This window comes from Abramis brama (genome assembly GCF_963993115.1).
Source record: "Abramis brama genome assembly, chromosome: 3".
Taxonomy (NCBI): domain Eukaryota; kingdom Metazoa; phylum Chordata; class Actinopteri; order Cypriniformes; family Leuciscidae; genus Abramis; species Abramis brama.
This window is the reverse complement of record NC_139965.1, coordinates 42007499-42125983: the sequence shown is the minus strand read 5'-3', so window position 1 is coordinate 42125983 and position 118485 is coordinate 42007499. Positions and strand designations below refer to the sequence as shown.

Genomic DNA, 118485 nt, shown 5'->3' with positions numbered 1-118485 from the left:
TCAAGCGGATGCGCAAGTTTTACAATTTTCTTTATCTTATTTGTAAGTCAGCCAAAACCTGAATATGTATTTAGCTGTTTAAGTGCAGATTGCTGTAGTTAATACACCTAAATAGGAAGCATTAGGTGTAAATGTGACTGACAAATAAACCTAGAGGCACAAAAGAAAAAACTTTGAGCTCATTTGAGGCTCCTTTGAACGTATCTAAAAAGATCAAAGAAAAGTATGTTTAAAAATGATATGTTTTCATCAGATTTTTACCCAGCTAACCTTCTGTCTACTGCTTTTCTCTAGCCTGGACATCCTGAACCTCTCATTACAGAAGTGGCGCTGCTGCTAATGATGAGGCGAGAACCCATAAGCCCCTACGTCATACAACTATACAAGTGGTTTGAACACCCTCGCAAATTCAACTCAACTCAACTCAACTCAACTCAACTCAACTTTATTTATAAAGCACTTTCAACACCACAAGTGGAACCAAAGTGCTGTACAGAAGGTATAAAAAGAGAAAATAAAAACAAAAACATAAAAACAATGCAAACAAATGACACACAACTTACAAAGCATTATCAAATGCTAAAGAAAACAAATAAGTTTTAAGCGCACTCTGAAAAACACCCAATGAAGGACACGTTTTTACAGACAGAGGAAGGTCATTCCAGAGCCTAGGAGCTGCAACAGAGAATGCCCGATCACCTTTACATTTTAAACGGGATCGCGGAACCATGAGAAGCAATTGATCATTTGAGCGCAGAGATCTACTGGATTGACAGCGGCTGATTAAATCAGTAACATACTCAGGCGCTATACCATGCAGAGACTTAAAAACATACAACAACGCTTTGTATTGAATTCTGTAGCGTATAGGTAACCAATGTAGTTTAATTAACACTGGAGTAATGTGCTCTCTCTTCTTAGTACCGGTTAAAAGTCTAGCAGCTGAGTTCTGAACGAGTTGCAAACGGGAGAGAGAAGCCTGACTCACACCCAAATACAACACATTGCAATAATCCAAACGGGATGACACAAAGGCATGAACAACCTTCTCCATATCGTCAAAAGAAAGGATAGATTTCAATTTAGATATTGATCTAAGATGGAAGAAACTATTCTTAACGACAGCATTGATTTGCCGGTCAAATTTAAGCTCCGAGTCAAAAATGACACCAAGGTTCCTCACGCTAGACATTTTTTTCCCAGGAAACAACCCCAGGCAGTCATCATCCACACACCCCTTATTTCCAAATAAAATCATCTCGGTCTTATCCTCATTTAATTGGAGAAAGTTATTCGCAAGCCAACACTTAACTTCGGCCAGACATGCCTGAAGAGACTGAATGGCAAATTTATGCCCATGTTTAAGTGGTAAATAAATTTGAGAATCATCCGCATACAGATGATACTGAATCCCAAATTTCTCAAAAATCAAACCTAGAGGGAGCATATAAAGGGAAAATAAAATTGGTCCCAGTATAGAGCCCTGTGGAACCCCACACACAAGAGGTGCAACGGAAGAAAAATAATCCCCTAAATTGACTGAAAAAGTCCTATTCTTCAAATAGGAAGAGAACCATTTCAGGGCTAAGCCCTGAATACCAACCTGATCCCTAAGACGATCAATGAGAATGTTATGATCAACTGTATCGAATGCCGCTGTAAGATCTAACAAGAGCAAAACAACACGGTTTCCAGAGTCAACACCTCGCAGAATATCATTAGAGACCCTCAAAAGAGCAGATTCTGTACTATGGCCAGCTCTAAAACCTGACTGGAATCTATCGGAAATGTTATTTCTCGTTAAAAAGTCATTAAGCTGTGCATTCACAATTTTTTCTAATATCTTAGAAATAAAAGGCAATTTTGAAATCGGACGATAACTACTCAAGTCAAAGGGATCTAAGCCGTTTTTTTTTAAAAGGGGCTGAATAACCGCATGCTTAAAACTAAACGGAACAACACCAGATGACAAACTAGTATTCATAATAAACAGAATACTTGGGCCAATTGAATCAAGTACTTTCTTAAACAGAGAAGAAGGGAGCACATCACCAGGAGACCTGGTGGGCTTCATATGAGCAGTAATATCATTAAGCTGCTGCAAAGAAACAGGCATAAAACTGGTTAATTGGTTCGGAAGGTCAACAGAAGCAATAAAATTATTGCCAACAGATGAAATCTGAGATCTAATTCCATCAACCTTACCAATAAAAAAGTTTAAGAGCTTTTTGAGAATTCAAAATTCACTCTCATCATGGAGTTCCCCGAACCCTGCGAGAGCTTGCTGGACTTCATCACTCGTCGTAATCCTGAAGTGTGTGGAACAGTAGCACGGGTCTTCATGCGACAGGCTGTGCTGGCAGTACAATGCAAATATCGAGCATGGCGTTTTTCATAATGACATTCAAGCGCAGAATTTCCTGTTGAAGAGAAACTCGTTAGACCTCAAGCTGATAGACTTTGGCTGCGGTCAGCTATTCAGTAGTGAGGGCTACGAGAGCGACGTATACGTTGGTGAGTATTTTGGGAGTGTGGAAACCTGAATGTAGTGACGCTTTAAGAAAAAAAAGCTCAAAAATGTGCAAATGTCTTACTTACAGGAATACAGGATCACTGCCCACCTGAAGTCTTCACAGAACCCAGATTCCACGCCGTCCCAGCAAATGTCTGGGCTCTAGGAGTGATGTTTTATGAGATGGTGAACGCATCTCTTTTTCCAGTAGAATGGAAATCATAGAAGCCAAAGTTACATTTCAGATTTCCAACTTATCCAGAGGTGAGTGAATAATATTGAAAACACAGATAAACACACACACACACACACATAAAGTAAAGGCTCTGTACAGATACAGTTAAAGGTGAAGTATGTAAGATTTTTTATATATAGCTCAACGTGGAGCGAGTGTTTGGGCCGTGGTTACTGTAGCAGGCGGAGCCATGGGAAAATAAATTCAGCTTTAGTTACAGAAGTGAAAGCCGAAATTCGCTGCATTTATACCTTCAGAGATTAAACAAGTCACAAACACGTCAAAGTGAACAGAGCGTTGTGATGCTACACGCTACAAAGCATGCCTGAATACCATACAGCAGGGGTCACCAAACTCAGTCCTGGAGGGCCGCTGTCCTGCAGAGTTTAGCTCCAACCCCAATTAAACACACCTGAACCAGCTAATCAAGGTCTAGGCATACTAGAAACTTTCAGGCAGGTGTGTTGGACCTGGTTGGAGCTAAACTCTGCAGGACAGCGAGTTTGGTGACCCCTGCCACACAGCATCATCATGTACCCGTTCAGAAAGACACATTTTCATAAAGACAAATGCAACACAGCTAAAAGTATTTCTAATATGTTGGACCTGAAACATGCCTTCACAAGAACCAGTAAGACCTGGGTTTGTGATGTTTAAGTTGTGGAAGACATGTTGCACGAAAGGGGCCTTTGCGAGGTTTTTTGGAAAATTTGCTTTATTTTGTAATTCCGCTTGGTGCCACTAGTGTCGCAGAAATGTCACAGATAGGCCTCAGTACTTTTATAATTTTTCATTGCTGCTCCATCAACTCCTTCTGACAGGCTGAGTAGTTAAATATGTCCCCATAGGTTACCTCTGGCCACTTCTTCATATCGTCTACCCACGTTAACAATGACGATGGATGGGACAATATGAGACCATCTGATCTTCGTACAAAGTTTTCTCTGTGCTCCCAATTTAAAACATTTACGGTATTAACGTTATTTGTCATTTCGCTAAAGTTTTGGCTAGCTATAAACAATCTTCTAACTACTGAACTAGCTACCGGATGTGCTGTATTAGTTTAGCGGAAGTCGGATGCCAACATTTTATTTAACCTTTATTTAACCAGGAAAAGTCCCATTGAGTGATGAGTAACTCTTCTCCCAGGGAGTCCTGGCCATGACAAAATGCGTAAGCGCAAAGTATTAAAAGTGGGCGGGGCGGAAAAAGGTGAATAGTCAACAATAATATTCAGCCCACAAGTCTTTAGTTGTGTTACTGCTTACTTAAGGAAATCTGCGACTGTTGATTGCATGAAATGTCCAACATTCCACACTTTGTTTGTTTTTTCGGTTCGATTATTTTTCGGTTAAATAATCAGGGTATTTGAAGTGCACTTTTTCTTGTTGTGAACACACAACTACAAGATGTCATATAATAATGCATAAGTACATGAATTGGGATGCACCTTATATCTTAATAGCATAAGATGTTGTTAAATGTAGATGTTGTGAAACGGTGTTTTTCAAAGAGACTGGCCTACGTTAATGAATAAGGTAAAGCTGTAAAATCATCACACACAGCTTGAAATATGCAGTCGTGTCATGTCTGGATTTTGTGATCCGCAGGTCCTGTCCTGACTGTGAGAACTGGAGAAAAAGCTTTGTGTACTGGAAAGTTCTGAAGGGTATTCTGGAATTTCCAACCCAAACATCAGGAATCAGTCAATCTGACAGACTTTCCCTTTTTTATAGTATCTATCTCAAATAATATGATTTAGGCTCTTCTTTACATTACTTTCAACTGACTGCTCTTTCGAAATCCAGCACATACACTCTCAGAAAATAAAGTACACAATTGTACCTTTAGCGGTACAATGGCTTGTCACTGGGGCTGTACCCTCAAGGGTACAATATTGTACCTTAACCTTTAAAATAAACGGTACATATACTGTATGTACCTTTTAATGCTTTTTGACCCTCAAAAAGGTACATATATATACCTTGAGGTCCAATAATAAGCCCTATGGGGTACGTTAGTGTAGATTGTACCTTGGGGGACAGAAATGGACTCTTACTGTACCCCTATTTCTGACAGTGTAGCTTACTTTATCATCCACCAATCACCAAGTGATTATTTTCTGAGAAAGTTTTATTTCATAGGTCCAACGTTCATAGATCCAGCTGAAGAGAACCAAAAATAAGAGCATATTTAATAGCATGGTAATCAAGTCATATGACATGCTGTAGACATTTTAGACAAACATGGGACATGAATAGAGCATATACAGACTGTTAAACAGATTACATGAACAAATCTCACTGTGATCTCTAGCACACAACATTTGATTGGACAAGATGACCATATAAAAATGTCATTCTTCATGACAGTCATATAAGAAAAAAAAAAAAAAAACCTTGCACAGCAATTGATTCTTGCCACTGGTGCTACAATGAAGTTTCAGCAATGAATTACATTTTAAGTATTATTAAGATAATCCACATCTATACGATTTAAAAAATAACACTAATATTTGTAAGAAAACATTAATGTAATTTATTAGTATTTATGTTTATTTATTCATTATTATCATTTATGTATTATTAATTATGTATGTATTATTATGTATGATTATGTGGTTATTTATGTACATTTATATTGTTTATTAAATATTCTAATATTACATTTTTGGCTGTTTCAGGTACAAAACTTCAAAGATATCACCAGCATTGTCTTCTTCTACAAAATACAGTACTGCAAGCTTTCAAATTTGCCATGAACTAAATCATTCTCCACTTCAAACCTGCTTCAAAGAGAGCGTGCTGTTATGAAATGCTTTTCATATAAAATCTCTTGGCAGACTTGACTGAGATTGCGAAAGCTCAGGGTTAGATTCCTCTCAGCTAAGAGGTCCTTGGTGTTTCGTAGAAGGATGGTTAGACATTCCTCTGGCCATGATAGCGCATGACTGACATGATGAAAGTTTGATGCTTCACATTCTGAGAACTGATGACATCACTGCATGATGATGTCAGGCTCAATGTTGAAGAGCAGGTCATCGTTGCCTCTGCGCACCTCCAGCAATAGAGTCGTGTCTTGATTGAGCGCTTCCTTCAGTTCGCTGGTGGTCATCAGTGGCTCTCCATTTAACTTAACGATGATGTCACCGTCTCTGATGCCCCCTCTGAAATACATTTGGAGAAATTATACAATTGTCAGTTGTATCCTACGGTATAATAAAGCAGTCGGTCATTATCACAAAATAAACGGCGGCAGTTAATATGAAATATTGATTTTAGTTAAAATGATTTCAAGTCCCCCTGTGGTGAAAATAAAGCTTTTAATGTTGTTTATATGTCTATGTGGTGTTTTTAATATGCTTTTTTTATTGTGCAAATTCATAAGTCAGTCTCATAATTGCGGTTTGAAATCGCTGGTGTTTCTGACGTCACAAACTACCTTGTAACCAATCACATCAACCAGTCACATCAACGTGTGATCATCAACGAGTGGATCTCTGAGCTGGTGTGAGTGAGTGGAGGTGGGGCTAATTTGCATATTCATAGAACTGCGTATACTAAATGAGGCAAAGGTGTAGTTACAATCAAGCTATTTTAAGGCATGGAGAAAAAAATTCAAGGAAAAAAACATTTAAATATGTCATTTTGATGATAAAAGATGAGTTTTAAGGGATACAATTATTGACTACAAGGGGACTTTAATATATTGACCTGTATTTTATCTTCGAGCCAGAGTTTAAAGAAGTCCATTACTGTTACATCCGCTGTTACACACTGTTACATCCTCCTGACTCCCTTGCTTTCCCATCATGAACTTCAATTCCCATAACCCATTGCCTGGACTCATTATGTTTGTTTACTTCCACCTGTGTCTCATTATCTTGTTAATGCCTGCCTATTTCAGCTCTGTGTTTTTACTCATTCTTTGTGAAGTCTTGTGTGTTGTTACACTGCATTTATGAGCATTATCCTGGTTTCCTGTGTCTTGTTTTTTTGATTCTCTGCCTGTATTCTGGATGACCCTTTTTGCCTGTGTTTTCTGACACGTTGCTTATGTGGATTGTTTGCCTTGATTTTGACCCTTTGCTCGTTATATGGATTACGATTCTGGATTGTCCCAATAAAGTTGCATTTGGATCTTCAACCCAAGTCTTGGAGCGGTTTGTAATAATTATAATGTACAAAACAACTGGCCAAAGTTTCCTCAATCAATTGGCATTCGCATAGAACTTTTAGATTGGTTATAAAACAGCTTATTCATATGTTAGAAAATCAAACGAATAATTAATGTATATTCACACGCAACACAAAAGACTGCCCAATACGTTTCAAAAAATGTATAGTGGGTTCTATAGGGCTAATCAATGTAAATAATTACGTAATAATTGTAAAATAATTAATTCAGGAATTTAACAAAATAGGGGTCACATTTTATTTAAGGTGTCTTTAACTACTATGCACTTACGTCCCAAAAAAAAATGAATTGTTAAGTACTATGTACTTATTTGGCCCTATTTTAATGATGTAAGCACATGGTCTAAAGCGCACGGTGCAAGTGCACCTAGGGCGTGTCCGAACCCACTTTTGCTAGTTTAATGATGGGAAAAATGGTCGACGCACCCGGCGCATGGTCTGAAAGGGTTGTCCCTATTCTCTTAATGAGTAATGGGTGTGTTTTTGGTGTAACGTGCAATAAACCAATCAGAGTCTCTAACTCCCATTCCCTTTAAAAGCCAGTTGTGCTCACGCCATGGCGGATTCGCTATTTACATGGCGGAATCTGCAAGTGGAAAAACTGAACGCGTCTCCAGAGAAAAAGCGGATCTGCTCGTACGCAAGGTTAAAGTGCGCAAGCAGACCATCTACGGGACAAGCCGGATTCCACCATATCTTTATGTACACAATATTAATCTTTTACATTGTAATCCTTTTATTTTTAATATTTGGCTAGTTTGTGTGTTGCTGCGCGTCCCTGTGTGTGTAATAAGCAGAGTGTACACACGTTGTGGACCCACCTATAGGCGCATTTAAATAACAAAAAAATATTCCGCCATTGACTTTAGACCAGGTTTCAGTTGGCCAATGGCGCAGTCTATGTTGCCTCAAAATAGCAACACGCCAACAATGCGCCAGAACACACCTCGTTTTCAGACCAGCACGCCCATGGGCGCACAAATAGGCGCAACTGCATTTGCTATTTAAACAACATGAAACAAGCAGGACGTGAAAATGAAAACTGCGTCAGGCTGAAACTAGCAAAAAACACTTGCGTCGTACCTGGTGCCGCATTGCGCCGGGTGTATGATAGGGCCCATTGTGTTCAAACCCTTATCGTAACTCTAACCCATAGTAGGTACATGTTGTCAATTAACATTACTCAGTACTTAAATGTATAATTACACTGTAGCACAGACACCTTCAAATAAAGTGTAACCATCTTTTTCAAATACAAGTACAATATAAAAACATCTATCTAAATGTGATTACATAGCAGTGAAAGACACTAAATATAAACTGGGTCTGAATACATAACATTGGGTCGGGCCACTGTATACATTCTTGCCACAAAAGTTTAAATATTTTAAAGCACCAAAAAAATCCTTCATACACAAATGGTTGAAACTACACACAGCTCCCTTACAACTCTCCTTTAGTAATGAATGACTTCCAGTCTGTCATTTGTCACTTGTTGGCAGCTTTAAATCATTTTCACTACAATCAGCTGCAAGATGGAGCCAGTTGCTTTTTTATGAAAGGAGAGTGAGGAAGTATGCAGTGTGATAAAAAAAAAAGAAAAAAAAGTAGCCCCAGATGTGGTGTCTGAAATAGGCTACAGTGTCGCCATGGATGACGGCAGATATTAGGAAATATCTCAGAGGGTCGTGTAATAGATTGAATAACAGTGTCATGTTTGGAGGAATTTATTCAACATTCTTATGTCTTCTTCAAAGCTTATCATAATTTTAGAATATGTATAGAAATGCTAATGATAATCGCTTCTGTGGATTTATTGCATAAACATGTATAATACAAATCTGACATTTATTTTTGATTTTAGTCTTGTCATCCACAGAGCACAGGCAGAGATCAAACTTCTTGGCTGGGAGTTCTGAAGCACAACCACAACTGAAAGACCACAGATCATCTGGTTTGGCTGATACTTACTTCTGAGCAGGGGAGTGAGGAACCACCTCATGGACGTAGATCCCACCGCTGACATCAGGGAAATCTGGATTCTGCTGCTTCAGCTCTTCCACGAGACTGTAGGAGACAGACAGAATGCCTCACACACACACACACACACACACGACTAAACAGCAAAGTTCATTTGTTCAGTTCATTTACATGCGTTCACTCACGCTTCTGTGATGGTGAGCATTCGGATTCCAATGAAACGCTTCTTCACTGATCTCGTCTCTGAAACAATATGTAAAAGTTTTAACACATTTAGTCCAGCAAGAATGGTTCTCAAAAATAAAACATGTTTAATATCAGATCATTCATACTCTGACCTCCCCTTCCAATTCCCTTGTTCAAAAGCTGCCCCATGTACCTTTGTTTTGCTTTCCCAATGAATCATTTAAGAATTGAGTAATCCTGTCTGAGGGAATGGCAAATGAGATTCCTGCAGCTACCTTGAGGGTGTTGATTCCTATCACCTCTCCATCCTTAGAGAAGACAAATCAAGAAGAAAAATGAAATACTAGATCAGTGTGTTTGAGTATTAAAAGGAGACCTAAAAATGAAAATGCTACATGTCATATTTTACTCAAACTCCATGCCATGTCTTTGCTTCTGTGGGACACAAAAGGTGAATTATTGAGGTACAGACTGAAATATTAAAATTGTATTGAAAAGAGTGGATATTCTTTTTTTAAAAATCATCTTTTGTGCTCCACAAGATGCCACAAGAAAACAGGGGGGAGATTAAACATTGACAGAATGTCACAGTATGAAATAATTACCAAATTAACGAGTGGTCCACCTGAGTTCCCATACTGAAAACAGAAGAAAAAAAGTTTATTATTGGTCTTCATACGATTATACACATACCGTATCAATATGGGATTAGGTTTGTGCCAAAATCACTGATCATAAATGTTCAAGTATTGAACAAAAATATAAATCCAAAACATAAAATAAAGTAAAAATCTGACTTCCACTTTAAAATCACTCCAAAATTTGCTACTTTCAGAAGTTCAAATGAAATAATAATCTATGTTAATTATTGGTGCTCAAACTATTTGAAATACCTTATCTATGGGGTTAGATATATGCCAAAAGTACTGAATATATAAATATTCAGGCTTTGGACAAAAATATAAATCCAAAACGTAAACTAATGTAAAAACCCAGACGAACCCCACTGACTTCATTAGTATTTTCTTTCCTACTATGGAAGTCAATGGGGTCCATCAACTGTGTGGTTACCGACATTCTTCAAAATATCTTAATTTGTGTTCAGCAGAATAAATAACAGTGTTATTGTGACGAGTGACTTTAATAGATTAAAGATATAGAATAATAGTTTTCTGTTTTAAAAGGTTTTATATATATATATTTATATTTTTGCTCCATACTTGAAGTTATGTTCAAAATATTTAACACAGCTCTTATCATCATTTCCATAATATGGACCAATTACTAATAACTAGTAAGCATTACTTGTATGCAAAGTGATTTTAGAAATTAATTTCAGAAGTTGTCTAGACTTCTTATGCAACACCCAGTAAGACTCTTAACATGCATCATTCTGGTTATTATGTGTCTTACGTTGATGATGGCATCAGTCTGGATGTAGTCCATGTCTGAGTCATGGAGACCCAGTTCTTTCCCATCTCTCTGTGCGGTGCTGACAATTCCTGTGGTCACTGTGTTCTGCAGGGCAAACGGGCTGCCGATAGCAACCACAAACTCACCCGGGCGCAGGTCTGCAGAGTGACCCAGCAATAAAACAGGCAACTTTTTCTGCCAAAGGGGTTGTAGGAAGTAGTGAATAAACACACTTTGACTTCTGTATGATAAAGATTGCTCTTTGAGTGCAATAAAAACAGTTTGCAGTTTTGTCTTACCTGTGTGTTGATTTTGATAGTGGCAATGTCAGACTTCTTGTCGATGTCCTTGATAGTGGCCTCATGCACATCTCCATCACGCATCTGTACTTTGAGTCGCTGATGACCCGAAACCGCTGTGGTGCTGGACACCACATGAGCATTAGTCACGATCAGCCCAGTCTCTGACATTACAAAACCAGAACCACTGGATAGAGGAACCGTCCGACCAAAGAGGGGGTGGCTAGGGGGCAAAAGTGAACATATAAAGGCATCGGACAAAATTCACACTATTTAGTTCCAAACACTTTGCATTGAACATTCAGAGTGATTCAAAAACGTATGTAAAACTCCAATTAAGTTTTTTTGGTCTTTGGTATTAAATTTGGTTTTGATTTGTTCCAAAAGAAGTACAGTTTTGCATACTTTTAACTCGTACTACTCATTACAGAAATAATTTATGAATATACGTTTTTAGAAACGTAAGTGCATGCTAATCGCAGTTAAATGAAAATATATTATAAATTCAATTTATAATAAATGCAGTTAGCTGAACTTAAGAGTGCTTTTTTCAACGCACTTATGACTTAAGTACATCTTTATGTAATTTCATAATTACTTTTTGAAATATGTTTAAAGTGTACTGCAAAATGTACTGGACTGACAAGCATGTACTAAAATATACTTTAATGTCATTTCTGTTGTAACTTGTGTCATGTATTAACATATATTTGTAATTACACATTTGGAATGATGAAATTGTAATTTATAACATTTAAAATATAATAACTTTAAATGTAATATTGAAATACACACTACATCATGTACATCACATTGGTAATCAAGTACTTTACATGTTGAAATTAGTGTAATTCTTTAAAGGTCCCGTATTATGCCCCTTTTCACAAGATGTAAAATAAGTCTCTGATGTCCCCAGAGTGTGTATGTGAAGTTTCAGCTCAAAATACCCAACAGATCATTTTTTACAGCATGTTTAAATTGTCATTTTTTGGGGCTTAGAAAAACGCGCTGTTTTAGTGTGTGCCCTTTAAATGCAAATAAGCTGCTGCTGGACGACCCAGGGGGCGGAGTTTCATGAGCTCACGCTCAGTCTCTCAGGACAATTTCATCTCACGGAATGATGATAATATCAGAAACTCTCAGTAACGGTGTTCATTTCGAGTCGGACAATAATGCCTACAGAGTCAGAGTGCTGTATAGAGATGGAACAGGTATAGTTTAGTAGTTTAATTACGGTTATTATAACGTATTTGTCATCTGCTTGTATGTATCCATTATTTATTAATAGCCTACAAGTCTGCTGTTTCGGACCAGGTCCAAATGATGATCAAACATATAACTTACTGATCAGTTTAATAAAGTTTATTGTACATCACACAAAAGATGAAGCGTCAGTTTTACTTCAGAAAATCACCATAAGAGCTGAGTAAACACAGTAAGTTATAAAAAGTGCGCAAGTACATAAACGAATTTCGGTAGAGTTGAGGGAGCATTCCTGTGGGCGGAGGTTAGTTAAAAAACGGTTCTAGTGACGTCATTAAAGAAGGAAGTAGAGGGATGTAGTCCAAACGGGCCGTTCGATGTAGGCGACTTCTGTTAAATAAAATATCTCGCTTGGCATTGAACTTTGAGCTTTATAATTTTACAGATATTATTTATGCTCTTACAACAACATCACACACTAACTAAAGTTTGAAACATGGGATCACGAAGAACGGGACCTTTAAAACCTGACAAAAGATTAAAACATAATGCTTTAAAATGTACTTTTAAGTAAAGCTTTTACATTGTTACAAAGTGCTCTTTTTAAAATTGTACTTATTGCTTTAAGTGTGAAACATTGACATGGAAGTGAAGTATACTTAAGTGGCCTTTTATTTCATAAACTTTTTCTCCGCAATCGTTTAAAACATTTTTGACCATTTTCACAAAACTTTCATGACCCCCAGTATGCATAGATGAACATGCAATATATCAAAAAAGTTTTTTTTTTTTTTTTTTTTTTTTCATTTTATTCTAACTTCATGCTTCTTTTTTTCAACACTTGAATGTGGGTAAGTTTCATTAAGCAACATTCTGAACAAAAAGCTGAGAAAATTGCGCTTTTGTCAAGTCTGGATGAAATTCAGAACGAAGCTCAAAACACAGATGAAGTAGATCGCGTCCATCAACACAAAGCTTGCACAGTCCTACCTCTTCCTCGGTCGACATTTCATTCAATAACTTAAGGCAGTTTTGATTTATATGCCGTTTAATGTTGATGATCGTGTTATTTAACAATGCTTTTATCTGCAGTATCTACCGTATAACAGTGATAAACATGGATCAATGTCATGGAAGCGTTGTGTCTTAAATGACAGAAATTCCTGTCAATGGCAGGGAAAGAGTTCATATTATATTATCTGAAAGTAAAATTTTTGAAAAATATGCTTTTAATTTTTGAAGTACACTACAAGTGCACATCCAATGCAATGAAATACACTTCTTTTCCATTTTCTATAATTTTTTTAAGATAATATAAAAATATGGGCCTATATAAAACATTTGTTTACCCAATTTCTCCACGCCACACTCTTTGTCATCATTCACAAAAGAATAGCCTTGGCAAAAGCAGTAGTGCATATGTTGAGCTTAAACTACAGACAGCAATGACTCTCACACTGTGTTTGCCAAAAACCTTCCTCACTTCCCCACAGTTTTAAAGCACTCTACAGATGGCTGCCACACCATGAAAGTGTTTGCAAGTGTTCGGGCTTACTTTAGGAACAGCTCAATGTGCACCACAGCAGGGGCGATCTTCTCCACCACGTCAGCAATGAAGTTGAATTTGTACCTCGGGCTGTTGGGGTGTGTGGGACCTATACTAGCAGAAAGAATTACTCATGTTAATAATCCCACTATGGTCAAAAAACAGCACCATGTTTTATTTTATAATGCAGCTACTGTCTTTTTATAATCCCAAATAGCCTGTTCTGGCTCAAGAGGGCATGATTAGCAGGCATGAGTGTGAAAATTCGTTCCTGCAGATTAATATGGTATGTTGATGATTGTACTGTGATGATAGTTGGAGAAAGTCTTTTCAAACACAGGAAATATTCCTCTATAATTGGGTCTAAAATCACTAGGTGGGTTTTATCCTCATGCATGCTTGAGTTGTGTTGGGTGTGCAGTGAAGTGTGTTCAGTGTGTAAAGATACAGTAATTAGGGCATGTTATTTTCTGCCAACATCAGGGTGGTTTTTCGCTTGACTGCTGTTTCCTCTTGGCCGTGTTGGCACCACCATCATTCCTTTGCGTGCACACCCTTGTTGTCCTACTAACCTAAAATTTGAAGTCATTAATGACTCAAGACTATTTAAAACCTTGTTTAGTACTTCAGTACTTTAAATACCACACCTAATGGCTATCACTGACATTGTACTTAGCTTTGATCACTGTCTCTGTTAATTAATAGTTAATGTTTTGTTAATTAAAGTTTTGTTTAGGCTGTAATTAAGAGTTGTTGCAAGCCCCAGAAATGTGTTTAATACATAAACAATAACGAAAAATGACCCACAATGCTCCAAGGCTGCATTTATTTGATCAAAAATACAATAAAAACAGTAATATATATTTTTTTACTTTAATATTTTACTGTTTTATCATTTTAAAATGTCATTTTTGTGATCAAAAGTGAGTTTTAAAGGGGGGGGGGGGGGGGGGGGGGGGTGCATGAGCGCTTGGAAGCTTGTCTATGGAAGCTTGTTTCTGCCACTGAAAAAAAAAAGGTAATTGCGACTTTTTATCAGACAATATTTTTTTTCCCCACTCGCATTGCGAAATTATAGCTCATAATTATGAAAAGAAAAGTCAGAATTGAGAAAAAAAAAGTCAGAATTGTGAGTTTATATCTTGCAAGTCTAACTTTATTGCTCAGAATTGCGACTTTATTTCACAATTCTGAGGTTATTTTTTTTACTCACAAAGACAGTGTTTTCTTTCTTCAGAATTGGACTTAATAACTCGTAATATCTGTCAGCAAGTATCACACAGACAGACGATGAGGAAGGATAAAGTTCAAACACGAGTCTTTAATAGTAATCCACAGCATAGAACAGACCCAAACGCAAAAAAAAAAAAAAAAAAAAAAAAAACGCTAACGCAAACGAGTCCGGACCCTAAACACAGGAAAGGCTGACAAATGAGGTAATTAATGTAACACAGTTGAACTAAACGAACTAATGACATAGTAGCCATGACAACACAAGAAAAGCGGGAAAAGAACAAAGGGACACAGGAAAGAATGAATACAAACTAAAAGTCCACGAAAACGAAATTAAGAACAAACACAACTGAATATTTGTAACAATATCTCACAATTCTGAGAAAAAAGTCAGAATTCCGAGATGTAAACTTGCTTTTCTGAGAAAAAGGTCAGAATTACGAGATATAAACTCGCAATTGCTATAGAAAAAAATCTGAATTGCGAGATGTGAGGAAAGAAGGTCAGAATTGTGATATAAAAGTCACAAATATATATATTTTTTTTTTCCTTAGCAGACACAAGCTTCCTCAGAAAAAGGTTGTACTACTTAATATTTAATTATTTTGTAGCATCATTTGTAAATCACTTCACTGTCATATATGATTAATGTAATACATCCTTGCTGAATAAAATAATAATTTCTTTCAAAAAGAAAAAATCTTACAGACCCACAAACATTTTAATAGTAGTGGGTTAATATATGCGTAAAGATATTTTGTCCACATAACATAATATATGTAAAGCTTTATTACTGGCTTTCTGGATGAAAGTATTTAAACTTTATCATTTTGAAGCTGTGAGAAACCAAAAGAAGCATTCAATAAAATTACACTCAACTGCTAATCATTAATCAAATGCAACACCCCATATAAAAGCACATTCCAGTATGGCTGCATCACGGAGCCGTGACCTCTAAGATTTCACAACTGCCAAGTAAGTCAACTTCCACTGGCAACGTGTGCAAATTCATTTAGACGATTACATATAATATTGAAAAACGCCACTCAACCCAAAGTCAGCCAGGCATAAACCAAAGATGAATGTCTCAATGGTTTCCTCGTTCATTTTTTCCAGTCTGAAATGGTGAAGAGACGAGACATCAGAAGAGCAGCTGATCACACAATCTGGGCAGCATCTGTTTCTGAGCAAGTGGGTTTCTTAATACAATGATTGCAAGGGGAATAGTTTTATTCTGAGGTTTTAGACCTAGTAGCCTAAATTGCATAGAATGATAGACTATAATTTATGTGACTTTTAATGCTGTAATGATTTGCTTCTCTTCAAATAGGCATTTCTGCGGGTTCTTTTGCTTACAGTTTTGCCGCTTGCCCCAAATATATAAACTATAGTGGCCAACAGTAACTAATGGGTGAATGATTGTTACCAGCTTGGCTCCTTGAAACCTGGTTTTGCTCAATTATTGTTGTGTTTATGGAGTTAACAGACCTAAAAAGCTGACCAGGTCATCTGTCTTCATACACATAATTTCACCCCATCAGTAGCCTTTTAATTCAATGTGTCTCCAGAGAGGTGGCACCATTTCTAATAGGTGCCTCCTCCCTCTTCCTGTCAGCATAGAGATAACGTTTTACTGCTGATCTGGAAGCAGTTTGATGTTTCCTTTTAATGATAAATTAAAGGGTGTTGGTATTGAGGTCTTATCTAAAATCAGAGCAAAAGGGCAAACCTCCACCGAGAAGCTCAGAGGAAATCATGCCTGGTCTACAGAGCACTATTTCCGAACTTCTCTGCAGCCGCCATTTGCACGTCAAGTTTGAGGTCACAGTCCCATTGGTCAAAACACCCATGATGGCTCATCTGATTATCAGTGGAGTTATGCTATGTGATGGCCGCTAGAGGAGCTCAATGGAGTATCTTCTGAATGCAGGAATTACAAGACTCAAAAACACCGTGGACTCAGTCATCATGGTGTTGATGAAGGAGATATTAGCTGCTCTTCTGTGAAATCCTTAAAGTGTGTGTGTGTGTTAACCAAATTGTCCCCAGAATTGAGGTAAACTGCACTGATACTATTGGATGAGAATATTAGCTAAATTGATCTGAATAATGAAACTATGTAGAGCTGCTATGAAGTCATTTCAGAATTGATTAACTTTGCAACATTGACACAGTTGTTGAACTGAACTGAATCAACATTGCACTAAATTGAGTCTAACAATGATTGTCTTCTGTAGAGCTGCTTTATAGCGGAGTCGAATTTGTTTCATAATTGGAGAAATTTGCAATATTGACACTGTTATTGAACTGAACTGTATCAACGTTGAACTAAATTAGGCTGAATAATGACAATATTGTCTTCTGTAGAGCTGCTTGCAACATTAATAATAGAATATGGCATGGCTGGAAAAGGCTCTTAACCAATCAGATTCGAGAACCAGAACCAACTGTTGTATAAACAGTTATTTTCCTGTTTATTTCTGTAAAGCTGCTTTAATATGACTTGACACAAACCTTGATACACATTAAAGGTGCAGTGTGTAATTTTTATCGGCATCTAGTGGTGAGATTTGCGAATTGCAAACAGCTAGTCACTCACTGCCTATCCTTCAAATTGCAAACTCGAAGGAGAAGCTACGGTGGCCGACGTAGGATCCGACGTAGGATCGGAAGATGTCGTCGTCTGAGTCAGCAGAGAGTAGCAAGTCAAGCAATGAGGTTTCTTTATATTATATTTTATATTAAATTATATTATATTTACTTAATTATTCAGTAAAACCACGTTATTGTGATTGTTATTTTTACTTGTTCATCATTGTGTTAGTCTTTTATTCACTGACTTTACCATAGCCTGTTTCCATGCTAGTTAGTATAAGATAAGAGCTATGGATAAGAGCATCAAAGCAGCTAGGTAAGGGGAAATAGCTAACGTTAGGATGTCCGAGGCGTCGTTCAGACAGCATGTTTTTCTCCACGTTTGCAGAGTCAGGGACAACCTGAGTATTCTGCTGCGTCTTTCTCTGCTGCTTCTCAGTCAAGTTAGTGACGAAACGCGCTCTGTAGCGCTGTTTGTTCGCTGTTGGCTACGGTAGAAACATGACGTCACGATATGTCGACCTTCATTTAAGGGGGGTGCCCGCGGTTATGTAGATATAAATGACTCATTCTAAGGTAATAAAAACATAACGGTTCATTAAGTAAGGTCTTTATACACCACTGAAAACATAGTTATGGGTCTTATATTGCATTTCTGTCAATAGATCCTCAGAAATATCACACATTGCACCTTTAATATACTATATATAATATATATGGGGATTTTTAGAAATACATTTATTCAAGGTTTTATACAAACAAAGAATGTCTAAGTTAATGTGGGAAAAAAAAAAACTTTTGTGGAATGACCCAGAAATGTATGGCATGCCCCCATTTAGATTGCCTTGTGTGTGTGTGTGTGTGTGTGTGTGTGTGTGTGTGTGTGTGTGTGTGTGTTTGTGGGTGGGGTATAGGCTTGTATTTGCTACATGATGTAAGTGTTTGGCATTCTAGAAGCTGATGAAGAGGTAACCTAATGTCATCCCATATTTATCTCACCAAAAATGTACCACAATACCGTTTTTACAATAACTGTACCTGGGTTAACTTTTGCTACCACTATCATTCGTTTATTACGATTTAGTAGAACAAACTTATTTCATTGTGGTAGGGTTAAATCCCATTTAATTAATGATTACATTTTCAGCACAAATTTTGATATATGTTAAATATCTTGCTATACACAAATCACTTACCTTGATTGTTTTTACAGGGTCCTTTGTGCGCATTGGTGACCGCGGGCAGACCCTGCTGCAGCGCTTTCCTGCTCACGGCCTTCAGCTGGCAGATGTTCCCGTACGTGTTTCCGTCACTGCCACACACTTTACTGCTGTACCTACACTGACAGACCCCTTTGGACAGTCTCTTTCCGGACGGGTGCTTGCACTCCAGACCGTCCCCGCAGGGCAGATCGTCCTTGCGGCCGCACGGCTCGCCCTCTCCGTGCGCGCACACCAGACAGCAGTTACAGCGGTCCGGCACATACCCGCTCGGACAGCTCGGGCTCGGACACCTACTCACATCACAGCGCTCCGGACACTTGAGTTTAGTATCCGCAACAGCATTTAAAATGTAAATAAAAACTACCGAAACGAACGGAATGACCTGCATTTTAAATGAAAACGTATTAATTTTCAGACAGCCCTCTGGAGATCACCATTACGCATCAGATTTCCAAAGCAAAAATCGAATTTCCGATTAGATGTGTGCGTTCCTGTAGACTCAGTTGAAAGACCAGTGTGAAGATGTTGTCCCAGAAAGAGGAATATTTCTTATCCAAGCCAAGCTGATCAGTTGGTGGTATATCTGATATTCCACGTGCATATGATTAAAGCAGTGTGTGAAGCCTCTTGATGTGTGGTGCTGTTACTTCTGCATCTGCCGACCATCTCAACATCCTCGACTGAAGTCTGCTTTTCTCTTCTCCCTAGAGGAGGCGGGGAATTTCGTTTACCCCAAATCGCTGAGTATTCACATGTGGGAAGTCCGACTCATTTCTTTTCAGAGAACCGATTCATCTATTCTTTTTGCAGCTCAAAAACAAAGTTAACAATAAACAGTAGCCTACTAAAATTAATTTACTCTCGACTGAAAAGGGTTATGCGGTTTATTTAAAGTTAAACGTGTTTATGTGAAAAAAGTGTCAGACGATCGTAAACATATTTCCAGCTACGTTTCATTTACGTTTCATTTCTGCCATCTCGGTTCTATCAGACAGTGAGTTGTCCGAATCATCACTTGTGAAAAATAACTCCACTTAAATGCAGGGGCGGTTCTAAGGTCAGTGGGTATTCGGGGCTTTAGCCCAAACTAAAATTGGGTATTTTTATATAAAGGAATGAATGAATTATTTATAAAAGCGATTTATGGGAATAAAGACAAATAAAGGCTTATTGTATGACAGGGTTTTTCCTGGCTCAAAATGAGACGGAGGTAGTAAAATCCTAATAATGTATTTTAATAATAAGTTAATTAAATGTTATTTTTCATAGATCAACATATAGCCTAATGTGTTTTCGACATTATTTTTGTGGGTGGAGCTTGGTACCTCTAGGGGGGTCCGGGGGCATGCCCCCCCGGAAGAAATTTTGGTACATTTTAAAGATAAATTCATTAATCTGGTGCACTCTGAGTCACCCGAATCCACTGTTAAAAATAAATAATCCACCCGCAAACCGCCCATATTCTTTGATTTAGATATCTGCATCTGATCACATTACAATTATTCAAATTCTCAGTGTTAAGCATGATAATATGGTATCACACTGAAGTTGGCTAATTAAAAATGAACATTTGTTTAAAATAAAAGTTCTTCTTTTGGCAAAATTACATTTCCTTAATAGCATAAACAGAGGCTTTACTCCCTTCAAACTTACATTGTCAATGTTTCATTACATCACTGTTTGAAAACACTATTTTTTTATAAGGTTTTATTTTATTAAATGTTTGCTCCATCTTTCATTTCAAATTCTTAAATTTGATCAATATATTCAATTAAAATAATAAGACATTTGGCTGTTACCAATCAAATTAAATAATTTACATTGAAAAATTATAACTGTATTAAATTAGATTATTTTAAATATTTTTGATATTTAAATAAAAAAAAGTTGACTAATTTGCGTCCCCGGGTACTGTCGGTAGTTGGACATTTTTATTGTAAAACAGTCAAATATTGAATGTTTATCTAGGCTACTTACATTTTACCAGACATTCGTTCACTTCTTTAAGCATTGACATTGATGAGCTAGACCGCTGAACTTTTAGTCATCCTAACAAACAGAGCGGTGCGTAATGTAGTGCATCAGAGCAGCATCAAGAATATAAAATACATTGCAGTGAATCTCTTATTTGCATCTTAAGTTTATTGCCAATAATAATGACAGGTTTGCGAAAGTGTCGAACTCGGTGAGCTCGCGCAAAATACATCTTCAGCACAGCGACTCATTTAAACGCCTCTGATTGGCCGATGCGTTCAACAGACATGTCAGTGATTGGCTACAATGCTCAACGCTGCAAAAGCACGTCGTAAGTACCTTTAATGCAAAGGGAAAAATAAATAAAACTGTAATATGCACTTTTCATGATTAGGTAATCGCGGCTGATGTAGGCTAATCTTATTCACTTTTGTTTTTCTGATGAATTGTTTTGCACTATGAGAAAGACAAGGTAACAAATTATTCGGGGCTTTACTAAAAACATTCGGGGCTTAAGCCCCCTTAGCCCAGCCCTAGCGCCGCCCCTGCTTAAATGTATTGAATGTAGCCTACACTTGTTAAAAATGTAAAAGTAAATCAAAAATATACTTGCAGGTTTTTAACGTTAGGCTACTACTAAATTGCAACGAATTACAAATCATGTGCCAAAAATAGGAATACATGACATACACGTTTTAATAGAAATGACATTTTAGTTTACCATAAATACTTGTCAGAACATTCGGCAGTACAACTTAAACATACAGTAACATTGTAAGTAATTATGAAATTACAAAGAAAAATGAACTCAAGTCCCACTTAAGTTGTTCAAAAAAAAAGCACTCTAAGCACATTTAAAATAAATTTAAATTATAATACATTTTTATTTTATTAATTCATTAACAATTCATTTATTATTCATTCAGTGTCTGAAAACATTACATTACGTTCAGTTCACAGTTTTTCCTTAATAAGCTCTTTTTAAAAGTAAAGAGTAATTTTCCCACAAAGGACTGTAAAGATCCGATATCTGTAAAGATCATGAATTAAAAACATCAACATCTCAGCTTACTCGTGCCAAATCCAGTGTACTTAGTCCCCTGATTGTCATTCTTAATTGATCCGAAATCGGTTGCTATAAAAAGATTTATTTTTAGGATAAAAAAACAAAAGGGCTCACTTGTACTCAAGGTTTGCCATTCGAAGAAAGCTTGCAACTTCATATTGTTACGCAATTAAATTCAGTATTAAATCCAATTTTATTGATGATCAGTGCCAACATGGTCTCTTTTTGCAGCCCGGTCACACTAAATGCGTCTCTATAGCACGCATTGTATTTATCGTGCAATTTATACGCGAAAATGAGTTTTTACGTGCATATGATAGGCATGGGTAGGTTTAGTAGTGGTGTGGGGTACGTGTGTAGGCCTATTATACGTTTGGATTAGAGGTGTGGGGTTAGGGTTAGGGTTAGGGCTATCATACGCAATAAAGTGCGTATCGTATGCACGCGTAAACTGCGTATCATATGCACGTAAAAACTAATTTTCGCGTTTAAATTTCACGATAAGAGATCAGGCTGCTTTTTGGCACATACACTTGAATGCCGCCAAAGCACTAGACCCTACAGTACCAGTGCCCAGTGGGTTTGTTTTCACTGAACTGGGAGGGTTTGAACCAACTCATGTATTTCACCAGGCATGAACATGATTATTTAAAACTACAACGCCTGTTATTTTCTGCACTAAGTACAAACAGAACTTTGTTGAGGTAAAAACGTGTTCACTGACATAATGTCCACCAAACATAATACCATTTTTTAAAGAATTGAAAATCAGGCACAATAAAATCTTCAGATTATCATCATTATAAATTTTAGAGAACAAGAAAAAAAAAAAAGGTTATCCATCATGGGATTTCGTGCTAAGACCACGTAATAGTCTTTTTAGTCCCAAAACATTTAAGAATTAATGCAAACCAAACAGTGCCTGAAGGTTACATTGCTTACACTCCAGTAAACACTTGCTGGACAAATCATGTTATATGAGTCAGACATTCCGTAAATAAATCAACTAATACACATAACATCGGCGAATAAAAGTAAACAGAGAAAATTCACACACAAGTCAAATCAAAACATGCAGTGGAAGTGTCATATCCCATCAGAGTCCAGTTCTATCTTGTTGCCCCAGTTATTGTGTTTTTGTACTGGGCTGTGGTCCTGAAACTGTAGTCTGGAGCCAGGTTGATACGGCGAATGTGGAGGTCATTAGCGAAAGCACGAGCTCGCTGGTAGAAGAACAGCGAGAGTTCGCGGTCCATGAGAAAGTTGTGGTAGATAGTGGCCAATCGAGTGCACAGCTCTAGCTGAGATCTCTTGTTGCCCAGATCCATAGCAGCAGCCAGGGCCAAGTGATAATAGCCAGCGGCGTCAAATGGGTCCTGGGATTCAGAGAGAGAGAAGGTTCTACAGTGAAGTACTGAAATATGACCCATGTGAATTGTGTATATCTGAGGAATGCATTTTCAAAAACATTTAAATTTCATGCATCTCTGCATCTAGCAGCTGTGTCAAAATGAAAACTTGCTAAGTGCCAGAAGCTTTGGCGAGTATTTACAGAAAGGTTCGGATTGAAGCGCAGCACTGTGTTCATTTACATGTGAGCAGCTCACGACCTGGTGTTTTCAGTGTCTCAGAGCAGCTCAGTATGCAGTATATGCTCCTCCACGTGAGGTTTTTTCGGGTGTTTATAATGCGCATTTGAAAACACAACTTAGGACAACCATCTCACCAAATTTGTAATGAGAATCATTTATAAATCTGTTGTCAACAAAAGCGAAACCTAAACGTCAAAAGGCTTTCCACCAAAATTGTGAAAACATTTGAAAGCAAATAAATTAAAATATCCAGAAATATTAGTATTTAAGTAGTTTTTAATTTAGCTGTTGTTCTGTAAATATACTGTTCATTAATTACTTGTTTTTTAATTTTATTTTACAGTACATATCATATTAATGCAAGGGTAATATATTTATTGATTTATTTATTTAATTTTATTCAAATAATAATAGAATAAAAAACATTATTTTGAATAATAATAATAAATATAATACTACTACTACTACTACTACTACTAATTATTATTATTACTATTATTATTTATTTTTGTTGTTTTTATTATTATTGTCATACTGAATGAGATTTTGTCCTTAGCTGATGAAATGCCTGGATATACAATGTATTTAAAAATATATATTTGCATTCTGAATATGAGTACACTTATATTTTCTACTACCAGTGGATGTGGATGAGGTGTGAATAAAAAAATAATTTATTCAGTATGTACTTAGACTGCCATCTTCTGGTTTATTTCAGATTTACTGCAAATCTGGAATTAAAGTAATGTGTATTTTTTTTAAATACTATCTCCTGTTCCAACTTAATATGTAAAATTGAAGTAACTAAGTACACTGATTTCCCAGAAAAGTGTAAATACTGTTACTCTATTGTGGTTTCTAAATATTTCACTGCTTGTTTGAAGCAGGGGTGTGTTTCCCAAAAGCATCATTAACCAACTATGATAGCAAGTTTGGTTGTTACAAACATAGTTCAACAATTCAGTGTTTCCCGAAACCATAGTTCCAACGAACATTGCAAACAGCATCGCAAACTTGTGTGGATGGAACTACAGCCCTGGACCTGTGGTTAGAAGCATAGCATAGTTTAGTTGCTTTAGTTGCCAATTTCACTATACTTCTTTTAATTTGTGCAAAGAATAAGTGCCGTATGCTGGGGACGTCATAGTATGTCATAGTTTCAACATTTAATTCAACATCTGTAAATAAAGCAAAACAACAGAAAAAGTATTCCTCATATACTGCATTCATTATTTACAGACACAATCTGACATAAATTTTATCTTGTACTGATGAATCAGCAGTAGTCAGCATTCACCACCTGCGTGACATCACTAACAACACTTCCAACGTGGCTCAAATGACGGCTGTGCGACAAAGTTCCCACGCTTTCAGGAAACAGCTAGTTAGCTTCTCCAACGATTCCTCGTACAACTGCAGTTAAGTAGCGAGTTACGTCGTTCTTCAGGAAATGGCGTGAGTTTTGGAGCGGGACTAACTTTATCAAACCAATGGCAGATGTCCATAGCTTACCTTTACATCATAGAAGATGATGTCTCCAAGTGTTTGGTAAACCCTGACATAGTACAGGGCTTCCTCGTCATACTGCAGGGGTGAGGGACACAGGGACAGGGCTTTTAGAAAGTGGTGCTCTGCCATTTCAAACTGACCCACACAATGGTACAACGTGGCGAGGCGATGGAATGCCACGCGTTCATTTAAATGGTCAGCTGGAAGAAAATACACAGACGAACGAAAAAGTTATTTTTCTCCCCTAAAGGTTTTCGGCTGTTAATTGTTGTGAACATGAGTTTCCCAGACAGCAACATGAGTCGGCCCAGATCCGGGCCACATCTGGTACAGCCGCGTTTCCACTGTCGGGCCAGAGCCGGGCGTGCTAGTGCGTGCCAGGGCCAGTCGCATTTCCACTGTCACTTTAGGGGCTTGATCGGGGCTTACTCGGGGCCAACGGCCAGGCCCATCGAATACTTTGGTCCAAAGCGGGCCAGCTCGGGCTAGAGGAGTGGTTATGAACAGAGGCGGGGTTTACCTGAGTCGGGAAGACGGCAGCGCCGGATGATTCTGTCAGCATTAAAGACTTTAAAAATAAATTACCTCAAAGCTCACTTTCATGTTTGAATGCCTTCTGTTTGTGATCTGATGTGGATTCTGATTACCGTATAAGATGCAAAAGACTATGCACGCTAACCATTACCATAGTTCACGAGTTCACACTTACATACAATTAGAGGGAGTAAAGTTGAATGCGTATTTGGCGTGCCGTCCGAGGGGAGGGCTCCGAGCTCGGAGTTCGGCCCGAACCCAGAGTCCTCCCCCCCGTATGTAAGTGTTTAGGACTAGAAGCGTGGAGAAGGGGTGGGGGAGAGGGAGAGAGGGATTCTGCTAAACTGTCAACGAATTGAGGTGAGTATACACTTCTTATCGTTGATTGCTGAGTGCTCTCCACTCGTGTTAATTATCTGAACATGCGCCCCCCGAACTTTGTTAATAAAAACATCAATAAATAGTAAATACGAACGCTTGAAGAAATCAGACAAATCATAAAGGCTATCACAATCCTGTTTTTATTTTATCTGTCAGTAGCCTACGTCTCGTCTCTTGATACCAGACTATCATAAAATAAAGCAACTTTCTTTTCGGGAGCTTCCTCTGTTTCTCTGACTGAAAATATAACTGTAGTAAAGTAGTATATAAAATATAAAGCTCCTCAGGTCGACTTTTTGGTGGCATATTTGTAGAAATTATTATTCTTTCTAAATATGATGTAAACGTCCTGTAACTACTAAATAAACAGAAACAGCCTGGACTGAATAAGTACGGTAAACCACTTTATTTCTGTGTGACTAATGTGCAGTTTTGACACAAATTAATTTATTTTGGTCAGTGAATCACTTTTTATTGTAAATATGTGGTAAAACATCGATTCTTGGGTTTTAAATATTCAAGTAAACAATGAAAACGCCAGCAAACGGTCGCTTTTATCATGCTTATCATCATCATGTGGAGCTTCTGGCCCGACAGTGGAAACGCAGCAGATTTGGGGCCTGGTGCAACTGGCCCGAGGCTATTAGCCCGGCACGGCCCGTTTAAAGCCCTGGCTCGCACTGGCCCAACAGTGGAATGTGGGCCGGATCTGGGCCGACACTATGTTGCTGTCTGGGTTACCATGTGGACTGTATTCTCAAAAACAGACAGGCATGAAGCCACAATCATTCTGAATAAAAGTATTGATCATTTAAATAAAAAAGGTTGTGCAGAGCATACGTGTTCACCTACCCAGACTCACGCTAATGTCTAATGCAGTTTGAGTGAACTCAATGGCCTCTGAACACTGTCCCAGCTGCAGAAGAAGCTCTGAAAGCTTGTTACACAGCCGAAGCTGAGAGCGCACACTGCTCGTCTTCACTGCGATGGGAAGGGCTCGGTCCTTAAAAACAGATACACATTCTTAGCATAAACACAGTGAAGGATTATGATTGTGATGAATGTTTCTAATAACAAAAATACTGCAATAAAGTAAAAGGAAATTACAGGGACCTGACATTCACAGAGTGCAATAACAACACAGTGCGAAAGACCTCCCTCTTCCTCAACAATGTGTGCATGACCTACCCTGTAAAAACAGATGGCTTTCTCTCTGTCCTGTGAACTGTTGAAGAAAACATCCCCTGCTGCCTCCAACATCTCCAGGGCGAAGAGTGTGTCTCCTGTGCTCAAGGCTATGTCCTGGGCTACCTGTTACATTGAGCAAGGTCAAGCAATTTTCCAGTTACCATTATCTTAGGAAATGGAACTTTGAGATTGCATGAAGTCAAATAGCTCACACACACACACACATACACATACACACACAAACACAAACACACACACACACACACACACACACACACACACACACACACACACACACACGTTTACTTAGCTATCTAAATGGGGACATTCCATAGACGTAATGGTTTTTATACTGTACAAACTGTATATTGTCTTCCCTTATACTAACCCTACCCCTAAACCTACCCATCTTTAAAAAAAACTTTTATTACTTTATTTTTATACCAAATTTACAAATGAAGACGTCCCTAAAGGGAGGTTTTTTGAAATTTTGTCAGGTTTTGGTCACTTCTGGGTATAAATTTGTCCCCAAAATATAGTTAAGTAGGTACACACACACAGTCCATATTATTACTATTTTCCACATTTAAGTCATACAAATGACTCCCCCCCCCCACAAAAAAAAAAACAATAGAAGTATGGGAATTATGTAGAGACCAAAAATGCTAAACAAATCAAAATATTTTAGCTTCTTCAAGTAGCCACAGCTCTGCACCAGTGTTGTTATTGTTAACTTAACATAAAACGAAATAAAATATAAATGTTGTTGAAACAAACTCGAAGAAATAATTGCCTTATAAAATAATTTAGTTTGTTAAAAGTATTAAAATGACTAAATCTAAAACTGAAATAAAAGTAAATTCAAGCTAAATAGAAATATTCAACAAAAACTATTTAGACAAAATAGCACAAAAAAAAAAAAAAACCTGAAAATATAAAAAATAAAAGTTCAAAATATGAATAATACTACAATCATAAATCATATTAAAATGACACTGTTCTTTCTGCACACTCTGACGTGTATTCTGGGCGCTTGGTAGTAATTTGTGTTGTCACCATTATATCTCTTAACCTTTTTGTAAGACTGTCAGACAATGCATATACAGACAAATTAGATGTATACAAAGATGTAAGATGTAATGTTTGAGTTTATGTTCAATATGTGTTCGCCCCCACTAACTACAGTAGTTCCAATCACAGTAACTCCAAAGAATGCAGGGAATGAGCGCTGAATGAAGGCAGTTGTCAGTCACCTGCACGTAGAGGTCCACTAGCTCCGTCTGTTGGAGGATGTGGTAAATCTTCCCTGACTGTAGCCAGGCATGAGCCTCCTTACGTTTCCTGCCCAAGTCGATGAAGATGCCCAGGCTCTGCTTGGTGTAATCTAAAGCAGCTCTGTTGGATCTGTGAGATGACATGACCAAGAATTTTAGCAAGGCTGTCTGCAGTCTTTTTAATAATATGTGATGTCTTACTGCCGGCAACTCATTATTACTGAAAGAACTTAGGGCTAAACCACCACTTTATTATATTTGAAAAATGTAAACATTAAAATGAGAGTTTACCCAAAACTTAAAATAACTAATTTCATCATACACACCCTCATGTCATTCCAAACCTGTATTCTTTCTTCTGCAGAACACAAAATAATATATTTTGAAGAATGTTGGTAACCAGTTTTGGTGACCATTGACTTTCATTGTGATGACATAAAAAAAAAATCATTTATGTTCCACAGAAGAAAGAAAGCCAATGGATTGACATGAAGTTAAATGAATTATGACTGAATTTTCAATTTTACATGAACTATCCCTTTATCGTATTGCAATTACTGTCAATCTTTCTTAAATGTTGTCATGGGCAGGTCTCACTTATCGGTGGCCAGGTTCAGGTACAGCTGGCTGATCTTCTCCAGTATCTCTCCCTCTAAGCTCTTGTCTCCTATCCGCCGGAGAAGGTCCAGCTGGTGCTTGTTGTAGATGATACACTGGGCTTCGTCTGGACACACCTCTTCGTATAGCTGACACAGGTGACGTGTGGCTTGCAGCTGGCCTGTTGTCAAGTAAATAAGAATATAATTTTGAGGCATGAAGGTATAAGTCTGGTGACCAGCAAACCTGATAATATACCATCCAAAAATTCTAGAATACAATACACTTTTGTAAGACTTGAGAAATTAGAAAATGCCGGGCAGTCTACTTGAGTCAGTCGACCACTCCCTGAGAAGACAAAGGACCTTTCTGGAAATTAACATTTTAACTCTCTCTTGTGAAACTAGCACCACCACCAGCAAGTCTCAGCTAAGCAATCCTAATCTACATCTTTTTCCCTTGACCCCCCATTCCCCCATTCCCTCTTTCTATCATGCTGAGATCACCTGAAATTCACCCAAAGATCTATATGGTTTAAATGTGAATAATTATCATACAGTATTACACGTGTTTGATATCATTTGAAATATCTCAGTGCGACTGGTACAAAGGTCTCATTCCCAAAGATGTCAAACAAAAGGTAATGAAGTTTTTAAGAGTTTAGAGATAACTTGCACACAAAGGAGGGTGGGTCTTCCAGGCAAATGGCATCCTGCCCTTAAAAGGTGTAAACTCTGAATGCAAATTCCCATTGTTAGCAAATGTTTCCATATGAAAATAAGTTTCTGTCTATATAATGAAATGCAGCAAGAGGCTCAGGGCGATTTGTAATGAGATCTGCCCATGTATTTCTTGAGTCAGGTACATCTTTTTCTCTTTATTCCAGGGCATTAGATGTTTTGTATTGGTTATCTTTGAACTGATTATGTAATTGGCATGATACATTTACCTGACATAATAAAATTGTAAACATTTGATTTTATTCCAACTGACATTATTTTCAGTAAAGAGTTAAAAAGAATAGTCAAACATTCGTAGCATTTAAATGTTAATAAACATTTAATGATGCACAGATATCATTAAAACCTTTTCAGTTATGGAGTCAGATGAAATAACGAGGTAATGCATTTGGAAAAATGTATTTCGTTTAATCAAATTACTTTGCCACGAGGAAAGACAGTAACGCTCAAAAACCTTCACCCGCTGACCGGATGCCTCCATTGGGCCGATTGAGCCGGGCTTACACTTTATAAAGAAAAACTACACGCCTATAGACAATATGTGATTCGCATGCACACGATGTCACAGTTTTCACAAATTCACATTTTCGTAGTTTACACGGAGACAATAATGGTATCATTTTCAAAAACTTGCACTTTGAAAATGTTTTCAAAAGCTTGCGTTTTCAGGCACCCAAACCTGATAATAGACCAACCCAAAACTATAGTATATACAATACTAAAATTTGTGGGAATTTATTTTATCCTTGTGAAACTGATTGGATCATGAAAATTGGGCATGTAATGTAGCCAGGTGGTTGGAGGGGAAGGGCTGAAAGAGTAGAAGTAAATTGTGACATCAGCAGAAAAGGAATGTCGTTTGATAATTACTGCGTTAGATTAAACTGGGAAGGGTCATGGCGCTTACATATTGTTGTCCTATTGTTAGTTTAACTGCTTCTATTGCTTTCCTCATTTTTAAGTCGCTTTGGATAAAAGCGTCTGCTAAATGATTAAATGTAAATGTAATGTAAATGAGAGCCGGAGCAAGTTTTATTCAGAATAATGTGCTCAGATGTATCATGCACAATAACAATGGAATGAGTATTAAAGGGTTACTGTAGTTTACCCAAAAATTCTGTCATCAATTACACACCCTTATGTCGTTCCAACCCATAAAGGGGTTCACACTACAGTTTTTGTTCCATTGACTTCCATTCATACGCATACAAATGTGTCAGACCGGAAACGCAAGCTCATGCGAAAAGTTTTGCATTTCGCTGCGTTCCAAAGTTCAAGTTTGGTGAACTCTGACCTGTGAATTCGAATCACATGAAGATGTGTGACCAGTAGACCAGTAGTACGTCATGGCGCGACCTCTTGGCTGAATTAAAAGAACTATATTTTTGCAGTAAAGTCAAGTAGATTGTATATTGTTACATTTTGAATGTATTACTATTTGTTATATGTTGAATTCATGTTTATAAAAACGACGCTGCAGAGTATGACATCATTTCACGACCGTTGCAGTGTCCGAAGAAATTTGAAAGTTGTGGCCTAATGGTTAGAGAGTCAGACTGGTAACCCGAAGGTTGCGGGTTCGATTCTCAATTCCGGCAGGAAATGACTGAGGTGCCCTTGAGCAAAGCACCTAATCCCCAATCGGGCGCCACAGCAAAATGGCTGCCTATTGGTTCAGAGGTCTGCAGTGTGTGTGTACTCACTACTCCTAATGTGTGTGTGCTAACTTGGATGGGTTAAATGCAGAGGACAAATTACAAATATTGGTTACCATACTCAGCCTTCACATGTCGCTTTAAAAAAAACACATGAAGATTCTTTTAATTAAACCTGAGAGATTTCTGTCCCTCTACTGTAAGTCCATAACATCAAAACACTGACTCTTCAAAAAGTTGGTAAAATAAATGTATGAAAAATATAATCCATATGAATCTAGCAGACATAATCCAAGACTTTAATCCAAGAGACACAATATCATATCCACCTTATTCCTGACGACCTTACTGCGTTTTGAATCATGGGTGGCACTTCCGGTTTGGGGAACTTCCATTCAAAAAGGCTGAAACGAATCATTTCAAATCATAAGGTTGCCCTACAAATAAAGCTGATCCGTCAGTTTGACTGGAGGAGCTGTCAATTTTCCTTCATGATTTATTTTCAAACATCATGAGCATAAGGTTATACTTGGTATTTTAACGTGACACGTTATAACAAGAATATCTATGGCAAGAGCTCTTTTCAGTCGCTGCTTTATTTTCCTCGTGATTAATTTTTTCCCTTTGCAATCCGCTGTAAAAGTATGAAAAAGGACAACATATACTGCACATTTGTGATCTGTTCTCCCGAACTTAATTTACGATATATATTCCATTAATAATTCACTGGAATGCACGAAGAATCTCTCGTTATTCTCCTCAAATCCTCACGTCTCTTTCCAGGTTTGTTTTCACAGGTAAATGCAATTTATTATCAGTCAAAATGACGGAAATCACTTTGAAATAGTATCACGTAATGCTGAAGTTAATGAACATTTTTGATTAAGGCAACATAAGTTACATAATACAGATATATATTACTACAGTGATTAACCAGAGACTCGCACTTTTGGGGTTTTTTGATCTGTTGAAATACCTTGTTGATGCTTTTACACTTTTAAATTTCCTTTTAATGTTCGATGGTTGAAGGGTGAGTAGAATAATGTCATCTCATTGTGACACTTTTTTTTTTTTACGTACTGCGTTCATAGAGTGAGCGTTTCACTGATTGTTTACAGCTTAACGGAAGTTACACCCATAATTCGCGCAAAGCATCATGGGGCGTAGGAATAAGGTGGATATGGCGAACAGCAGCTCAAACGTGCTTGCTTGACGTGCAAGAACCAATGAGGTGTGGGACGCAAGCATTTTGGAGCTACCATAAGAACCAATAAGGTTTATTCTCGCACATCAAGCAAGTACAATTGAGCTTCTGTTGACCATATGATGTGCTTTATGTATGTGCGTTGATCAATGTTTATATGTAATCCTGGATCACAAAACCAGTCACAAGTAGCACGGGTATATTTGTGGCAATAGCCAACAATACATTGCATGGGTCATAATTATAGATTTTTCTTTTATGTCAAAAATCATTAGGATATTAAGTAAAGATCATGTTCCATGAAGATATTTTGTAAATATCCTACCGTAAATATATAAAACATTTATTTTTGTGAGTGAATGCAGCACAATTGCGAACATACAATTTTCTCAATGTTTCAAATTTTTTGCACCCTCAGATTCCAGATTTAGAAATAGTTGTATCTCGGCCAAATATTGTCCTATTCTAACAAACCATACATCAATGGAAAGCTTTCAGCTTTCAGATAATGTATAAATCTCAGGGTCACATATTACATCTGTTCATCATAAAGTCATTGTGTCTTTTCAGAAGACTTGAATTAATTGAATCATTTGAATCATATGGATTACATTTACAAAGTCTTTATGAACTTTTTTATGCATCAAAGTTCAGATGGAATGGACATTCTTTTAGGTTTCATTAAAAACATCTTCATTTGTGCTTTGAAGATTAATGAATGTGTGTAATGTGTGTGATTTAGGTGTGTAAATGATTAGAGAATTTTCTGGGTGATCTAGCCTATTGCTTTAAGAGAGTAAATAGAATAGGTTGTGATTTCATGTTGACTTTAAATACTGTACAATCAGAAACAAAAATTCAACTCTAATATCTCACTATGGAGAAATTATTACGTCAGGATGTTTTAGATGTCCTTAGGTTTCACTTACACTAATACAGCTATGATAAACACTTACTATCCATGTGATCGATGTACATGGCGGTCAGCAGGGCCCATTCGTAGTAGATCTTCCCATTCTCATGTTTTCCCTGGGAAATAAGGTGTGTCCCTAACTCAAGAAGCACTGAAATAAAACTGAGTTCATGCCCTTCATCCTCAAGCTCAGAGAACAGCTCCACTGATTGAGTGAGGTATTCTCCTGCCAATCTTTTTGCCTTGATTTGCAAACACATGAATCCACAGTTGGCCAACGCTATGGCCCAGTTGTGTCTGTCCTCAAACTCCTCGCATATCTCGATTGCAGCCTGGTAACTCTCATCTGCCTGTCGGATGTCCGCTGAATGTCTGTATGAAATGGCCCGCATGTTGTAAACCACACCTTCCAGGTGTGTTGTACAGTGCTCTGGGAGTGATGACAGGACAGCATCCAGCACTTCCAGAGCGGTGCCGGGTTGCTGGTTGCAGATGTAAAGCCACGCCATCCAAATGAGAGCAGCAGTAGTGTCTGACTGGCCAACGCCGGACATGCTGCTGTGGTCGAGGACGGTTAGCATGTAGCGAACAGCTCTATCGGGCATGCTGTGTCTATGGAAGAGCCAGGACAAACACAGAGCGTGGACATGACCCAGCGCAGGCTCCTGGCCAGGGGACACTAAAGCAGCGGCACGGGTCAGGTATGGAGCCACTTGTGTTGGGATGTCCACCCCATACAGCTCTGATGCGTTTTCCATCAACAGAGAGACACCACAAAGACAGTGTGAAGCGGTGGCTCCTACCTGTGAAAGAGAATGGATAAATGCACAAATCAATTTATTTAATTTGATTAATTGATTACATTTTTTTATTCATTAATTTATACTCCAATTATTTTAATGCACTTTTTGTTGTATTAATTAATTAACTATTTAATTCAATTTAATAACATGTTTTACATTTTTTTTGTTATATTAAATTCTTTTTTATTCAGTTTTAATTTACACTGTGAAATGGTGCCTTCTACCTGTGAAAGAGAATGGATTAATGTACAAATCAATGAATTTTATTATTAATTTATTATTTATATTTATTATTATTTAATTAAATGTTAATTTATTAAATAAACTTTAATAATTGTATTAATCAACATTTGTTTAATTATTTAATTTAATTAAATAAAATGTAATAATTTGTTATTTTTTTATTTAAATTAATTTTTATTAATTTTTAAATTTAAATTAATTTTTCTCTGTGACATGATGGCTCCTACCTGTGATCGGATAAATGCACAAATTAATGTATTTAATTTAATTTGATTTATTTACTTATTTATTTTTATTTAAATTAATTTTTCAATTGAATAAACTTTTATTTAATTATTAATTAATTAGCTTTGGATTTAATTTAATTATATATATATATATATATATATATATATATATATATATATATATATATATATATATATATATATATATATATATATATATTAATTTAAATATATATATTTAATAAATATATATACATTCAATAATATATATTTAGAGTCCTCTCTGAAAACACTATCAAGTAGCACTGACCTGAAGTGATGCTCGCCGTGCGCAGCTTTCAGCCAAACGTGGCAGACTCTGGTCGCTGTAGAGTCGTGCTAACACCAGGAAAACATGGCTCACTGTCTCATCACATGCTTCAGGAACATCGTCAGCAAGGATCAAAAGCCTTTCGATGAACGGGATTGCACTCATGGTGTCTTTAAGCTTCAGGTGGAGCTTTGCCAGGATGAAGCAGGCTCGGGCCTCGGCAGGCTGATTCTTGGCCAGGATGGCCTTTTTTAGTACATACTTCAATACCTCAGGGTCCTCACAGCCAAACAAACAATCAGGGACAGCCATCAATAAAGCAGACAAGCGCTCTGACAAAATGAAAAATTTGTCATGGTTCTTCTGTGTTAGGTAGATGAGTGCCAGGTTGGAGTAAATGGCGGAAAGCAGAAACATGTCTGTGAAACAATCCCTGGGTACATTCAAGGCCTCCTCATAATAAACCCGAGCTTGAGAGAACTTTGACCTCCCTGCACAAAGCTGTCCGAGAAGAAAACAGATTCGGCTCTGCGCCCACCAGACGTGCTTCTTTCGTGCCAATTCTCGGGCTACGCCTAAATACGCCACTATATCCTCCTCATCAGAGTGACCCTCGAAATGTGAGATGAGGAATTCTGGGTAAGCGCTGTACAGGAGCATGAACTCAGGCTGGTGGTCACGACTGCTCAAGAATGAGAGGAGAGCGTGATGTCCATCTGGACTGGTGCTGTCCTGCTCAGAGCAGACAGAAAAACGGGGGGTTTCCCGGGATTCCTCTGTATCATTAGTTTCTATCTCTATCTGGTGCTTGATGCTGACTGATGAATTGTCCTTTCTTTGAGTCTCACCGACCTCACTCAAAATGTGGTTGACTTTCTGTTTTAGATTGTTCACTTCTTGAGTCTTGTCTGAAGACAAAGAATAAAATAATAAATATATTTTTAAATTAAATTAAACAAACAGATCATTATTTTGTTTAGCCCATATTTAAGGGATAGTTCACCCAAAACTGAAAATGTTGTCATTTCCTCACCCCCAAGTTGTTTCAAACCTGTATGAGTTTCTTCTGTTGAACACAAAAAAAGATTTTTAAAGAAGTTTGGTAACCACAGAGTTGACGGCATCCATTGACTTCCATAGTAGGGGAAAAAATCCAATGGAAGTCAACTCTGGTTAACAACATTCTTAAAAATATCTTCTTTTGTATTCAACAGAAGAAAGAAACTCAAATAGATTTGGAACAACATGAGGGTGAGTAGGCCTAAATGATGACAAAATTATGAACTATCCCTTTAATTAAATAAAAACGGATGGGATGGATGGACTTACTTTGAACTGGTCCCGAAATTTCTTTCGCCAGATCTGTAGTATGTAAAGCAAACATTTGTTAAAGGGGACAGATTAAGAGAGAAATGGACATTTAAATGGTATTTAAAGCCATATTTCCTGTCACTGTACTTCATTTCGTTACTCTTTAGCGCCTCAAGTGGCTGAATTAAACACTTCAGGTGCTTAGTTTCTAGAACTGATTGCACGGCTGAAGAAAACGACACGTCTTTGTAAGTTCAAATCTATTGTGAACCTGGCTGTATGGATTCTGTGTGTAATTTGTATGTGAATATTAACCACCAACAAGGTTTAAAAGAAAAATCTAAAGTATTATTTTCTCACTACGGGTACAAAAGTTTTGTTCCAATGAGCCCCGTGGGACGCGTCTGCTTTTAGTGATAATGACGTTGTGTTTTAGCATTGAAAACAGCTGGACAGTGTGGCAGAGATGTCGAAGGCACACAAGAAGAAGGCAGGCAGCGAGTCTGGGATGATTGTTTCAGCTCCACGATGGGAAGAACCTCAAGGTAAAACCGCAGAGCAGACACGACACGCGGCAGATGAAGCGCCAATAACATGCGCACGCACACACAGTGACATCTTTAATTTACAATTGCCTTCATTTTTACCTGTTTCATAGATTTCTGTAACCCTGACAAACTGCTGTTGTGCCCCTATGACCCAAATCATCTGATCCGGGCCTGCCGGTTCCCCTACCACCTCATCAAATGCAGGAAGGCATGTGTGCAGAAACCTCCACAATCATTACAGTACAGCCAAACGCTTATTTATGCATCTCCACAATGTTCAGCAATAAGAATAAGATATCATTAGACCATTTTAGGCGTAGGTTTGATGTGTATTTTTGTAATCCGTATACTTTTAATTTTAAGGTAAAAAATTTAAGTTAAATTAAATTAAGTTAATTAAAAAAATTAATAAAAAACGATTTAAAATCTAACACATGAATGATTTCAATGTAGCCTAATAAACTAACCTGTTATTGTTTATTTCTTGCATCTGTTTAACACCGCTAACTCAGCTAGCAAATGTCCATAGTTCACCCAAAAATGAAAATTACCACATGATTTATTCACCCTCAACCTCAAGCCATCCTAGGTGTATATGACATTCTTCTTTCAGACAAATACAATCAGACTTGTAAAATCGAAAAAATGTCCTGGCTCTTCCAAGCTTTATAATGGCAGTGAATGGCCGTTTCTGTTTTGAAATCCATCAAAGTGCATAGTCCATGATAAAAGTGCACAGCTCCGGGGGGTTAATAAAGGCCTTCTGAAGAGAAGCGATGTGTTCGTGTAAGAAAAATATCCATATTTTAAACTTTTATCAACTAAAATAACTAGCTTCCGGCAGACGGCCTGCGCAAGTCGACCTACGCCAGAATGTCCTCCGACATTTCTCTTTAAAAATTGTCGTTTTAGACTTCTAATTCATGACTGGTGTTTTGTTTTGCTCTATCCTCTGCGCTTCTGCGTTCGTCATTGCGTCATGTGTCAGGTCAAGGTTTACTCTTTCACCGTAAATCGATGCGTACGGCCGTCTGCCGGAAGCTAGTTATTTTAGTCAAATAAGTTTTAAATATGGATATTTTTCTTACACTAACTCATCGCTTCGCTTCAGAAGGCCTTTATTAACCCCCTGGAGCCGTGTGGAGCACTTTAATCATGGACAGATGCACTTTGATGAACTTCAAAACAGAAACGGCCATTCACTGCCATCATAAAGCTTGGAAGAGCCAGGACTTTTTTTAATATAACTCCAATTGTATTCGTCTGAAAGAAGAATGTCATACACCTAGGATGGCTTGAGGGTGAGTAAATCATGGGATCATTTTAATTTTTGGGTGAACTATCCCTTTAAATTGAAAGTTTTTTTTTTTTCTTTTTTTTTTTTTTTTAAACTTAAAGTGCTAATAGTTCAGATGTAGGCCCACAAAATGTAAATGGTCTACTTGTATGAAAGGTATAATTCGAGAATCTTTAGCACTCAATGACATTAGTCAGATGATGGATTAGAACCAAAAAAGTTCTGAGCTTTAATATTTATGTATTTAACAATATTCATGTGGTGCAGTGCAAACACTGATATGCAAATCTAGTTGCTGATGTAAAATCAATAACTGATAATGTTTAAATTTGGCATGAAATCTATTTTATAAATTCAATTATCGATCTTGTGAACAATTAACCTCTTCTAATGTTTCATAAAAAAAAAAGTTTAATCAAAATCTCAAAACTTCAAAAGCTTCGAGTGAACACGGACTTCTCTGACACATGTTGGACTTCTCCAATCATTTAGTTTGCTTAAACCCTCCCCTTTTTACAATCGACTGCAAGCTTGCATTCAGATCTGCCTCCATCTAATCAATAACTGATGGAAAGAACCAATGTTCTGTCCTATATTTCTTTTTCGATAATCTGTTTTAGTCAAATGCACATCACAAAATGGAAGAAAAGATCTGTCACTACCTCTGTTTCATCATGATGTTAAAACTAAAAGTATTGAGTGCTGATAGATGTCTGTGATCTTAATATTATTTGTAGAATCACCCTGAATTGATCAGTGAATTATGGACATGTCCATTCAATGCACGCCACTTGATGAGAAAAGATGAGCTGTCCCATCACATCCTAACCTGTGTGGACCGATGCTCTATTAGGGAGACCTACGGTAAGATCTGTTTTACCATTTCAGCTTCATAATATTGGACTCCTGCAGACACAGCCCATGCATAATGAATCTGACATTCAGTTGTACACTGAACTGATCTCAGTCTCCTTTGCAATGTTAAAAGGGGCCAGTGAGAAGACTGAGAGCAAGTTTCAAATCCCATTGAGCACCTGGACTGCACCCGTGTGTGATGAAGACTGGGATGAAGGTAATACTCTGACCCATATCCTGAGTTAAAGTCACCATGAAATCAAAATTGACACTACTACTTTTTTTATGGACTATTGCCGTATTTATTGTAATTGATTTATCCGTGCACATCTTTATTTTTTTTAATTCACATGCCTTCTTAATCTTTAATCAAAAGAACTTCACAAAGATTTTTTAAGTTACAAAATGTGCAACGATTTGTTCCTATGATGTAATTACAAACTTTAACATCTGATCATGTCTGCGTCTTACAGAAGTGGACATGCATGCAACCGCAGCGCCATCTTTTGTCAGGGATGTGTCCAAATCGATTCCTCAGGACAGGTCAGTGAGCAGGGGTTCTCAAATCATTATCTGCAAAGTTTAGCTCCAACCTTGAACAAAGTCAGCTGCCTATAACTGTATGTAAACATGCCTGTTTCTAGTAATCCTGAAGACCAGGGTTGTGCAAATTCACCCCCTATACCCTCATTCACTATTCCTTACATTAGTCCACTAATATAGTTCACTTGAGGGAGTGAATGAAAATTCGGCAAATTCGGACGCTGTGTGCGCCAGAAGAGCTGCTGCTTTTGCATAGACGCATATCACGATAATGAGCGTACAATAATGTTATTGTGGGCACTTCAAAATACCGTGAACAATTATTTATTATGAATTACTGCATTTTAAGAATACTTTTCCCATCAACTGGGTGAAATGCACCACACAGCTGTATGCTCCATCTAAGAGGCATGTGCGCAAAAAAGCCCAACATGGATGAGCAATGTTTCAAACAGCCTTTCAGATTTTTGTATTCGCAATGGTGTTCATCACAGCACCAAATACTTAAAGACTTAATAGACTATTTATTTTCAAACTTAATTTTTAATCTGGATTAGGCTACAACATGCTCTAGATATTGATTCGAAAATGTTCTGATTCTTTATTATTCTTCGGTAACACTTTACAATAAGGCTCCATCAAATCAGTTAATTAATTAGTTAACATAAACGGACAATGAAAATTATAATCTTAATTTCAACAGTTAGTAACACATTATTAAAATCAAAGTAACAATTTTTTTAACGGACATGAGCATCTGTAACATGTCTGAACTAACAATGTTTTTATTTTTATTAACTAACGTTAACAAAGAATAATAACCTCTGTAACAGCTCATTGTTAATGTTAGTTAATGCATTGAAAAGTTACAGTCTTACTTGAGACTTTAATCTGTTCGAAACATTTGTTTGCTTTATAATTATTTGTGAAGCATAAATAGTTGTAATTTCTTAATGACTTTGCATGTAATGGTTTCTTTACTGAAATGAGGCAGCTTCAATGACATATGTGGCCGACAAATGCGACCTCCAGTGAGCAGTTTGAATCATATGCCAGTGGTTCCTAACCCTGGTCAGATAAAAGTGTTTGTCAGATTAGACCGACGTTAAAAATGTGCAGTGTTGGCGTTACTCCAGGACCAGGTTTGGGAACCACTGTAATATGCAATGGCATTTAGACTTCTGGTTAATGTAGTTGGTAATAGACCATCATTTTGATCAGATTGGTTGAACATTACAGCAAAACCACAGAATCATGAACTGCTGAACTCTCTTTATAATAGGGAGAACAACTGCATTTCCAGAAATGCGATTTCTGGTCTCAGGGCGCCACGAATTCTTCCCTGGACGAGCAGCTGTACTGATTTTTGAGCTTTTTAATACATCCACCATGTCAAGACTACTATTTTTCATTTTACAATGAATACTGATAGTGTTGGTTGCTTGTTTTGGCATTTTATTGTATAGGCCACTAGTTCTTACAGTGATAAATTAGTTTCCTAATCTTTAGTTCAGTTTCCCAAAGGAACAATAGAGGTGGTTTAGGTTCTGTTTACACCACACAAAAGAAAAGCTTACGACCAGGATATTTACAAGAGTTTAGTTTAGACGTGTTTTGTGTTGTCATAGTTGCTTTGTTTGTGCCTGTAATTCTGCCTCTGTGGTCTCTTAGGAATGCCATCCTTTTTTTCCTTGACAAATGCTTATCAGAGAGCAGATACTGTGGTAAAAGCAAATAAAACTTAATTTATTAATGTTAAGATTCAAAAACCTGTGAGCCTTACCAAGTTTGTAGTTTGTGCCAACATCACTCTGGCATATTTTCTTCAATAAAGAAATAGTCTCCTCTTTAATTTTGTCCTGATCCAAGGTAATAATTTGTCTGTCCTCGTCTTTCAAGAAAATGTCAGATGATCTATGATGTAAGCACAAGATGAAGTTATCGTGAGTTAAACTGTTACATTTGAGACATTCTACTATAAGTAACTGTAACTTCATGTCAACTAACTCTCATTAGAGTACTAGTAGACTGTTAAGTGTTAGGGTTTGGTTAATAGAATAAGTTGACGTACAGTAGTTGCAAAGTAACTTAGTCAGTAGAATGTTTGTTGGGGGAGCATTACAATAAAGTGTTATGTTCATATATAATGCAGCTATAATGAGTGTTAGTTGACATTGTAGTTGCAAAATAAAGTGTTACCAAGTCAGACTTCTTAAAATATTCATAAAATCACACAAGCACTTACTCACAAAATGAACCGGTTGCTTTGACCAGGTTGGTTTTGACAAGTCCGATATCCCCAGTTTTCTCAGATTTTCCCATAAACCATTCAAAACAGGCCACCAGCAGGCCCAGGATGATGATGCGTTCACCAGCCTGGAAACTCAGTTCATCTGGTACTTCGGCATCGTAGTCCTCTGTGGTCTCACAGACGCCTACTGCTGTGAGAGATATCGTTACAATTGGGGTAGAGTTAGTTAAGTGGACTGCCGCCTGACAATGCCGCATTATGAAAAAATTAAATTACTAAAAGAAAAGATCTACAGTTTTAAGTCTCAAAAATCCCATTGAGTTATAGACTGTAACATATCAACCTTCTACATGAATAAATCTCTGAGTAGAGCCTTTGGATTTTTTTCTAATCATTATTATTTCTTGCTCTGCTTTCTATTCTTATACAATTATGCTATTCTTAATCCTCAAGGATTGCAAGTGACAAATGTAATGTGCATATGTGTAAGAAATAAGGTTGCTGTTATAAATATTGAAGTCGCATTTTCATGTTCCATGCAATTTTGTGATATTGTTAATTTTATGTCCAACCTCAATACTTTCAGTTGCCAATCTTGTACATCATATGCCATTTAGTTTTTAGTTATCTTTAGTATCTTGTATATTTATTATGATAGTTGTCGAAATGAAAATAAATGAATACTATTATTCTGAAAAGATGCATTAAATTGATCAGAAGTGACGGTCAAGACGTTTACATTGAATGTCTCAAATGAAGGCTGTTCTTTTGAACTTTCTCTTCATTGAATCTTGAAAAAAAAGATCACAGTTTCCTGTTTTCAACATTGAAAATTCAGCTTTGCCATCACTGGAATAAAAAACAGTCCACATTATTTCACAATATAAGTGTTTTACTGTATTTATGATCAAATAAATGCAGCTTTGGTGCGCATAAAAGACTTCTTTCAAAAGCATACCGACCCCAGTATTTTGAACAGTAATGTATATGTAAAATTATTTAAACGTTTTCTCACCAATCTGTAATGGAAGGTCACACGTGTCCTTTCCACCACCCACTAATACAGTCTCTGGGCAGGACTTTAGAAACCACCTTGGGAAGTAAAGAAAATTCATTGTTCTTAGTTCTGGGTGCTCTGTTGATTTTATGACAATAAGTTCAAATGAAATTCATAAGGTGACACGTACTCATGAAAGGGTATGACTGGCTCCAGAGCTGGTTTTGGCTTGGTTCCTCTAGACCCATCTGCTAGTGAAAGCACTGACCACCCTGACCCTAGGAATGGAGGCTCAAACAGGGCGATATCCCCCTTCTCCAAATAAAGGTCGCTACCTGACGTAGAGCTATCAAACATCTGATTTGCTGTGCAGCATCCAAAGAAAGACCCTCAAAAATAAACAATACATTTTTATTATAAATAACAGTGGAATTCACTCATACATCTATGTGCCAATCCATTTCTGTAATCAAATACTAAGGTAGCTTTAATCTTATTCATATTAAGCATAATATAGTGTTCATAAGCAATATTTATTACCTTCTTGCATTAGGAAGCCTTTATACATCAGATTTAGTGTCTCCTCTTTAATTGAGATCTCAATTCCTGAATGCTGATCAAGGGAGATTAACCAGAACTCCTGGTCCATGAGAAGATTCTCCATACACTGACCCAAGAAGCCTGGTGGAAATTACAAATGTTGTACGTCATGAGATATTTCGCTTTAATATCCACTACTGGTCATTTGTTTGCAGTCATCAATATTTTTTTGAATGATTTCTAAAGTATCGTGTGACACTGAAGACTGGAGTAATGAGTATCGCAGGAATAAATCACATTTTAAAATAGATTTTTAAATAATATTTCAAAATATTACATTTTCAATGTATTTTTGATCAAATAAATGTAGCCTTGGTAAGCATAAGAGACTTCTTTCAAGAACATAAAAGACATTCAAAAATCTCAATTCCAAACTTTGAATGGACAACAACTGCCATTATTAATAAAAACAGTATGATACAACAGTATATCCGAGACACTGAAATAAGAACAGACCCATTCTGTGGTATGTGCTGAACTTCCATATTTCTTCAAGGGTTTTAAAAGTGATAAATATAGTCCTTTCCCCACTGTTGATGGATACAAAGTGAGCGGACAGTTCCTGCAAGACAGGGAAACCAGTATGTTAAATGTATCTATTTAAGGTTTTGAATATTTTATGTATTCCAAATAGGGATGCCCATACAGAGATTAAAGTCTTGACCCCTGAGAGGTCAGCTTCCAGCACACAAAGTTTCCTGCAGAGCACTTCCTGTGTGCCCTCATCGGCAGGAAGTCCGTCGGGCCCCTCCACCAAAGCCAGCTGCATAGCCAACACTGCAACAGGAAACATGCAACATTATCTACCACTGCATCCAACACTAACAGATCAGCCTCCATATGGAAAACATTTCAGTCAGCTCTAGTAAATGTGTATGGACAAATGATTTAGCTGGTGATGTAAGGAGGATAGTCAGTTAATATAAGGTGACATAAACCAATCTGGCCTTTATACTGCTGTAAATTCCAGGTATAGTTCTACTATAGTCAGTTATAATAATAAAAAACATTCATTTCTAGAGCAATATTCATGGTTCAATCCACAGTTTAGATTTTGAATTTTACCATAGTCATGTGATGTTTCACTGCTGTGTTTAACAGAGAGGGTTAATAAGTGACAGTCAATGGGCTTTTTAAAGTCCAAGGTATGATCTCTAAAAGTTACTTTTTTTTGGAGTGTCACCAGAGCAGATCAGAGTTCAATTATATGGATAGATTACCAAACAATTCAAATTCTGTCATCATTTATCCATCCTTTCTTCTGTGAAACATAAACAGTTATTTTGAGGAATGTCTCAGGCTGCGTGTGCGAAATCGCATATTTCCCTACTAGCAGGCGAATAACAGTGTGTGAAAGAGTTGAATGTCCAAATTAACAGCATTTCCAAAACAGAAAAGATTGCGGTTGACTTGCTACTTCTAACGAGACTCAAAAGTGTGCATCCGATGGACACTTTACCATCCCATGAGGCCACAGGGAGAGAATTTGGGAATGGCAGTGAAGCAACGCAACCGACTCTGATCACATGACAATGACAACATGGCAAATGTAGTACATCTGTATTACATTCACAAAACACACATTCATACTAAACATACTTTTTAGTGGTCGCAAAGTAATTATCGGGTGAGACCGGGGATGAAAGTAACACCTTTTGTTTGAGCATCGGTAACTCAGTGGTTGTTTGTGCTAGATCTCTCAAAATTTGATACATGGTAGCCACATTTGTCAGCTACATATATACAGTTGGACATGTACAACACAATCACAGGTTATGTGAGTTCTGTTGTTACAACCTACCCCACACACTGAGGTTGTGACACTAGCTGGGGATAGATGTAACAGTGAGAACTGATTTGCTGAAACAAGATCCACACAATCTAAATATATGCAAGAATGTTATTGAAGAACAAAGAATAATCAGTTTTGAATAAAGTGAGCAATTTAAAGTAACAAAAAACATTGTATTGTATTTCTTTAAGGACTTTAAATATAGCAAAAAAACAATTGCCATTTGTGTTTGTACTCTATTCCTGTCACATGACAGTTCAGTATGTTGCCATCCACCTATTTTAGGTGAATCTTGGGATATCATATAAAAACGCTGGATAGAAACGCAGAGATTCATACAAATGCATAAATTCTACAAATGTACACAAATAAAATCGTATGTGCTCAATTGGGGCGGATAATGTTTTATCCGATAAGAAGACGTGCATAAACTATGATGGAAACATATTTACTTCATAAATCCCTCAGTGCGCAACAAAAAACTCATATGATTTTGTCTTACCAAGGGGATGTGATTTCTAACTGGAATCATCATATTACATTTTTTAATTAACTGTTACAACTATCCCCACCCCTAACAGCCACAACGAAGCTAACGTTTTTAGCATGTGGGTTTGAAGTTAGCATGAATGTAAAGCAACAAATTAAACTAGAGAAACAGCTAGATTATGCAAGTCAAATAACTGTATCTACAATTCTATGATTGCTAGGCAATTTTTTTTTTTTATCTTGATACAAATTATTTTACTTTTTGGTCATAAAAATGTACAATGTAGCTCACAGTAACATGCCACTTCTGTGAGCTCAAAAAGGTGATGCGAGTGTATGATATTGATGACATCACCATAGCTCTTTTCTGACATGTCAAACTGACCCCGTGTTACAACACTCCCCTATTCAAAAGTATACCACCTATATTTCGATTTCGCACGCAGCCTCAGTGTCTGTAATGGAGGTCAAAGATCAGCAAAAGGGTTTGGTTACCAATTCTTCTGAATAATATCTTCCTTTATGTTCCAGTAAGTCATACAGGTTTGGGACGACATGAGGATGAGTACATTTAACGTGTATCAGAGTACAGTGACAGATCACTGCCAAACTCTGCACTTTATCCACATAGTAAAGATTTTTAAAGATCCCTAAATCTCGTCTAAAGTCCAAAGGGGATCGTGCCTTTTCAGTTGCTGCACCCCGCCTCTGGAATAACCTGCCTTTGGATATTATATGTTGTACTAAATTGAGTGTTGAGGACACCGCTGGCAAAACCAGCAATGCAAGTTTGAGAGGTGGCGCCCCGCCAAATCTCGCGAGAATCACGGCTTGCTTTACGGCGCCGACGTCACATACATCAACAACATACACTCACCTAAAGGATTATTAGGAACACCATACTAATACTGTGTTTGACCCCCTTTCGCCTTCAGAACTGCCTTAATTCTACGTGGCATTGATTCAACAAGGTGCTGAAAGCATTCTTTAGAAATGTTGGCCCATATTGATAGGATAGCATCTTGCAGTTGATGGAGATTTGTGGAATGCACATCCAGGGCACGAAGCTCCCGTTCCACCACATCCCAAAGATGCTCTATTGGGTTGAGATCTGGTGACTGTGGGGGCCATTTTAGTACAGTGAACTCATTGTCATGTTCAAGAAACCAATTTGAAATGATTCAAGCTTTGTGACATGGTGCATTATCCTGCTGGAAGTAGCCATCAGAGGATGGGTACATGGTGGTCATAAAGGGATGGACATGGTCAGAAACAATGCTCAGGTAGGCCGTGGCATTTAAACAATGCCCAATTGGCACTAAGGGGCCTAAAGTGTGCCAAGAAAACATCCCCCACACCATTACACCACCACCACCAGCCTGCACAGTGGTAACAAGGCATGATGGATCCATGTTCTCATTCTGTTTACACCAAATTCTGACTCTACCATCTGAATGTCTCAACAGAAATCGAGACTCATCAGACCAGGCAACATTTTTCCAGTCTTCAACTGTCCAATTTTGGTGAGCTCGTGCAAATTGTAGCCTCTTTTTCCTATTTGTAGTGGAGATGAGTGGTACCCGGTGGGGTCTTCTGCTGTTGTAGCCCATCCGCCTCAAGGTTGTGCGTGTTGTGGCTTCACAAATGCTTTGCTGCATACCTCGGTTGTAACGAGTGGTTATTTCAGTCAAAGTTGCTCTTCTATCAGCTTGAATCAGTCGGCCCATTCTCCTCTGACCTCTAGCATCAACAAGGCATTTTCGCCCACAGGACTGCCGCATACTGGATGTTTTTCCCTTTTCACACCATTCATTGTAAACCCTAGAAATGGTTGTGCGTGTAAATCCCAGTAACTGAGCAGATTGTGAAATACTCAGATCGGCCCGTCTGGCACCAACAACCATGCCACGCTCAAAATTGCTTAAATCACCTTTCTTTCCCATTCTGACATTCAGTTTGGAGTTCAGGAGATTGTCTTGACCAGGACCACACCCCTAAATGCATTGAAGCAACTGCCATGTGATTGGTTGATAAGATAATTGCATTAATGAGAAATTGAACAGGTGTTCCTAATAATCCTTTAGGTGAGTGTAGGTGATCCAAGCAGCCTCTATGGAAGACACTAGCATGCATTTTAGACGTGAATCATGGCAGAGTCGACGAAGAAAACGAAGAAAGCACGGTGGGAAGCAGTGGCGGCTGCTGGTCTTTCAAAGAGGGGAAGCTCATTTTTGGCCTACATCATAAAAATTGTCCATTTATTTATACGTAAATTCTGCCCTACGTTCCTTTTCAAGAAAATGCTCTGTGACCGTCGTACTAACTAGGCATCTTTTCCATTAACTTGACCAGTGTCCTCTCAATGGCCAGCAGAGTTAAATATAATTGTATAAATGTAATAATATAATAAAGGTATAAATAATAATATAATAAAGTATAATAATACTACTACTACTAATATTTTTTTAATTATTTTAATAATTTTTTTTTTTTAATTATTACTAATAATAATATAAAAAATATAAGTTATAATATAATAAAGATATAAATGTATAATTGTGTGAAATGTATTATGAAAATTGGCTAGCAATTTCGACAAGCAAATACCAAGAAATAGGTTGCAGCAGTTTGTCTTTGAAAAATCTGCGATGGGACTGAGCTCGAACAGCTTCAACATCAGCGACTTTTTATTGAATGAAATCGCTGTCAATCAAAAGGAGACGCAGCCTTTCGACAGACCCTCCAATCATCACGCAGAAGCCCAGCGTCCAGGCCAGCCCACTTCTCATTCACCCCCAGAGACGCTGAGCGTCCGTGGGCGGGACATAATCGCAGCATTTATCCAATGACCGTCTAGTTTCGAAGCACTGAAAAAAACTGTTCGAAGCAGCCCCATTGAAGTCAATGGACGCTGGGCTTCAACAGGGAAATGCACTGTGACGCTACGGGAATGTATGAGAATCGAGTCAGCCGACCTGCTATATGCAGCTGATTCTGAACGAACTTGTCTTTGAGATGAACGTGTTCTTACGCATTTTTAGTTAATAAAATGTTAACACAATAGTACATATTTGACCATTAATTTTTTTGACATTATAGGGGAAGCCGAGCTTCCCTTGCAGTCTTAAAGAAATCCCCACTGGTGGGAAGAGTGCAGAGACGGCTCTGCGTGAGTGGTATTTACGACTGTAACGTTAAACACAAGTACTCCACAGCGACAGGGGTCGCCGTTTGAGAAAAACAGAAACTGCATAGTGTGCCTTTAAAAAGGAACCCCATATTGTATATGGAGAAGTGGAGTTACCTGTTGGTATATTATCATCAGAAGCTCCTGAAGTTCCTTTGACACTTCCTCTTGACGTCTTATAATCTGAAAAGAAATTTGCACACTCCCTTAATCTTGGCCCTTACAATGATGTGGATCATTTCTGTTCCTTATTCACTATAAGCGTGTTAAGGATTTTTTTTTTTTTATAGGCCTTCATCCGGCTTTCAGAAATACTGTGGTGAAGTCTACATTTAAACTTTAACCTAATTATGTATACAGGAAACTATCAGGATGGAAATAAATAACTTATGTTAGCCATGGCTTATTTAGGGATATGGAGGTAACATGCATGACAACTAATTATGATATCTGATGTTTTATTACCACAAAACATCACACAATCTATAAAGTAATTTGGTAATTTTGTGTTTGTGCTGTTGCTTTCCCACCAAAAATGTTGATGTCACTTCCTGGATTAGTTACAGGTAGCCTATTTTACAAAAGACTAACAGGATGGAGCATGAAATGAAGGACACAGACAATATTAGTGAAATGATGATTACTAATTAAAACAATATTCATGAGGTAACATGTTTTGTTTGAAGCATTTTAAGAGAGAGAGAGAGAGAGAGAGAGAGAGAAACACCTTAGGAAACACCACAGTTAGAAGTCATTGAATAGCACTTTGAAAGCAACATCTGCTTTAAACCAAACTAAAGCAGAAACAGTTTTTTAAAAAAACATCCATGTATGTATGATACAATATAAGAATGTAATATAGGAATGTATTACAAATTTGTTAAGAATTTGTTTTGGTTTTCTCGTTTAATTCTTTATCATGGTGGTCGTGCTGCTCGAGCCCCTACCTTTAAATGAAGACTCCATAATACTATCCCGTGCATTGTGTGTGTACTCATTCGACAGCTCTCTACGTATCGTCCGAATTCTGTCCGGATCGGACCCCACGTCGTTCCCGGTTTTGGACGAGTTTCTACGAGCAGCGGCTGACATCCCGTCAGAGTTCCGAATGACTGCGCGCTCTGCTCTCGGTCACGCGCTCAACGCACTGATACCATATAAAAGCGCACAGGTGGCAGAACTGATTTTAAGAGCGTGTTACATCATTACAAGACTGCTGTGAGTGACTCCTGTTGTCCTTCTTAACGGTGAAGGTGTAGAGACAGCGAACGTCCCGAAAAACGTCTTGAAAACAGAGGCAACAAGTCCATCTCACGCCTGTCGGAGGTGTGTTATGTGATTTTGGCTTTAGTAAGTTTTTAAAAATAAATGTGACCTTGACACGCACACGTTTTAGCAAAAGTTAATAATCACATACTGAGTAAACAATCAGTTGAAAGAAGCAAAGTATCGCTGGGGGTCCGTATTATGAGTGTAAACTTGTAGGTGTGTCTCTGTGAATTTGGATGAACTCAAAAGACTTCAGAGGAAGAGTGTCAGCATTTTCCTTTCCTCTCTGGTTGCCTGGAATGGGGAGTTTTAAAACCCTTTAATTGTAGGCTACTTTTTAATGGATTCAATACAATTCACCAAAAATCCTGACAAAAAGTTTAGATAGCAGTGTTACTTTGCCTTTGAATCAGCTCAAACCAGTCTGGCCATTCTCCTCTGGCATCAACAAGGCATTTTCATCACAGAACTGCTGCTCACTGGATATTTTCTCTTTTCCAGATTATTATGTAAACCCTTTAAAAAAGCATTAAAAAAGCACTTTAAACAGAAGAAGTGTGGAAAAGCACTACTTCTGCGTGTTTTCCAAGCTCTAACAGTCTAGAATGGTGCTAACAAGATCATGGGTTTGATTCCCAGAACTGAACATGCATTAACTGATAAAATGCACCTTCAATGCAGTGTCAGTTTGTAAAAAGTCTGCCAATTAAGTGTAAAAATCCTCAAATGGTAGTTTTTTATTTTTGGTCTGTGCAGCTGCCTTTAAACGAGGAGGGTATTCTTTGAAAAACAACAAAAAAACAAGTCAAATGTAGAAATGCCAATTATTATTAATCAGTCCTTTGTTTATATGTAATGTCAGATTTTCTTTTTATTTTAACTAATCACTATATATTTTAAATTCAATAGGGTTTGACGTTTCTCCGTGTCATTATTCAGATAATCAGTGATAATCCAAATCAAACGTTTGTTATTCAGATTGTCTAGTGGTAATTGTTACTTTTCTCCGCACTACAAGGAAAACATTGCTATATGGCAACGCTGTACCACAATGGAAAAGTAGTTTTTCTATAAAATTATGATTTTCTTTTTAAATGCACATTTCTTTTAGAAATTGATATATTTATATACTTGGAACTCATGCAAGCCAAAAATAAGTAGATCCCTATCATTTAATCCCTATCATTCCCTATCTCACTCTCATCACATGAAAGAGCTAACTCTGCACTCTTCCTATTGCCCTTTCCGTAAAATATTGCTGTATTCATTTTATGAAAAGAAGAAATAATTTAGTTATTTATACATAAATACAGCTATACTACAATAAACACTTCAAATAAATAAATAACTGCAATCATATTGTTAAAGCTATATTTATAAAAAATCCCAGTGGGGAAATACATTATTGCAATTCACTATGGTACAGCGTGGCCATGTGGCAGCATAGCCTACCTATTTTTCCATAGTGGTGTAGCTTTGCCATATGGAAACATTGATATTTTCTCAATTTACTGTGAAACTATGTTAGACAAAGTTGATTTGTGAATACATATATCTAATTTACTTATCAAAGATGCTGAAAAAAGATCCCCCTTGAGAAGAGATGTTTAGAAATGAGGTAATAGAGCACTTTCTGGAGCACTTCAGCCGGTGTCTTCCGTGTAAGGGTGACAGTGGGAAAGAGTGTTTTGGAGGGACATTCAGTCATTTACGTCATGTGACTTAAAAAGAGCACATCATTGGCTACGTTAAGGCCTGCCCTTTTAATTCCTATAGTGCAATATATTGTATTTTTTTTTCTGAATAACAAGGAAATGAGTAGAAATTAATTGTTGCCATATGGCAACTCCGTACCATAAAGGGTTAACCGCCTCCTGAGGTTTGAATGGGGCATTGTGTTTCTGAAGCGCCCTCTGGTGGAAGCTGTGTCTCATTGGTTATTAGTTCGCAAACATTGACATCATCCTGCTTGCTGTTTTGATAAATAGTCTGCAAAACTGACATGCCAACAATTTAACGTTGAATTAGGATTAGAATATGCTTTAAAAAAAACCCGTTATTTTCGTGAACAAAAATCGTTTTTCGACCAACAGAAGTTCATGCGCCACCGTTTAAGAGTAACGATAAGTTAACCAAGATATCCAAAACATTAATGCTGTTTTTTTTTTTATCACAGTAAAGAAACCGTACAATAACGGCAGAAAAAATAAAAGCACAGCGAAAGTATACGTAATTGTCTGAATTATGTACAGTAAAGCTGGCAGTTCTTGTACCTGCTTCTGCTGTGTGTAGTGCGCATGCGTGTTGTGTGTAATTACAGATGGGATGGTGTGACTGTGAGTAGCTTTCAGACAGCGGGACTGCCACACACTGCCTGCGGGACAGACCGCGAGGAGGACACCGGCCGCGACCAGTGTCAAGAGCCAGTCGCTGTCATCTTAACCGGCCTGACCGAGCCACATAAGTTACACATTGAGCGGTAAGACTCAAAACATTGTGGGAATTTCTGGTCTCGCCGCTTTATATTTAAGCAGCTTTGGTGGAAGAAATAGGCGCGTCCATGTGACAGTTTATTTCAACTATTGTAACTTGAAATTACAGTGAGCTAGTCTGCGAATAATCACCCGGTTCAAATCAGTAAAATAAAACTGAAACACATTTAAAACAAGTTTATAGTGAGATATGCGGGATGTTATTGTCCTTAGGGAGCGGACAACGCTCGCGACAATAGTTGGCCAAATTCTTTATCACGTTCACTGTAAGTTACAGACAGATAGTGCGTTTATTTTATGTCAGCTATCCTGCTGTAAATACACTAACTTACATAGAACGTTAAATAAATCAAGTCATCTAAGTATAAAAGATCTGTGTAAAATAGAATATATAAAATAGTTTTTGATGGCGACTGCTGTCAACGATAAAGGGTGTGTCTCTATCTGTCCTGAAAACAGCAGCACGTCAACGTTCCCTAACGTGTCGTTCACGCGAGCTCTGACCCGTCGACTCTCATTACTTTCTCTTTCAGTTTATGCCATAGATGCTCTCGTTGTGCTACAGGTGTGTTGGCAAATAACACGGACATTTTTAACACGGATATAATACTTAGATTTTAGATTAAAAAGTATACAACAATTAGCTAAGTTTTACAGTCAGTATATTAGGCTAATTATCATACAAAATGACACTGCTGTCACTATACTTGGCATGTCATGTCAATTATCTGGAGCTTCATGGTTTAGTATAGGATTTATTACAGACATGATCATCTGTAACTGAAGTGTGCTATAGTTCATATGTTTTTTATATATTTTATAATATATAAATTGCACTAAACTGCAACTTAATCATTACAAATGTGTAATTACAAATATATTTAAATACGTTACATACAAGTTTCAATAGAAATTACTTTAAAGTATGTTTTAGTTTACATAAATGCTTGTCAGAACATTCAACAGTACACTTTAACCATATTTCAAAGACAATATAATTATGAAATTACATATAAATATGTAAGTTCTACTTAAGTGGTTCAAAAAAAGCACAATTTGTTCAACTAGTTGCATTTAATATGTGTAAAATATAAAACATTTTTATTTAATTGCAATATGCAATTAAGTGTCTGAAAACATCACATGCAGATCACACTCAATTATATTCTTTTAAAGTGTAGGCTATTATTTATGTAAAAAGTAGGCTACTCTTTTTGGAAGTATGCTAAATTATTCTTTTTTCACAAGGGTTTGAATCTGGTCTCTATGTATACTTGTTGATTTAAACTGCTGGGGTTGGCTCTGACGCTTGCTTTCTTGAACATGAGAGAATAAACAGTGTGAATGTGATGATCCATTCATGCTGAGTAACTGTCTGGTTGTGACCGGCTAGTCCTGAATACAATGTGCAATGCTCAATTCATTAGTCACATCAGCAATACCTCCATATCCATGTAAGAATAAAATGACATGACAATGACAATAGAATGGCAATTGCATGATCTTGCTAGTCAATAGCCATTGGTTAGTTTGGACTAAAAAGACTTGATGCGGTTTACTCAAAAGAGTTTAACTGTCAGCGATCAGATAATGTCATTGTTTTCTAGTAGCTTTCTATGTGTTCAATCAATAACACTCTTCAGCATAGAGGAGATCAATGCAGGACCAAAGCTTTAACTCATAAATCCATTAACAATCAAGTATGACCTCTGACTCGTATGTTCTTCTAATGTGGCTTTTCAATGATCTGTTGGTGTGAAATTGTTTTATTGTTATCAAATGTAAATGTGCAGTACACAACCATTCAAAAATTTGGGGTCAGTTCAGTACAATATATTTTTTGAAAGAAATTAATACTCTTATTAAGAAAGGATGCATTTAATTAATCAAAAGTGACTGCAAAGACATTTATATTGGTACAAACAATTTCTATTGCGAATAAATGCTGTTTCCTATTCATCAAAGAATCTTGAAAAAAAATTATTATGGTTTTCATGAAAATAAGAAGCACAACTGTTTGCAAGATTGATGGTAATAAGAAATGTTACTTGAGCAGCAAATCAGCATATTAAAATGATTTCTGCAGGATCATGTGACTGAAGACTGGAGTAATGATGCTGAAAATTCAACTTTGCCATTACAGGAATAAATTACATTTTAAAATATATTAAAATAGAAAACCGTTTTAAATTGGCATAATATTTCTGTCATGTGTGTGATGGTAGCAGCGCACAAAGAACACGAAAAGGATGTTAACAACAGTATTTATTAGACTATACAAAACTCAGGAAAACACTGGAATAATCACAGGAACAACATCACACAATACATAAACGAAAACCACCGGAGAAACTGAAACACTTAAATACAAATGGAGCCAAATGAAACACAGGTGAAACTAATCAGTACCTAAAGCGTAATATCATACAGGTATAAATTCCTTTTTAAGTTGATTATTAAATTGTTTAATTAAGGTTTATACATGTTAGTTTCAATGACAGAGTTCAAGATAAATCTTTTCATTACTACTGGAGCTGCCAGTTTGCTAAGTTTCAATTTTCAATGATTATTGATTAACAGCAAGCACAAACTACGGAAAAGCGGCAGCCCTTCCGGCACACTCAGTGTCTGAATTCACTCACTCGTTTTCATTCACTCCTTCAAGTGGACTATATTAGTGGAGTAATGTAGGGAATAGTGAATGAGGGTATAGGGTGCGATTTCAAACACAGCTAGAACTCAAACTAAGGCATAATCAGTAACTTAGGAAACAGAAAGGAATCACAGGAAGTAAACGGAAGGAGAACAGGAAATAAACAGTCCACAGAACAGAATAAACCATAGATATCATATATAAACGCACGTGGCGGCCATCTTGCCACAGACAGCTCGCTCTCTCGTTTAATGGTGCATGTACTTTTAAATAACCATAACTTGCTCAATTTTCGGTTTGGTTTGTTATAAACGTCAGAGATGTAGTTATGACACTGCATATACACTGCATACATATGAATAATTATAACATACATGTTCAAGCATTCGGAATTATAGCCACGTTAATAACGTTTGTAAGAAACCAAACCGTTTGTAAATCCGTCAAGATTTCAGTGAGATAAGAGGATTTGTGTGCGTGCTGATCACTCACTTTACATTAAGCCTGCCTGTGACAAGATGGCCGAACAGTGATGCCGGAAGTGACTGCGCCATAAGACATCTAGCGTTTATATATGATATCTATGGAATAAACCCTAACAATTTCTCAACATGACTGTTTTAACTATATTTTTTATCAAATAAATGCAGCATTGGTGAGCAAAAAAAGGCTTCTTTTAAAAAAAAAGACAACATTGGGAAGTCTTACAGACCCAAAAGTTTTGAATGCTGGATTCAAGACCAAATCCAACACTTACTTTTCTTTTTTTTTTAAGATGGCTGATGAAGAACTGGTGAAAAAGATGTTACGGGCAGTTCTCCAGTCCAGTAAGAATGGCGTGTCACTGTCCGACCTGCAGGTTGAGTATAAAGACATGACGGGTGAGCTCATACCGTATAAACAGATGGGATATGCCACACTGGATGCCCTCCTGCACAGCATGCCTTTGGTCGTGAAACTGGATAAAGGGCAGTGTGGAGAGGTAAGACTCTCACTTACCTTTTCAAATACACTAATTATTCAGCAGGTAAATGTGAATACTAAAATGTTAAATGGTTAAAAACCCATAGGTGGTGTGCCATGCTACCACGGGGAACGAGATGACCCACATTACTAAGTTTGCGGCCCGTCAGCGCACGGCAAAGAAGACCGGCCGACCTCAGATGGTGAACTGTCAGATGAGAGTCAAACTTGCAGCTCCTCTTGTACTGAACGGTGAGACTCGCATCAGTTTTGTTTATTTCAGCGGTGGACCGACGCAGCACTTCTTGTAATGTGATAGCCAGAAGACATCATATAGATGATGTATGCTAAAGGTTTTACTTTAAAGTACATCAGAAATCATTATGTTTGAATAATCTTTTGTCGTGCTTTAAGGAAGTACACTTATTTTGATGTATTTACTGTCATACTAAAGTACTTGATTATAACTGTAGTGTGTTATTCAAATTCAAATTCAAAAAACTTTATTATCTATCAACCAGTGATAGAAATTTGTCTTAGGTTAAAAGGCTCACATATATACAATACAATCACAAAACACAATTAATACAAAGAAAATACCGCACAAATATGAAAATAAATATTTGAGATTCCATATTTGATATATTCCATATTTGAAATATTTGATATAACTTAATTCAGTTAAGTTAACACATTTTAAATGTGCTAAATTGCAACTCAATCATTACAAATGTGTAATTGCAAATGTATTTAAAATACATGACATACAAATTTCACTAGAAATCAAGTATATTACGTTTTTTTTTTGTTTTTTTTAATATATTTTAGTTTATAGTTTTGTTGCACAATTGCGACTGTAGACGCATCACTTCTTTTAATGTGTTATCCAGAAGACATTATGTAGAGGACATCATCTAATGTCCTGTGCATCTTGTGTCTTTTTTGGTTGTGCATATGGCCTATTTAAACTCCTCTGAGGATGTACTAAGAATAAAGCTCTGCATTAGATCATTCAGATCTAACAACAGTTTGCAACTGTTCTGGGAACTGCAAACTCACAGTCAGCTCCGGCATTTTCAAACTCACGCCGTCCCTTGATCAGTTGCTTGCCATGATACAGCAGAAAGCCGGCATCTGTATTGACCTAGAGAGAGAGAAAGCGGGAGAGAGAGGGAGGTCTGGAGACTGCGGTGTTGTGGAGAGGTACAACAGAGCCTGCGTGGCTGTTCAGGGGAGGATTGTCTGAAACGGGATTTATTTTTTTCTTTCTTCCCTCATCTGTTATTTAATGACTCAACTGCCGCTGCTCTGCCTGGTTCTCTCTTCTTAGCTCACTGTCCGCTGTCTTGTAGAAACTATCAGCCTGTGGAATCTCAGGAGGGCTGTAGACAGTGATAAAGGTGTTAAATTGCTGCCACCTCTCCATGCTAGGCCGGTTGGACGTCTCACACTTTTAGAAAGCAGTCAGCTGGAAGGTATGATGTCATTCTGTTACAGTCAGGTTAGTGGTATGATGTCATGCTGAATGTATATGAGACAATATGGGTTTTAAGTCATAGTCTCCGGTTGACTGATTATGTAAATGTACTGTTGTTGCATTCCACATGCTTTGTTTTCAAGAATGTATATAGAGGAGGGTAATATTTTTGATAATGTGATAATGCTGCTGTGCAGTGGGTTTCCAGAAACTTCATGGTTCTTTTGTTGGAGAATGTGCAAAGTAATACCTTAGATTATCGGATAAAGTGCACTGATTGTTGAGAAGCACACTGAGATATGCTTGCTCTTGCTTACAATGCTGTTTGATTAAAGGTATCAGCTAGATTTAAGCTCAACAAAGTGACATAGCTAATGTTTTTATAGTTGGTCTGATGACTTTTAAAGGGATATTTCACCCCAAAATTGAAAAATCTGTTATAGTTTAATCTCCCTCATGTTGTTCCCAACATGTAATGTATGATTTTCTTTCTTCCACGAAACAAAAATGAAAAATGGAGCACAAAAGGAGCAAAAGCACCATAAAAGTGGTTCATATGATTATTCCAAGCTATATTACAGGTTTTGTACCAAACAGACAGATATCTAAGCCATAATTCACTGAAAATCTTGCCATTCACCTGACATAGGCCTAGCTCTCCTTGATGAGAGAAGCAGTAATATCTGATTTGTGAACAATTTGTTGTTTTAGTTCTTTGGATTTTTTTCAGTGAATCCATTGAACTGGTTCACTAAACCAGCATGAATTGGTCTGTTCTGGTCTCAGGTTACACTCCTATCACCCATTGGAGGAGAAGATTTTGCATCCAGTGTAAACACAGTGTGATATCCTGTAATAATACTGGTTTAATGGCGGTATGTTGACAGAAATTGTTATTACAAGCAAGAAAAGACACTAAGGAGGCAGTTTCTATCATACACTGTAAATGGGTCACAGGACACTCAAATTCTGTCATAATTCTGTCTTGTGGATGGGGCCTAATAGACCCAAAATTCTGTGTATTATTTTGAGCTATGATTATATGTTGTATAATGCTTTTTTGATTTAGATATTGTCTCCTTCATAGCAAAGCCAAGGACATCTCTGAGACAGCCCGATCTTCGAGGACGTGTGGGGCGAGGTGGAGGTCGTGGAGGGGGTCATGGAGACACTCGCACAGGAGGCATGAGGGACGCCCAGCCTGATGGGAAGGGCGGCAGACCCCACAACACCCCCCCAAACACACCCACAAGGAAACCCTCCCTTCCTTCAGAAAGGTGAAAGACTCAAAATAAAAAAAAAGCCTGTCAATTGGAGTTGATAGGTAAAATTTATATATATTTTAGCCAGATTAAGAGATTAATTAATAAGTAATTAGAAAGACAATGAAAAATCATATATTGAAAGATTCATGTACAGCTGATACTTTCTTACAAAAAAACATTATTTCAAGTAAGTGCTCCCATTGTGTGAGCAGCATTTTGCTGAGCAAGTAGCTGAGAATACAAATCAAGTCCTAATGAGTAAACAGAAATGCCAAGCTCTTTATTTCTTCACAGACTCTTAATTTTCCAGTTAAGCAACTGGATGTATCTAGCCGTTGATGCTGTCTGATTTAATTGGCAGTAACAGAGCATTTCAGCATTTCAGTGTTGTCTGAACCCAGTGCTTGTTCAGCGATCGAATGGAGGGTGTTGTCTGTGTGTGTGTGTGTGAGAGATCACTTCAGCCAAAAATCATTGAGAGCAAACAACTGACCTCACTCTTTAGAATTGTGTTCTGTATCGCTTACTGTGGCACACACACAATGGCTGTGAGGGTACAGACGAGGGTGGCAGAGTTAAGCGGTTGTACTGGGGTTTGTTAATCCTCCCTCCATTCTCTAACAGATTAGCCATTCTAAACCAGTCCACAATGAATCAGCACTTTCCCTTTGGTACAGAGTGAGGGGGATTTTGGTTCATCTGACACCTAGAATCATATGCAATAAGACCTCCGCACCCCTGCTTTATCACGCTGCAGCACTTTGCCAAAATGTCTGCTTTTCACCATTGTATTTGTTGTATATTGCTGCTGTCCGTTGAGTTTATGAAAACTGTTCTAGGCTATTGTGCTGTATTCGGCCGACCAATTCATTAACGATTAGGAGGATAACCAAGCAAAAATTAAGTATTAAGTAGTATTTGCTGTAATAGTGTTATTTCTGTAACATAATGCTATTTTGCATTATTTTCCTCTCATAGCTTTTAAAGGGATAGTTCACAAAAAACAACAAAAAAATGTTCATGTCATTCCAAACCTTAGTGACTAAAGTTGTATATACAGTGCAATGCATAAGTGAATACACCCATGCTAAAGTTGACTAAAAAGAGGAATAAAAAATCATATTTTGGAAATTGAACTTAATGCCTTAATTTAAAAAATTAGGAAAAATCCAACCTTTAAGGACACCAATTTTCTTTGTGAATGAATAATGTATCGTAAATAAATAAATGTTCTTCCTTAAAATACATGGTGCATAAGTGAGTACACCCCTATGTTAAATTCCCATAGAGGCAGGCAGATTTTTATTTTTAAGTATTTTTTTATATTTTTTTTTTAGGATACTATGCATCCTGATAAAGTTCCCTTGGCCTTTGGAATTAAAATAGCCCGACATCATCACATAGCCTTCACCATACCTAGAGATTGGCATGGTTTTATTTCAGTTAGCCTAATAGCTATTTTGATTTGCATTGAGAGATGATCTTATGGAAAGTACCCCATGCCAATCTCTAGGTATGGTGAAGGCTATGTGATGATGTGGGGCTATTTTAATTCCAAAGGCCAAGGGAACTTTATCAGGATGCATAGTATCCCAAATTTTTTTTAAAAAAAATACTTAAAAATAAAAATCTGCCTGCCTCTATGGGATTTAACATAGGGGTGTACTCACTTATGCACCATGTATTTTAAGGAAGAACATTTATTTATTTACGATACATTATTCATTCACAAAGAAAATTGGTGTCCTTAAAGGTTGGATTTTTCCTAATTTTTTAAATTAAGGCATTAAGTTCAATTTCCAAAATATGATTTTTTATTCCTCTTTTTAGTCAACTTTAGCATGGGTGTATTCACTTATGCATTGCACTGTATGTAATATATGTATTTAGGGGTGGCGTTTAAGATAGTCTTGATATATCTTTAAGATAGAAAGTCTTGTATACATCACCAGAGAGAAATCTGTCATTTCAGATTTCTATAGTTAAGATATTTCCATTAAACATTAATAGGTAGTTATTATTTTTTTAATTAAACATACAAGGATGAGTCATTCACAATAGCAAACAAAACAATGAGTTTTGTTATCGACAAAGTTAATATGCGTAAACAAATATTTTTGTTAAATTTGCTGTCTCCAGCCTGTTTCCATCCAATTGGCCCTTTACCGATAAAATGGTGTGCGTAATGATGTCATCCCTAAAAAAAAAACCATTGTCGCATAAGTTTTATTGTATCGCTAAAAAAAATCGGCCCTCAAGTCATTTCCATACATAATTAAGCATATATCGCATTATATTGTATCTTTCGCATCGCAAATATTTTGTAAAATGCAGAGAGTAATGAGACAATTGAAATTCGCCAGTTTACCGCTTACTATTTTCAAGAATAATAGGCCTATTACTAAATTAGTAAATATTAATCAGAAGATCACGGCGAAGTGGGACAGCTTGTCTGTCAGGACTGCATGTCACTGCATTTAACAATTGCCGTCTTAACAATTCTTAAAATCGTTTAGAGCTTTTTGGATTCAACCTACTTTATTTTTCTTAAATTTATTTTAGATAAAATTATATTACATATTAATAAATTGTATTTATAATTTTTTTTATTAACAAGTGCCATGTTTGTGATTTTCATTTGTCAAGTAGCCAGATCTTGCCCATGAAATCGTGATGCAGATTTACAAGGCACTATATTTTCCTTCCTATATTTATCATTTTGAAACAAAACATTATTATATATTATTACATTTTTTGCATAAAATTATTTTTATTAACAATTGACTTGTTTTCATACTTCGTTATAAAGACTATTTATATCAATACTTGATCAAGCAATATTCAGAAACTGGTGTAGTTAGCTATTATTTTTCTGATTAATTTTTTTTAGATTGTAAAAACAGACAAAATTAATAAAAAAAAGGAAGAATGATGTTTGAGAGGTAACATGTCTTATTCTTACCAATAGTAATTAAATAATTTAATATACAATTATAATTAATATAATTTTTAGTGGCCTGAGTAAAAAATATGGACTGAGGTTCCTTCTTTTGGACCAGAATCAGAACTGGTTATTTTTGTCCATCTATTTAGGTCTGAGTCTGGTTCTTGGCTGTTTTCTAATATTGGATACACTCCATCAACAAATGAAATCTTGGGGGAAAGATACTAAAAGCCGGCTCACACCAAGAGCGATAACTATAAAGAGAACTATAAAGATAACTATATAAGTGTCCACACCAGCGGACGCTATCCTTCTGTTTATTCTAAGCGTGCTCTGCAGTTTAGCTCTTTAAAGCAGGATGGACTCTGATTGGCTGTCAATATTTTTATTGTTCATCAACTGGAAAAAAAATCATTCAAAAAAAAGTAATGCCAATGATATCGTTCCTCTCAGTTGTGTTGTGGACTCTGCTATTCTTTTATATTTTTAAAGATTTTTAGAACTATATCTTTATCGTTATAGTTATCATCATTGGTGTGAACGGGCCTTAAGTTGTAATCTTGCAGTATACAAGTATATAATCATTATCGTATATAATCGTTCCAAAAGGGCATCTTTTATCAACAAATTTATATTTTACAGATATTACCTGTCCTATAATCTCTTGTTTTTTTTTTTTTTTTTTAGATCAGACAAAAGGATGACCCTTCCCTCCAGATTTCAGAAAGAAGTCCATACCCATCTCTCCCGAAATCCACAGCAGAGCTATGGTGAGTATATGTTAGGTGGAAAAGTGTTAAATATGCAGACCGATAAACATTCTTATCCACAAGAAGCTCCTTTAAAGGTTACAATTATACTGGAGTCCATAGCAACTTCCTCTCCAAGAAAACATTCCAGGCATGGGATATTCATTAAGGATGAAAAGAAAACAGTCATCTTCTGTCTCAAGCATGAAAAAGCTCCTGCTGTTACACAGAGGGACATCGCAGGTCAACATGCATTCAGTTCTGAATTCTGATGTTGCTGTTAGTTATATCTTAAAGCGATAGTCCACCCAGAAAATTGTCAGTAATAGAAAGTCATATTTGTCTGAAAGAAAAAATGACCTTTTTATGGGGGGGATCAAAATATCAAGCATCTGTTTATAGTTTTAGTTTATGGTTTGTCAATTCAGAATTGTTACTAAGCTGCAACATTTATGTTGTTGATATTTCTAGCTTCTTCTAACCTGAATGAAAACACAACTCCAGCAAAACCCAGACTGCCTCATTCTGCGCCTTACAGTCCCAAGCTGGTGCAGTCCCGTCTTAAAGAGGTTCTTAACAAGCACAGCAATGGCCTCTGGGTATCCAAGCTGCCTCAGCTTTATCGAGAGCATTATAAACAAGATCTACCCAGCGAAGCCCTTAAAGATCTGGAAAATTGGACTCACATTTGTACTGTAAGTTTTAAATATATCCTGATTAGCCCAAGTCTGTCTGATGCCTTTAGGGCACATTAGTAAGCATTATGTATTATTAATTGTGGAATTAAAGGGATCAAGTCATGAGAATCTGTTTATGAAATTGCAAAACGTAAAATGTCCTCGCCAGACCAAAAAGACCATGTATTAAAACTAAATACACCTTTTTCACACCTGACTCGTTTGGAGTGCTTGTTTCAGAACTTGGCATGTTTTCTCCCTTCACTTCGGTTTGTTTAGGAATATTTAACGCGGCAATCACACTTGGATCCGCACCAAAATAATCAGTCCAAGATCACCTGAACAAGGTAGCCTCGTTCTGATTTAAAACAAACTCTGGAGCAGTTCTCTCGTAGTGACATAGCAATCCAACTCAACAGACTAACCAAACAAGCTTTATGCATTATGTAAAAAAACGGCAGTGTCTAATTCTGTGGGTGAGCACATTACTTAGCACATTACTGCTTCATCTTAAAATGTCCAATACGGGTGAAGAATGCAAGAATGCTGCCCTAATTTCTGCTCTAACTGATAAATTATATATGATCTAAATATTAGAGTGGGAATCAAGGCTTATTTACATGTATACTGTGTATGTGCATATGTAATGACAGCTAGTCTGAGCTAATATGTCAGTCCATCTTGGACAGTCTGGGACAGTTTTGCCTACATGTGACATGCATAAACACATTTTGAGACACTCTGAAATGTTGCCTTTAACATAACATGTAAACCGAATAAAGGAGACAAACTATCTACAGCAAACTATCTACAGGTCTGAAAACGTCCCAAGACTCAAAAACATCATTTTGAAATCAGAAATCCAAACCCAGTAATCCAAATCCCACATTTCCTTGTTCTGTTGTTGATCCTGGCTGTGATTAGCACTTACAACTCTACACATTTTGGGTCAGAGAGAGAATGGAAAAAGGTCAGGAAAAATAAATTGACTATTTTGGCTCAAAAAGCTCAACTAACATTTAAAAAATTTTTTTTAATTATAATACATTAGCTCTGTGTAGTTAGTCCTCGGAATAATAATGCTGTCTTTTTGTTTGGTTTACAGGTTGAGAAACCATGCAGCAGCAAACCTCAAGAGTTGCTTCTGTACCCTGCTAAAGAAACTAGCCAGATTACACCACATAGTGCTGCTACACCCTCCACACATGACAAATCCCCGTCTCATCACAAAAAACCTCAGATTCAAAGACCATCTTCCACCGCCAAATCAAGCTCTCCGGCGTCCCCCAAGGCTCTATCCGCGGACCTCAAGCAGAAGCTTGGAGAGCTGCTCTTGAAATACAGCAGTGGTCTGTGGGCCCACGCTCTGCCTAAACTATATCAGGACACATATAAATGTAAGCTACCAGAGTTTGTGCTGGACCACCTCACCCTGCTTTCAGATATTTGCACGATTGACTACCCCATGCCAGACAACCCCAAAAGAGCAATTCTGTATGCAAAAGTAGTGGAGGATGAGAACCGTAACCAGTCAGGATTGTCTGGCTCAGAGACGAAAGAGACAACAGAGCTCCGTTTGAGCAGCCAGACTGTTCCCCCTCTTGTCATCCCTAGAGAGGAGTACCCTTCTGTCCTGGTGGTTGAAGCAAGTGACACAAACAACGTCATTCTTAGGTGCGTTTTAAGGTCACAATCCTTAAACAGTTCATGAGAGTTGTGACCCTTGTCATGCCTTGATAAACCTTATATAGAATTAGAAAACAGATGCCATTGTTACAAATTTTGCATTTTGGCAGTAAACAGAGTGCCACAGTTTGGTTCCTCAAGAAAAAAACAAACACTTTTCTGCTTCAAATCAAATTGGTAATAATGTTTCGATTAATCTCAGAAGAGGCTGGATTGGATCAGAGCTTAGAATTTTTGGAAAACCTGGGGAGAAAAAAATATGTTAGGGAACTGTAAAAGTTGGCGGCCACTGTTGTACTTACTGCTGTAAAGTGTGTGTGTGTGTGTGTGTGGGGGTTTATATGTAGGTACATAGGTGAAGGTTACTCCAAGGCGCAGGAGAAGTTAGAAGATGAAATGAGAGAGTTCTATGGGCAGGACAACACCAAGATGGTTCTGACCTCACCATTACCAGGTCAGCTGACTGCTGCACATGCTGAGGAAGAGGAGGAGATCATCCGGGCACAAGTGTGTGAGGTCATAGCCGACAAGGTCAAGGTGCGTTATTGAAGATCACAAATGAGTATTGTAGTATAGTGTAGTGGTTCTCAACCTTTTTAACTCCAGAGCTTCCTATTGTCCAAGACAATATTCAAAGGACCCCCATATAAGATATTTTGGGTATTTCTGATGTAATGACAAAGCTGCTTGTTTTCAAATAATTCCCATGACTTCCAGGTCTTGATGTCATACTTTTAAAATTCTGAGAGACAGTTGTTGAGGTATTTCATCTTGATTTTTAGCTGTTTTAGCTTCTTTAAAATCTTGTTTTTGTCTTATTAAAAATAATTTTAAGCTATCTAGTGACCCCCTTGAAAGTTTGGTTGAAAACCACTGGTCTAGTGCCGTTTACAGTGAATTGTTATGGTTTTCTGGTGAAGAACTGAGGCTGTTTTGATCTGTGAGAAATTTGTATAATATCTTTGTCATAAATAAGCTAATACTCTGTTAATAATTATTACTGCACTTGTATGTTGATGTTTAAACAGGTGTACTACGTGGATCATGGCTTTTCCGAAGTCATCAGCAAGAGCAAACTATTTGAGTTACATGAAAAGTTTTATAGATTGCCTTTCCAAGCCACCAAATGTAAACTGGCAGGTAAGATTTGCATTCAGAACTCCCTGTGACAAAATAGTTTCACATTTGATGTCAAATGTTGCTGTTATATTAATGTTTCAGGCTTGGAGTCATTCAGTCATGAGCAGGCCGTACTGAAGAGGTTTGAGTCCATGGCCACTGGCAAGATCTTATTGGCTGAGATATTAGAGCACGAGGAAGTGCCTCTGGTGGTGCTGTATGACACATCACAAGATGATGATATCAACATCAATGCTGCCTGTATGAAAGCTCTGCAAGACAGATCCTTAGAGAGTCCCTTAAAGGTAACCCAAAATAGAAGTGTGATATTACAATCAATATCAGTCTTATGCAAAATATACTGTGCTGGCATGTACACAAAGCTTGAAAATATTGTCATACAGTACTTATACTACTATAGTACTTATACCAATTATATCAACACTTTTGGAAAGACATTTGGCCAATCAAATTTGAGGACTGGATCTGCTGTATAATCAATACACTACCAATTTAAAAAATTTGGGGTTAGTAAAATTTGTTAATGTTTTTGAAAGAAGCCTCTTATGCTCACCGAGGCTGCATTTATTTGATCAAAACTGTAATATTGTGAAATATTATTACAATTTTATACATTTAAAATAAAATGTATTCCTGTGATACATTTACATATTTAGCAGACAATTTTAACCAAAGCAATTCCAAATATTTCAAAGCAATTCATCAAAGAGCCAACAATAATAGTAATACACAATGCCTGGTTTATTAGACAACTAGATTGGGAAGCAAACTAGAGAATGCAGAAAAGAGAAATTGTGTGTGTGTGTGTGTGTGTGTGTGTGTGTGTGTGGACATTTTACCAAGGACTTTGTAGGCTGAATTTTCAGCATCCTTACTCCAGTCTTCAGTGTCACATGATCCTTCAGAAATCATTCTAATATTCTGATTTGGTGCTCAAGAAACAGTTCTTATTATTTATCTATGTTGAAAACATTTGTGCTGCTTAAAATTTTTGTGAAAACCGTGATAATTTTTTTTCCCTTTTACTTTCAACTTTTGTAAAATTACAAATGTCTATACTGTCACTTTTGATCAATTTAATGCGACTTTGCTGAGTAAACTATTCAGTATTCATTCATATTTATTAGTATTCATTTCTTTCATAATCGTACTAAAAAAAATTGTAAGTTATATTTTTGAGCTTTTAACATATAAATAACATATACCGGTATTTGTATTCTGTCGTAGGTGAACAGTGCCTATATGAATGTGAGTGTGACCAGCGTTTGTTCAGACGGGACGATCTACTGTCAGGTGCCCTCCAGAGGCCTGACTAAACTCAATGAAATTCTGGAGAAGACTGAAAACTACTTCCATTCCCAGGTAACACAATTGCAACAAGCATAATCTCCATATGTGTAGATTCAAATATGTTGCTAGGGACTTCTTCATAGGTGGCCAAAATAGACAGATTGGGATTATGGGATTAGCAGGCGTCAAGTACATAATCCCTAGTAAATAGTTACAGTACCTGCTGGTACAGATTGTGTGACACATAACAATGTATGTATCAAATTGTTTTAAATAGTAATTGTTCATTGTTTACTGCAGTATATTGCATATCAGCACACTGTAGAGCAATGCCCATTTTTACGACATGTATCCTCCTGTTGTATGGCAGACAGGATATGCTCACGTATCTTTTTCCCTATGAAAGGTCACATCAGAGTCACTGGTTTCACGGCCTTTCTGTGGCAAAAACTGTTTGGCTCGATTTAAAGGCAAATGGTCCCGAGTGGAGGTGAGTCTGCTGTCAATTCAAGAGTGAAGAAAATATATATATATATTTTTTTAACAAGACCAGAGTTTAAAACAGTTAATGGCTACTGCAATTCTGTAAGTAAATCTCACTGTAAATGGAATTGTTCCCTCATGCATCAGGAATGCCGCTTTCACATTGTGTCGGAATTACTGACATTATGAGATGACAATTCAGAGATTTAGCTGACTCAGACATTTTTTAATTTGTATGTTACCACTCATAATGCCAAAATGGTTCTGTGTGTAGCTTTGTTGGTAATGACATCAAAATGCTGCATTAGTGCATAAATTAATCTCTTATACTACCTTTCAAATATTTGGGGTCAGAGTAAGATTTTTTTAAAGAAAACACAAAATCAACAAAATCAACTAAAAAATTCAACTAAAATGTTTGTTTGTTTTACTTCCTATTATCACAGAATCCTGACATTGTGTATCATGGTTACCCCAAAAATATTGATAATTAAACAACATTGATCAACATTGATAATAATAAGAAATGTTTCTTAATTTCTTCATGCACCGAATCATCATGTTAGAATTATTTCTGAAGGATCATGTGACGCTGAAGTTACTGGAGTAATGATGCCGAAAATACAGCTTTGATCACAGGAATAAATTTAATTTTAAAATAAATTAAAATTGTAAAAAATATTTCACAAAACTGTTCAAATAGAAAGCAGTTATTTTAAACGAACTATTTCACAATATTACTTATTTACTGTAGTTTTTATCAAATAAATGCAGCCTTGATGAACATAGGAGACTTCTTTTAAAAACATAAAAAAAATCTTACTGACCCCTAAACTTTTGGGCAGTTCTGTATATAGTATACTATAAAAATGACAAATCAAACATAAAAATAGCAAACTACTAATCTTTTAATTATTGAAGCCACTATAATTTTGTTAGTTGCATGATGGCGTAATGGTCAAGTGAGAGAAGTTCATAAAATTATGAGTTTCCTACCTGTAATTATGAGTTTGACAAAGACAGAGTCAGTGATCTCCTGATTATAGTAGTTCCAACATACTGTGAATGTCAGCGCAGCTTAAATTTAAATTCACTAAATCATTGTCTGGTTCCTCTATTGAAAATTATAATTATTGTTGAAATAATCTGAGCTGATCTCTTTAAACTTCCCTCAAATATCATTCCTGATAACTGTGTCCACTGTGGTTTTGTCCTAGATAACTAACCTGCACGGCAGCCGGGTGCTGGACATCTTGTTTGTGGATGTAGGCGTCCAAGCGTCGGTAGAGGTCATTGAGTTGAGAGAGATCCCCCCTTCTTTACTGCGTGACCTCATATCCACCCCGACCCAGGTCAGACAACAGCTAATGACGACAAAGTAGTGGTTTGTTCCAGCAGTTTTGGGTTATTTTTAGTTACATTTGAATTAAGTGCCTGAAGGAGAGTAGCTTGTTTGTAAACAGTCATTTTGTATTTTAAAAGGATATTTGACCTCAAAATGTCATCATTTACACACTCATTTACTCGTGTCGTTCCGAAATATGACTTTATGTTCGGCAGAATGTCCAGACTGCTTTTTTCTCATATTATACATGGCTGTCCATGAACAGCATTCACTTTCATTGTATGAAAAAATAGCAGCATAGACATTTTTCTATAAGAATGAATCAAACTGGTTTGGAGCGAAATGAGGGTGACTAAAAGATGACAGAGTTGTAATTTGTGAGTGAACTAGTTTAATTGTTAGGTCATTAATATGTGAGCTTGTTTGTCTGCCTCTTTCCCTATGTTTGTCCCTCTGCAGGCGCTGAAGTGTTGTTTGGCAGATCTGCCTGTGGGTGGAGGCTCATGGACTCCTGATGCTGTGCAGTGGCTGAGAGACATGGTTCTCCACTGCAGTGACTGCAGTTTGAAGGCCAGTTAAATACTAATGCTGCTCTGTTTTCACATTTACATTTCATCTCACTTTATTTGCACTTAAGATACAAGCATAAAATTGAGGCAAATTCCAGTAAAGGAAAAATGTGTTAAAAAAAGGTGCTTTTACAAAGTACTTTCCCATAAAACAAAAAATACAAGATGTATAGCAATTATAGAAAAAAAGGTAGGGAAAAAAAGATATACTGTATATATATTATGATATACTCTTATATAATTTAATTTGAATTATCTTTTTTTTCATATTTTAGTTTTTTTAATTTGAGTAATTATATGTTCTTGTCATTTTTTTTTTTTATTTATTTTTTTTTAATATAGCTTCAAGTAATTTTTTATTTTAGTTTTTTTTTCTTTTCATTTTAGTACTTTTATCTGACTTTTAACTTGCAATTGCAAATTTATTTCACGCAATGCTTAATTGCGAGAGAAAAAAAGATTTTATGAGAATAAAAGTCGCAATTACCTTTTTTAGTTTTAATTCAGTGGTGGAAACAAGCAGCTCATGAACCAGGAACCTTGACTAAATTAAGGATTAGCAGTTTGAAGATGATGGTTTGCTGTGTTTAGGACTGTATAATATATCTGGCCGCTCAAAGTAATGTGCATTGCAATGACACCTAAAAGAACAGCAGAAAAAAAGCACTAAAAACACTTCATGCATTTTTTTTTCTAGATCACTAAAGTGGATGAGAACAAACGTCTCGCTCATGTTTATCTTTTCACCAGCAAGAACTTCATTGACACAAGCTGCAGTTTAAACCAACAGCTGGCCGACTCTGATCTGTGGAACCACCAGAAGGATGTTTTCTTAAGCAGCCGTGGGCCTTCAAAAGCCCTCAACGCCCCGACAATCCATGCCACCATCCAGGCCTCCAGCCTCAGCACTGATAAAGCCTCACACACACCCAAGAAGATGTCATCACCGCTGGGGAGCCAGGGCACACCTCCAGGCTCTCCGCTTAAACAGCTGGCTCTTCCACCACTGCTGGAGTTGCCTGAGATTGGGCAGAATATGGACGTGTTTGTTTCAGTGGCGTGCCATCCTGGCCACTTTGTGCTACAGCCATGGCAGGATATGTACAAACTGGTGGTTTTGATGGGGGAGATGATTCTGCATTATAATAAGATGGAGGAGAAACCGTTTAAAGTGGAGAAGAACCAGGTTTGCGCTGCCAAGGTGGAAAACAAGTAAGTGTCTGCATTTGTGTGCATGTCTAGGTCAGGGGTGTCCGGTCCTGACGGGCAACTTTCCTGAAGAGTTCCTACACGCCTAAAAGTGATCCTGGTTCAAGTGTATTTAAAGGAAATAGTCTTTTATCGCGTAAAACGGTTTCACGAACAAGAAAAAAATGTAGGGCAGGATTTTATTTTGTCCATCGGGAATTGATTGGATTTTTGGACCATTGTGGTTTGCTATTGCTGTGATGTCATGTGAGTGACAGTTTGTTCCGCCCTCACGGCAGTAGTAAAACATCATCAGAGTAGAGAAGTCGTTGCAAGAGGAAGGGGAAGTTATTTTGTTTAACGATTACTAGGGCACATGAATTAAAAAAAAAAGAATGATGTGCATGGATAAATCTTTTATAATAAATTCTGCAATATTACATAAAAACATAAGAACTGTCAGTTTTGATTTCATGGTGACTTTAATTTGAGCTAGAGCTAAACTGTCCTAGGCTGGACACCCCTGGTCTAGGTAGACTACCAGCATAAAGTCTGATGTAAACCTTGCGCAGAGAGACATGGGGTATTTCAAGTGTTTTGTGAGGTCACGTGACTGACCACTCATCCTCTGTTTCATTCTGCAGCTGGTACCGTGTGTTGGTGAAAGGAGTTCTGACCAACGGTCTGGTCTCAGTGTTTCAGCTGGACTATGGCAAACACGAGCTGGTGAGCGGGACCCAGCTCCGGCCCCTCACCCAGGAGTTCTGCCAGCTCCCCTTCCAGGCCATCACTGCTCAGCTGGCTGGTACACTTCATTTCCTGTCACTTCATTTCTCTTTCATTTACTGAAAAGGCTTTTTTAGCTCTCAAAACCCAACTATCCATTATCCATTCAGAAGAGACTTTTTTCCATGATCCCATGCAGTTCCTGTAAATGTTCCTTCAACAATATTCAATAAGCTCTAATGATGAGAAAAGGCTGTGTGTGTGTGTGTATATACTCATACTCGTTAAAATGCTCCAATAACAACAACCGATACCCTGCAGCATGTGTATAGTGTTTGTGTTTAGACAAAAAAACACAGACAACAGAGAGCATAATGGGGATAAAAGAGAAGACTGTCTATGAAGTAAATGTATCTTATTAGTGGAATATTAAACAAAATATAGTAACACCTATATAGCTGTGGAGCTGCTAAGCGAAAAACTCGCAGTGGATTGAATGCGCAGCGGCACAGACGTTGAGTGAATCCCTTTTCCACAGACATCAGTAGAAAGTTTGTAGTTCAGTCGGATATGTAAATGGCAAAGAAAGTAAAACGATGCATTTATTACTAATGTTTAACTGACGAGAGAGAGAGAGAGAGAAAGAGAGCACTTCTGTTGAATGCTCTTGATTGCTGATCGTTCACTCAGCACCTCATTTGGATTAAAACTAAATCGTATATGTAAGTAAAACATGAACTGTTACGTGATTTATGTATAACGAGTGGTTCCCAACATTATAACAGGATGTTTGCAGGTCAAAAAGTTTCATGAACGCAAACATCCAAAGCGTGCGCCCTGAAAGCTGCCTCAGACAGCGCGCAAATGAAATTATCTTTCGCGTCTTGGGCTTGAACGGACAAATTCACACAAAATTATGTAAAACGTCCATCTTGGCGAGTATTCCGGTAAACATAGTCGGTTATATAACGTAAACAAAGAAAGTGCACGTACAATAGGGCAGGCTATATTGGATCCGTGCATTCGGTCTTAAAGGGACAGCAGCCTAATAAACCTGCTGCTACTGTTAATCAAAGTACAAAAGACAAAGTAATCACTCACTGCTTTTGACTGAATGACTTTTGTAACTTTATAAAGATTAATCGATATTTAATTTATACAGTATTATTTCACATTTGATTACTTTATTCAAATTTCTGTACCTGAAAACTACTGTTAGACCTACCTGAAAAAGCCCCAAAACACTGTTTATTTCATTTGTAATAATTGAATATAATTAATTTGCCCTTCTTTGTTCTATTGTATTTATTTGTGCTATTTGAAATGTGAATGTTCTTATTTTATTACTGACTGCTTGTCTATTAATTAGGCTAGTAGTGTATCAAAATTGTAATAGAGAATTGTGATGTTTCACTGGTGTCTAAACATTTGTACCACTGACTCAATCCTTAGCTCTGAGCCCTGCTGGAGCAGCTCTAAATATGTGCTGTGCTATTAAATGAAAGATAAAATATGATAGAGCAATAGAATGAACAGTGAAAGTAACAGAAGCTCATACAATACATTTTAGCAGGCTTAATTAACAATGAAAACAACTGAAGGAAATATATATTTACTAAGCAAATTAAGCCAACTAAAATTATTCATATTCTTTTGATTTCTCTACCCAATAATATATACAATTTTTTTTTTTTTTTTTACAAATGCAGTGAAAATACAGGTATCGTTATAATTTCAATATATTTTAAAATGTATTTTAAATTGAAAATATATTTCACAATATAACAATTTTTACTGTATTCTAGATTTTAAAAAAATGCAGTCTTGGTGAGACTTCTTCAAAAACATTAAAAGATCTTACTGACCCCAAACTATTCAACTAGAGTATATAAATAATAATAATAAAAAAAATAGTTTTCAAAAGTGTAATCAAGCTAGATTCTTTTAAACTGAATGAGTGAAATAAAAGACACCAGGCAATGGTGACAATGGAGCCAATGGAGAACAACACTAGAAGGAGAAAGGGAATTGCTTTTGTAGAGAGTTGACCGAGTATAAATGTATCTTTTCCAAATTCAGGCCACTTACCAAAGCACTTAACAGACTCATAAGTGCTTTCCCTGACTCATATAAGAGCTCACATCAGAACTGCTCCTTGTTTTCATGCATGCACTTTGAGAAATTCAACTATGACTTTTTACATACTGTTATGAAACAAAACCAGAGTGCAGTAGATCTAAAAGTGTGTCTGATCTTTCCAGGTGTGAAACCCAGGCAGTGGTCTGAGGAAGCCTCCATCGTGTTCAGGAACCATGTTGAGAAGAAGCCCCTGGTAGCTCAGCTGGAATCGGTGCAGGAGGCGTCACAGCCCTGGGACCGCAAGGTGGTGATCTTCTTGGTGGACACTTCACAAGAAGAACGGGACATTTGGCTGCATGACATCATGGCTGAACTCACTGATGAAATGACCAAGACAGAGTAGAAACTCTGGTCAAACTTTAGAGTGTTCTTGAAAGGTTCTTGTAAGGTTGTTCATTAGTATGCTATAAATTAAAGGTTTATTTTTCCAAATGTGACTTGGACGCAGATCTGCGCAAGCAAATGTGAATCATAGAGGTGAAAGGTTAAACTTTTAGACAGAAGCATTGCAATTTATAGCAACTTAAATGTTAAACTAGCAGGCTAGCAGCACCTTTCCATGCTCTTCGCTAGCGGTGTTAACTCTTGGTGAGAGAGTAGGTAATGCATTCCATAGGCTATTGCCTTTAACACAAAATAGCTGTGGAGATCCATCGTCAGTGAATTCATGCTTTCATCTTCTATGGGACCTAAAGTTAAATCATGATCACAGCTGTACCAAACCCTGATGCGATCAATCATTTTCCATAATGTATTTGAAAACTGTGTGAATACATTATGTAAGTTTGACTGTCCAGATGATGTGCTATGTGGAGGCATGCTTCATGCTTTTAAGTATAGCATGTTACAAAGCTGCCAGATTACTACTTTATGGTCCAAAAGAGACTAACAACGCACAGTGCTCTAACTTGCACAAAGCTGATAGTGTCATTTCAAAAACTGTTTACATGAAGACGATTTTTGGAGTCTAGATAGTGTAAAAGACAAGAGGAACGGCACAAGCCGTCCACGCTCTAGACGTATGTGTTTGAGCTCTGGTTTTAGCGTTATTTATTTAGCTTTTATTTTATTTGTGTCTTACTAACAGTATAGTGAAGGCATGGACTGTTTGGGGTTTGCTACAATGTGACCATCCAATGTATTTAAGGTATTTTAATAGTAATGGCATAGTTTTATTACCTGAATATGAGTTAGACTTGAAAGCTAAACCATTGTTGGCATGTAGAATTTCACCTGTGTTTTAACTACAGATGCAGATAAAAGTGGAAAAATCACTGGAAACAACATGAAATCAAAATTTAACCAATTTTCTTTATTAATATACCTTTTTGGTCTTATTGTGAATAAAAAAAAAATGTCTTTGCAATCTTTAATCAAAATTAAATAGCTTGTTCTTTCAGCTGATGCTTGGTATAATATATATTTTTCAGGCAGGATGACGATCTTATCATGATTCTTTTTCATGTTGGTTTTAAGGCTCAAGTTACTGAACAGTACAGCCGAACTAATTTCCCAATTTAATTTTTTTTTAGCCTTACAAGGTAACAAAGTCACAGACTATTTAGGCCAAAGTAGGGGTGGGCGATACGGCCAAAATATGATGTCACTTTATTTTATTGTATCTTTGTTATTAAAAATAAGAATAAATATGCAAATTACAAATAATAGGACAAATACAAATATAAGATACAAATGAAATAAACAGTACTTTAATTTTTTACGGCTACCGTAGGTGTATTTGACAGTATCATTCAAGAAATTGAATAAACAAATATAAAAATAAAACACTACATAGACTTCACTGTATGATTGAAATATACACTGATTCTTATTAAAGCTGCTAAAGTTATTCAGTCAAGAGCAGTGAGTGATTTTCTCGTTGTCTTTTGTTGTTTGATTAACATGAATGACACTGCTGTCACTTTAAGACCGAATACATTCTATATACTGACACGCATCCGAATTTTTTTACATTCACTTAAGATAATAAACGACTGTTTATGTTTGCCTTGTATTCAATTTTCAGTATGTATTTGTATTCAGTATTCAGTTTAAACACAATAAGATGTGAAGGAGAACCTAGTTCAGTACTCACGCGCTGTGTGACACGCTCCAGGTGTACGCGCTCAGAAAAGCGCATCTCGGAACAGAGTGTGAATAAAAAGTTTAACAGGCAAGGCTTTAAAACGCATGCAAATAATAAACTTTAGAGATGACCAATAAGTGCAATGTCACGCTGTGTTGCTAAACGTGATGTACGTAGCGTTGTTATTGGGATGGGGGCGCTGCGCAAGAACTGCAACTGGTAGAATGCATGATACTACGATCTCTCTTCGTTAATCGGTCACGATCTAAAATCGGTATATTGTACACCCATAGCTGACGCCACCAAATGCTCTTATTTTGACCTCCTGAAAAACGGAGATCACTTTTCAGTCCAAATAAAGGCCCACTTACTCATAAATATGCCACATTATGAAAATAAAATCTGAATGCAGTCTTTCATTTTGACTTTGTTAATTACTGTAACTTAAGTAATGATATGATAGGTATCTGTAAGTGATTCTCAACCAGGGGATGATTATTAATATTATGAATTGATATTAAGCCACAGGATAATTATTAATATTATTAATATATGAAAATAATTTCAATTGAAATAAAATCATATCTAAACTGAGTTTATTTATTTTTTTCTCCAATAACTATTTTATAGTTATTGGCCTTTATTCAAGAACATACTGTACAGTTCTAGAAACGTCTGGAATCACAAAATTAATGGTTCATTCATTTAATACATCAATACTACTAGTTTCCGTTAATAAAAAAGGTTTGAAAACAAGCAGCTTTGTCAATTAAAGCAGAAACACCAGAAATATCTTACAGTTTGTCTACACCAGGTCCTTACTATACTTGTCAAAACAGAAAGTTCTAAATCCATATGTCCTGTTGTTGGAAGTAGTGCAAATGCATGGAATGGAGTACATCAGAAATGGAACCGATGTCGTAACTTGGCGCCACATCCAGTGTAGACAGTATCACTGATTATAATGGGCTCTCTTTAACTTTGTCACGTCATGCGTGTAGTCTGGTGCAGACGTGGGTTTAGCCTAAAAATATTGTGTTGGACAACGAGGGGGCCTTCGTGTCAAAAAGGTTGAGAACCACCGATCTACATCAATAACATGAGTCTTGCTTTAAGAATGATTTAGATTAATCACCAGTGTTTATTCACATCATGCATTCATTCATATCCATTCAGCATCAAAATGTGAAAATTTAAATACAAACTAATGATATAGAGATTGGGGTTTAAGAGATCTGAAAGATGGTGGTTTTATCATGGTGGTGTAGTAATAGAAGGAGAAGACGACGGTTGCGTCCTTTGACACCTTCCCGACATCACTGCAGTTCATCGATCACTAGTCGGCAGCACTCGCCCACTTTAGCCGGCTCAGAGACCCTGGCGTATTTAGAAATCTGAGAGTTGACACCCAAAGATCGAGCAAGGTCCTTTGCGGTGTTGTCCCCGGCCACTGTGGTCCCCAGGGCCACGAGCAGCCTGAAGACGGCCTCTTTGTCCTGTACGACCTCTAAGGCAGTGCTAGCCACTGATAAGCACTGTGCCTTGGCCTCGATCTCAGCGGGTTGACCGTACAACCTTCCAGCGTAGTTGAGCAGCAGGGTAGCCAGCGCCACGTGGATGTTCTTGTTGCAGACGGCGCGGAGGTCTCCGGCCCGGGACAGGACTGTGTCACGGTGCCCCAAGAGGAGAGCGCGGCCGTGGGACCCAGAGAAACAGTTGCAGAGAGTGCGGAGCGCCAGCATTTGATTTGCAGGCCTGCCTTCGGGGGTCATGAGACCCAGGAGATGGTTACAAAGACTGGCACCCTCTGTCCCGCCACAAAGCTGGGCATTGACTTCAGGATGGCGCACAGCCAAGCGCAGGATGTCCAACACAGGGAAGACAATGTCTGAGGAGGGAGATGATGACGGATTAAATTGATTGAGCTTTACTATAGTACTTACTGCAATCTGTTTGATGGGCTATTTTGATTTACAGAGAAACAATCTTTGATTAAAGTCACGGTGAAACAGAAGTAGCAAAAGATCTTTTCTTCTGTATTAAGACATACATCAGAGTGTAATGGATTATTAAAAAAAATTGGAAAAAAATTGCGCACTAGGAGTTTAGCTTGTTTCCCGAATCAAATTCAAAGGAGAAAGCGCCCCAGTGGCCAGTTGCATAAACTGCTTACATGTTTATATTGTATTTTTATACATGAAAAATTGTCATCGTAGGTGCATGTCCACTGTGAGAGACATAATCTAAAAAAAAAAAATCCAGAAATCACAATGTATGATTTTTTAACTATTTATTTGTATGATACAGCTGCAAATAAGTATTTGAACACCTGAGAAAATCAATGTTAATATTTGGTACAGTAGCCTTTGTTTGCAATTGCGCCTTGTCCACACTAATACGTTTTCGTTTGAAAACGCATCTTTTTCTCTCCGTTTTGACCTTCCGTCCAAACCAAAACTAAGCTTTTTGAAAACGCTCTCCAAAGTAGATACATCTGAAAACGCAGTTTTTGCGCTGTAGTGTGGACTGTCAAAACGGAGGTATTTAAAAAAACGATGATGTACGTTTAGTCATGTGACGCATATTGTACCAATACATATTCATGTTTATATAGGTATTGTGCCCGTTATGTGCTATTCACCTGTTTTCGCTAGTGAAAACGCTAGTGTGGATAGAGAGCATTTTTAAACGAAAATGCAGTTTTTAAATGTATCTGGATTAGCATTTAGTTAGTATCTATTTTTCTTTAAGACAAAAAGTAGATATACAACTAGATATACAACTGGCCCCAGGTTCCGAATCAAATGCTTCAAACAAACTAGTCAGGGGTGTCCAATCCTGCTTCTGGTGGGCCATCTTCCAGCAGAGTCTCTAACATACCTGACTAGTAGGTGTAATTCTGAAACCATGATGATTGGTTTCATTAGGGTTGAAGGTAGCTAAACTGTGCTGGACCTTGACCTCCAGGAGCAGGATTGGACACCCTTGCCCTCAGTGATTCTTTGCTAAACATTGGTAGTATAGTGACTTGTTTATAAAAAAAAATTAATAAAGTAATCTCAATGTCTTGCCTTCTGGCCAGTGGCTAGTCCTCCAGAGAACACTGATCTGATCTGCTGTGGGCTGTTCCTGACTCTTCGGGTCTGAAACTAGCATTAACAACTTCTCCAGACAGTCCAATGCTGTGTCACTCAGCTTATGGTCCGCAGGAGCATCGTTGTTCAGCTCCCGAAGCTTACCTATACGTGATATTGGGGAAATGTTATGTGGGAATACAAGAGAGGTTATTGTCAGCAAGTATGACATTATCGATTGAGCAGCCCGGCTCTCCAGAGGGGCCTGGACCACCCAATCACGAAGGTCCCACGGAGATGAAGTCAAAAACACTTTAATGCATACACGCATACATTCATATACAGTGAGGAAAATAAGTATTTGAACACCCTGCTATTTTGCAAGTTCTCCCACTTAGAAATCATGGAGGGGTCTGAAATTGTCATCGTAGGTGCATGTCCACTGTGAGAGACATAATCTAAAAAAAAAAATCCAGAAATCACAATGTATGATTTTTTAACTATTTATTTGTATGATACAGCTGCAAATAAGTATTTGAACACCTGAGAAAATCAATGTTAATATTTGGTACAGTAGCCTTTGTTTGCAATTACAGAGGTCAAACGTTTCCTGTAGTTTTTCACCACGTTTGCACACACTGCAGGAGGGATTCTGGCCCACTCCTCCACACAGATCTTCTCTAGATCAGTCAGGTTTCTGGGCTGTCGCTGAGAAACACGGAGTTTGAGCTCCCTCCAAAGATTCTCTATTGGGTTTAGGTCTGGAGACTGGCTAGGCCACGCCAGAACCTTGATATGCTTCTTACAGAGCCACTCCTTGGTTATCCTGGCTGTGTGCTTCGGGTCATTGTCATGTTGGAAGACCCAGCCTCGACCCATCTTCAATGCTCTAACTGAGGGAAGGAGGTTGTTCCCCAAAATCTCGCAATACATGGCCCCGGTCATCCTCTCCTTAATACAGTGCAGTCGCCCTGTCCCATGTGCAGAAAAACACCCCCAAAGCATGATGCTACCACCCCCATGCTTCACAGTAGGGATGGTGTTCTTGGGATGGTACTCATCATTCTTCTTCCTCCAAACACGTTTAGTGGAATTAAGACCAAAAAGTTCTATTTTGGTCTCATCTGACCACATGACTTTCTCCCATGACTCCTCTGGATCATCCAAATGGTCATTGGCAAACTTAAGACGGGCCTTGACATGTGCTGGTTTAAGCAGGGGAACCTTCCGTGCCATGCATGATTTCAAACCATGACGTCTTAGTGTATTACCAACAGTAACCTTGGAAACGGTGGTCCCAGCTCTTTTCAGGTCATTGACCAGCTCCTCCCGTGTAGTTCTGGGCTGATTTCTCACCTTTCTTAGGATCATTGAGACCCCACGAGGTGAGATCTTGCATGGAGCCCCAGTCCGAGGGAGATTGACAGTCATGTTTAGCTTCTTCCATTTTCTAATGATTGCTCCAACAGTGGACCTTTTTTCACCAAGCTGCTTGGCAATTTCCCCGTAGCCCTTTCCAGCCCTGTGGAGGTGTACAATTTTGTCTCTAGTGTCTTTGGACAGCTCTTTGGTCTTGGCCATGTTAGTAGTTGGATTCTTACTGATTGTATGGGGTGGACAGGTGTCTTTATGCAGCTAACGACCTCAAACAGGTGCATCTAATTTAGGATAATAAATGGAGTGGAGGTGGACATTTTAAAGGCAGACTAACAGGTCTTTGAGGGTCAGAATTCTAGCTGATAGACAGGTGTTCAAATACTTATTTGCAGCTGTATCATACAAATAAATAGTTAAAAAATCATATATTGTGATTTCTGGATTTTTTTTTAGATTATGTCTCTCACAGTGGACATGCACCTACGATGACAATTTCAGACCCCTCCATGATTTCCAAGTGGGAGAACTTGCAAAATAGCAGGGTGTTCAAATACTTATTTTCCTCACTGTATAGCAGGGTTTTTATAATTAAGTTTAACAAAAAACAAAATGATTTCTTGAAATAAAATAAATATTAAAAACTTTAATAGTATCAATAATACTAAAATAACACTGCTTCACAGAATACCATGTTATTAGCATTGTATTATGTTACTTTATGACACTTTTTTGCCATTTTTCAACCCAACCTGAAAAGCCTGTGGCCCACCTTACATCTTAGAGCTGAAGCCGAGACTTTGATTAAGTAAAATTCGGATGTAAAAGTGTCACTTACCAAGAATCTGAGTGATATTCGCCTGTTCAAACATAACTCCATCGGTATTGGGGAAAAAGATGTTTGTTGTAGCTTTCTGGCGAGAGGAAGAGGAATAGGCACTGCCACCTGGAGAGGATCGAGAGGTACATTAGTGCACATGATCCATGTGCGAGTGTGGCGCTGTGTATTTGCACATATCTGTATGTTACCAGTAAAAGGATCAGCTCCGCCTGAATGCACTGTGCCTGTGGATTCTGACCCGGGAATATACCGACCAGCTCCTGCACAAATAAATACAAACATCTCTCATAATCTACAACAACCTTTGTTTTCATATTAGAAAATAACAAGTGCTATTCAAAAAAAGCTTACCTGTGAAAGGATCAACACCAAATCCGTGGCTGCCTTCTCCTGAACCTGGGATGTACCGCCCTGCACCTGAGAACACAGGAGGAATACAGTATTAAACACACTTCAGTCTTTACCTTCAACCGAACAAGGTGTGTGTACGTGAATATACACCACACCAGGTATTTATAAGTGATCCGGTTACCTGTGAAGGGGTCTGCGACCGAGGCGGGGGCTGGCCCAAGAGTCTGGCCTTTAGTGTTTTCGATGATGAAATTAGCCACCTGATCCAAGAACATGGGGCTCAGGTCATTCTTCTCCAGGAAGTTGTGAGCTACTAGCCAGGGGTCATCGGTCACATTATAAGGCAGCTTCATGGGTGGACCGCCCTCATTCACATCGATGGTGAAGACAAAGTCGTACTCCTTCAGGCAGAGAAAGCACAGAGCTTACAACATGATTGCAACTTGATTATGGTTTAACCTCTGTTCAGTATCAACGTTCGACATTAAACAAAGATTAACTTCAAACCAATGACAGACCATACAAACTACAACTTGAGCAAAATCTACTAGTGTCTCACCTTGCCTTCATACATCACTCGCTTTGAACTTTGCTGAGAAGACCCGCCCACTACATCTCCAATCTTCACCCAGCGTTCGTCACTCATGCTCCACTGATACGCTTCAACATTAGAACCCTCCTTTATGAGCCGCGTCTGTCCATCACGATTCCCTAAAAATATACCATAATACAGGGAGCGAACATTTAGATTTTATATAAACTTATAATCAGTGTTGGGTGTAACGCATTATAAGTAACTCGAGTTACGTAATCAGATTACTTTTTTCAAGTAACTAGTAAATGCATTACTTTTAAATTTGCAACAAAATATCTGAGTTACTTTTTCAAACAAGTAACGCAAGTTACTTTGTTTTCCCATTTCATGACTGACACCTTTTCTGTCCTCATTTTGAGAGAAATTGATGGCTATTGTAGTTCTAGACTGAATGTGAGCATCTAACTGGCAAAAAAAAGAGATTCAGAATTTCTCAAAATTAATAAAATCAGTGAAATGCAAAATCAGAATACTACGCAAACCTCCAATAATGTTAAATAAAACAAATATTTGTATGCATTTAATCTCACTTTATTGAACAATGTACTTGCTGCTGACCTTCGATGATTCAGTTAAACTGAAAAGATTGTTTGAGCTGCGCCCTCTACTGTACACGTGAATTTGCATTTCCTTCAGCCTTATTATTTAAATTTTGGCCAAAACGTAGAACATTTGCCCAAAATTAGAACTTTTTTGTTAAAGAAACAAAAACAAGTCCAGCCCAGGTGAGAAGTAACGCAAAAGTAATGTAACGCATTACTTTTCTTTAAAAGTAACTAAGTAAAGCATGTATTCACTTTTTAAAGGAGTAACACAATATTTTAATTTAACTTTCCCCAACACTGCTTATAATATAATATAACTAATGCTGTCAACATTAACAAGTTAACGCATGCGATTATTTTTTCAGGATTAACGCGTTAGAAATATTTAACGCAATTAATGCAGCATCCTTTTCCTGTTTTACATTATGACCACTCTCTTATTCATGCAAATGCTTTTAAACTATTCAAGCGCGACAAGACAAAAGAGAACGTTGTTATAGTTTTTGAAGCCTATTTAAAATGTATAGCTTTCAATTACACTGTAATGTTGAATGGCTATAATTAATGTTTAAAATTGGGGGTCAAAATATTTTTTATGGAGACATCAGTAGCTGTATTAGTATCAGTTATACTGGCCTTCATTCATAAAAAGATGCCATTAAACAAGTATTTAAAATATACTGTCTTTATGCCGTCTCTACATTAATTTGGAGATTAACTGTGAAATTATAACATTACAATAATTGTGATAAAAGTGTTTTTAATTGTGATTAATCTCAGAATAAATGTGTGATTAATCTAATTATTTATATTAATCGATTGACAGCACTAAATATAACATAATATAATACTTATATACATACAAATATACACTACCTTTCAAAAGAGGTTGGTAAGATTTTTTTATGTAAAACAAAAGAAAAAAAGAAGTCTCTTATGCTCACCAAGGCTGCACTTATTTGAATAAGAATACAGTAAAAACTGTAATATTGTGAGATATTATTACATTTTAAAATAACTATTTTTAAAATGTAATTTATTCCTGCAAATGGTATTCCTGCAAAATCCGCATCATTACTCCAGTCTTCAGTGTCACATGATCCTTCAGAAATCATTCTAATATGCTGATTTGGTGCTCAAGATCAATTTGATCAATTTTAAAAACAGTTGTGCTGCTTAATATTTTTTGTGTAAAAGGGCTTCTTTTTTTCAGGATTCTGTGATTAATACAAAGTTCAAAATAACAGCATTTATTTGACTAAAAAAAACTTTTATAAATGTCTTTACTGTCCCTTTTAATTAATGCCTTTGTGAATAAAAGTATGAATTTCTTTTAAAACTCCATAATCTTGAATGGTATAATCTTAAATGGTAGTCTATTTTATGTTTATATACTTAAGATCCATTTTAAGCAAACACATCTGCTTAATGTTCTTGAAAACACTGCATGTGTACAAGGCTTACCTGCTTCACTGAGGTGTTCTCTCCCAGGTAATTCCTCGATCTTGATGTCCCCCAAGTCTCCAGTCTTGGGATCGATGATGGCTTTGGAGAGCTCATCCTCAAAAGCCTGCACGTCCTGAGCACTTGCTACACGATCTTCGCTCTCAGTGAAGATGCGGATAATGCCATCGCTTCAGAGAAATGTGAAACGCTCAGCCTCATGCAGGCTAATAAATTGCAACTAGTTTAAATAAATGAAGCAGAAATAGTATGTATACCTGGCTCCCACAGCAATGTCTCCATTAGGCAGAATACAGCAGCACCACACTGACTGGGCAGGAAGACGGATAGTCTGGGAACATTCCCCTTTCCTCCACACCCTCAGTGTCCTGTCCTCTCCTGAGCTTATGAAGTCTATGACAGGAAAAAAAGAAGACAATATAGGATTTTATGCACAAAAATGTATCAAACATACAACAAAACTAAAGGTAATCACCTTGTCCGTTAGGAAAGACAGCAAGGCTGTAGATATAGTTAGTGTGACCGTAGTAAATCTGCACGCATTCACCCGTCACCATCCACCGTCTTATACTGGCGTCATTACTGCAGGAGAAAAACTCCACGTCGTTTATCACCGCGAGCCCTCGCACACAGTCCTCATGACCTGCAGGACACACATTTCAAATATCTCAGTCAAACATTGCATTTCACCCGTGCCACAATCTTTACAAATGGTGACCCCTTCTGGAGAGCTGTAAAAACTAAACAAGCTCCACAGTTTCTATATTCAGCATCAATGTTGTCTTGTAAAGAGCATTAGAGGTATCAGTTGCGCCAATGTACCAGTGTAGGTGTTCTCGCAGCGACCAGCTTTCCATAGCTTGATGGTCTTGTCAGCTGATCCAGACAGCATTAAGCCCTGATCCGGTAAAATGAGCACGGCCCATACAGCAGCCGTGTGTCCCTGAGGAGCAGCAATAACAGAGGAAAACCAGTCAGCACATATTCACACTGTACTGGAATCGATTGCAAGCAATAAGAGCGTATCTGATCTCCCTCTTAAAGAGACAGTGTGGGGGGAGGGGGACATATTTAAGAAAAGCTGTGATGTAAGGCTGAACGATGTGATTTTTTTATTTCTATTTTTGCAATTACTGATAAAAATACCAATAAAAACCCTCCTGGTCCAATTTGGACAAAACATTTTTTTATTATATGTCAATGTGACTATAATTATTATTAAAAATAAAATTGTAATATTTTTATTTTACTGTTAAAAAATTGTGTAAAATATAATAGATTTATTAATATATTAAAATTAATAAAAAAACTAACATTTCCATACTAATATATATTATTTATATTATCTTAATTTCTTCATTTTAAACCATATTGCTTTTATTTTGGCAAAATAAAAATAAAAATTTCACTTCTCAAGTTACTCATAATGAAGTTTATTTAACAAAGTTCTGAAGGAGTACGTTTAGGTAATCCAACCAATCAGCGTAAGAAGAGACTCGCATTTATAGGCGTCTCTCACCTCTGTCCTGTGACAGAATTGCAGCATCCCTCCACCACTTCCACGCCACTTTTAAGGTTGTTCCTATGCTAGTCAAGGATGGGGGGGTACTCTGGGTTCAGAGCAAATTCCGAGCTCGGAGCCCTCCCTTCGGACAGCATACTTAAAGGAATAGTTGACCCAAAAATTAAAATTCTGTCATTAATTTCTCACCCTCATGTTGTTCCAAACCAGTAAGACTTTCATTCATCTTCGGAACACAGATGAAGATCTTTCTGATGATATCCGAGAGCTTTCTGTCCCTCCATTGGAAGCTACGCAACTACCACTTTAACGCTTCAAAATGTTCATAAAGAGCATGTTCATATCAGCGAACATAAACAGAAGCTCAACCAAGTCTGCTTGATGCGCGAGAACAAACCTCTTGCTGAAGCTCAAACGTGCTGCGTAACACGAGAATGAACCTCACTGGTTCTTGCTGAAGCTCAAACGCGCTGCGTAACACGAGAATGAACCTCATTGGCTCTTGCTGAAGCTCAAACGTGCTGCGTAACACGAGAATGAACCTCATTGGCTCTTGCTGAAGCTCAAGCGCGCTGCGTAACACGAGAATGAACCTCATTGGCTCTTGCTGAAGCTCAAGCGCTGCGTAACACGAGAATGAACCTCATTGGCTCTTGCTGAAGCTCAAGCGCGCTGCGTAACACGAGAATGAACCTCATTGGCTCTTGCTGAAGCTCAAACGCGCTGCGTAACACGAGAATGAACCTCATTGGCTCTTGCTGAAGCTCAAACGCGCTACGTAACACGAGAATGAACCTCATTGGCTTTTGCTGAAGCTCAAACTGGCTGCGTAACACGAGAATGAACCTCACTGGTTCTTGCTGAAGCTCAAACGTGCTGCGTAACACGAGAATGAACCTCACTGGTTCTTGCTGAAGCTCAAACGTGCTGCGTAACACGAGAATGAACCTCACTGGTTCTTGCTGAAGCTCAAACGTGCTGCGTAACACGAGAATGAACCTCATTGGCTCTTGCTGAAGCTCAAACGTGCTGCGTAACACGAGAATGAACCTCATTGGCTCTTGCTGAAGCTCAAACGCGCTGCGTAACACGAGAATGAACCTCATTGGCTCTTGCTGAATCTCAAACGCGCTGCGTAACACGAGAATGAACCTCATTGGCTCTTGCTGAAGCTCAAACGCGCTGCGTAACACGAGAATGAACCTCATTGGCTCTTGCTGAATCTCAAACGCGCTGCGTAACACGAGAATGAACCTCATTGGCTCTTGCTGAAGCTCAAACGCATTGCGTAACACGAGAATGAACCTCATTGGCTCTTGCTGAAGCTCAAACGTGCTGCGTAACACGAGAATGAACCTCATTGGCTCTTGCTGAAGCTCAAACGCGCTGCGTAACACGAGAATGAACCTCATTGGCTCTTGCTGAAGCTCAAACGCGCTGCGTAACACGAGAATGAACCTCATTGGCTCTTGCTGAAGCTCAAACGCGCTGCGTAACACGAGAATGAACCTCATTGGCTCTTGCTGAAGCTCAAGCGCGCTGCGTAACACGAGAATGAACCTCATTGGTTCTTGCTGAAGCTCAAACTGGCTGCGTAACACGAGAATGAACCTCATTGGTTCTTGCTGAAGCTCAAACGTGCTGCGTAACACGAGAATGAACCTCATTGGCTCTTGCTGAAGCTCAAACGCGCTGCGTAACACGAGAATGAACCTCATTGGCTCTTGCTGAAGCTCAAACGCGCTGCGTAACACGAGAATGAACCTCATTGGCTCTTGCTGAAGCTGAAGCGCGCTGCGTAACACGAGAATGAACCTCATTGGTTCTTGCTGAAGCTCAAACTGGCTGCGTAACACGAGAATGAACCTCATTGGTTCTCGCTGAAACTCAAACGTGCTGCGTAACACGAGAATGAACCTCATTGGCTCTTGCTGAAACTCAAACGCGCTGCGTAACACGAGAATGAACCTCATTGGCTCTTGCTGAAGCTCAAACGTGCTGCGTAACACGAGAATGAACCTCATTGGCTCTTGCTGAAGCTCAAACTGGCTGCGTAACACGAGAATGAACCTCATTGGTTCTTGCTGAAGCTCAAAAGCACTGCGTAACACGAGAATGAACCTCATTGGCTCTTGCTGAAGCTCAAACTGGCTGCGTAACACGAGAATGAACCTCACTGGTTCTTGCTGAAGCTCAAACGCGCTGCGTAACACGAGAATGAACCTCATTGGCTCTTGCTGAAGCTCAAACGCGCTGCGTAACACGAGAATGAACCTCATTGGCTCTTGCTGAAGCTCAAGTGCGCTGCGTAACACAAGAATGAACCTCATTGGCTCTTGCTGAAGCTCAAACGCGCTGCATAACACGAGAATGAACCTCATTGGCTCTTGCTGAAGCTCAAGTGCGCTGCGTAACACGAGAATGAACCTCATTGGCTCTTGCTGAAGCTCAAGCGCGCTGCGTAACACGAGAATGAACCTCATTGGCTCTTGCTGAAGCTCAAGCGCGCTGCGTAACATGAGAATGAACCTCATTGGCTCTTGCTGAAGCTCAAGCGCGCTGCGTAACACGAGAATGAACCTCATTGGCTCTTGCTGAAGCTCAAGCGCCCTGCGTAACACGAGAATGAACCTCATTGGTTCTTGCTGAAGTTCAAACGTGCTGCGTAACACGAGAATGAACCTCATTGGCTCTTGCTGAAGCTCAAACGCACTGCGTAACACGAGAATGAACCTCATTGGTTCTTGCTGAAGTTCAAACGTGCTGCGTAACACGAGAATGAACCTCATTGGCTCTTGCTGAAGCTCAAACGTGCTGCGTAACACGAGAATGAACCTCATTGGTTCTTGCTGAAGCTCAAACGTGCTGCGTAACACGAGAATGAACCTCATTGGTTCTTGCTGAAGCTCAAACGCGCTGCGTAACACGAGAATGAACCTCATTGGTTCTTGCTGAAGTTCAAACGCGCTGCGTAACACGAGAATGAACCTCATTGGCTCTTGCTGAAGCTCAAACGTGCTGCGTAACACGAGAATGAACCTCATTGGTTCTTGCTGAAGCTCAAACGTGCTGCGTAACACGAGAATGAACCTCATTGGTTCTTGCTGAAGCTCAAACGTGCTGCGTAACACGAGAATGAACCTCATTGGCTCTTGCTGAAGCTCAAACGCGCTGCGTAACACGAGAATGAACCTCATTGGCTCTTGTGGTCAAGAAAACATGCTTAAGCTTCCGTTTACCACAACGTATGTGTGAGCTGATGAATGTTTATATGTGAATAAAAGCCTAAATTCAGTCTGTTCATCATATAAAGCAATCGTGTCTCTTCAGAAAATTTGGACAAAACCGCTTAATTCATATGGATTAGTTTTACGATCTCTTTATGAACATTTTGAAGTGTCAAAGTGGTAGCTGCGTAGCTGTCAATGGAAGGACAGAAATCTCTCACATTTCATCAAAAAGATCTTTATTTGTGTTCCAAAGATGAACGAAAATCTTACGGGTTTGGAACGACATCAGGTGATAAATTGACAGAATTTTCCTTTTTGGCTGAACTATCCCTTTAACTCTATACGACTGCATGTACAGTAAGTGTGAACTTGTGAAAACAATTTGGGAAGATAGTCTGCACATGTTGTGCTCCCAAATGGATATTGGACCAAATGGATACCAAGAACAAGAACCCTGGCATTTTACCTGTAAAGTCATCATGCACTTCTCTCCGAGCCAGACTTTGGCTGTAGTGTCCCATGAGCCACTCAGTATTGTGCCAAATTTGCCAGCTGAGAGTGTGCAGACTGTAAACACACACAAAAACAGCAGGAATGGGTACAGAAATCATTCCAAGAACATCTGCATGCAGTTAAACCACTGTAATAAATAATTAGGAGTGGACAATACCTGTGTTTTTGTGACCCTTGAGGGTGAACAGAGGGTCTGGTCGGTCTAGTGAAAACACACAGATGTTGTTGTCGTGTCCTCCAGTGGCGATGAGCCCTCGGGGATATGTTTCATTCGGAGCGATGATACACACACAAGACACAAAGTTTGAGTGGCCGTTCATGCAGAGCATCTCAGTAAAGGCCTGGTTTTCACTGCAACAAAATACAGAAGAGTAGCTATGTTAACAGTGTTTATGTCATTTTTTAATAGGACTATTTTTATTATGCATTTAAAATTGATCCTTTATACACTACTATTCAAAAGTCTGTGGTTGGTAAGATTTTTTTTTTTAAAGAAGTATCTTACTCAGCAAGGCTGCATTTATTAAATAGAGTAAATACAGTAATATTGTGAATTACAAAACAACCATTTTCTATTTTAATATAATTTAAAACGGAATTCATTCCTGTGATGACAAATCTGAAATGTCAGCATTATTACTCCAGTCTTCAGTGTCAAATGATCCTTCATAAAACCTTCTAATATGCTAATTTGCTGTTCAAACAATTATTGTTATAAATATTGAAAACAGTTATTCTGCTTAATATTTGTGTGTCAAAATATTTTCTTCAGGATTCTTTGATGAATAAAAAGTTTAAAAGAACAGCATTTATTTGAAGTAATCAGGTAAAAGTTTTACAGTCACTTTTGATCAATTTAATGCATCCTTGCAGAATAAAACTATTATTTTCTTCTTTTTTTTTCTTTTTTAAATATAAATACTGACACCAAACTTTTGAGCTGTAGTGTATATAAATACAATTGTATTTATTTGTTTTACTTATGATTTGTTTTTAATTTTTGTCTAATTTAATATAAATCGAATCCAGAGAACGCTTAGAGAAGTTTAAAGGGACAGTTCACCCAAAAATGACAATTCTGTCAACAATGTAACGTTATGAGTCACCCTTTACGGCCATTAACTTATATGGAAAAAAAATATGCAGGAAGAAAGAAAATCCATACGAGTTTGGAACAATAAGACAGTGAGTAAATCATTTCTTATTCATTTAGGGTGAACTATTCCTTTAACGTTAACGTTACATTAGTGGAGTGTAGTATGTCAGGAAACCAACACCGGTCAGTTTCGTTTCAGATATGATGCTCATGAGTTGGCAAATTTCACTTGATTTGGCAGCCCATCTCAAAACATTAACTCTACAAACTGTAAACCGCTTAGCTTAGTAACCAACGGACACAAAAGTAAACGGGGTAACGATATTATACACAGCAGCAGCAGGAGGAGGAAGCTGGTGGAGATGTACCTCGGGTTCGGTACCCAGAGCCGAGCGGTTCGGTCTCTGGACACGGACACAAAGGCTCCGTCCGGAAAGGCGGCAGCGGCGAGACCCCTGACATCCATCTCGTGCGCGGGCAGAGAGCAGCGCAGTCTGTATGAGTTACTACCGGACATTATTACTGATGAAAGACAGCGATCACTGCACGCACTGACACAGCAACACTACACACACTGCATGACGGGAGAACATTCGAAAGAATAAAAGTCCCGCTATCAATTCTTATTCTGCCATACTGTTGGCACATACATTTGTAAAACACATACAACATTTTACGAGTATAATATCATATATATGTAAATAATATTTAAAATGAGAATCATTTTGAATATAGACTTTTAATATAGAACAACTGTCGATTAATAGAAGACTTTAAACTTGTTTTTAAGATGTGAACTTCAACCCGGAAAAGCTATATTGAGTTGATTTTTGTCCTCGGATGAGGTGAATCTGTCAAAATCATGTCCACAAATAAGAGGATAACGCTTATATTTGGAGGCTTTATTGCAGCTGTGGCTGTGGCTTTTTATCCTATATTTTTCCACCCTCTCACTCACTCTGAAGACTACAGTAAGTCTTTATCACTGACGTTAGTCATTATGACACTGCACATGTGTTGTTGTTGTTTGTAAATTTATGTAATCTAAAATAACATCACGTTCTATTGCATTTTGTGACCCATTAGTCTTATAATCAGTATATCAGTTTCAGTGCAGGTAAGTTAGTGAAAGCATTAATGTAAATAATAGACTATTTGTGAAGAATTTATATTATACGTCACTGACTGACTGTAGAATGTGTTGTGTTGCTGTCTTTAATCTACGCTGAATTAAACGGAAATTACTTCTATTTTTAAAGTAACGTTACCTTAATAAGACTTTATATTATAATTAATTACAAAAAAATTAAATCAAATTACATTGATTACTTGAAATAAAATAAACATGTACTAAAATAAAATAATATAAAATGTTTTTTAAACGTATTTTATTTCTGCAAGCTGCCAAGACAACATTTCTCATTCTTTAGCTTAAGTTGAAGTACTGCAATAAAAAACTAAATAAACTAACTCTAAAAAGTAAAACTTAATAAAAACTATACAGACATTTAAAAACAAAAACGAGTAAACATGACAAAAACAATTACTGTAACTCAAATTAAAATAAAAGCAAATCAAAAAAATTAATCCAATTCAAAATATTAACATGTTTAAATAATATTTAAAAATACCACACTGAGATTAAATTAAAAAAAAAAAACATTTTTTAATTGTTTTAAACCTTTAAAAAATAATAATAAAATGGGAGCTAAGATTTACCAAATAAAAAGTTGTCTGAATTCTCTGAATGGAGTCTGAATTGTTGTTCATGTATTTACAGAGCAGGTCCAGAAGACGAATCGATCTGGAGTCAATCAAGCAGATGTGCAGCCTGTTGGTAAGTCATGCTCACTCTTTATGATATCTGTTAAGTGTTGTGAGTTTGATTTATTACACTGTTAGCAAGTAAATGTGATACCTGACATCACACATGTGATTAGTAGTTTGAAGCTTTAAGTAGGATCGTTTAGAGGCAGGAATATAGATTCTAGTACATAGCCTACTACAGTTTATTTGCAAGAGATGGTCCTCACTGCAGAACATGAAATCCATGGGGAGGAGTCGGATCCAGATCCAACTCCTCCCACCTTACATATACCTAAACCTACCCATCTCCACCCCCTGATCCCTAAACCTACCCATCTCCACCCCTTAATCCCTAAACCCACCCCTAAACCTACCAATCTCCACCCCTTATATCTGGATCCAACTCCGCCCCCCGGATCTCGTGTACTGCATTGAGGTGCTACTGCAAATGAATGCTATTTAACAGACAATAGTGTCTTTATATGATTGTCCTGTTATGTGTCCCATTTGAATTAGGTGTGAAGATCTGGTCTGATCCCTACAAGCCAAAATCATGATTCCAGTGATATGTGTGGATGAAAACTGAATTAATAAACATGAGGACTGATTTATAACTCAGTGAACAGGATTGCATATTTGTGACACACTTACAATAGCTTTTTGCCACCATGCATCAAATGAGGCTTTAAGTGTGTGTGTGTGTGTGTGTGTGTGTGTGTGTGTGTGTGTGTGTGTGTGTGTGTGTGTGTGTGTGTGTGTGTGTGTGTGTGTGTGTGTGTTGTGTGGGAATAGGATTGAAACTAGAATGACTGATCAACAACCTAAAAATGTGTTGCTTTGTTAGTCAGCACTTAAAAATATTATGTTCATGAATCACTTTAATGAGTTGTGTTAATTAATTCTGGTGTATGTACAGAGTGACATAATATTGTTCTCTATCTATTATGAATAAAATATCTTCGAACTGTTCCTCAACTTGCCTATTTGTTTCACAAAAATATGACCACTAGATGGCGGTCACACTTCATCTTCTGGGAAGAATATTTTCAGACCTTTGGTTATAGTTCATCATGCGTTATATGAAAATGTATTACACAAATGAGAAACCTCTATTAAAAACCTCAAATCTGACACAAAACCTTTGTTTTCTGTTAATATTGCTATTTGCACACAGGAGACTTGTTTTGTTTGTTAATTAACCCTAGAATTTATTTCATACTAAGTATACTACAAATCCGTTAACATATTTACTGACATATTGCTTGAGACTTACTGCAATAAAAACTGTAGTTAAACTTTATGTGGAGTAATTCTTTATTGCACAAGGCACATTTCTTAATATTAAGCCTAAAATGTGTTTTAATATCACAATTAGTAAGGATAGTATGATCTCTGTATAAAATCAGTCTTAAATGCAAGATATTTAAAGTGTACCTAAAGTACTTGCAATAGTTCCACTTTAGCACAATTAAATATACTTAAGTATATCTTTAGTTGGACCTCAGCTCTATTTCCGGTTAACTAAAGTTCCGGTAAAACTGCTTTAAAGCTACACTGTGTAATTTTTTAAGTTGATTCTTAGCAAAAAACACTTTGTTCTTTCAAAATGATATGTGCTCATTAATGTGTAATTACTTCTACCAACTAATCAAGTATTCTCGTAAGCGTAGAATCTGCCATTTAGAATACGTACGAGCGAGTCGCTCGAATAGCGGCAGCCATGTTGTGCCTCCATCTTGAAAATACATTAGCCAAAGAGGGACATACCTGGAAATTCAAGCTTCGCCTTTCACGTTTTTACACAGTGGCACCGTGATGAATGCGAGGGGGAGATTACTCGCGACTGCCAGCAGATTTGAAATAATACGGCCACCGTAGGAGTTAAAACGCCCTCGGAATGGGAGGGGCTAGAAAGTAATATTCAGTTGGTAGTCATAAACAATTTCACCGCTAGATGGGAGAAAATCCTACACAGTGTAGCTTTAAGTATAAAATTTGTTGTTCCAATTTAGCAGACTTTAAGTATACCAATTTAGTATACCAAACGTACAATTGCAGGGTATTTATATTAAGTACATAAATATGTAAATGTATGTGTAGTATACTTAGCATACAATTAATGTATTTCAAATACATTTGGGTACATTTAATTTTCACTAGGGACATTTTCACCACTAAACTGTGCTTTTGTAATAGTTCTGTTGCTATTGTTCCTGATTAGATTTATTGTGTTACTTTGGCACTGAGAGTTGAAAGAGTCATTTGGCCCTCAAAAGTTTCAAAATCTGTAACCTGAGAGCAGCACACCTCGGCCAGGACCCTGCGCCAACCAAGACCTGTTGTCATGGCAGCGGGACCGGGACAGCACCTGTGCATCGACGAGGCCCAAGGCCCTGCCCCTTTTTACCGAAGCGCTTTGTGTGTGAGGGTCCAATGAATGAGATCTAGCACAGGCTAAACACAACGTTAAGTACGACACGAAGACATCATGCTCAGCCACTTTACATATAGCAAATTAAATATTAAGTACACCAGGAAAATGTTTAACCGTTGCGTTGTTAGTTTGCTATTTAACCATGTGTGAGTGACCTACAGTTGCTTCAGGTGCTTTGTCAATGGCATTGTGTCTGTTAAAATGAATGCATGTGAGAAAGGAACGGAGAAGAGACAGAGGGGGTTTACTAAAGGATGCAGAGTCCTCTGTCCCGCGGGACCTGCCGCATATCCAAGAACTGACATAATATCTCCTCACTACCACAAAGAGCACATTGCTAACCCTCACTCGAGAGCCTGCCAGCGCAGCAGCTGCCAAACGCAATAACACCCCCCCACCCCACCCCACCCCCGCTCCCCATTAACTCAACCAACTCCATTGTTTATGGGATGTTGTTATTGTTGGTCGCCATTCAAAAAAACAAAAGAAAAACTTAAGGGCCCCGGCCATTCGGACAACCCGAAGTGAAGAGAAGCGGAGGCTGAGAAAAGCGCAAAATTCCTCTCATTCCTCACAGATTCCTGAAACGACGACAAGGCCTCGGATGCGAGCAGAGGCCGCCACAATGGGGAAATGTTTAAAAAACTGTGCTAGAATCGACCAGAGCAACATTCTTGAAGTTACCCGACAGGCCTCTAAACAAGATCGACGGAATCCTCCACATCAGGCTGTGCGTGGAAAATCATTTTTCAAGTGCGCTTGTGGGCTTTCATCCTCCTTAAGGAATCGAGGTTTTCATCAGGTTTAGTTGTGAAAGAGTTAAACACTCATAGCGGGGAGTCAGATGGCTGTTTCATAAGTCACTGTCTCTGTTGCGGCTCTATTGTACAGCTGTCCACAGATTGTGCTGCTGATATGAACTCAGGAGACAAACTTGAAGACTGCACTTTTCTAACTTGTCAAGAGTTTTTTAACAGCTATGGGACGCAAACCGACGCTCCAGCCAAAGCTATTGGGAAATGTCAGAAATTATTTCCATTGGGAAAAACAAGTACTCAAAACAAGTACCAAAATCAGACATGGATAGAGTAGATCCATAGTTGGTGTTTGTATTTGAAAGTATTCCCTTACAAATTGGAAGTATACTTTTAAGTTCATTTTATTAAGTAAACTTGAGTAAAGCTCAAGTGCATATTCTTGTAGGTACACTTAATATTCAGTAATATTATCAATTTGACTACACTGACACTGATGGATGAGAACAAAACTTGAACTGAATTGATGAATTTTGCAGCACCAACACTGTTGTTGAACTGAACTGAATCAACATTGAAATGACTGGAGCTGAATAATGACAGTGTTGTCTTTTTAGAGCTGGTTTACGGCAGAATTTGAATGAAGTTTACATTGATCATTAGTTTCCTGTTTATTACTGTGAAACTGCTTTGAAACAATCTCTAAGTGTATTTTATGGGGCTAAAATGGCAAGTTTACCAGTAACACGTTTTATTCTTTTCTATAGCAACTATACTGTGAAGTTATAATTATACTGTTAATCTACTAACTATACTATATGTATCTAGCTCACATTTTAGCTTATAAAAGTACACTTTTACTCTCAGTAAACTACTGGGCCCGTATTCATAAAAAATCTTAATGCAAAGAGTAGCTCATAGTGACAAAATTCTAAGAAAATTCTTAGAAATGTGGGAGTTTACTCTTAAAATTAAATAAAAATCTTAGTAAAGAAAAAAGTAATTCAGAAAGCATCTTAACCCTTAAAAGAGGTCTCAAGGTCAAATTTGTTAGGAGTACGGACGAGGACTTTTAAGAGGCTTAAGAGTTTCTTTAGCAGAGGAGAAAATGGCAGAAAGACGAAGGAGAAGAAATGTGTTGCAGACAATGGTGATTTAATAAGACGCTATAGATTAGATCGTGCAGGGATCATGTTTGTGAAGGACACGCTAACATCTCCAACACAGCGCAGAAATGCCATAGTGCCAGAAATTAAAGTAATCACTACATTAAGATATTTGGCAACTGGGAAAATGCAACAATGCAGCAGTGAAAGCAACATTTTTCCAATTAAAGACAGTTGCATGTCATGTTTTTACTGTTGGAGTGTCAACAGCTGGAATTAATCAAACTGAATCACTACCATTCTTCGATTCAGTTTCAGTGATGCCATGACTCTGTAATACATTCAACTTTTAATTACTTACTCATTAGGTATTTTTGTTTTCCACACATTTACAGCTCACCGTACTTCTCTCTCCTCAAGGAAACGTGTTCTCACACGCTGTTAAAGAAACACACTTACCAAAGCATGACTCGCATTCTTCATCCCCAATGATATTATTCTCAAAACAACATAATTGGACCGATTGTTTCACTCTCGGGTTACCAGCTAAAGGAGGCTTGTGGAAAAAGACAGCATTAAGTATTTGGTAATGTCTGGGAAAATGAGCTCTGGGAGGCTTTGCTAGCTCATATGGCACATGCCAGCCATCGAGGGGCTTGTTGGGAACAGGAGGGGGATCTTCAGCATGAGAAACACAAGTGCAACTCATTAATGAAAAGCTAATGGGGTGTATATGTGTGCGTGTAACTGTTTACCACCTGTGCTGAATCACTGAGCAAAGCTGCAGTTGGAAGAAAGTGGCATCTCTGTTTTCCAGTAATGTATTTTTAATTTTTAATTTACTAAACATGCACTGTTAAAAAAAGTTGCTGCCTTAAATTTTTAAGTACAATCAACTTGGATGTTTGTCATTTCAACTTAAATTTCATTAAACTGACTTTTAAATAGTTGAATCTTGTATAACTTATAAAAAATGTTGAAAACTGCTTAACTTATTTTGCTGAGTTAAAGCAATGTAAAAACATATGTTGTCATAACTTATTGATCATATAATGTTTTACAGTGCAGAAGACAGCAATAGCAAATGACAACGATCCAGCAATCCATTCAATTCCTGATAGACAAAATCAAGTCCCGCCCTACATTTTTTCTTGTTCGAGAGGCCATACTTCACAATAGGTAAGAAAAGACTATCACAACGTCCGTTTCATGCAGACTTTAACACACGCAATCTTTCTGTTGGGCTGAATATCAGCTGGCTTTGTGTCTATGCCCGAGTCTTGTTTGTGTCATATTGCTTTAATGAGTGATCTTAAATGGGAAGATGACCAAACAGACTGTAGTCTTAGAAAGAAATGTTTGGCTTGACTGCCTCTCCTATAACCTGGCTGTCAGTTAAATAGCACAATATGAATTTAATAAGGCCCTTCAGATTAGTATCAGTGGGGTAATAAACTGTGAGGGGCCTCAGGCTACATTTCTTTTCAGCCTGGCTCAAGGTGCTCCTTGTAAGCAAACTTCCATTAACAACTGACCATTTCAGCCTTGAAAACACTTCAAATCCATATCAAAGTTGTTTCGATGACTTTAATTCAGAAATCCTGGCATGGATTTTCAAAACTGGCCTCAAGAGCTACATAACAATAAACAGGCAATATATCAGATGTCTACGTGAAAATGTGGATGTTTGACATGGAAAAAAAATAAATAACCTCAATATGAATTGTGAATATATATTCTGAGACTCTATTTAAAATATGCCCAACATCAGTAGACAGGAAGATGATTTTGATTTTTAAAATCTCTGCTTTGGACACCAGTGTGTTTTCATTGGTCGGTTGTTGAGTTACTGAACTGGTTTTTACTGCACATATGATCCCCCACAATGCACGGTCAAAAGTAAATATTCAAACCACACAATCCTGTCGGTTTGAGAGCTGAAGAATCTGATCCACAGTATTAATTATAATGCTGGAGATATGAGTAAGACATATGCAGGAACATTAACAGACTGCATATAGCAACTTTATTCATGCTGCATATTGTCCGCTAACACGGCCAATAAATCAAGCCTTTAAAAGTACAAGTATACACATGCAACCACTGTCTTCCATGACTTTTCATTAGAGTGCAACAGATGACAGCACAATATATGGCCTGGCAGGGACTGAGGATTCTGGGAAAAGTCGTGGAACTTTGGAAGAAGCAACGGAACACAGGGCTGTCCACTGCTGGCTCGCAAGACCTTGGAAGAACCCTTAATAGGGTGCTCGATCATGAGGTTTGCTGTGGAGAAATTAACCTCTACGAGAACTGCAAAAAGCTATGTAGTGGTCAGAAAAACTGAATAACCTATGGTGGGGTTTTCCTTTCAGCTTTTATTAATGATGGAGGTTAATTTTTAGGACCATAGCCATTGGAATAAGGAAATTGTGAAAAATGAAAATTAGTGATTAGTTAGACCCAAAGCTTTTCCTGCCTCAGGGTCACATGTAACTGGAGATTCAGTGGTTGTTCAGAAATGTTTAATATCACAATTTCTTAGATCATTCTGCAACACATAAAAAATATCTCATATCGGCCAATTATGTAAGTTTTTTTTATTTATTGGAATCATTAAATATTCCAAAAGTTTTGTCATGTTTTGAGTCTGTTTCTGATATGTTTTCCTGTTCTGTGAATGTCCGAGGGGCTGTTTACACGACACTGTTTTCAACTAAAAACGTTAAAAAAAATTGCGTTTTGGCCGTTCATTTACACGACAACGGCGTTTTGGGTGCCAGAAAACGCAAACTTTTGAAAACGCGTTTCCATGTAAACAACAACAAAAAATCTCTAAAAATGATGACGTCATGCACCAGTCTATGTTTCATCACCATCTAACAGCTGGCAGCAGAATACAGCGTTTTTAGTCGTTTTCGCGGGTCCGTGTGAATAGGGGTCGTTTGGTGTTTTCTGTACGTGGAAAACTGTCACTGTCGCGCTTTTGTTGTTTACACGGATACCGTTTTCAAAAACTTGCACTTTGAAACCCGTTTTCAGGCACCCAGAACGCCGCTGTCGTGTGTAAATGAACAGCCAAAACGCATAAAAAGCTTTACGTTTTTAGTTGAAAATGGTGTCGTGTTAACAGCCCCTTAAAGGAAAAACTTCTCCGTTTTAAGTATCGTTGTCGTGTAAACGTAACCTAAGTTCAGTTCGCCTCCGTTCTCTCCCTGTTTGTTTCTATGGTTACTGATTGAGTTAGTTCTGTTCAGGTGTGTCTAGTTAATAAGCAGCCCTCTCTTGTTTTCTGTCTATTTAAGTCCCGTGTTTCGTTCAGTTCATTCTCAGTTCTACGTTGTAATAAGTTTGTTGTTCTGTTCCCGAGATTCTGTTTTGTGTAGATTTGAGTTTATTTCTAAAATAAAGACTGCTGCACATAGATTTAGATACCGTTTCATCCTTCCTTGCAACCGGCGGTGACAAGTTTGGGTTCAGTAGTTTTTTAATATTTTTAATGAAAGAAAACATTTATGCTCTCCAATGCTGCATTTAAAACCTTAATATTGTGCAATTTTATTACAATTTAAAATAACTTTTTAATATATTTTAAAATGTAATTTATTCCTGTGATGGCAAAGCTGTATTTTCAGCATCATTACTCCAGTCTTCAGTGTCCCATGATCCTTCAGAAATCATTATAACATGATGATTTGTTGCTCAAGAAACATTTATAATTAAATCAATGTTAAAAATATTTTTTGTGGATTTTTTTCAGGATTCTTTCATTTATAGGAAGATCAAAAAGAACAGTATTTATTTTAATAGAATATTTTTGTAACATTGGAAAAGTCTTTATTGTCACTTTTGATAAATTTAATGGCTTGCTTAAAGTTGTGTATTGCAACTGTTCAGATCTGATTTGTGTGCTGCTTTTTCGTTTTCCGGAATATCTGCATTGGCAATGACTTTGCATTGGTAGGCATACGCCTTTATTCCGCCTCCGCCGGTTTCAAAACATGTCTCCGTATATTGTCATTTTCTGCTTGCAACAACACAACTTTCAGCATGTTTCCTATAACAACATCTGACGTTTATGTTTTATGTGGCGACAGTGGCGTAAAAATCTTCAATCGGATATGCACAAAAATCAGATTTGGACTGACAGTCTGAACGTAGCCTTTGTCATCTTACAATGACAGGGGAACACAGGCTATCCAGAATAGGGAACACAGAACCAAAACACAATGAAACTAAGCAGAACAAAACATAATCCTAACGAACAGCTGATCAGCCACAATTTTCATATCGATGCATCCTCATGCATAATGCACTTCCGTCTCATCAGAGAACACCAATTTTAATTGGTGAGAACATCACAAAACACCGTGTCCGAGATGGATCATAAATGAGTTTCCAACTTTTGGAATAGGTTGTCCACGTATGAGCCCGTGAGACCAAAAAGTTGCTTTCCAGGTTAATAGCTGGAATGTTGTTTTAGTCTCTATGGAATTTCAGATCAGTAGCTGGAATAGTGTTTTATTCTTACTGGAGGATCCGTACTTTGTGATATATTTGTCTGACAACGTTGTTGTTTTCCTTGGAATTTTACTAGATTGACACTAACACTAGCACTGCAAATTCCTGAGCGCGTTATAGAGAAATTTTCATTTAAAATGCCGCTCACAAGTGAAAGGGTATAATTACAGTCATGTTTGGTAGAGGCTTTAATTCCTGTCTTGAGACAGCCTTCCCCCCATATATAGCTATAAATGTCAGTCCATACAGGGTGATTACATGGGCACTGAATGGCGAATAGATTGCGTGATATGATATTCGCTGTGATTATCGGAATTCTTGGCTAAACAAATGCAGACCAATAAATGGCATCTGTACTTTTTCTGAACAGGTCACCATGGCATGCTTGGCTCTCAGTGTGGGTTTCAGAGACTGACCATCCTCCATCCTCCTCGGCCTTTTTCGGGACAAACTGGGAGCGCGTGTGTGCGAGGCTGGCCGAGCCCCAAACCCGAGGTCTATACTGCTTCTGGCAGCGTACAGATTAAGACTGCAATTATAGATCTGGGTTTGGACTCTGCTTTGTTTGAGAAAATGGAGGGAGGTTTGGTGGGGTGGGTGATGTCATCTCTGGTTTAGAGCCGCACAGACTGGGATCACAGCGCTGGTGTTGGCTTACTGCGCTGCGTTGAGGATGAGAGAGAACGAGACGGAGAGAAAAGAAGGACGGCGTGAGTGTGTGCACTTTAAATAGATCTCAACTGAATTGATGGGGCTTATAATCAGGGTGGTTTATGTGTTTGTGCATGTGTGTGTGTGTGTGTGTATGAACTGCCATATTATAACCGAGCTCTAACACAAGCTTATAACACTTAACAGTTTAGCTTAGTCTTTATGTATCATTTTTTCCCCCCAAAATATAATAAACAGAGATGTCAAATGGGTTAAACAAAGTCCCACAGATCGCAGCACTTTTTTATGCTCACTACAAACAGGCCAAGCCGAAGTTAGAGGAACTGAGTGAAGACAACATTTTTTACGACCACTTGCAGGCACTGTTTTATGAGACATTGTTAAAAAATGTGGGCACGCAGAGAATTTACACAGCAATACCACTTTATTTGTTATCCTTTCTTTCAGCAATGTTTGGATGAATCGGGGCTGAATGAGAGCGCAGTTAAAATAACACAGAATAAGTGTACTTGGGTAATCTTTTTGGTTGTTGTGGGGAGAGAGGGCTTTGCCCATGTAAACTTGCGGAGGACGGTTGGCTGAGAGGTCCGGTACTGTAATGTGAGCTGTGGTTGGGGAATAACACGGGGGGCGTTCACAGCCCGCTTTTCCAATCTCCAATCTGCTGTAATTCACTGCCATGATTCACAAATGGAGCCTGGCTGGGTGAGGAGATGAGCCAAGCGGCAAACAAAAGAGGAAGAACCAACATGTGCCAAAACAGTGCAATGACACAAGTGTTAGCAATTAGGTGTTTAAAAATATAAATATTTTAGTTGAATTTATCCACATACTAATTATAAAAAATGACCCATTTAGATTAAAAAGACAGTTTTCATTTCATATGCATGTGAATGCAGGAGACCGGAGAATGCATATTCATGCAAAGAAATTCATGCACATTTCATTGCCTTCCATATTCAAGTTAGGTGAACTTTACTTGTGCATTTGACATGTGATTTGACACTTTAAAGCTGTAGAACCACAGAAATTGCATTGCTGCAGAAACATGGAGAAATTATGTATTTTACATTTGGAATCATTATTTTTTTATGTTAAATTTATGTGTTTTTTTTTTCTTTTAAAAAGGTATCATATCTTGTCTGTCATGTGTTAGTGTATGTTTAGACTTTCAGTTTGTGTTTTGATTTGTTCCTATCTTTCTTTGTTCTTTTCCCGCCACTCCTTCGTTTCCATGGTTACTGTCATTATCAGTTCAGTTGTATCACCGGTTTAGTCATCATCATTTGTATCACCTGTGTTCTGTTAATCAGTGTAATCTGTGTTTGTATTTAAGTTCTGTCTGTTCTGTCAGTTTTTGTCTGATCTATGTTGTATTAAGTGTGTGTGAACCTTCTGCTTGTCTTTTATGAACCTGTATGATTTATATTGTGAGTAAAAGTTTGCATTGGAACTTTTGCCTTGGTCGTTCGTCGGCCTGCCCTTGACTCGGGACTACAGTCCTCTGGCTTTGCCTCATCCCTTCGTCCCTCTGGCTCCATTGGGCTCCTCACTCCCTCCAGCTCCACATTGGTTCTCTGTCGCTTTGGCTCCACCGCGGCCTTCTGGATCCCCGCCTGCGCCTCGGTCGCCAGAGCCGTCGGCATCGCCATGTCCCTTGGGATCCTCAGCATCGCCTTGGCTCGTCGGCTCTCCGGCTTCATCCGGGTATCCTCTTCCTCCTGCTCCGCCTTTGTCAGTCGGCCCCCTGGAGTCGCCAGTCCTGCCTCCACCATGGCTCCTCCCTCCGTCTACTCCGCCCTGGCCACCTGCACCGTCTGCTATGCCCTGGTCCCTCCTGCCTTCTGTCTGCCCTTCACCTACTCTTCGTCCTCCTCCTGAGCTCCCTCGCAGGGAGGTCTATCTCCGCAGTTGGTCTATCTCCGGCGCAAGGTTGTGCCTTCCGGGAGGGGGAGGTACTGTCATGTGTCAGTGTTTGTTTAGACTTTCAGTTTGTGTTTTGATTTGTTCCTGTCTTCGTTTGTTATTTTCCTGCCACTCCTTCATTTCCATGGTTTCTGTCATTATCAGTTCAGTTGTATCACCTGTTTAGTCATCATCATCTGTATATCAGTATATATGTTCTGTTAATCAGTGTAATCTGTGTTTGTATTTAAGTTTTGTCTGTTCTGTCAGTCTTCGTCTGATTTACGTTGTATTAAGTGTGTGTGGGTGAACCTTCTGCCCGTCTATGTACCTGTATGATTTATATTGTGAGTAAAAGTTTGCATTGGAACTTTGACTCCTCTTCGTCTTCTGCCTGCACCACACCGTGACAGTCTGAAGATATATTTCATGCCTAAAATTCTAGTGTGGCTGCCTCTTAAGTAACTGACAGTAACAGACACTGTAGTTTTTTTCCTATCACTGATAAAAATGATTTTGTGGTGAAGTAAATACTACAGAAAAAACAAATGTAATTTCTACATGAAAATGTTAGTTAGGCAAGAATTAAAAAAATGAAGTAAATTCTACATTAGTACTCAATTCAAGCTTGTAGAAATTAACACGTAAATATCAACGTTATAAAATTTAAGTAAAACTACTCAACCGTTCCCACTGTGCACTGGGTGGTTTAATTCATTGTTATATTGTTTGAGTAAAGTGTATTGCAAAGGAAACTTCAACGAAATAGAAATTAGACTACTCAACCTTTTACTGGCCAAGTTAAAAGTACTTATTTTCTTTGTTAATTTTACTTAACTTAGTTAAGTAGAGTTTACTTAATTCCATATGTGAAATTTGCTTTAACGAGTTCCTTTGTCCATATAATCTTAAAGCTAATAAGGTTAAGCGTTTTTGGCTTGCTGTTCCTTGCTGAGCTCATGGAAGCAGCTTCAATATAGAAACTTAGATTCAACTTCGATATACCCCCCCAGTGGGACTACTAATGCTTGGATGAAGAGATGCCTAAATTATGTTGGTGGAGGGATGCCAAAACAGCTGATGCCAGAGCAAGGTGAGCGGCTGCTTATATGCTCCGGCAGTTAATTGAAAGATTAGATGGGTTCACTCCTCCCAAAATCATGTTGTGAACTTCATTTAAAAATATGTGTGCAAAAACTGGACTAAGAACATTTTTATTTTATTACACTACATTTAATGATAATAAAAAATGTCAGGGTTTGAGGCATTAAACTCCAAGCAACTCGTGGACGAACATTGTTTTGGTCTTCAGATGATTTGAGGTTTGAGGCCTGTGGTTACAGGTGATCTTATCAGAGCGAATGTCACAAATTACATAAAAATTTGCCCCTCCTAAAAGGAAATATTACATAGAGCAATATCAGTGAATAATGCATTTTGAGCAGTTAACTGCCTTCCACTGTTGTTTGGACTCATTGAAAACAATTGTTTTAAAATAAATAAAATTAAACCAATGCTGGCATTCGACATAACGATCACTACATATCTTAAAAGCAAGAAAAAGGCCACATCAGTGTCAGATTTAATTCCGAAATATCGCCATCGCTGTTAATAAAAGCTTTAGTACAGGTTCTGTCACTTTGTTTCTTGCCTCTAAACTCTGTATGAGGTTTCTTTGTATTAACACTATCTGATTCTTCAGATAGTTGAAAAACTGTTTTAATTCCGCTTATCTGCTATAAATGCTGATCTGACTTGAGTTGTAATGGAAAAGCTGCGGAATACATAAGGTTTTACAGGCCTACTATTCATAAAAAATATTAGAAAGCACATAGTGTACACTGCACAGTATGCAGTATCCTAGTGCAAACATGCACGTCCTGATTTTGCTGAGTTAGACTCGTTCATGGATCAACATATTTTGTTGATCCTGGAACAACATTCAAGTCTGACATTTTTTTTGTAACCTTATCCCTATCCCAAAACCTAACACTACTCATAACTTATCCCTAAAATCAAAGCAAAATGATATGTGAATAACACTGATGTAGAAGCACCTAACTCTGGTTGTAAGCCTAAACGTAATAAACTGTAAACTTGTCCCTCAAATCCGATTGGTTGATTGGAATGTTGTTCTAGGATCAACAAAGATGTTGATCCGGGAACACGATGCACTTGGTGAAATCAGGTTTTGCTACTTAACTACTGTTTTTCTACACTGTCAAAACACGGTTTATGTGTGTATTGGATCAGTGTCCATGTCTGTTTGTATATTAGGTGTGAGGTGAGTACTGGCTCAATTTCCAGACGTCTCCTGGCACTCTTCTTGCAACACTCGCACAAGATTGACACTCATTCACCAGTGTGTGTCAATGTAGACGAGAGCAAAGAATGAGGAGTGAGGTAAATTAGTGGGTCCACTGAATGTTGCAGGCTTTCGGCTGGCATATTACATCCACCGAATGATGCAACCTAGGATGTTTTCAATTTCACAACCTGATTAGGCTATTTCAGATACTCTCCAGCTAGACTCAATGGAAGCCAATACAGGAACTGAGCACTAAACGGCATTAAGTAGATCCAGGGAGACCGAGAAAATGTAAAAAGGAATCAAAACACTGGAAAACAAACAGACTGTATCAGGACTTGGCACTATCCACCCAACATGTCGACCTCAGTTTTTCCATGTTATGGTTAATGCGCCCAAAGACCCCTTCTCTTACAAACTTTCAGAGGAAAGAGTGAAATGTTGAGAGATACTTTTTTCCTTCCACTTTCCTCTTTGAATTTTTTTTCTTTTTCTTTTAAGAAGAATACGACAGCTCAGAAATGCTCAATGCTCTGTGGACAGTTGGACTCCACATGTTGTTGGTTCATGAGATCACTCTTTCAGAGAGGAAGAAGTAATAAAAGTACAAGCATGTGACGGATACTGTACCTCACAATTGAGCTCACAAAACAAAAGTAAGAGCAGAATAGTCAAATGAAGAGAAGCTTTAAATGGAGGAAATCCATAATTTGAGATGAAAACTGGTGAATGACAGGAGGAGGAAGTTATAGATGTAGCATTTCGCAATATATTTTATTCAGCAAGAGTGCATTAAATTGACAGTAACATTGTTAAAATTTCAAACAAATTCGGTTCTTTTAAATGTTCTGTTCATCAAAGAATCCATATAAAATGGAATATTAGTTAGCATGAAAATGTTGCTTGTTTTTATATCTCTCATATGAGTGACAGGTTGCTGGAAGGGAGGGATATAGTTAATGTTTTGATTAAAGATTATGAAGGCACATGTATTAAAACATATTACATTTAATTTATAATAAACATTGCATAAAAATAAGATTGATTTCATGGTGACTAGCATCACAACTGTTTATAATTGTGATGATAATTTAAAAAAAAAAAAGGCTCCACCGTCTCACACACCCAACACTCACTTTCACCCGAAAACTGATCACCCGCACCCTAATCAGGGCCTGTATAAGAGCACACACCTCACAGTCACCTGTCTGGTCTCTGATGTGGATTACCAATTTAGTTCCGGCTAGACTCACCTGAGAATACGCCATGTGATCTCTTTTCCTGTGAATCCTACTTACCTGTTTACTCACCTGGCATCTGTCATTGAAGAGGTGTTTGCTCTTCAGCTCCAGTCACAGTCAATATCTCTGAAAACTTGGTAAAGAAACCCATTCTGGTTATTCTACATTCATCTGCTCATATCTTCATAGACTTCTTCATTTACCTGCTTAATGTTGTTTATCCTGTTTCAATACATACCTGTTTGGGTTGAGCTCTGTCTGAGTCTGGTGTTCCCTGACATATGCAACAAATCATCATATTAGAATTGATTTCTGAAGGATCGTGTCACTGAAGACTGGAGTAATGATGCTGAAAATCCAGATTTGCCATCAAAGGAATAAATTGGAAATAGTTATGTAAAATTGTGGTAACGCTTTTCAATAAGGTTTCATTTGTTTATATTATTAATCTTAATGTTAATCTCAGCATTTAAGATCAAAAGTTGTATTAGTTTAGTTTGTGAACTCCATGAACATAACAATTTTCATATAACATTAGCAAAGGATAATAAATGCAGTAAGAATATATTGCTCACTGCTAGTTCATGTTAATGCATTAACTATTGTTAACAAATGAGACCTTATTGTAAAGTGTTACCCAAACCTTTATTGGACATTAATTGCATTAATATTAAGTGTTCCTTAAAATATCTTTCCATAGACACAATGGTTTTATAAAATTATTTGTTTATTTCTGTATATCCAAACTTTTTAATGCGTGTATAACTTGCATATATTACACACATTTTTTCTTTCCTTGAAAAACTGACAATAAATCATGTTTATTTTTTATCTAATATTTTTCTTTTGGCAATCATTTTGCAAGTGTTGGACATCCAAGCTTTGTATGGTGTTTTACTTATCACCTTTCTCTTCATTTCTTTGTTAATTCAGTAAAGTTCAAATAAAATGTCAAGGTTATGAAGATTATCTTTGTCTTCCTCCCTCTCTTTTTTTGTTGCTCAGCTGATTTACCGGCTGTTGTTTGTGTCACCAGCTGTCTTTGACCTTTTGCCCTATGACCTTTCAACCTGCTATCTGTTCTTGAAAATACAGGCTACACTGTCCCATCTTGCCACAACACACACACACACACCATCACTTCTGATACCTTAAAACTGGACAGAGATGTTTCTTTGAATCATGCGTGTGACAAGCTCAATATTTCAGACCTGTATTTTGGCCTAGCACATTTGGAGAGTTCAGTTGAAAAGTCGCTTTAGAACAGGAACATCATCCAAGAAAATGAATATAATATTAATCATTCCAAACATGATTCTTTTTTTCATTAATGTCATAGTGAGTTATTGTCCTCATATATTTTATATCTGAAACAAATCCCAGAATTCATTATCACATTGATCAGTGAACAATTCATCTCAATAAAGGATCAAGTCATCAAATCAGGACAAAAAAGGTTCACACACAAATGTTTCTGGAGAAAATAACAGCACCCGACTGGGGATGATTTGGCCATTTTGTTTGTTTTGCCTTCCCAGACGTGGCCGCTGAGAAGATTAAGAGATTTAGTGCGAGATTATTCTCCGTCCCATCAACGCTCTCCATCAAATAAGCAAATAAGTGGTTTGTAAACAAGCCCACAACAAAGGCTTTTGCCAAAACCTTTCAGACCTCGACAATGGATGGTGCATGTCTTGCGGTATGGAAAATGAGGCGTTAAATCATCAGGTGCAAATGCTGCATCTACATTGTTGATTTGCATCCGGATGCGTGTGTGTGCGTATGCGGATCAGTCCTGTGAGGCATATGTTGTCATGCAGGTTCCCAATAAATAAAGCTTATCCTGTGTGTCCTTGAAATTTCTCAACCCGAAGTGACAAGCCAAAAGCTTATAAGGACAGTCTGACCTACATGGGTGGGTCATTAAAATTTAGAGTAGAGTCCTAATTAACCTCAAATGTGGTTGAGATAGACACCCAAACAGTATCATAAATCATTGTGATTAAGAAAGAGAGAGAACAACAGATGATGTCATGAATGTGAAGAGTATTTGCACACACAGACACACATATACACACCCTTCCCCTTGACATCCCTCCCTGCCCACACACACGCCTTGCCACGCGAATAGAAGCGTGTGTGTGTGTGTGTGTGTGTGCGAGAGCTTGAAAGAGAGGGAGGAGGTGCCTCGGAATATAACAGCACGGCCGGCAACGCCAAGCTCAAATGTAAAGACGGCTGGATGGCCTTTTGTAATGTATATTAACTTGTGACGGTCATTCACCTGACAGGCCATTGTTCTCCACGACCCGGCAGCCTCCTCCCTCCCTCCATCCTTTCTTCCTTTCGAGCAGGTTGGGTGTATTGTGCGTGGAGAGGCACGCAGCGATGGTCCGTTGTCTGTTGGGGGGGTTAGGAGAGGGTTGAGACGCTGACCCCAGCGAGTGGGGGTGACCTAAGCAGATGGCGGGGCAGGCTGTCCACTCAGCCAGAATTAATAACGTGCGCCATGTCACATTGTCTGAGAAAACGTTCCCCCTCTCGCCCCACCTCTGTTCATGTCTCTCTCTCTCTCAATTTCAGTTTACTTTATTGGCAAGACCAAACCTGTACATTTGGATTGCAAAAGCAGTCATATATATGTATCCTGTCTTTTTGGTCTGAGATGATTTCTTTCTGAAAAGAAAAAATTATTTTATCCAGTTTACTTAAAAAAGTAAAATAACGATCGATATAATGGAATATACAAGAAATACTACAAAACATTTTGTTTGGAGAAGATTTCTCTCTGAAAAGAGTAAAAGTCAAGTCAAGTCACCTTTATCACTGTTAAAAAAAGTTGCTGCCTTAAATTTTTAAGTACAATCAACTTGGGTATTTAAGTCATTTCAACTAAAATTACATTGAACATTGCAATGTAAAAACATGTTGTCATGACTGATATAGTTTTATACAATACAGATTGTTTCAAAGCAGACACAGTGAAAAGAAAATAATGATTCATGCAAACACAATTCAATTCTGCTGTAAAGCAGCTCTAAAAAAAGACAACAGTTAACAGTCATTATTCAGCTGAAATCAGTTCAGTGTTGATTCAGTTCAGTTCAGCAACTGTGTAAAGTTCATCAGTTATGGAATGTGTTCAATTGATCTAAAGCAGCTCTGGAGAAAACAGTGATGTCATCGTCCAGCTCAGTTCTGTTCTCATTTAGTGTCAGTGCATTCAAGTCAATAATATTGTTGAATATTAAGTGTGTCCAAATAAGCAAGCCAGACGCGACAGTGCGGCAGACAGTAACTACATTAGGTGAATGGGAGATACCTCCAGCTTGACTCAGTCAACAAAACAAAATAATTACCAACAATTAGTTAATAATTTTGTTTGGAGATTGCCCTCTGAAAAGATAACTTTTTTTTGTTTTAATTACCCACTTCTTTCCACTTTTTTCCTTTAAAAAACCCCCACACAAAATATACTTTTATTTCCACCTCTCATTTGTGTTGGCTGTCCCTCTTTTCTATCTCCCCTTTTTCCTCTCTGTGCAAAGGGGATGTATTGTGCCCACCATTGAAATTTCCGGGGCCTCTTTTAGGATCAGCAGAGCTTCAGCCAGAAAGCTCATAGACAGGGACAGCGATCATAATCACTACAGCTCTTCCTGTCCAACAGCAGGGTCAAGGTCTTCACACACAGTATGTGCTGTGTATGTGTGTGTGTGTGTGTGTGTGTGTGTGTGGACTTCTGGGAGAAAAACAGAGCAATATGAGGCACATGGCATGTCAAGTGTGAAAGACAAGCAAATTGTAACAGAATGTGGTAAATTGAATATAGGTCTTGCTATAACTGAGATGTTGGTTATATGCATTTCAAGGAGGGAGATCTGGGTCAAGGTTTTGACAAGTCCTTTTGGCTCGTCTCGTTCCCCACCCCAACTCGTTTATGAGAGCTGTGACTTGTACCACGTGGCCGCTGTAGCATCTGACCACTGCAGATTTGTGTGTTCGGCGCAGTGCAGACCGATCGATGCATCACATCAAATATACCGCGAGAGCCATTCGAAAGCATTCAGAGCTTTATTTACGGTAATTACAGTGTAACAGCATTACGGTAAATAACGCAGTATCCATCCCCAATGTTTTTCATGATCTTGGGCCCTGTTTACACCTGGTATTAAGATGCGTTTTGGTTGATCGGATCACAGGTGGACAAGGCTAAATACAAGTGTAAACAGGGTCTAAAACGTTTCGACCACATCCAGAGGTAGTCGAAAACGCATTTGACTGGATTGCTTTCGTAGTGTAGACACTCATGTGGTCGAACGTGTTCAAACAGCCACACTCTTCGCCTACTGACCTAATGCGTAAACATTATGGGAAGCGCTCTAGCCAGATGGGATCTAAACTTGAACGTACCAAGTACAATGTTCTCACGCGTTCGGCGTGACCTTGCGTCTGTCAGAGCAGAAACCAAAGCCATGTTTTTCCGTTGTCTTCGGTGTGTTCATGTGTAAATTGCCCACCTATAGATCCTCCCCTCGAAGAAATCAGGGCAGAAGTTGTCGAAAGTTGACTAAGGAAATTAAACACGGTAACAGGAATGTTTTCCTCGTCTACTTGTGATCCAATCGATCAAAACGCATCTTAATACCAGGTGTTAAAAGGGCCTTAGTCTCGTGTTGTCCTTTTTAGATGTTACTGTATGTGCGCTCTGTTTAGTTCTGTTTATCTTGTGTGTTTTTGTACAGTCAATGCACCATTGCTAAATAAAAAATGTACTCAGTTTTTAGGATTATATGTATTACAGACCAGCATTTTAATTAACTTAAAGACCTTTTCACTTTAAACTCACATAGAGTTTTTAACTTATGTTTTCCATTTAAAGAAAGATAGATGGGCCTTTACGAGGGGGATAATAACCGAGTACATATTTTTAATGAAGTATCATAAATGCTGGGTTTCATCTCCATGTAGACTCTGTGATTATGCCGTCAATGTTAAAGGCATCCGTGTGCTTCACAGCTTGATATGACACTGGCCTTGTTGCACAGTTAAACAGATGACAAGAGGCCTGTGTGAGCCTGTTTTAATTACTGGAACACGACAGAATAAAGCTTGCAGTGCACAGTTATATGTTCACACCATTGTTACTTCTGTGCAAAGCAGACAGAGTCTCAAGACGTCTGTGCAAGCCTTAACAAGACATGCTGAGACACTGCATCTCCAAGATGTAAAATCAGGCCAGTTCTGATACATCGTTCAACTCTATGGCTTACATTTTTTTCATCTAACTGACACAGTAACCATGCAAATACACAGATTTGAGCTGCACTGACCACAATACTGCATATTAAGCCCTGATGTTCAAACCGCATCCTGATGACAAACACAATTCCATTCACAGTGGTTTTCAGAAATAAATAAATAAGATTGAAAACATCTAAATGTTAGACTGTATTATTCCTGCACATGCGTGTATTTTCTAGAGCATGACGTTACCCAAAGTGAACATCAATGTACAAGTCGCCACATGTTTGGATTCAGTTCCTTCATGATTTTGGAATAATGAATAGTCAGCTAGTAGTCACAATTATAAAGAAAAATTGTTGTATAGACTGCACAATCTTTTACATAGACCATAATGATATCTGAACAACAGTGGTCCTTTAGAGCCATGGAAAGGTTTTAAAAAAAGAAAAACATTTCCAGCAAGGCAGAGAAGAACTGGGATTTCCTAAATAAACAACCAGGAACTTCTTGAATGTCTGAATTGGCTGTAAATGAAGTCAGATCATCAACTCTTCATGGCCACAATAAAGGTCCTTTAAGCTATTGGCTTCCTCATTTAAAGTGGAAAGTGTTACAGATCATTTAAAGATAAGGACAAAAGCAGAACAGATTAATCCACCATAGAAAGAAGAACCAATCCAAGCACGTTACAGATGGAGACTAATAAAATGCCATGACATTTTTAGGCAAGCCAGTTTTCAGTTATTGTCAGATTCAACATTTGCTAACCATGCATGTCCAATCACTGTAAAAAACAAAAAAGTTTGTTATTTTTAAAGAAAAAGCTGTATAAATGCTATAGAAAAAACCTAATTGGTTAACCGTAAGTTACCTTACCAGTGAAAATTTGTAAATGGTTTAACAAGGCGTTAAGTGTTGCATGTAATATTCCTAAAGTAATGTCAAATTAATGATTTTTAAAATTATGAATTATTGTATAATTTACGGTAAAAAAAACACAGGACATTCCCAGAACTCTGTGTGTGACGCATTACATATGATTATACTGTATTTAAATAGTTATTTCATTGTTTTGTGTTCCATTTTCATGTTAGTTAATGTTCATTGCATTATTGTAATGTCAACCATGATGGTAGTGTTTGGTCTTTGTTTGCATGACCCTGTGCATCGACAAGTATTGGTCATGTTTTATGGACAGGCCACTTATGAACTCATTGTGAGACTTTCTGTTTTATTACCTGCATTATTATTTTGGTTATCCTTAAATTTTAAGGTCAAAGTAGATTTTGGTAGTTGTAAGGTAAAAGTAGACTTATTAAAGGCATAGTTCACCCAAAAATGAAAATTCTGTCATCATTTACTCACCCTCAAGTTGTTCCAAACCTGTATGAGTTTCTTTGTTCTGCTGAACACAAAGGAAGATATTTGGAAGAATGTTTGTAATCAACAGATCTCGGTCCCCATTGACTACCATAGTAGGAAAAAAATATACTATGGTAGTCAATGGGGACCGAGATCTGTTTGGTTACAAACATTCTTCCAAATATCTTCCTTTGTGTTCAGCAGAACAAAGAAACTCATACAGGTTTGGAACAACTTGAGGGTGAGTAAATGATGACAGAATTTTCATTTTTGGGTGAACTATCCCTTTAACATTATATCATGTAATGAAATATGGATATAACAAGTTGCAAAACATACAGGTACTAATATGCCTTCCCTTCATACCAACAACATTGTCTCAATATTTTTTCATAGTAAATTTCAGGCAACCACAGTAGCATTTTTTTTTTTGATGGTGTTAATAAAAAGCTATAAAGTGTTCACATTTTGTTTCTTTGATCGCAATCTTGTGTGTTTACAAATTATTTTTTGGATCAAATAGGGTTGAAGTTGCACCCTGGCCTTGTGTCTTTCCTCTTTGCCACATTATTTTGAGGAGTATCCCAAGCTGAATTTCCCATGCTGAACTCACTGAGATTCAGTCATTAACTTATATATTTGCTACAACAACTGCCTTTTACCCTCTGTAACTAAAAGCGGAAAACCAGACTTCTGATTATGGGCTTAATACTTGCCAGTTTATTAATCTTTTGGTTTCGTGAAATGTCGAGCACACATTAAATAGGATAATGATTTGTGTGTATGTGTGAAATTCTCCTCAGATGCCGTCATCTTAGCTCATATACTCCCACTAAAAGAGGTAATATTCCAAATTCACATTCATGGATGTGCACTCGGGAATGACACTCAAAGCCCAGAGCCTTAAACTCATCTTTTAATTTCACTTGAGACTCACTAAACTGTTTTTAAGCTGTTCTCGGACCTACTACAATGGATTTTCCATTCGCCTCTCACTTAAGAGAGAGAAAGGCACTCATTTGGGCCATGGCTGCTTGTGAAGCCAGCGACGCCTGGTTCTTTTGAAGATGACTCTCCATTTGTCAAACTGCCTATTTCTTGTGGGTTTTTCCCTAGTGTTTTGTGGTGTATGCATGTGTGTTTTTGCCCCCCGAGGCGAACACACTCATACAGCTGACTGCTTGAACTACAGGTCAGTCCAGCCCAGCAAAATGTCAGTGGTGTCTTGTGATGCCCGTTGGCATTCATTATCAGATACAGAAATATTATCAAATTACCCAAAGCACCCTCACTTTTGAAATGGTGCCGATTTTCCTCATGGTGTGTGTGTGTGGTCCTGGTAAACCCTAGGTTACTGGTATGAGCTTGTTGGGACTTTTTTTTTGGTCCCCATGAGGAAAACAGCTTGTAAATAATGTTTGTTGAAAATGTAAATGCATAAAGTTTTCTGTAAGGGTTATGTTTAGGAGTAGGAGTAGGGTTAGGGAATAGAATATAAAGTTTGTAGAGTATACAAATCATTATGTCTATAAGTCGCCATAAAACATGTGTGTGTGTGTGTGTTTGGGGAAGTGGGTCCATCCAATGCTATATCACGTCCAATTCGTACGATTTGTCTAAACCCCAGTGATGGGTATAGGGGCGGGGTCAGGGGTAGGTCATTCGTACAAATTCGTACGATTTGTCTAAACCCCAGTTATGGGGTGAGGTCTGGGGTTGGTCATTCGTACGAATTCATACGAATTAGCCACCTCGTAAAATACGTACGAATTGCTGAGAGAATCGGGTTGGTCCATTTGTTTGCACCACAATTCAAGTAACACCAAAAAGAAAGCAAAATATAACTTTGGTGTGCAAATGAAATCCCTCTCTGCATTAAGAATGTGACTCTCCACATTATCCACATTGGGAAAGCTGAATTTGTCTCTCCTATCAAGTTTCTCCCTCCTCAGTGACTGCTCAGAGGGCTGTTTCCACTATGATGAGTGTATACTAAGTGAATATTGAAAATCCGTAAGGCCTAAGCCTTAATCCACACACTATACAGGTCTGTGGTTATAAGGTATCATCTGGTTGGGGGCTGGAGTGAGACTTGCCTTTGGAGACCAGTCTTTCTCTTGGCAAAACACACAGGCAGTCATCAACACTGGATTTACGGGCGGCACACTTGTGGTTTAGTCGTGATTGCTTGAATTGGCGGCACATGCTGTCTGCTTCATCGAGCTCCTGAGATGGGTCTCTTTCATTGAAAATAATCACTTGGGACCTGCAAGACAGATGATAGAACAATACCGGAGAGGGAGGAAGAAAAAGCGAGGGAGAAAAAAGTGAAGTGAAATTATAAATCAACACCATATGGATTGAGAAAGAATATAGAAGAGATGGTGAAACTGTTGAGCTATGCAAACACATTAAAATGAACGATGTTTTAATAGCGATAAAAATAATAGTTGTTACTTAGGGCAAACTTTGGCAAAGTCTCAAAGACTTTTCCAACAAACTCTCAGGCAAGGCTGGACAGCCTACGGTGTGCTCAGGAAGAGGAAAGAGTTATGGGGATTCCTAAAGGAAACGTTAAATCATATTTGTGTGCGTCCATAAAACATGTTATTAGTTTTATAACACGTTGGGGTCAAAGTTTAAAACCAATAGTTAAACTTGGAAACACTCACTCCCTATCATAATTTCACATATCTCGAGGCTTTTGTTACAATGGTTGTGAGGCCCTCAAACACTTGCACTTCTGCAGTCATTTACTGGTTTCATCTGTAAAAGATTTCGGAAACTTTACAGTTTTTATAAAACTCTAAGAGTAACTGGAGGTTACTTACTCAGATCGTAAAAAAAGACGGGGGAAAGGAATGGAAAAATGGCTTTGGTGCATGAGGCTTCCTCCCTTGAATCCTTTGGCTGAAGGCTCAGTGCCAGATTGTGTGTAACCTGTTTTTTTTAAAATCCCCAATCTCTTTTTCTCTGCTGTGATAGTACTCGTGTCGCTCTTTTCCACTATCTTGCTTCTCACATTTTCTTTCTTTATTATGCTCCTATTCCTCTCAGTCCTCCTCCACTCTCGCTCACTGTCTTGTCAGACAAATAAAAATCAGTAATACTTCTGAAAGATTGGAAAACTGTGGATTAAAGTCAGTTTGAGGTCAGGTGTGAGATTCCTGAGTTTGAGTCAGACTTCTATTTAATATTCCTGAACAGTTCACGCATCTCACAGCCAAGCAGCACAAAAGGCATCAGATGAGCCGTCAAGTGTGTTTTGAGATCATGAAATAGTCGGGTGATAAAGAGGAATTCTAGCTTCAGAACTACAGGATTATAAAGAAAGGTGATGGGATGTTTGAAAAACAGTATTTTAAAGGCATAGTTTAGGATTGGGCAAATTGGTGATTCATTTGTATCATCTTTTTTGCACGTTTTCATACAATCTTGCGCTCCAGTGATGGTTAGGTTTATGGGTGGACCTTCATGCTTACGTGTTTTCTAATACCCAAACATTTCCATACAAATCATACCAAATCTTACGAAATCGAGATCATGAAATAGTCGGGTGATAAAGATGAATTCAGCTTCAGAACAGCAGGGTTATAAAGAAAGGTGACAGGATGTTGGACAAACAGTATTTTAAAGGAATAGTTCACCCAAATGTCTTTCATTACTCACCCTCATGGTGTTCCTGTATATCACGTATCTTTCCACTGAAAGAGATGTTTAGCAGAACGTCTGAGCAACCATCTCTCAAGTCAAAGGGGCTGTCAACACCAAACAATAAAAAAAAAACACCAAAGTGGTCCATTCTACACACTCTCATGGAAATTTGTAACTATTTTTACATTTTGGCAAATTGGTCACAGCTGTTTCACAATTGGCCATACTCAGTGATGACAAAATGTATGTTTCGTGTTGATTCTGCCACTAATGCGCACAAATCAATGTTTTCATGAATTTCATGTAGTCTTATATTGTGACATGTTTATCAAAATACACCCCTCTTTATTGTTATTTAAATAATACAGGCTTATCTTAAATATTCTTCTTGTGCATACAGACACTGTATTAGCATAGCAGAACCTGATTTTAAAAAGTACAACATGTTCCTGGACCAACACCTTTGTTGATCCTGTAACAACATTCTAATCAACCAATCAGATTTGAGGGTCAAGTTTAGGCTTACAACCAGGGTTAGGTGCTTCTACATCAGTGTTGGTCACCTATCACTTCCTTATGATTTTAGGGAGAAGTTATGGGTAGTGTTAGGTTTAGTGGTAGGGATATGGTTAGGACTAAATTTTCAGACAGGAATGTTGTTCCTGGATCAACAAAATATGTTGACACAGAAACTCGTCTAACTAAATCAGGATGTGCATTAACATAACCTGTTGAATGAAAAGTGTTTCTGGTTGCTACATGTAAAATTTAGATGTCTGTTTATCTGAGAAAAATAACATCTAATCCACTTCGTCTGCAATAAAGAAAGCAAACACAACGCGGGCGTCACTGCGGGAAATAGAACGTGTCCGACCTGACAGCTATCAACTCCTCATTCGACTGCAGGCGGCAAATCTCGTTGATTGTAAACCAAAGTCCTTTTTACACCTTTTGTGCAAGGATGGACAGAGATTCAGGCTAATCAATGAATTTCCTGCTTTACAGCCATGGCCAGCATTTACTTTCA

General features: G+C 37.8%; 6 protein-coding genes across 8 annotated transcripts; 3 read left to right on the top strand and 3 right to left on the bottom strand.

Annotated features, from left to right (window-relative positions):
- Nucleotides 1-4869: 4869 nt before the first annotated feature.
- On the bottom strand, nt 4870-19326 carry htra3b (HtrA serine peptidase 3b). The gene is made up of 9 exons (XM_084109815.1): nt 18595-19326; nt 13580-13679; nt 10822-11044; nt 10523-10717; nt 9715-9747; nt 9303-9417; nt 9109-9166; nt 8915-9010; nt 4870-5913 (listed from the first exon to the last, which is right to left on the bottom strand). The coding sequence occupies exons 1-9, from the start codon at nt 19007-19009 to the stop codon at nt 5745-5747; spliced, it is 1404 nt and encodes a 467-aa protein (XP_083965941.1). The 5' UTR covers nt 19010-19326; the 3' UTR covers nt 4870-5744.
- Nucleotides 19327-21237: 1911 nt separating this feature from the next.
- sh3tc1 (SH3 domain and tetratricopeptide repeats 1) lies at nt 21238-50150 on the bottom strand. 2 transcript variants are annotated; one of them, XM_084107799.1, is made up of 18 exons: nt 49649-50150; nt 48819-48884; nt 43880-44010; nt 43690-43795; nt 43174-43314; nt 42824-43022; nt 42652-42728; nt 41631-41826; nt 41169-41299; nt 36161-36193; nt 34832-35739; nt 33292-34051; nt 28737-28917; nt 28119-28269; nt 26866-26988; nt 26530-26680; nt 24766-24962; nt 21238-23037 (listed from the first exon to the last, which is right to left on the bottom strand). In XM_084107799.1, the coding sequence occupies exons 1-18, from the start codon at nt 49791-49793 to the stop codon at nt 22771-22773; spliced, it is 3963 nt and encodes a 1320-aa protein (XP_083963925.1). In that variant the 5' UTR covers nt 49794-50150; the 3' UTR covers nt 21238-22770. The 2 variants fall into 2 exon arrangements, with proteins under 2 accessions (XP_083963925.1, XP_083963926.1); XM_084107800.1 differs by having other exon boundaries at nt 41631-41823.
- On the top strand, nt 36338-41235 carry LOC311078797 (gametocyte-specific factor 1). Its single transcript, XM_084107801.1, has 7 exons — nt 36338-36390; nt 36579-36687; nt 36801-36898; nt 38725-38851; nt 38976-39059; nt 39316-39385; nt 40668-41235. The coding sequence occupies exons 2-7, from the start codon at nt 36609-36611 to the stop codon at nt 40753-40755; spliced, it is 546 nt and encodes a 181-aa protein (XP_083963927.1). The 5' UTR covers nt 36338-36390; nt 36579-36608; the 3' UTR covers nt 40756-41235.
- A 2110-nt stretch (nt 50151-52260) lies between the features above and the next one.
- tdrd7b (tudor domain containing 7 b) lies at nt 52261-75762 on the top strand. 2 transcript variants are annotated; one of them, XM_084109274.1, is made up of 18 exons: nt 52261-52449; nt 55891-56097; nt 56186-56330; nt 57431-57553; nt 58643-58832; nt 62452-62534; nt 62985-63208; nt 64296-64864; nt 65224-65413; nt 65905-66016; nt 66098-66300; nt 67244-67378; nt 67713-67796; nt 69007-69141; nt 69594-69704; nt 70401-70915; nt 71536-71696; nt 73879-75762. In XM_084109274.1, exons 2-18 carry the CDS (start codon nt 55891-55893, stop codon nt 74097-74099), a joined length of 3408 nt encoding a protein of 1135 aa, XP_083965400.1. In that variant the 5' UTR covers nt 52261-52449; the 3' UTR covers nt 74100-75762. The 2 variants fall into 2 exon arrangements, with proteins under 2 accessions (XP_083965400.1, XP_083965401.1); XM_084109275.1 differs by lacking the exon at nt 57431-57553.
- A 1190-nt stretch (nt 75763-76952) lies between these two features.
- On the bottom strand, nt 76953-91038 carry plaa (phospholipase A2-activating protein). The gene is made up of 14 exons (XM_084109276.1): nt 90816-91038; nt 89509-89702; nt 89305-89405; nt 84909-85029; nt 84562-84729; nt 84344-84479; nt 84087-84256; nt 82042-82193; nt 81664-81883; nt 81483-81548; nt 81320-81391; nt 81129-81236; nt 78914-79081; nt 76953-77730 (listed from the first exon to the last, which is right to left on the bottom strand). Exons 1-14 carry the CDS (start codon nt 90962-90964, stop codon nt 77159-77161), a joined length of 2397 nt encoding a protein of 798 aa, XP_083965402.1. The 5' UTR covers nt 90965-91038; the 3' UTR covers nt 76953-77158.
- Nucleotides 91039-91233: 195 nt separating this feature from the next.
- Nucleotides 91234-93222, top strand: smim20 (small integral membrane protein 20). The gene is made up of 3 exons (XM_084109277.1): nt 91234-91418; nt 92228-92284; nt 92770-93222. The coding sequence occupies exons 1-3, from the start codon at nt 91310-91312 to the stop codon at nt 92808-92810; spliced, it is 207 nt and encodes a 68-aa protein (XP_083965403.1). The 5' UTR covers nt 91234-91309; the 3' UTR covers nt 92811-93222.
- The last annotated feature ends 25263 nt before the right edge of the window (nt 93223-118485 follow it).

Bases quoted from the DNA above. Each gene is read 5' to 3' on its own strand.
- htra3b (XM_084109815.1), bottom strand. From the start codon at position 19,009: ATGCAGGTCATTCCGTTCGTTTCGGTAGTTTTTATTTACATTTTAAAT. The intron at 13,680-18,594 runs GTAAGTGATTTG...CTGCTAGTATAG, and splicing joins ACCCTGTAAAAACAATCAAG to GTCCCACACACCCCAACAGC. The intron at 11,045-13,579 runs GTAAGCCCGAAC...TTTGCCCCCTAG, and splicing joins CACATTGAGCTGTTCCTAAA to CCACCCCCTCTTTGGTCGGA.
- LOC311078797 (XM_084107801.1), top strand. From the start codon at position 36,609: ATGTCGAAGGCACACAAGAAGAAGGCAGGCAGCGAGTCTGGGATGATT. The intron at 36,688-36,800 runs GTAAAACCGCAG...CCTGTTTCATAG, and splicing joins ACGATGGGAAGAACCTCAAG to ATTTCTGTAACCCTGACAAA. The intron at 36,899-38,724 runs GCATGTGTGCAG...TATTATTTGTAG, and splicing joins ACCTCATCAAATGCAGGAAG to AATCACCCTGAATTGATCAG.
- sh3tc1 (XM_084107799.1), bottom strand. From the start codon at position 49,793: ATGTCAGCCGCTGCTCGTAGAAACTCGTCCAAAACCGGGAACGACGTG. The intron at 42,729-42,823 runs GTACGTGTCACC...TTACTTCCCAAG, and splicing joins CCAGTCATACCCTTTCATGA to GTGGTTTCTAAAGTCCTGCC. The intron at 23,038-24,765 runs GTAAGCTATGGA...TCTGAATCCCAG, and splicing joins TCATCTTCTATGATGTAAAG to GACCCATTTGACGCCGCTGG.
- tdrd7b (XM_084109274.1), top strand. From the start codon at position 55,891: ATGGCTGATGAAGAACTGGTGAAAAAGATGTTACGGGCAGTTCTCCAG. The intron at 57,554-58,642 runs GTATGATGTCAT...TCTCCTTCATAG, and splicing joins AGAAAGCAGTCAGCTGGAAG to CAAAGCCAAGGACATCTCTG. The intron at 66,301-67,243 runs GTAACCCAAAAT...ATTCTGTCGTAG, and splicing joins CCTTAGAGAGTCCCTTAAAG to GTGAACAGTGCCTATATGAA.
- plaa (XM_084109276.1), bottom strand. From the start codon at position 90,964: ATGTCCGGTAGTAACTCATACAGACTGCGCTGCTCTCTGCCCGCGCAC. The intron at 89,406-89,508 runs GTATTGTCCACT...GTGTGTTTACAG, and splicing joins CAAGGGTCACAAAAACACAG to TCTGCACACTCTCAGCTGGC. The intron at 77,731-78,913 runs GCAAGACATTGA...CTCCCTCCTCAG, and splicing joins GACTAGCCACTGGCCAGAAG to ACATTGTCTTCCCTGTGTTG.
- smim20 (XM_084109277.1), top strand. From the start codon at position 91,310: ATGTCCACAAATAAGAGGATAACGCTTATATTTGGAGGCTTTATTGCA. The intron at 91,419-92,227 runs GTAAGTCTTTAT...ATGTATTTACAG, and splicing joins CACTCACTCTGAAGACTACA to AGCAGGTCCAGAAGACGAAT. The intron at 92,285-92,769 runs GTAAGTCATGCT...CATTTGAATTAG, and splicing joins AGCAGATGTGCAGCCTGTTG to GTGTGAAGATCTGGTCTGAT.